At 29.5% G+C, this 113,897-nt stretch overlaps 2 protein-coding genes and 1 long non-coding RNA gene across 3 annotated transcripts; 2 read left to right on the top strand and 1 right to left on the bottom strand.

Annotated features, from left to right (window-relative positions):
• Positions 1-2,692: 2,692 nt before the first annotated feature.
• LOC129959178 (DNA damage-regulated autophagy modulator protein 1-like) lies at positions 2,693-15,064 on the bottom strand. Its single transcript, XM_056072001.1, has 7 exons — positions 14,944-15,064; positions 11,758-11,880; positions 9,013-9,080; positions 5,048-5,208; positions 3,915-4,083; positions 3,680-3,771; positions 2,693-2,833 (listed from the first exon to the last, which is right to left on the bottom strand). Exons 2-7 carry the CDS (start codon positions 11,874-11,876, stop codon positions 2,693-2,695), a joined length of 750 nt encoding a protein of 249 aa, XP_055927976.1. The 5' UTR covers positions 11,877-11,880; positions 14,944-15,064.
• A 7,405-nt stretch (positions 15,065-22,469) lies between these two features.
• Positions 22,470-81,988, top strand: LOC129959474 (uncharacterized). Its single transcript, XM_056072321.1, has 8 exons — positions 22,470-22,553; positions 28,299-28,374; positions 34,614-35,064; positions 38,560-39,248; positions 58,543-58,722; positions 62,957-63,099; positions 80,464-80,643; positions 81,624-81,988. The coding sequence occupies exons 3-8, from the start codon at positions 34,784-34,786 to the stop codon at positions 81,726-81,728; spliced, it is 1,578 nt and encodes a 525-aa protein (XP_055928296.1). The 5' UTR covers positions 22,470-22,553; positions 28,299-28,374; positions 34,614-34,783; the 3' UTR covers positions 81,729-81,988.
• A 16,324-nt stretch (positions 81,989-98,312) lies between these two features.
• LOC129958129 (uncharacterized) lies at positions 98,313-107,314 on the top strand. The gene is made up of 3 exons (XR_008783157.1): positions 98,313-98,529; positions 101,963-102,184; positions 103,273-107,314. It is a non-coding gene; the product is annotated as an uncharacterized LOC129958129 (long non-coding RNA).
• The last annotated feature ends 6,583 nt before the right edge of the window (positions 107,315-113,897 follow it).

Below are 113,897 nucleotides of genomic sequence, written 5' to 3'. Positions count from 1 at the left end.
TGTTCAAAATTTCTTTATAATTATTGCCATTTTGTTTTTTCATTTATTTTATTATTAAAAAGCATACCAGGCGCCTTAAGAAATTCTTGGTTTGCAAATTTTATTCATCAAATCTTAAAGTAATTTTTGAAAATGAATCTGATATTTTACTGTTACCTGTAATAGAAATCAATTCTCGAAATATACCATAAATATAATACTGACATAATTTGAAAGTTAAAGCAAAAAAAAAAAAAAAAAAAAAAAAAAAAACTTTTATTAACTGTATTGTTTACACAAAGAATTATTTTGAATTCGAATCTTTTGCAAAAATATCAGACTACCTGATTTTTAATTTCTGCTCTTTTTTTATTGCTGAAAATTAGTTAAAGAAAATATGAGAATGTTTATGCTATTCAAAATATTTTTATTTAACTATAAAGTAAACTAGATGGCGCCACAGTAATTGACATGGGCTATTGACTGTAAGGCCTGCTATTGACAGTAGTTCCACTTACATGTTAAATTTTGTCATATTGTTTATTCTAAATACGTTTGAAATGAACAGCTCCTCGAAAAAATATCTGAATGTTGCAGTTAATTATCATACATTAAACAATTACCTTTGTTTTGGAAAAATGGTCTCTAAAATTTTTATTAATGCAAGGATCATTTTCTTATTAACATGTATTCTAACTTGTATTTTTCAAATAATAACAAACTATTTCGAATGGAAATCTAAATTCGCAAGATGAAATTTATTCAAATGCACATAATTTTTTTTTAGGGAAGCAGATGACGAATTAATGGTAATTTAGGATTTTTAATGATAAATGGAGATGACTGTTTTCCCGATGACAATGGTTCATGTTTTCCTTTCAGTTTAAATAAATAGAAACTGCACATATTTCAAATTTAAAGTAATATTTTATAATTTCCATTTATTATTAAATGTCTATCAACATTGGAATTAAGTAATTTTTACGCATACCAATTGATTAGAATTGTTGGAAGTTCGTGGGAATATCCTTGATCTATTAAATAATTATAAAGAAGCAGCTTTAGAAAAGTTAGTTGAATGAACTATGAATGAATACAATTGTAAGAGTTTGATGTAGTAAAGATATGAACCAATGAAGTAAATATAAATTTAAGAATAGGTTAAGCATTAACATTCCTTTCAAATATACTATCATCTTCATAAATGAAATAGAAATGTGAAGATGTACTGCTCTGTTTTCTTATTAATGATTATTTCTTCTAAAAATAGCTATTGAATGCAAATGTCACAGCAAGAATTTTCATATCAATTTCGATGTCAATTTTCTGAAAATTTTACAATGAAAGTTATATTTCATACATATTTTTTCAAAAGAATCACAGAATTATCAAGATTCAACAAAATAATTCATATAAAATATTTTTGTTTCATATAAACTATTTACGTTTCTTAGGACATTTGAATACATCTAATCTGAAAAACATGCAAAAAAGAATGCCAAGAAATAAAATAATCGATATTTATTTAATTTGGCTTCATATATCGAGAATAAAGAAGCGAACATTAAATTGGTCAATCTGATGATATGGATAAGTAGAGGAATTTAAAGAACTTTATTAATTTTAATATTTTTGTTTCTTTTACTTAATTTTACTTCCATAAATGAGCATGATAATAAAAATATAATGCTTTTAATTTAAAAAATGCAATATTTTGGATTACATCTTTTGTTTCACATCGTTTTAAGAAGGATTATATTATCAAATTAACTAAAGAAATTTAAAAAAATAAATAAGCTATTTTCTAGGTGTTCTGGTATTGAGACAATTATCCAGATCTTATTTCTTGTACATCTTTTTTTATTTTCTTCAAGTTATTAAAAAATTTATATTCTGAGTATTATGAATGTGAGGAATTGTCTAAGAAAGAAACACTGATACTCGTTAATGAGAAATTTGAAGATGTTGATAAATATGAAGACAGCTCCTGATACCAATACTATTTACATACATTCAAAGAGCGCACACTAATTAAACAAATAATATCTTTTACTTAACTTTAACATTTGTAGATTGCTATCATTAAGTGCTTAGTTACTGTATTTTGACGGAACGTACCATTTGAAAGTGAAAAATATATTTTTGAATTTCTTAAATATCAAACAATATTGTTGTTTCTCTATGTATTACAAAATCGCAAGTTCACCCACAATGTTGTTTTATGTTTTAATACTTTGGTAGTTTCAAAAGCGACAGAACTATTTTGTACTCAGGAAATATTCTTGCATTCTTTGAATAATTTGTTATACTTATTCTAATACCTTAGAATATGAATGCCTTAGTCTAGAGTTCATCAGGCTCATATCTTTTAAGTAGAGTAAAGTAGTTAGATATTTCAGAGTTCGATACCGTGCATACAAACTCGAAGAATTCGAACAAATAAAAAATGATGAATTAGAATAATTCCTTCTTTTATTTGATCATTTGTTTGCGAATTTGGATTTCTTCGAAAAGACACATTAAGTAAATTAACTGAATGAGAGAATGTTCATATTTTTAATATAAGACGACTAAATAATTTAAGACAATAAAAATTGCATAACAGTATAAATAATATAATCAGTGATAATAAATAAAAATGATATTATATAAAATAAGTTTATTGCTAAAAATATAATACATTTTTCATAAAAAAATTGACTGTGCGTTATTTTTAGAGGCAGATCTTCTTTCGTTTAACTTTTATGAATAAATTCATCTTCTGCATTTCTTCGTAATAAGTCAGCAAAGTGCACCACATTGAAAGAGTAATTGTCCATTCACATACTGCAGTTATAATGTATTTCATGCTTAGCTAAAATCGAAGCATACATTGAAGTAAGATATAAGTAAAATAAGATAATTTTAAATATATTACTACCATAAAGAATGAACAAATTGACAATTTCTTTATTTACTTTTAAGCAGAAAAATATTGAAATGTTTAAATTTAAATTTTCCCATGGTTTTTAAAATTATTTTAAACAATTTCATCAAAATGTTTCAAAATATTTTTACTTTTGTAGCAAAACAATATTTAGAAAAATTCTAATCATATATTGAATGGGAATCACCATCCAGTTGACACTTCATTCAAAATTCCTTAAATATTTATAATTAAAAATGGAATTTCATTCATTTCCAAAATCATTTAAACATGAAATTATTCTTCATCTTACAATAATAATACAAATAATTTTATTGTTGCTATAGTTTTTTTCAGTAATTATTCAATTATTATTAAGATGTTTGCAGACGTTTTCTGGAAAAAAAGAGTAAAAAAAAATTTATTTGACTTGCTTTTGAAAGAATCACTATAAATATTTCTTTTTGTGCGATTGTCATAAAGAAACTGTACCATGCATTTGCTATAATACACAATGCAGTATTTTTGTCTTTATAAATAAAATGCTAAGGATACATTTGTAATTTTTAATTAGTCAAAATACTGTTGATTAAAAAATTGTTTACGAGGGTACTTTTTATGTTAATTCACGCTGAAAAATGTTTGAACAAGAAACTTTCTTAATTTTAAGAAATTTGTAATAATTAGAAATGAAATCAATGAAAGAAAAGAACTAAAATATTAGTGCAGATCAAAAAAGAGGGAGCGAAAAAAAGAACACAGATAAATGGTCCATGCACTTTTGTAAAGACTTACTTTTGTAGGCAAAAGATACACCATTTGTGTCATTGATTGGCCTTCCTCGAGGCTTAGTTCCTCGAAACCTAACGCTGTAAGTGAAATTAATCCTAAAAAAAAGATTTAAAATTTACCAGGTGTAAATTAAAAAAATGAATAGCTGATTAATTAAACATACTGATAAAGCAACAAAAATCCTTATTAAAACCTATCTGAGATGTTGATTAGACAGATTATACAGTGATATACCTACCTACAAATGCTGCTGGAGTTATAATATAACTCATCTTTTGTCTGTAGAAATAGTTGTCAGTATTGATTTTGCAATTCCAGTAAAGTATGGCTTGCAAAATAACAAAAAATACACTGCTTGTAAGCATAAGCATCGCTCCAGTCATGTGCACACACAATACTGATAAAACCTGAAAAGTAAGAAATAATTTTTGTTTTATAAAATCACCGAGATATTTTTGACAAGCAATTTCTGAAAATAAATTTAAAAAAGAAACGGAAAAAAACTTGATCAAAATTACCGAATTTTCCAAGAACAATATTTTAAAATGATACTCTACAAGGTGCCGAAAAATTTTACAGCCTTTTAATAACTCCATTAAAAAAAGCGTAGTTTTATAAGCTAAACCTTTGATTTCCTCATAAAAATATGTGCAAATAAAAATCACTCCTTGTTATTTTATTCTGCACGTAATAATCCTTCCTTCTTAAAGGATTGCTTCGAACTTATAAAATAAGCTTGGCCATAGAATCAAAACATAATCTTGATATAAAGCGCTGTGTTTAATTATTTAAAAAAATGATAGATAACACTTGTAAAATGTCAAGAAAAAGAAACAAATCTGTTGTTTGCTGTAACTACAGATTTGTTAGTCAAAGATGTCAAAAAGAGTATAAAAGTGGATGATTTTTCTAACAAACCCAACAAACAGTTTTTTTTCAGAATCAATCACGAAAGAAAAAAGATGATAAATACACCTTATGTTTGCTTAAAAACGAATACATTCTTCAGTAGAAAATGAAGTAAACTCACATGATGTCATGGTCACAACACAAAAGTTATTACTTATGACATCCAATTTCTAACTGCATATTGTATTGAGGTGTACTATGACGTCAATCCTTTTTCCAATAGAAATATGCATATATTAAAATGCAAGACTAAAGTTAAATTGGCGAGAAGTTTTTGACGTACATCCCATGAGCAAGTATTGATTCCATTTACTTGAATTAAAAATTCATTTTCTCATTTTACACAAGTGCTCTGTCCAATTTCTAGATATTTACAGAAAAAAAGAATCTTTATGTGAGGAATAGCACAGATTGCGAAGTAAAGCAGAGACAGTTCGGATAATTACAAATTCATGTTCTTACCCATTCATATTTGTTCGGAAGGTCTGTGAAGGTAAAAGGAGATGCACAAAGAAAAACCCAGCTCATAAAGTACAGAACGCCGCATAGAAATGAGGCATTTTGAAAAAATTGCTTTCCTTGAATGTCACTTGTTTTATGGATTATGAAGCACAAAATAATTCCTAGAATAAAGATAAGCATGTGGATCAATATGAATGACAATGAAAGATAAATAAGTTTTGATTATTTCAATCTCGAATGTAATTATTTTCTTCATATTATTTTCTGTTCATTAAAAATTTTTACTAGGCAGCAAGGAAATTTAAGGGGACATATTGCGGTTCCATTAATGTATGAAATAAAAGTGTTCAAATATATCAATAAAAACGAAATTTTTAATGGAAAATAAGTATCAAATTTATTTCGATGGGAATAGGTCAATATAAACATTGTTGAATTTAGATAATTATAGTTTCATTTCCCTAGCGTATCCATTTGTGCTGTCTATGGTCGTCCTACAGAAATCTTTTTTTCCTATTGTATCGCGACATGTTGAAGGGTAGATAATTTTATTATGAGAAGGGGAAAAACGTTTTTCGTTTGACGTCTTCGACTTAATGAAAAGAGGGAAAGAGCTTTCGTGTTTCTTCTTTAAAATCACCATTTTATAAGGATATATGCAATTTCATCTAATTCGCATTCTCATATCAAAATATGCTTGCTTGCAAATAAGTTTTTAGCCAAAGAAAGGCTGCATTGAAATTCTCATTCAGGAGTGAATGCATTTTTTCTAAAAATCGAGTTGCAAACATATAGTTAATGACTGGTATTCGGAAAAATGTTCTTTCATATATTGTTCTAAATTAAGGTAAAATACTGAAAACTCATAGCTTCGCAATGATCAGTTTCAAATGTTAACAAAAGGATTTTATAGATAATTATTTTAATTTTTAAATGTACGAGAATTTTTAGAAAAATCAATAAATATCAAATAGGTCGGCATCAATAATATTTTATCAGCCTTGCTCTAGGTATTCTGAATCTATTTTCTAGCCTAATTAAAGTATAAGAAACCACTTTAATTCATGCTTAAGAATAAACCATTCCAAAGTTCGATTAAGAAGAATAAAGGGGAACTAGGATTAATAAAACACGAAATATTTTAAACTAAATGTTTTTGTTTAGTTAATTTAAAACCAGTTTTATTATTTATTTAAACTTATTACTGCCAATAATTTCTTTTTTCTTATTAAAAATGAACGCTGTAGAAATCTTATCAAGAAGAAAATAAATCTAAAATTACAGGAGAATTTAAATATGACTGAAATGTATTAGATTTTATATAATCTTTATAAACAAGCAAAAAATCGTTGATGTGGACAATATTATGGAGAAATCTTAAAACTCACAATCAAGAGGTCTCTAATATCTTAATATATCAAATATTTTTTAAGAAAGGAGTTTTGGTCCATTTCTATCTGTCATTTTATTATAAAATTGACTATCGAATGTACTGAAAGGTCTTAGAACGAATAAATTTAGTATCCAAGTCAGTGTTCGAACATTTACCCTCTCGCTGCGTATTCCGCGATTTCCACGGGCAATGTGGAAGTAGCAAAATTTGCGCTACCTGCGATTTCCACGGAGATGCATTTTTCCGACTATTTAGCTGTGAAACCCGCTCATTTCCCGTTCATGGTTTCACTTCGGCTTTTATGGTTCCATTCAGATCTGGATTAACATATAGCTTTAGCTGTCCATGGTTCTGAGAAATTTACAAGCATGTTTTGCATCATTTTGTGCGCTTTTTTCAAAGCTCAAAGATGTCTGGCAGGAAACGTTTCGCAATTTTTGAACCTACTTTGATAAAAGAATTACGCAGTGAGAGGGTTAATTTTTACCTTTAAAATTCGAAATTTCAAAATTTGAAGTTTTGAAAAATTGTTTCAACACTCTTTTTAAAATTTTCAGGTATTATTTACTACATTTACATATTATATAATGAAGATTTTATTTAAGAAAAATCACATTGGGATCTTTTGACAATATGCGTGTCTATTTTTCGAATTATGGTAATATGCCATTGAAAGAAATAATAAAAATTTTTACTTATCATATATTTATTAAATACCCATTTAAGATATAATCACAAAAATATTTACAAAAATGCTTCATAACTAAGCAAATGTAGAGTAATTTGAAAAAAAAAATTAGATAGAGAAAATACCATTTATTTCTCCCCCCGAGTATCTTGGACAAAACTAAACCAAACTTAAGTTCAGTACATGCAGCTATAAAGCTCTTCTGTTCTAAAAAATAGATCCCGTATATATTGCTTCAAAAATATTTTATTCTCACCCAGTGGAATTCTGATATTTAGTAAAGCTTATGAGAGGATTGGCCATTAAATGACTTCTTCACAAGAAAAGGTAATCTTTTAAAGAGCTTTAGAGACTCTGGCACTTATAAACCTCTCCGGAGATCAAGGGATAAAGATAGTGTTTTAACTTTCATGTTCTTCTCATATTTTCTTTTTTCTTTTCGTTTCCATCCACAGATAAAAAAAAAAAATGTATCATATAAGTCGAAAGATCATATTTCTCGATCTTTACTTTTCTTCCTTAATCTGTCTGTTGAATTATATCTGAGTACTTATAGCAATATATATCTGGTTTAGAAGCATATTGGGGGGGGGGCTTCACACGCTAACGCATTTAATGATATTAAATTAATAGTATTTATATTGTGACAAAATGAAAGGGATTTTTAAAGAGAAAAGATTTTTCTAAAATTAAATAAAGATAATGAAATATCCATATGTTAATAGAGAAAGAGAAATTAACTCTTTATGATATTAATAAAAAATTGCTGGTTTAGGGTTACAAGCAGGAAAATAAATGAATCGGAAATAATTATTTCCAAATGGCTTCAAATTTGACATTAATATAATAATTTCAAAATTTCATTTTTTTTCAATTTTTCCAAGAGAAATTTATTTCCAAAACTCAAAGTTCTTGAACTTAGATGAAGTGCTCACTCATTAAAAAAAAAAGGAAAATTTGTTTTCTTGTGTAATTTTCTCTGAAAAACAAAGAAAGGATAAAAATAGAATTATTTGCTTTGGTAATAGATGAAAGTGTCCAACTAATAACCGACCTTTAGTAAGTAATAATACCTATATAAATTTTAAAATTTCTGAAAAAAAAAACAAACTCCGAAATTTAGATGATACAACTTTTTTTTTTCATTTGTTATGATTATGAAACCGCATGTTTACATTATATGTGAAACAAATTTTAGAAATATTCTTTATCGGTTGCGAAAAATTCTGCTGTTTCTTTAATTTCTAATCTTTGTAAAATTGAATTAGGTGTTATTGTTTTGATAAGTGATAGAATTTATTATTTTGTCGATGAAAATAAAGCAATTATTGAATGTTAAAATTGTTAGCTAACACTAATAAAATCAAATATTTCGCGAGAAAGCAGATAATAAGGACTTATCTTATTTGAAACTATAATATTTATTTTGTATGATGTTAAACTCTGATCACGATTATAAAAATTTAGTAATACAATCTAATATAATAATATACACTTGTTATGTTTTATCACATAAAATTATAAGGCTATTGAAAATTAAAGCGTAAAACTGTTAAATGATTGCAAATTTTTGCATCGAGAATATGTTCTTGGGAAATTGATTAAAATAATTTCTAATTGTATTATGTAATTTTTAATTTTGTAATTTCATTTTTGGGTAGTTATTATGATTATGAATTTCTTCAATTGAACATACTTGGCATATAATGTAATAATAATTTCTAAATTTTTATTTGTTCGCGACAAGATTGCTGTTGAAATATGCTTTAGAGGTATGAACTTTAATAATATGTAATTCACTTAGATAAGATACAGAAGATAGATAGATAAGATCACTTTTAAGATACAGAAATGCAATAATACAGTGCTTCTTAATGTACTTACCAAAGAAGCTTCCCGGAACTAAGAAAAATGTAAAAATCCCACATTCCGGACTGAAACCAACCGTTTGACTGCAAGAATACATGATAAGTACGATTAAAAGAAAGAAATCGATAACACACATTTTGAATTTAAAACTTTTCCCAAAACTTTCCAAAAAACGTCTTGTTATAACCGATTTAATGCGATTTACGGTTTATGCCATTTGACTGTAACTTTTGTATTTTAATGTCGGGATTTAGCATCAGTGTAAAATTTCATATTTGCCTCAATTTGAATATATGCTATTACTTAAGTGTTAAATGTTAAACGAAATAATTTCGTAAAAATAGATTTTATCTTAATGACACGAAGCTAATATTTAACATTCATTGATTTAAAATAATTTAACCTCTTGTCAATGCTTAAGTTATTCATTTAAAATTTTAAGTACGCTTCATACTAATTTAAAGAGCATGCAAACGTGGAAGTTCATGCTAATGTATAGTGGTCTTAAGTTTATAAGTATTTGTGACAGCATCTGTTAAAAGAAATAGAAAGCTTGTTGAACCAACATTAGACTTATATAGCGCATATGATTCCTCCAAATATAAAGATTTAGTGCAGCTAAAAATAATGCTTTTTTATTAGAAAAAAATTATTGAAATTTTCTTATTATGTTTTTAAAAAAGAAAAAAATTGAAAATTGTTCCCTTGTAAATGGAAAAATTACAACTGGACTCGGAAATAAATTATTACGTGCAATTTAAACTTATATTCATAATTTATAAATATTATATAACCAATATATAGAGATATTTCTTATTTGCTTTATTATTTAAGAAAATATTAAGTTGTAATTTTATTGAAATTAAAAATAAAAATCAATCAAATATAAAGTAAATACTTTGTATTTGATTTACTTTGTATTTGACTGGAAATTACTTAAAATTTAAAAAAAAATTACTTTGTATTTGATTGGAAATTGAAGTCAGACTGAAATTAATTAAGATGAAAACATCTCAAAAATATTAACCACTATTATTTTATTAGCATACAGACGCGTTTTCTCATAAAAATTTATCTGTATTTTTCAATATATATATATTTCCTGAATATTTACTCAGTTTAAAAAAGAAGTGTTATTGATGCATTCAAATTTGCAACTGCTCCAGTAAAACTTATGTTGATGCACTGAAATCAACCAATGCCTTTTCCTAGCAAAAATTAAATTAATAGTTTAAACGTATAAGAAAATTCAACGAATTTAAATTTTATGCAATGGCAGGTTGGGCAAAAATTGAGGTTAATAAAGGATATAAATATAGCTGCTGCCTTTGCAATCAATAAATCTATCTTTCGTTTGATGCTTTCAATTATAAGGCAAAGACGGCAGCAACCTCTGCATAAAACTGACTGAAAATAGATAATTTCATATTGATTACTATTGATTTCTCGATTTTTGACGTGCGTGCGATGAAAAATCTAATTTCTAACTTTGTGTGCTTTGCTTTCAACTCCAGTATTTTATATTTAATAAGAAATAATGTGTAGAGAATGCCGATATTTAATACAAAAGGACGATTTTCTTTTCATTTGGTTTTTCAAGGCTTGAAATTGCTCGTAGGGTCATTCGAATGGTATATTATATGAATGGTGTGGGTATTATTATGAATGGCTATAATGTTATTGAAAAATAATCGACTTCAGACCCATTAAATCTTGAAAAATTACATCTGGACTCGAAAATAAACTAATATTAGTCAATAATATTCTTTTGATGTTTTCAATAATTAGGGCTATAAAAATTATCCTTTTCATGAAACAGCCTGAAAATAGATTATTTCTCAATGGCTGCTGCCGATTACATGATTTTTGATGTGTCTGCGATGGAAGATCTAATTTCGAAGTTTGTATACTTTGCTTGCAATTTCAATATTTTATATTTAATGAAAAACTGAATTTTAATGAAAAAAAAACGACATTTAATATAAAAGGACGAATTTCTTTTCTTTTGGCCTTTCAAGCTTTATAATTGCACATAAAGTCATTTGGATTGCCTATTATAAAAACTTTGAATATGTATTTTATTTTGTAGATCTAATAGGTGAAAAGAAAAAGGAATTAATATTTTTTTATAATTTATCCGTAGTCTGACAAAAAATATTTATTTTTTCTTTAAAACTTTAAATATAAAAATAAATTCCTTATGATTTTTGATAAAGTCTTTTATCATGGAAACACAATTCTTAATTCAAAAACCTCTTTTAAAAGTAATTTCTTCGATGGATTGATCCAGTTTATAAGCGTCACACTGATATGAGTACTTGAATAAGGATAAAATGTGTTCCATTCTCTGTAAAATTGTTAGAAGAAACTCAGTTTAAAAGCTGACAAAAATTTCTAAATGGAAAAAAAAAACTGAAATTTCAAAATCTGTATATTTTTTTGCACTTAATGCTTATGCAAAAAATTAAATAAAATAAAAAATAATTAAAAATATCTTCATAACTAAATATGGCATTTAGTATGGATAATATCATATTTTTATATATGGTACGAGTAAATTATTCCATATTTTTTGCACTGTATTTCATAAAAAATATTCATTATATGCTTGAAATGAATTTACGGTAAACTTTGATAAAATGATTCAATTTCTCTCATGTTCATGCAATTTCTGTTTGCTGACAGTTTTTCCAGTTTCCAAGGTTTGAGTTCCTCAAAACGTAATAATTATGAAAATAAATAAAATATGGAAGTACATACCTTATAAAGGGAAGAGGAGGGCTGAATATATTTTTCTGAAGAACACTTATGTATGGTATGAAAATTCCCAGAACTTGCAAACCCAAAGTAAGAAATAATAGATGACTACATTTAGCCATATACCTTTAAAAAATTATAGAAAATAAGTAAATTTATATTTTCATTTGAGAAATGAAAAATAATTTTTATTTACAAAATAATATATTCATTTTTAGGTAATTAATTAATTATGTATTCAATTTATTAAGAGCTAATAACGGAAGTGTTTTTAGTATCATACGTTACTGTCCTCATCAAAATTTTTTTTTTCCTAAAATTTATTTTATAATGAGAATTATGATATTAATTTATAAATTCCAAGTATTAGGATGGATTTCTCTTTAACGAAAGCAGATGATATTGTTAAAAAGGCAAAGACTTTCTTTCCTTGAAAAGAAAAATGAAACAAACATGATTTCTAATATCAGATTCTTCGTCACGTAATTCTCTAATAACTAATCTTTAACTGATGATTGAATTGTATGCTATAACTTTAAATCAATTAAGATACAGTAGAGGCACTGACATTTGAATAAAATGTATGAAAGAGAAAAGCTAATATCAGATTATTAGCTTCATAATTATTTTTTTGTTATTCTTCCTTAAGGGATGATGAAATGGTGTGTCATTACAATAAATCGATTAAGAGGAATTTAACATATTTCCATTTGAATTGAAGGCACATAAAAATAAAATAAATAGCAAATTATAGACTTCGTTATTATTTTAGTCATTATTATGCCTCTTTAACTGGTAATTAAATGATATATTATTACAATTAATCAATCTAAAGTCATTTAATCTCTAAATCAAATATCTAGAATAGACAAAAATAGCAAATTATTGGCTGCATAATTCATTTATTTGTTATTATTTCTCCTTAACTAATACTTGATTTATATACTATCTGAAATAATCTAGTTGCTTTTAAATAATTGACATCTGAATCAAACGTCCCATAAACGTTCGAGCTGATATAAAATAATTGATTTCATAATTTACTTAGTTATATTTATTCGTCCTTAAATGATGATTAAATGGTGTACTTTTATCATTAATGAATAAAGCGGTATTTGAAGCATTTACTTCAGAATCAAATTATAAGAAAGGGTGGAAAGCAATAACATATTTTTGTTTTTTATTCATTTCTTTCACATTATCCTTCTTGAAATAATTAAAAAAAATGGTATGCAAATATAATTAATCAATTAAGAGACATATAAATCAATTTAGAAAAATCAGAAAATAAAATAAGAAAGAATTGAATTAAGTTCGGTCTGGAAGACTTTTTATCGACGAAATTTACCTGCATAAAGCTTAGAAAGAATGATTTTTTTAATAAACAAATAAGATTATTGTTTTCATAATTCGCTTATTTTTTATTGTATTTTTAACAAATGAATGGTGGTATGATGTTAATAATTTAAGCATACATTTAAAGCAATTTGTAAGAAAATTCAGAAAAATAATTATTGTCACACATTCAAGTTAGGTTGAGACATTTTTGTTTCTAGCAGCTGATTAATGCATTCTGCAGAAGGATTATATGAAGGTTAATCAGAAGAGTAAAATAATTGATCTTGGAATAATATTATTTAGCGACTTATTTTTATACATTTACAGGTTTTATAATTAATTGGCGTTCTTTTTACCAAGAGGAATAATTGATTTAGAAAGATGTTAGAAAATTTAAACTGAGTGAAATTTTGCACAGACATTTCAGAATCAAATGTAGTTATTCATTTAATATTTAAATTTAGAGTCCAGGTGCTTATTCCTCGAATGAAATCAGTTAGGTTTATATTTATAAAGACAGAAAAAAAATGAGTATCTTGCATATTACTTGCTAAAAGCCAATAATTTTGTAAAAAAGAAAGTGTATTGATTCATTTTCAAAAAAAGAAATCTGGTATTTTTGCTGTTAAAAATATTATTTTGAAACATAAATATTAATTTGCACGGTTGGAAAACATCAAATGAGATTTATGAATAATAAAAATTATGGCCTAAATTTCATTTGTTTATTTCAGAATCTATAGAAGTTATCAGTTTATTATTTCAATAATTTAAAACTTAAAATTCTTTTTTTTTAATCTCAGTTTTTAAAAATATTTTTTAAATCTTGATTTCAGTTTATTTTCATTTTGCAGAAATTACAATATTTTCAGTTCCGATTCCTTTTTGTTTCTATTTTCTTTAACGCAAAATGCTTCTTAGAAGAGTTTGACTAGAGATAGATGTATTTCCTAACTGAAATTAAAATAAATAAGGAAAAAGTGTAATAGTTTTTCAAGAATTAATATGTACATAAAAAGAAAATCTAGCATTATTAAAAATCTCACTTGCAGAAAAATTTACCCTAAAATTTTAGATTTATAACATTAATGAAGCAATGATATACTACAGTATAAATTTAGGTATGATTCTCTGGTTTATGCAGTTTGTAATAAATATTAAATATGATTATAATAAAAAATATCTGACTTGTACTTGGATAAATGATACATTCATACATAATTACACACACACATATATATAAGAGAATACCTCATAAAATAATCATGATAAGATTTTTTTTAAATATATGGAGAAGTGGCGTTTATTTTTATGGAAAATAAAACTTCTACCAATATGTTTAACAAATTATATTCTCTTGAATATTTTTAAATTACAATACCTTTCATAACTGAGCAAATATTTTTTGTTTTTTTATAAAAAAATTATTTTAGCATATTTTATTTGAGTTAATCGAGAACGGTAATAAAATTTAAAAAACAGATTTTTTTGTATAAACAAAAATACCAAGATAAGAATAATTCATTCATACATAATTACCCACACACATATATATAAGAGAATACCTCATAAAATAATAATGATAAGATTTTTTTTAAATATATGGAGAAGTGGCGTTTATTTTTATTGAAAAAAAATTCTACCAATATGTTTAACAAATTATATTCTTTTGAATATTTTTAAATTACAAAATTACAATACCTTTCATAGCTGAGCAAATATTTTTTGTTTTTTTATAAAATAAATTATTTTAGCATATTTTATTTGAGTTAATCGAGAACGGTAATAAAATTTAAAAAACAGATTTTTTTTTTGTATAAACAAAAATACCAAGATAAGAATAATTCTTACTTTTTGCAATCTTCTAGCCAAATGCTTGGAATCTTCAAATAACCAAATCTGCAATCAATATAATCCAACGAAATCCTCTTGCAATCATATCTCACTGAATCCAACACACTGACCAACAGGCGTCTCTACACCTTGAAAGAAAGCTGGCACACAATGGGGAAGGACGTTTCATATCGTCTTCCCCTGGCAACACTTACAAAAACATTGGTATAATATAATTTATGACTTATTGTTGACATTAAAACTTAGTTTATTGTTTTACCCAAACAGGAGAATTTGCTGAGCGATTTTAAAATGTCTGTTTCTTCTGTTTTATGGGCGGTTAGGGTTCCAAATAAATAGGCGACAGAAATTGTAGATAGTATTCGAAATAATTCGCAATAATGTAAAGGGATCGACACAGATAATACTTTTAAAGAAAAAAAATGGACATTTACATTGTCGTTTATGACGGTATGAATAGAAAATAGCACATAAAAATGTGTGTCAAACTCGTTAATAACGTCGTAAATATGTTTTTGAAACGATAAATAAATATACTGAATGCGAGAATTTATTTATTGCTCATGAAGTGTTTTTTTTTAAATATTTTGTAAAGTAAAATTCGTAAAGGTTAAATCGTTTTTATTTTCTCGTATACAAATCATACTTAAAGATGATATTGTAATAGTTAAAAAAAAGGTTTGGTGAATAGTCAGTTTTTGAAAAGAACGGTTTGCTGAATATGAAAATTTGGTGAGGTTTTTTGATGAATGTCACGTTTTGGAGATTAAGGTTATCCGTGAACACAATAACTATAGAAATCTTTGAGATAGACAGAGGAAAATTTCATATGTGATTTTTACACCACATTTGTACATTTCTATCAAATTTTGAACGAAATCAGTTCAAAAAAAGTCTATTTCTCTATATGTACGAATGCAAGTAAATACGGTAAGTACAAAGCGCAAGGAGCAATACGGATAACATTTTTTACTCGATTTTACCACCTAAAGAGCATATTCGTGTTAAATTTTGCAATAAATCCGTCGAGGAATAGAGCATTTGTCTGTCTGTACATTTGCATGCATTTAAATACGATAACTCAGAACACAATAGCTTAGGTAAATAAAATTTGATAAGTAATCTTATTATTAAAATTGCAGGTTTTTTTTTTTTTATCATTTTGTGGTGAAGTTGTATACCGGTCTATGCATACTAGATTTTCATTTTCTCATTATTAAGCACAAAATACTCATGTGTGGAACTCTGAAAATTAAAAATTAAAAAAAAAAACTGAGTCTATTGAACTATCCATGGCTTTGTTCATAGTTCATATTTTTAGATGAGAAGGAGAGGAAAAACACTTTTATTAGGGAGCACGGGAAGAAATTTCTAGAAAATCACTCTCCCTGGTGTTTGGAACTTAAATGATAAAAATAAATTGTTATTTATCTTCTTAGATTTTATGTCTTAAATGAGGGTTTTGACCATGTCATGGCAAGCGAATGGTGTATAAAAATTCACGAGATAATATTTATATCAAAATTGCAATTTAAAAAACATATGAAGCAGAAGGTGAAGGGGAGAATAAAGAAGACAAAAGAAATGACTACCGATAAAATCTGTAAGTATAATATATATTTGTCCCGAAGCAGCTGTGAATGGGGGGCATATTTCGATTACAATACTTTACAATGTCCCGGCATCGATGCAGGTGTGTAGTCAAGCCATTAACTTATGATAAACCGGATAGTTAGGTAGTTTCAGCACAAAAAGGAGAAGAAAAAAAAAACGGAAGTCATTATTATTTATTATAAACAGAGATATCACCGCCAGCCTTTATTTTATAAATAAATTTAAAGCAATTTCCCATTCTTGGTATTAATATCATTATATTTTTGTCTTTTCTAGAAGTATTGCTGTTTAAGCTTTTAAACTATTGGATGTTAAACTATCCCAATTGACTATTGGTTCAGATCCTTTCTTGACAATTACGTTTCTCTCTAAATTTTTCTGTGCTTCTAGAAATCATATATCGCGATTCAAAGTGTAAACGATCATACATTGAAAATTCCGATTGGAGGAAATTTGGTAGTCTGTACTCCTTCTTTCGGTGAATGGATGCCAAGGCTTGAACGCCAGAACGAAAGGTGAATGCTAAGGTAAATAATGAAATGAAAAGTTTATGATTAAAGATTGATTGGTCAAAGTTTAAGTGAATTTTCAATTTTATCGGACTATTCAGTGATTTTTTTTTTGAGTCTACGTAATCTGTATGTACTCTATGTACCTTATTATGTATCATATCACCTTGCTTTTTGTTATTGATGACTTGGCTTAGTTTAGTTTAGCTTAGTTATATTAACGTCCCGTTGTAAAGCAACACTAGGGCTATTTTGGAACGGACCTCATAATTTTGAACCGTGGTCAGATGACGAGGACGACACCTGAGCTTGCACCCCCCCCCGTCCACGCCACACCACACCAGTGATGACTTGGCATCCACTGTCTATATGAATAGTTACCGACTAATGTATTTCAATCAAATGGAGTTTTTGATGCACGACTTTTTGCACTTTGAGTAGACATATTCAGAAAAAGAGAGCATAATTCTTGCGTAAATAGCTAAAAATTAAATAGAACCTGAGAAAGGTTTATTGCTGTTGAGAGAAGGCAAGAATAGGTAGAAGAATAGAGGGTGGGTGGGGGGATTTTCTGTTTCTTCATTATCTAAATACATTTATTACAGACATTATCTAAAAACAGACAAATTTATTAAACAGAACTGGAAAAAATGCAATTTTTAAATATACATCAAGGTAACATTTTCCTTAGGATTTCCCTTCGCCATTATGCGTTGTCCTTTATATTTTATTTACTTGCGGCCTTGATAAACTCATTCAATCCTATTCAAATAAGGGCAAAAAATTTTTCATGTCGTGCTCTCGTGTAACTCCACTAAAGTACTCGAAAAAGAACTCCGCCGTTTATTTAACTCAATTTCATTAAATTTATTCTGTTTGTGGGCCACTTTATGGTAATTCTGCCCCAGTGTCGCCTTGCTTCATTTCCTTAATAGCTTTAGCTGTCGATACGCATATTGGTAAACTGATGCAGCGATTGTTTACTATTCCAGTAACCTAGGCAACCATCACAATGCCGAGAAATAAATCGTTTATGCTTTATAGAAAATATTTTTAGGCGTGTGGTTGGATAACTGCGCTTTTGAAATGTAGTTTGTTGTCTTAACATTTAGGATTTTTAATCGTTTGGCCTGGTAAGTAAGAAATTGTATTTAAGGGTTAAAAGCATCTAAAGATAGTTATTATTATTATTATTTTGCTAAATATACATCTTGGGATTTTTATTTTATGAAGAGGAAATAAATGATCCAAATCTGAATTATTTTTAATTTTTTTCTTAATTTTTTTTAAGTTAAAATCCTAAATATTTACTGGCATAACTGGTAGGTTTACTTTTTTTAGGTTTAGATCTTTCCTACTATTTTATTTATTTATTCAACATTAAATTGAAAGATGTAGACAGGTTTCTTTTATGTTGACATAAATGTCTTTGAGGAAAATATGAATACACAAATAATGAATTTTGCATAATTTTTAAGAAATAAATTTTGTTTCTCAATACAAAAAAAAATCTTAATTGTAACTTAATTCAAATTTTGTGTTCAGTTAAAATTCAGTTAAACTTAATCTTTTATACAAAGTGTTATAGTAACGAAAAATAAATAAATAATAAAATAAATTTAAATACTATTTTCTTATAATATTTTATAAGAAGTTATTTAAAAATTACAATATCCTTAAATACAATTCTCGCAAAATAGAATTCTTTAGTTATTCGTTTATATTAATTTTTCTGATAAAATTAAATGTTGACAAATTATTTATTCTTAAGGCACTTCTAGAGATATTAATCATCTTTTTTATTCTAATTAATGAATTAAATTGTAATATATCTCGATTTGAAAATGTATGAATTTTTATTTATTTAATTTATTATTATTTTAGTAGGTTTTGTATTTATCTACATAGTTTATTTTGAAGTATGTTATTGGTCACTCATAATACAGATTAATTTATGTATCTAATATTCAAGGTGATTATAATTAGATCTGCGATTTTAACGCAATGCATATTAAGAACTACTGATCATAATGATCTGACAATTCACTTGCAAGCATTTGAAGCTACAATTTCATTGATTGAAGTAACTATTTGAAAGTCTTTGTTTTCAGTTTTTGTTGGTAAAAGAAAAATTATTTTCTAAAGTGTAAATGGATGTTTCTTTGCAAGATTTTCTTGCTGTGATGTCCCTATTAATACCGTTTCCTTAAAACTAAGCAAACTACCAAAAAACAACTAAGCATTGTTTGTTTCTGCTGACCACGTTTTAGTGCTTGGAAAGATCATATGAGTCATTTCCCTCTAAAACAATTTTTTCTTTGCAAGTCATAGAATCGTGAATCACTTATATCCAAATCTTATTGACTGTTGCGACATTTGGATAGCAGCAGATAAGTGCTTATAATTCAGAATTTTACATCAATCTTTATATTCCATCACATATCTAATGGAAAAACAGTGAATACTATATATTTAGGATGCTAATAATTATAATTAAAATTATGAAAAATTAAATTATATTTAGGATTTATTTATAATTAGAATTTTTGAAATTCAGTGACTTTGTAGCAGTTCTTTGGATAGAGATTTTTTTCATTAAAGATCTCGTTTTTGAAATATTCATACTTCTTTTTCACGTGCATTTTTGATAACTTCTTTTCCGGTAGATTTCAAATTTGTACGTGTTTTTTTCTTTTATTGTATCTAATTATACTAATTTTAACTTGAGATACATTAATAAGAAGGATTTTGCAGTATTTTTAAATGATAGAACAAGAACAATACGAACAAATAGGTTTTTATCCATTATTTATTCACAAAAGCGCTTGTATAAATATAGAAATTTTTGTAATATTAAATGATGATTACTGAGTAAATAATTTCTGAAATTGAGTGATTATGATGATGCCTCAATAATTAATATCTGAAATTGTGCGATTATTATAATTTTTAGAAAATAATGAATGAAATAATGTATTAAGCTAAATAATTGCTTATTTATTCAATTAAATATGTGCGATTACCTTCTATATCTTACATGCATTCATTAGAGATTGAAGATAATGAATGCATGTAATGAAGCGAAAAAATAACATTTATTTTTATATTTGAACAAGAAAGCTAGTATCTGCATAAATAAATTCATCTAATACTGAATTAAAATAAAATAATAAGATAAAAAAATCGAATTCTTTTATAGATTTTTGTAGCGATTATGATAATCAGATCTAAAGAAGAATGTGAAATTGTTTTGTAAACATAATTTCACTGCTTTAATTAAAAGCTGAAATTAAATTTATATTAAAATTAAAATAATTTTGTATGTGAAATAGGTAAATATGTCAAATCTACTTTCGTTGAAATATTGCTACATTTAGAGATGCCAAATAATTAGTGTTTACTAATTCAAAATTAATTCTTCATCGGGGAATAAAATCAACAGCTACATTATAAAAAGAATTCAAAATATTTTCACGTAATTGATAATGTGATAAAAAAACGCTGTTTTTCACTCAAAAATAAAGTTTTCAAAATAACTCACAGTATACATTGCCAATGTCCATCGTGTATAATAGTATAAAAGAGGTTTACTTTAAAAAAATTCAGATTCATATCTTTGAAATATCCATTTTTAACAATCTTATTTTAATTAATGCTTCATAAAAAAGATTTCTACATTCTGCATTTCTTTCAATTTTATTTAGTGGGAAATGTAGGATATTATTAATGGAAACTCGTATCTTCCAGAAAATAATGGTGTTAAAAGATGCAAAATGAAGAAAAAGAAAGTAAAAACATGTCATTTTTCCGGTTGAAAAGACAAAAATAGAAATTCGAACGAAAGCGTAGGGAAAAAAAAAAGAGCAACATCAAAAGTAAGATGTACGAAAGGAAAACTACATATACTGTATATCAAAGGAGAAAGAATTTATGGCTTATTTCTTTTGAAATCAGCGTCTTTCAATGTCATTTTTAATTCAACGTTATCTTTGGCACAAAAAGCACTTTTTTATGTCATCATTAGGCTGTTGTGCTTGCATCGGTGTACAAAAATCTGTATGAATACTCTTTTTTTCTGAATTTTCGTTACTTAATCCTGTCTTTTATTATTATTTTTATTTTTTGGAAGACTCCGCTAATTTTTAGAGTTGTTTACTGTTCATAAAGTAAAGATGATATCTGATTTTTATTTATAATTTTATTTTGTAAAAGTTATTTTAGCAATAACCTAAATTTATCAGGGATTAAATATTTTATCGCACTCTTTAATTAGTTCTTTAATTAGTTTTAGATAAAAATGTTTCATATAAAAAAATCCCTAAAACCGTTAGGATTGAGTTTGAAACAATATTTGCATATTTTAAAATTTTCGAAGATAAGTTTTCCTTTGACTTTCTTGATAAATATAAAACCAATACCTAATTATATGCAAAAGAAAAAAAGACGATTGACACGCGCTGGAGTGCAGTTACTTTACATCAATATCAGGTAATTTTACGAATACTTTTCTGGGTGATTCAGAAACTTTCAAATATCCGATTTTGAAATTGTTTCTCTATTTAAAATTGTTAGTCAATGCTATTATTATTATATATATTTTTACATTTATGACATAATTGAGTTTTACAAAATCACTGAAACTTTCCTTGCATTAGTTTAAAGTAATTATTGCATGGTGGATTTCAATAGAAATTTAAAGGTAATAAATACAGTCAGATGTACTGGATAATTGATTCTTCCCTTTATGTTTTTCTCTAATTTTCAATTATTTTAAGAAATAAATCCATGGCATAGTCAGTGATGAATGCATAGAAAATGCTTGATTGGTGTAAATGCATGATTTTTTTGCTTAAAAAAATATTTGCAATTCTCACTATTTTTTGTTTGTACTTAAAACTATTTTTTAGAAAATTGCAAATCAGTATAGAAAAATAATAAATTCACTTAAAAGAAGATGATGTCTTATAAATCAGAATTTTATTTAATTCATTTTTTTTCTCTTTTCTAATGAGCACTCATAATGGTCCCAATTATTCATAAATAATTCATGATTTTTATCTGTTTTATCTAATATTGGTATCTCATTTTCTTTGCTCCATGGTATACATCAACAAAAAATTGTATCAGTAATGAGCAAATGATATCAACCAAGCCTGTCATAGATTGACCTGCCTTTTAATTGACTGATTTATTTTCAGCAAAGTGATTAATGAATTTACTTTATAATATTTCAGATTATCACTACAAAAACAACGGCGAATAAAATTGAGAATATTTAATAGCAATATAAGCCAAATTCAATTAAATATAAAATTAATCGAGTTCATTATTGACCTTTGCATAAAATCTTATTTTTACTGCTTTCGTCATCTCTTTTTTTTTTCAGTAGATAGTTTGATGATCAAATTCGCAGTGCTATTGAGTTACTTGATAGTTACGTTAAGATTTCGAAGCCCAGGCGAAACATTTGCTGTCAACGGAAAGGTGAGTGTTAATTTCCTCTTCCCTTCAAAATATAATTCAATTAACTTTGAAACAAATGTATTTCTGCAATAGCAATTTCACTTAATGAAAATGCATTTAGTTTCATTTTCAAAATGTAGATATGAATTATTTAAGCTCAACTATCTCGTATTCTTACTAGCATTTTGTCTTCAGGTTCATTGTAGAAAGTAGAAACATGAATGTAGGGTATGGATTTTGGATTTTTTTCTTTTTAAACTTTTGGGTCTCAAATTTGATGCATATTTACAATTAAGTAGAGAAATGAATGTAGGGTATGGATTTTGGATTTTTTTCTTTTTAAACTTTCGGGTTTCAAATTTGATGCATATTTACAATTAAGTAGAGAAATGAATGTAGGGTATGAATTTTGGCCTTTTGTTTTTGAACTTTCGGGTCTCAAATTTGATGCATATTTACATTTTTTTTGTCAAACTATATATAAAATTTTATTTAAGTCATTTGTTGCATTTTTGGATAATCGAATTCACTGACAGGTAGGCAAGAATGTAAATTGTCAAACTTCCAAAAATGGCCTTTTTGGACTCAGAAAGTTCTAGAATGTAGATATTCATCTAAATCTTGGAGAAATCACGGAGTCATTTTTTTGAAAATAACATTTCTTTCCCTTTGTTTATTTCTAGTGTAAGTAATTAGAAAATAGTAACTTTTTCGGCCAGTTAAACAAGAATAATAAGAAAGCATATTTATTATTAATCAAATTTTGTTTATTCAAGAATTATTTCTGTAGATGGAATAAAATTCTTATTTTATTGCCATTTCGAATGCTAAATTTAAATGAACTGAATGTTTGAGCGAAGACAAAATATAATGTAGTATTGTATAGTATAACCAAGTTCAAATTCGTGTGATATGCATAAAAACAAGTGTGGTAAAGTAAACACTGAAGACTGGACATTTACTGTTTGAATAATAAAGCTGAATATTTTCAGTGAACTAAGTTTTATTTGTTCAAGAATATATCACTGGAGATGGGATTTTATTCCTTTTTCCATTTTAAACGTAAAATTTGAATTAATTGACAGCTTAAAAAAAGATAAAACATTATGCAGAGATGTCTAGTATTATTAAGTTTGAACTTGTTTGACATGCATGGAAACAAAGGAGTCAAGTGAATCTTTATTTTAACATGAATGAGAGGAAAACAAATAGCTTTCGGCTTCATTATGAATTACGTGACACTTTTAAAATTTATTCTGTTTACATGAAACGACAAGCGGTAGGTAGGAAACGGATGACACTTGTTCTATTAAAACAAAGAACTGCCGGGGCACATAATGAATGGAGTACATTGCACTGCTATTGTTTATGAATTTCGTTAGAGTCACTTGAATAATTATAAATGAAAAGTTTTCAACCGTGCATCTAAATGAAACAAATCCATTTTCTGGAATGATTCTTAATTGTCATTCTAATATTAAAATTTCCATTCTTATTATTGATGGCAGATAACATAATTACAAATAAACATTAAATCGGGGAAATATAATGGATAAACTATAGATAATCAGTGAATATCATAACGGAAAAAATAATTTTGAACCTGAGATGCTTATTGATAAAATCTCAAAATAGCCTTTGAGATTCTCCAAATAGCTTTTCTGAGCCAAAATAAAAAGTCAAAGAAATCTCAAATAGCCTCAGACACAGAAATTTCAAATAGCCTTTTCCAGCCAAAATAAAAGGGAACTTTTGGCTGAAAATCAGGAAATTTCATTTCCCTTTTTCAGACCCTTGGTTGATAAGGCATACATTTGCTCAGTCCCGTGATGTTTTTTTATTCTGCATTTTATTCTTTCACATTAACCACGTTCATCAAAGATAGTGTGACTCCTTAAAATAAAGAGGGCTTAATTTTGCTTAATTAACGTCCCGTTTTGAATCTATACGAGTGCTATTTTTAGACGTACCTCATACTTAAAAATGGTGAATAGAAAAAGAATGTTGAAATTTGGAGAAAGTGTTCCATCTCCAAACTTCCGCACCATACCAACGAGTAGACCATTTGATCTTGGAAAGATATAAAGAATACTAGCTCAGCGTTCAGGCTCCTTGTTTCGTAGATTTAAGTCTCGAATTCCTGACCTCTATTCCTGAAGTAGATAATAGTAGAAGAGTAGAATTTCGCCATGAGACCACCCTGACTCAACAGTTAAGAAAAATTATCTACAAAGAAATTAAAAAAGACAGATTAGTTCAACTGATGTAACGAAATCTTTGTAGGGTAATGGATTAACCTTCGTGCCTTTGCATCATACATGGTTTGAATATCGTCTCTCTTATTCGTAAGCTAAAATCAAATCATTCAAAGACATTATAATTCGATAAAAATCTTATACATTATCCACAAACATCTTATGTATGGATTCTTAGCTGAATCTGTAAAACAGCATATTCCTGAATAGGAAGGAATCATTTAATTAGAGAGTGGAGAAAATGAACCGGTTCATGTGATAATTCGTCTGAACAGGCATTTAATCTGCCTTTTTTGTTTAAACGCCTTGAAATCGCGGTGATGAAAGAGTGTGGAGGGTAAGATAGGAGCTCAGGTGTCCACTTCATCATCTGTTCATGGTTTAAAATTGAGCTATATATTCGAAATTATTTTCAGCGTCGATTCAGAACAAAACATTGATTTAACTAAACTTTACTTATCCGGCTTTAAAGGAAATGCAGATATGAATATTCATACCGAACACAGTACAGACAGATATTAAAAACTATTATTCAAGTTAAATTTATTCAATACAATCAATATTTCAACTGTATTGATTAATTAACTAGAATAACTTTTGCTGTCTTGAGTAATTCGTAACTAAAGTAACGTTTTATGCCTAATTTCTGTTAAATTTTATTACTATCCTATCTTTAAAGTAATTAGTTTTTCAGAACGATAAAACGGCACTAATCGAATTAATTTCAAATGATGAGGGTGAAAATATAACTTTCAATGGGTTTTAATAGTTTTATTTTATGTGAAGATGATTCTCTAATAGTTAAATGTTTGAAAGGTATACCGAATTAAGTTCTTTGTCATTTTGCTCTTTGTCAAAGCTCTTAATCATTTAAGACTATCAAATTTTAGAGTTATTATGAAATTTTATTACTCATTGAAATACCTGCACTAAGAAACATTGTATTAAAGTTTTATTTGCATCTTTTAAAGATATCTTTAGATCTCCAAACTTCTCTCTGTATTTTATGAAATTTAAATTGCCTATTACTTTGCCTCATCTTAATTATTAATGGAGAATTGCTATCTTTATAGCTATTCAATTTTTATTAGTTCTCTCTTAGTGTTTTTACTTTAGTTTCAGGTTGTTTTCACTGCTCTTTACAGTCTAATTCTTATACATGAGAAAAATGTATAAAAATTTAATTGGATTGTTTAATGCACTTTTATTAGTGTACTAAACGTCAAATGTTTTATTTTAATAATTTTTTGCTTTTAAATTTTGATAAAATTGTCTCTCAAATACATTACCATATTGATCCTACAATATAAAAAAATTACTTTAATTAATTATTAATTGATTGGTAAGTTCTGGAAATATTAAAATGTTGTATTTTTATCGAGAATGCACAGGTACGTATAATTTCAATTCCTTCAAGTAAAACAGAAAATGAGTGAAAAAATGAATTGAAAATTCCATCTTTGTAAGCATAAAACAAATAAAATTAAATTAAACTGTTTTAAAACGATTTTTAAATTTATACACAATATCAAACACTGTTTTTGACTCTGGTTTGGACCTTTTCTCTTAATTACTTTCAGGAACCAAAAACTTCATTTTACTAGAGTTGAGGTTTTAGGAAGAAAAGTTAACAAATTATAAACCAAAATAAAATTAACTCTATGTGTATTCACAAGCTGAATAATGTCCCCCCTCCCTTTTCTTAGACAATACGAATATTCTGTGCAATAACTTTATTTTTAAAAACTTTCTTAATGGTCAACAATTTTTGAATTATAATTATTTTGTTTCCTAAAACACACACACACACAGAAAGAGAGAGAGAGAGAGAGAAAAGAAAATAATGCTACTACTATTATTTTAGTAAAAGTTTTATTTATGGGTTTCATTATGTTTTTCCTCGTGCTTTTATCGGAATTTTTTTAATTCACTCCTTCAACACTCTTAAGCAATTCACTGTTCCACTATTTCCATGATTTTTTGAGCCTGCTTTTACATTTATAATGACGACTATGGCCACTAGATGGCGGTATATATCAAATCATCATTCAACTCTTTCAAAGATGTCAGGAGAAAACTTGACAAGCCCCGGATAAAAGATTTTTTAATGCAAGACAATTTATTTAGTTAAATTACGAAAATATTAATATTTACTTAAAAAACAAGTATCAATTTCTTACGATTACAATGAGTGAAAAATAACTAATTTAATTATAAATAAATTTTAGGCTGCTCATCATTTTTCTTAGCCGTCTTGAGATATAGCTAAAATGGAATCGACAATTTTCTTTCATTTAATGTCAGTGTGAGGCGATAATTCATTTCTACAGGGCATTAGGAAATTGCATACAGACACGTCAATTCACAAGGCAGAACAACCAACCAATAACTCTGTGCGTTATACTTTTCCCTACAAATTGATGATTTAATTCGAGAATTAAAAAAAAATGTTCTAAAAGAATTTTAAAAGCATACACACTTATTTAGAATACAAAAAACAAACAAGCAAAAGAAAAAAACACACACTATAAAGTAATGTATTCAATTATAACTGCATACTTTGCATCATATTTTATTATGTAAGTTATATTTTGATTCCAATGGAATCAGTATGTTTCTTTCATATCCAAATCCACTAATAATTAATTCATTTCGAAAATTACATACATTTTTTTATTTCGTTCACGTTACAAATAAATTTAAATATCACTTTTTCTTGACAAATTGAAGAAAAAATTTTAAATAATTTCAGAAGTAATTATCACTCTATTAAATATCTCTAATTAATACATAATTTTAAATATCTCTACTTATTGAAATTAATTTACTATAAACAGTTTTAAAAGACACTTTAATTAGTGCACTATAAAATGGTAGACATTTTATATTAAATTGTTGCCGCTCTTTTGGCTTTGATTTTTAATCCACTGTTATAAATAATATGGAATTTTAAAATCATTTTTTTCATAAAAGGATGTCAAATTTAGTAAAAGTGTATAAAAATGGTTTCATCTTTAATATTTGAAGAACAAATTATGTGAATATATACTATATTCATAATAGATTCAACATTTTAGTGATTAACTCTGGAAGTTACTCATATACCAATCTTATATAAATATTATTTAAATTATTTTGAAGTTTCATTTTTAAAAGCCAATTGTTTATTATCTTGAAATTTAATTGTTTTGAATTACAAGGTATATAATTTGTCATCATCATTAACCATATTAACTTAATTTTCAATTATTATCATCATTAAATAATTAATTGAAAATCCATAATATAAACACAAACACAGAGTGTGTTGGTAATGAGAGATCATTTCAAAGGTCAATATTTCTTATACTTGAGTTTGTTTTTATTAATTAGTAATTAAGAACGGACTGAAAATGAAAATGTTTTTCTTAGAGATGAGAAGAAGATAAAAATCTTTAATAACAGCGTTTCGCAATAGTGAGAAAACTATTGAAAAATTGTATAATTTGCTGATTCTTACTTTTTCTTTTAGGATTTCATACAATTTAGTTTTCAAACAAATTCTGCATCAAAAGTCAAAAATCCTCTTTCACTTCCATACACAAAAGGTCAGTAAGTCTTTATTTGATCTATTTTGATATTTTGAGCTATTTCAGCTCTTTTTTCCCGCATACTTCAATAGAGCGAAAAAGATGTGATTAATTAATGATAAGAAATGAACAGAGAATTTTTATAGGATTTATTAAAAATCCAATGTGATATTCGTGTTGTTAGATTTATAAAATAAAAATTGAAAATTCAGTTACTATTTATTGTAAGCCTTTCTTATAAGAATATTTTTAGTTCTCTTAGGTAGTACACTACAAACAAGCCCCAAAATCAATAAACATTGGTTGCAAAATCCAAGGATTTAAAATAAGGATTCCAAGTCACTCCTGAAAAAGAATTTGTTCAAAATTCAATACCTTCAACATGTTGAATTCCAGAGCATGTTTGTCTTTTTTCTGCTTACAACCTTTTTTGGGGGGATTTTTTTATTCTTACTTTTAAAATGCTTTGCTCGATTCAAAAATTGTGGAAAAAATAGGAAAGTTCAGCATTAATTAATGATAAAACAAATGAAATTTAACATATTTATTCAACAAGTTTTAATAAAAGGCTTTAGGTGCAGTTGATAATTATAATTACTGCTGTTTAAAAAGTTTTAAAGAATCTAAAAGAGGAAATAAAAGTTAAGGCGTTATTTATTGGAATGCTTTGATTAGCTTAATCTTATGACCAATTATTCATTTAAAATGATTAAAATATTTTTAAAAATATGATTTACTGATGCATGATAAATTATAATTAACGATTTACCATGATTTAAGGAAATGCTAGATGTTAAAATAATTTTTTGGGAAACAGTTTATCAAAACTGTTGAAAAATCTGTAAGAGAAAAATAAGATTATGACCACGATTTATAGAAACATTTTGATTAAAATGATGTTACGTTAACATTATTCCAGTTTAAAATCAGTTTCAGTAAAAATAATTTTCAGTCTTTCAACAATGAACAGTTTTTGTTTAATATTATTGAAGATCCTGAAAAATAAAAACACGATTTAATGAAATACTTACATCAAAATGATTTTCAGTACAATTTTTGCTTTAAAAATACGAAAAATTCTTAAAATATAGTGTTTCTGGCCCCATTGTTGTTTTTTAAAACTGGAGTCACCAACCACAGTTTTAGAAACACTGCACACAAAATTTGTTTTTTATTCCTTCTTTTTATTGATTGTTTTGTAAAATACTTTTATACGTTCAAATTCAAATTAATATATTTCATAATTTTTTACCGCTAATTTTTATTTTCCTTTACGGATAACGAAAACTTCCCAAAGGCTATAATATGAAATGAATTGATGGTACGTATAATTTATTCTCAATTCTTTAGCTTCTTGCTGGCCTCATGGACTTCTACTGAGATCTTGATTTCAGAGCTGGTGAGTTCCTGGTTCGAAGCCAATCTCACAAGAATCTATAATAAGAATCTAATCTGAAATATGTAGGTCTGGCACACGCTACATCTGGCTTCGAGGGTCAAATACTCTCCCAGTTGTAGGGTCCAGAAGTTTGGAGATGGGATGCTGGCTTAGATGTCTTCCTCATCATCTAACCATAGTTCAAAATTACTGGGGCAGTCTTCCTTCAAAACGAGTTGTTACTATTACCAAATGAAACTGAAATATGCTTTCACTCAAAACATCTCTCATTTTTTTTTTCATTACTTGGTTTGTGCCATACGGTTTAAACTAGGTCTTTTACCATAAAATACAACTAGTCATAAAATACAAGTTTTTAAAATTTATAAATAAAAGGATTTTTTAATGGAAATGGAAAATTGTTTTCCAGAAAACTCAACAATAAGCAAAATTAAGGAAATAGAGTAAATTGAGTAGAAATAAGGAAGCTGAGTATGTTTCTAAAGTTATGAAAAGTATTTACAATTGAAATTATTTTTGTATTTTCAAAAAAATATAAGTTTATTTGACTAAGAAAATTTTATTGTTTTAAAGTTATTTTAAATATCTATTATTGTTTGTCATTGTAAAGAAATATTTTAATTTAAATCCTGATGGGAGGGATGCTTATGAAAACTTAATAAGCACATAAATTTCAAATGCTAGTATTAATTCCATTGAAAGGTTTGTTTTAGGGTTGCATTTCAAAGTGACACAAGGGATATTTTGGAACGTATTTCCTCATTTTGAATAGCTATCAGATGACGGTATGGCGAGCGAATTAGCCCTCTTTTTTTCAAATTTTCTCTCTGTCTCACACCAAAGAGAAGAAATTTGACCCGCTTATGAGGATTTGAAATAAATATGGCTTAATTAAAAAATTAATTAACCAATAAGTTTAAAATTCAATTTTAATTTTAGTTTTCGGTCTTTTTTTTATATTTATTTAGGGCGATTTACATAACACTCGGAGAAAAAGAAAAAGACTTGTAGTGTAAGATTAATTTTGAACTTAATAAGCAATCATATCTAAAAAATTTTCAAATTTGTAGAATTATTTCCTTATTGTAGATGCTTATATAAAAAAAAATCAGTAATATTTTTATACTTGAATGATATTTTCATTCTTTATGCTATTTCTTCTATTTAATTATTGTTTTTTCAGTTTATAAACCTAATATCAAATCAACTATAATCATTACAAATCTATACATAAATTATAAAGAATACACAAGGATCGTTAGAATTCTATGAAGTCTCGTAGAATGAAAACGCGTTTTCTTCATTATTATACCAAAATATCGCATACCAAACTTATTAATGCAAAATGCTCATATATTAAGTTTCTTAAATTGTTGTAGGTTGTCATAAAATGCTGTTTGTTGGTAGCAATTCCAATAGTTAGCACATGCTTTACTATTTGTGATTTTTGGCATAATACATTTGGATGCAACTGCAACGATTATTCTAAATCAAACATTTACTCCTTCATTAGATGGTAGGGATAAATGAGCTATTGAGGTATTAATAAATAAGCAAATTAATGAGAAATGCATCAGTTATCTAATAAAAACATTAAGAGACATATGAAGCAAATTAAATTACCGACACATTTCTTTCGCAGAACAATGTTATTTGAAAAAGTATTTGTTATGAAAAAAATTCTCAAGAATTCAAGAGGATTTTTGAACTATTTGAAACGAATTTAGCCATAATAACCACAGCTACGTGTTCAAGAGTTCCGTCTGCAAGATTATAGCAAATCTGGATATTCGCTGCCGAGGAGAAATCGATTTATGAAGAGAGCAAAGAGAGATTAAGTTTGATGACCAGACTGAAAGCTAATTACGATTTTGGCATTCAGCATTAGATCCTTCTGTTTGAACTTTAATTAAGATACCTAAGTTGTCAGGAATGGCGTTCAAATTCAAAATACTGAAAAGCGAAGAATTGGGGCGGTTGAGAATTCCCCTGTTATTTGAAAAGAGTCCGACTGAAATAGAAACGATTAATTTGATTGGTTGAACGAATGGTTGAAAATGCCGCTAAAACCTTTTCGGATATAAGTGCATTTTCATCTATCCAGTAAATATATTAAACTTGTCCGAAGTACTAAAACTTTTATTCAGTAGAAATAGTAGGTAGTTATACAATTAACTGTTAATATTTCTTTCAGTTTTCTATCCAGTATTAATAATAAAACACTCTATTATTTGAAACAATTCAATTTAAATGCGAATGGTTAGTTAAAAAGAACGAAAAAGAAAAGCTATTACACAGAAGCTTAAAAATCTCATTTAAATTTTAATATGATTTCACTACTGACTCAAATCATTATTAATGCTCTAACATTTTTAAATATATATCTTTCCTAATCAAATTATATTTAAATAATAAGGAAATATTTATATCTTGATTTTTTTTCCACTTCTATATCTATATTCTTAACACTTTTTTTAAAAAATATTTTCTTTTTTTTTAAATAAAAATCTTTATAGGTTTTTAATACAAAGTCTATTGATTCTAATATAACTAATGATCCCATTATCAGCTCTCACAAATATAACAAGGGGATACACATTTTAAGTAATATCTCTGTTAATTTGTGAATTTTGCATCGAAGAAACAGCGATTATAAATTGCATAGTAAAGTTTCGTAAAACAACGATTTTAAGGATGGAAATATTTGAAATTTGTGTTAAAATTAAAAGGATTTTTCCAAGTAAATCTTATATTTCATGTAGAATTCAGTACTTATGGAAAGAATAAGCTGATTTCATTATGAACCACCATAAAAGCAATTATTTCTCAATATTTTAATAGTAAATTGAGAATCGGATTCGATAATTTTCAAATTCATAACAATATATCGCCACACTCTGAATAAAGAATTCTGCATAAAATTACTCTGAAATTAACATTTTGTGTGAGTATTGGTTCAATAGTCACAGTAAACTTTTTTTTTTGATTTTAATGTATTTTAAATAAAAATTTTTGGACGTCATGCAGTTTTAAAATCTGAAAAGAAATTGATACTTTCACTACTGAAATACGATATTACTATTCACTTATAACTATATTATTACTCCCCCCAAAAAATAAAAAAATATATATAGATTTAACACAATTAAAATGCATATGGATTTTTTAATATAAATATTCATACAAATGTAATAAAAAGAATTTTATTGATAAGGATTGAAATTTAAAAATGCTTTTTAATAAATAAAAATCTATATCTTTCCATCATCGGATCTCTTTTTAATTATATTTCTAAAAATTAATTTAAGAGCTTTCGTCATTCTGAATCTATACATAGTTTATATTTCTGTAATCAATGAAATACCCCCTATTTTATGAAGCAAAATGTTTTTTAAATTGATTTTTTAAAGTTAAGAACCATCCACATCCCTTAAAACTTTATTTTCTGATGATTTCTTTTACCAAACATTTCAAGTAAATTTAAGCCTACCTTCATTCCAATCATTTCTGATAAATTTTTACCCACTCTCCCACCGTCTTCAAATGAAGGGATACACGCCCCGCTGTCAAAACCGCATTGTCTCTCATAATAATATGAAGTATGAGAGTTAAATGTTCAAAACTCAGTTTAACCAATGATGTATATTGTATACTCTTTAAATTTGTTACTGTAGTTCTTAGTCCTTGACAGTGGCGTGAAATTTAAGATTAAAGGCTGGATGGAGAGTTAGTTCAGGTTTCTCTCTCGTCATCTTGCTATTATTCAGATTTGCAGGGCCTGTCTTAAATTAGCTAGCCTAGCATCAAAATGAAATGCTGAACTAAGTGGATTAAATTTTTCCAATAAAATATGAAGTGTTAAGTAATCAAAATCGCAATTCCTACTGTCTTCCTTATATTACTTTATCTGTTTCAAACGCATTATTTTATTACTGCTTAACATTTTATTAACATTAAACACTTTATTACAGATTTAACACAATTTTAAATTTTCAATAATTTGTTCATTTTTTTTATTTATTTTGTCTTTATGCGTATCTAAACATACATTTATATATAATTTCTTCTCTAACCGGGAAACTTTCCCTAAATTAAGATCCTCTACGGTGAACTTGGTTTCTTGATATGCATTTAATAATTTGCTGATTTCATACCAAAATAACCCAATAATTTTGTCTATTCATATAGCAATTTACTACATATGAAATCACTGAATTCAGTTTAGAAAAAGGACGCTCATTTTTTATACAAAGATAAATTTAGAAGATATTGTTTGTCAATCACTTTATGTGGATTATTAAGCTTTTTCAAACCTATAGAAATGTTATTTCCTCAGGTTTGAAAAAAATTATCTTTTTCTCTCTCTTTTATTCCCTTTTCTTCTCTCATCTGGGTGAAATAATACTTCAGTTCATTTTCTATGTGATTTGTTTTCTAATATAAATGGACGATATAAAATTACTGAATTATATGAAACTTTTAAATAAATTTTTTAAAATGAATTTTGAAAATAATAGGAAAAGCTATCTTGGTTCAAAGGATTTCAGTACAATGTATCCCATTTCGATCTCACAGTTTTTAAACAAACTTTTTAGTTAGCGTTAACATATGCTTCGCTTTCTTACTAGTTTCAAAACTTTTGGGTCTGGATGGAAATTTTGAGATAGAAATGGGGCCACAAAATTATTTAGCATTCGAAAAAGTGCAATAATTGTTTCTTTAAACAGAAACTAATTCAAGCTCACTCATTATGATTCTTATATATTCGACAATGCACTGAGATTTTTAAATATTTTTATTTAAGCAAGCTACAATTTTTAGAGATTCATTGCCTAAAATGTTTCATTTATCTTTACAGGTTCAATCATAAGCCCCCACCAATATTTTAAGGATAAGAATAATGAAGGCGGACTGACCTTCAACTATTCATGCCATCCGCTAACAGCGAAGCATTACTTTGCATTTTGGAATATTAGCACGCGTTATGATATCTGTTGGAATCTGACACCAGTATGGCAAGGAGGAATTATGGATGCAATATCTCGCGTCCTTTCTCTAGGTGGTGCCGGAAGTTTGGACATTTTTCACGTGATTCTTCTGACATCCTATCATTTATCACTCACACTCCTTGAAGAGACTGGCTGCAAAGTGTGTTCGTCCTTGCATGTGGGGATTAATCTTGATGCTGATTATGAAGCTGTGATCGGGAATATTGGGAAAGAGTTCCAGAAGTTCACTCTGCATCACCTGCGAGCTCTTTTCAGCAAAAATCAGCTAGACGTACATGCGTTGTTGGTACAGAAAGGTAGGTAAACAGGAACTTGGTGAATGGTTTATACTCGTAAAAGATTTATACACTTATCATTTGTTTATCTTATCGTTAGTTTTATGCTTTGCTCTTAGAATGTTCTTTTGTGATAAGGTAAACAAGAACTTCCTGAATAGTTTTTCTCGCATCTGATTTAGATATTTTTTTTGTTGTGAATCTTAAAGTTAGTTTGATGTTTTGCTCTTATAATGTTCTTTTTCTCTTGATGAGCTCAAAAAGGATTCGTGACATTTAGCGGACATGGTATTTAGTTGCCAATTACGTAAATGCACAAACTGTGCAGACTTCATTTAAATTACAACTATACAATTTTTTAATAGAAATAATCTTTTAGTTTGATACCATTAATTACTAAGATAATTATTTTAATAATTTTATTTATTATTAAGATAATTATTTATAATTCAATTAAGATAATTAATCATAATTTTGTAAGATTATCTATCATCTTAGTTTAAATATAAATTTTTATAAAATACTAAATATTATTTATTATTCATAATTTTGATAGAATAATGATAATAATTTTGATAAAATAATGATAATAATTTTGGTAGAATAATGATAATAATTTTGATAGAATAATGATAATAATTTTGACAGAATAAGGATTTATTAATCTTAGTTATTATTCAATAATTACAACTTTGATAAAATAATGATTATGATTTTGATAGAACAATGATTATAACTATTATATTAATTATTAATAATTTGTACAATGTATTAATCATAATAATTGTAATTTATTAAAAAATTTTGTAACATAATCAGTTTTACAACTGAGATAAGCTGTTTCTTTCAATATAAACACTAATTTCACTTTATGACTACAAGTTTGCAAATGTGCCGGCGTCCTGGCATAGGGGTTGCGCGTCTTCCCCGTGATCTGGGAGTCCCGGGTTCGAGTCCCGGTTTGGGCATGGTTGTTCTTCTGTTGTTCTATCTGTGAGATGTGTGAATGTGCCCTCCTGTAAAAAGGGGTTGTGCAAGCGAATGAGTGATGCGTGAGTAGCAAAGTCGTACTCTTGGCCCTAGTTGGCGCTGCTATAAAAAATAAGAGACGTTCCCCCTCAGGCTTAAATCGCTGTCTTCGTAACAGCGGGCTTGTCAGTGGCAAGTGCCATAAGAAACAAACAAACAAACAAGTTTGCAAATGTTTCCATACTAGGCTATAAAAATTTATGTAATTCAGGCAGGCATCCCCTCACTAAATTTGGCCTTATAAGAAGTGGCACTCTCTCCTCCCTTAACATATTGTTCGTATCACCTGCTACTTCCTGTTTCAATGTATAGTGTCGCCCCCATATCCTGTTAGAAAATACTTCACTTACCCGTCCTACTCATACAGAGTAGACGTACTTTTACTTTTCTTGTAATTGTTGATCCTTTATTATGAGTAGTTAATAGTAATAAATTTATTTTTATAATTAATATGGATTAAGTCCATTAATCTCAAATTGTTCACTATAGACGAATTTATTATTTGCTGGCATACCGCCAGAATTAGGCCTACCGCCATAACACATATGACTAGGCACAAACAGGCAATGGACATTAAGATATATACAATACGTTCAAATGTATATGGACACTTTTGGATTTATACGTTTTTCTCCAAAACGTTCTTCATTTTTTTAAATACCTTTTTCTGATTTTTTTTTTTCTTCTAAAAGCGTAGTCTGAAGGACGTAGCTTATTCAAATTTGGATTTTCTGTGACTTTTCTAAGTATATATATATATATATATATATATATATATATATATATATATATATATATATATAACTAGATGCTCAGTTATTACAAAGGAATTTCATATAGTGATATACAAAATCGGACTGCATTCTGTCCCATTTGCCGAAATTACACATATGAGGGTTAAAAGACTGTGGACAAAGCTCCTCTGCAAATATGACCACAATTTCTTAGCATGAAATCATTATTTAGTTAACTATCTGCCATCTAATCGTGCCTAAATCAGACGTTCATAATGGACTTAATAACATCATTATCGTATGCAGAGGAAATACATCTGTCCCTTTCCTCCAAATTGACATTAATTGTAAATCTTAGTCAATACCATATGGCTTTCAATTATTTAGAGCGCATTTCAAGGAGTTATGCTAAGTCAAGTTGAATCATGCATTACCCACCACAGCTGTTCAACGTATTATATAACTTGACTAAATTATTTTCCTATAAAGTCAGCAAGGGAGAAATTTCTATAATTCATTTAGGAATTACTTTCTGTAGTTGAATCTTATTTATTTGTATTTATTGTGATATATCATCACTAAAAACGGTATTTAAAAGGAAATAAAAAAAAAATACAAATCTATGCTGAATTTTATTTCAGCACATATATGCTGAATATTATTCTTAAATAAGCAGCGATTTACATTTGGATTGCTTCAAATTAAATTTAGAATTAATTCAAAATTATTTACACACAATATTTTATTTTAAAGAAAGTTGCTTTTAAATGAATTATGATTAATCAACTAAACCATTAGTTTATATTTAAAAATAAATTTAGGATTAAAATTTTAAGTTTAATTTATATACATTTCTTAAAATTATTTTTATAATTTAAAAAAAAATATTAAATTATTTTGCAACGAAAAGCTTAAACGATTTTGAAACGAATCCTATTTTAAATTCAATAAACTACAATCTGACGGGCAAAGGAAAATAAGACGAATGAAATGCTTCCCAGCATGAATTGCTTTGCATATTTCAAACTGCATCTTCGATTCGCAATAATGAAAACATATTAACTTTTAATGCCATTAATAGCATTAATTCTCTAAATCGACTCATTGTTAAAAATCAGTTTCACTTTAGTTTCCTTCAGAACGGAAATTTTATATTTTGTTCGAAGTTAGACTGGGATTTACGGTAATGAACGTGCTGCCTGTAAAAGAATCTACAAAATTGATTGATTTGAATCCTAGGAGTATCATTAAATCTTTTACTAAATTTTAAAACACTCTGCATTCTCAGCAAGATGGTAACTTGAAAGATAGCAACAGGAGATTTATGAATCATTTCCTAGGTACTGTTTGGAATTCTTTTGTGATAAATGTTTATTCATTTCCATTTTATTGGCTATTAGTTTAACATAATCCATGAACTATCGGAACAAATGTGTTAACAAAGTAACTTTAAACTATTGATACACAAAATTATAACATTCCTAAGATTTTGTACTTTTTATCACTGGTAAAATTTTGAACGCAGAGTTTTGAATAAATCTACATTCTTAACTAGATAGCAATTTCGCAGATAGCGAATGGAGATTTATTATGTCTTTAATTTTCTGTGAACAAATGTCTACTCTCTATCTTGTTTTGGATTATTAGTTTTACATAGTTCCTAATATTACAGCTGAGAACGTATAAACTATTTAATATTAAAATATTGATGCCCATATCTGTTATATTCTTAATTAAATAATTTTTTTTTCAGGTAGCATTCAAATATCTTTTCTACTGCAGCATGCAGTCGCAAATGAAGATCTTTATTTAGAAGACAGATTTCAGCATACATTTCAAGTGCCAAATCATTTAAAAATCATTATGAAGAAGAAATTATTCCATCTTCGGATAGATCCGATATTAGAAAATCATCCAAGGAGATTGTTTCATGTGTTAGACTTTCTAAGGAACCAAATAAACGTTAAATATCCTTCATTGTCGTATTACATTAACAGACATTTATTGAACGAATTACAAACATTTTCATCTCGTAAAATGGCAGAGACACATCCAGATTATAGAAAAATCAGCATTTTAACTTATGATAAACCAAACCCTGAAGCAGATTTTGGTTCCAGCACAAAAACACAAACGTCATACGAACATTCCCCGTCTGGAAAATTGAACTTTAAGAATCTGGAGAAAGAATATCCCGGAGGGACATTATCTCGACATTTATCATCTTTGAATGGGATATCTTTGGATTCGAATCATAAATCAAGAACTCGTCGAAGCTCCGAAATGAGTAGTGACGATTCTAATGTTCGCTCGAGAGTTCGTTTCAGCTTTCAAAATCCTGCAGCAAATGCTAACAATGAAGAATTCCTAAAACATCTTAAGAAGCAGCTTGCAAAAAGAATACGAGTACCTTTGTCTAGTATAAAAGACCTAGAGATTAAATCAGGTAATTTTTGTTTTTATGAGTTTTATAGTATATTTCTTGGTTAATATATTACTGTCTTTCCCTAAAATATAAAAAGTTGTCTTTTTATATAAAAATACAAAAAAAAAAAATGTACAAATAAAAACATGTTAAATAGAAAATAAAAAAAATATATTGCATATTACTCTTGCACCTCATACGATCTTTTCCTTTTTTGTATATTACTGAGAGATATATTAAATCGTTATGTATATGCAAAGCTGCTGCGTAAATCTAACTATTTTTGCTACAAAGTGAAATGTTATTTATATGCAATTTATATTAGCGTAGCAAGCTTAATTATATGAAATAAATAAGGCGTATTTTCACTTCACCCAAGGTGAGAGCGTGCATTACTTTTAGGCATGAAGTTCTTTTCAAAATGAAGATTTTTTTAAACTATCGATGGAAAAACTGATTGGAATAAATTTTTAGTAACGTATTTACTTTTTAAAATTTTGAAATAGATGATACAGATGTTATTCTAACATAAGTATTAAAAAATTACTAAATGATTTAATTTATATACAGAAAATAATTTCTTGCCTTTATACCATAAAAAGAGTCTATGTTGTGTCTTTTTATTCAAATGCGATTATGTGCGTTATCTTCTTCTAAGTAGAAACTATATCGATCACTCTTTGAATTTTGTTCAACTGAACTAATATTTACTTTACATTCACATACTTGTTTCCTACAAATTACATTCATTTTTAATTATTTCTAATTAATAGTAATTAACGGATTTGTTTCTTTTGTTTTGAGCGGAATGTTTTCCTTAAGAAAATAAAATTCCGTTATCCTATGTTCGTGAAAAATTTTCTCTACTTATTTCTTATCGTTAATTAACATTTCCGTCAAGGTGATTTTGTAATTACTTTTTTCCATTAAATTAATTAATACATTTTAAATTATTTATTAAGATTAATTAACTTTTCCAAGGATAAAATCACGATACTTTAACGTATCATCCTTCTAATGATGAAGGTACTAGTTTTTAATTTAATTAGACGTAGTTTAAAATATTTTTTGTATAAGAAGTATCCAAATCAGCATTTGAAAACAAGGGAGTACTTTGAAAGATTCTATCTTAAATCATCCTTTCTGCTTCGTTATGTTTGCATAAAAAGTAAGCATTGATTCTACAATATATCAAAACAAATTTGCTTTAGTTTTTTCGTTTATAAATAATTTCAATTTAATTTATTTGAAAACTGATGAAACTTTTAAATAAGCTTTTACGTAATTCGGAGTGTAAAATGTAACACGTAACACTTAAAATGTGTGAAACTTCATTACCAATTTAATACACATATACAAACCTAACATTTCCTTTTATGTAAATCTCCATTTCAAAACTGCTTGTCGTGTAATAACCAAGGTCGGAGTTTCAAATTAGCCAAACAAGCAACTGTTCAAGGACACCTCAGCTTACGATATATTTATTTGTGATAATTTCCGAGCATATTAATTTTATGATTTTATTTGGTATACATGGTCTTGCATTCGGATTGATTCAAATTAAAATAAAGCCTTGCTTAAGTCTTAGAAAGAATACTACTTCAATATCTCTGATTAATTATCTTTTACATGTTTTATGTTATGTTACCTAAAAACTCTAAAACACATGTTGCTTTTAATATAAAACTGATAGATTCTATAACTAAACAGTATTTAAAAATGCAAAAAAAGTTTTAGATTTTATTATTTCTTCTAAAATTATTTTTTAAATCGATTCTTGGATTTTTTTATATTCGAAAGGCTGAAACTAACTTTTTCGAAAGCTTTCTCGAATGAAATTTTTGTCAGTTCACCAGAATTTTCTACATAAAACTACTGTATATAAAGAATTGAATTCAATAAAAAATGAAGTGTAGGAAAAAAGCCTTTCCCCCTCCGATCTTGCACCGCCTAAGGGTCCCCAGAGGGCTTAATCCCTCTCTGCTTCTGGCTGGCATTCTCCCTCAGACTTTCTCAAGTATTTTCCCATTTTTATTTTCTTGCATACGAAGTATAGAGAATCTAATCATCAAAAAATTAGAACTCGAGATTTTGAAAAACTCCATGTTTTAGAAATCACTGAGTTTAAAAATGCCTGTCACTCTGTCTATTTGTAACAAATATATCTCAAAAACGCTTTGAGCTAGGCAGATAGAATTTGGTATATGGTATTTACACCAAATTTATAGGTTTTTTTTTTAATCAAATTTGATATTTTAGAGCAAATTTTACTTAGAAGAAATCTGTCTGTCCAGCTGTTCGAATATAAGTTAACTCGATAACTCCAGAAAAAGACAACTAGATGGATAAAACTCATTACATAAATTTAACCTCTACATTGTAGATACCTAAGGAATTTTGAGTTAAATCTAACAAGTGGTTGGGCATCTGTCGGTCGGTACTTTCAAATGTTTGTAAACGTGGTAACTCCAAAACACAAGGACTTAAATATATCAAATTTGGCATGTGATTTTGTGACTGCAATTGTTTTTCTCAGTCAAATTTTGGTTTCAATGGTTTGAGAAAAAAATCATCTAAAACAAAAATTTACCTTTGTTAGTGCGCGAGAAAGTTTTGTGGAGACACTCCTTCTGGTTGCATTTTATTTTGTAGTATAGTGAAGTAAACTGAGTATGGATTTTGGATCGTCTGTAATCACAAAATGCTCAACAATATTGATATCTTCATCACATCGTATGGTATTTATAATATCAAACAACATATTGGAATATCTTGGATCGTACAATATCTTGTAGTAATAGATGAATATATATATACATAATCGTTGAAATATGAAATACGTTATTTCATAGAATATGAAATAATGGATTTCAAAGAAAATTTCCTTAAATGACAAAATATTTTATGAAATAACGGATAAATCAGGATCTGTTATTTAATGAATTTGCTAGAAATTTTGAGAAGCAATTATAGAAGAATTATATACTTTAACCCTAAAACATTTACGAAGCTTTATTAAAGCTAAGTCAATGAAATAAATGAAAATGAATCTTGGTTCTAAGATCGCGATTCAGTGTTTACTCATTATGAGCTGTGCCATATTTTGGAGTATTTCTGTCTATTTTTTGAAAGTTTATTTCATTTTGTGGGGTAATATATTGAGTGTTAATAATCTCTGAAATATAATTTTCGATCGCTGTTTTCAATGATTTTATATTAAATAAATACTTCAAACTTCTCTGATATGCTGAAATTAAAACTACCGCTCTTCTATAAATTTCAATCTATTTTTGCGTTTTCCAAAAAAAATTCGGTTGAGTTGAACTTTTATTAGCTAACCCAGCGTGTCTGTAAACCTTACCTTTGCAGCTGATACTGACAAAATCAATTTTACGTCTTCCTGAACTTCATCTGGTAACTTTCTGCTGAGTTGAACAATAATTGCTTATTTATTCCCTAGATGGCGCTAAAAACAAGTTGAATTCAAAATTGCCTTCAGCTAGAGCTGGAGCTAAAAAGGGAATCGATGCATACTCCGACTTTTAAGTAATTGAACATCAATGATAATTTTTTTTTGGGGGGGGGTATGAGAAGAATTAGGTAGAATTTAGTAAATCTATTTCTTTGCATTGATTTAAAGGCGTTTCTATTTTAATTTAAGGTATTCATTATTTAGTGAAAAAGTAGATTTGAGAGTTCTGCTCAGATAATTTTTTGTCAAGCAGAAAATCTTATTTAATGATACAGAGAATAGAAATTCAAAAATAATTCAATACAAATTTAAGAAGTATCACAAGACAATACCGACAAATTTTAAATAATATCGAAATTTCAGCCTAATTTTTAAAAACTTTTCTAAACATTCGTATTGATATTCCTTTTTTATATGATATAATTGTACTAATATTTATAATGTTTTTTTCATAGTGTGATGAACTTAGTTTGATTTCAGTAATAACACCATTCGAATATGAATATTTAAATGCAATTATAATTATGTTGCTAAATATAAAAAAATGTGATTAAAATTTTGTTAAATGTAAAATCAATCCTATGCAATTGTTGAACACTGCTTATAATTTTTTAAAACTTTTTAACCTGAATTCGTTTATTATTGTTGTCTAAAATAGGCTTTTAGTTTATCAATATATAATAATCAAGCGGTTTGCTAATATATAAGGCCGATTTAAGACTGTGAAATAGGTAATAAGTATTAAACGCAAAAGAGGGGAAAAAACATGTTTGTGAGTTTGTACTTCGATTTTTTAAAAAACTTTTATGATTGTTTCTCTTGATTATCTTCCAGAATAATAGTTTACATTTATGGAAGGAAGAAAGCTTTCGTAAAATTCCAAAAATGCTGATAATTATATTACGTGAGTTTTGAAAACACATACTTTGAGCAATATTTTTTTCTAAAATTTAAGAGTTTATAGAACAAAAAAGAAATGTTTTATTTTTTAGGCATTTTTTCCATATAATAATTTTCGAAAAATACTTATACCTATGTAAAAATTTGAATTAGCTTTTTGTGAATGCATGTAGCTCACATAAAACATATAATGTGGTATTTGTTTAAAATGCAAATTTAAATGCAAGTTTAAAATGCAAATGAAATTTTTTGTTTGAAATATTTATTTTTTAGTCTTTTATCTAAATGAAATATAAAAATTAATTACTAAAATTGTCACGAATCCTATTTAAAAATTTTGTAAGATTCAGTTAATGCTGAAATTACCTTCATACGAAATTTAAAAATATTAATCAAATTAAATTAAAAATTAAAAAATATTTACGAGTTGTATAAAAGATATTTAGGAAATTAATAAAAATAAATTTCATAAATAAATTTCTAAAATATAAAACTAAATGCATAGTTAATACATGAATATAAAAAATTCAAATAAAGAAACAAGAGTTGTTGTTTTTTCCCTTTTAAATGCGAGTTAGTTGAAAACTGAAAGCACCTTTACGAAAGTTTAATTTTTTTTAACAATCTTCTTCACAATAATATAACTCTGATTGTAAGAGAAGTAAAGTTCGTATCTAAACATTTTGTGTAACAAGTATACAATAAACATAAATACTCATTTATCTTAAATTAAATTGAGAGCACTCTTGCTTTAATACCTTGTAAGAAAGAAAGTGCTGATAAAAGCACTTTAATTTACTTTTAAAGCTATTTTCTTCATTTGCTTGTCCCATTTTAGTATTAACAATTTTAAAGCTCTTATTTACAATGTCTGTGATTACTTAATTAACTTAAAACATTGCACTTATTTATATTCGCATTATTATTGTTTTATATTTTTCAGAGATTAATTTTGAATGCTGAAAACTAAGAAATAAAAATATTCTATAATTACAGTTTTAAGTTAAAGAAAAGTTTAACAAAATTAATTTAAAAAAGGATAGATTTACTAATTAATTTAATTAAATAAATTAATTGATTTAAAATAGGTTAATTAATTAATTTAAATAAATTCAAACGGCCGGTTCATTATCGCCTTTGGCCACCAACTGTTTCCCCATCAACTATATTTTAAAAATAAATAGCAAAATCAAAGTACCCTTCCACAAACACCAATTTCACCATTTTTTATTTTATATTAAGTACATTTCTTGAAAAACATATATATATATATATCGCCATAACTTCCTATAGAAAAAATCCCTCTAAATATAAATAGTTCTCCTTCTTGGAGTAGGTCTATTTGGCAACAGAACTTGCAATTTTTAATAATGTTCATAAGTTACTCTGATGCCTAAGCTTACACCCATTTTTAACACTTTCATGCCACACCTAAGTCGGGACACTCGTCTCTACGATGATATATTTAATAAGTGAGATACATAAATACCATGCACCTATAGCGAAATCGGTTATTTCACTTCCGAAATACCTATTCAATCAATATCTGTTTTAAGAATATCAAGCAAAAATAAAGAATGCTAGAGTAACTCAATTTAGAGTGTTAACTATAACTCAACTAAATCCGATTTTTTTAAAAAGCACCTTTAGATACAACTTTTGGTAATAAATCCATATATTTTTAAAACGAAGGGAATTATAATTTATATGCAATGCTACACTAGTAGGGCGTGCTTTAATGCTTTAATAAAAGGAGGTAAATATGACAGTTCACAGAAATCGAAAAATACAACATAAAATTAATTGTCAACCCGCGTAATTTGGATCAGCTGGAAAATGAGATTTAACGCTAAAGAAATTTCATTAGAGAATATTTAATATAAAATTTTAATTTTACGCTTAGAACAAGCCATCATTCCTTTCGATGGTAATGCAATATTGTTAAAATTAGAAGTCCGTTGGATAATTTGAGAGTCCGTAGCAAATTGCTGGCGATCCTTTTATCTTAATCACCGGAGAGATTATTCTAAATTGTTTAACCAAATGCAAGGATGGCAAGAGCGACATCCTGGGATTCAATTATGGTAGAAGTTTGAATATTAATAGCTACAGAGAACAATTACGTTTAGCATATTGAATTAAACTTACTGCAATAGCGATCACAATAGTCCTACAGATGTCACTTGTTAACTCAACACAACACTATTAGCGAAACAGAGCAACACTAATTCAGTTGGTTTAGTTATCTATGGAAACGTTTGTCACGTGACTGTTGTCCTGATAAATTATGGTATACACATTGCGTTGATTTTCGCTTTAAATCAATGCAAACCATTATTAGGCGTGTTTTAATGGAAATCGCTGGCCTTATTTCAAAAGGGATTTCAATAAATTAGGCCTTTTCTCTAATCGCAATCTAAATTCCACCTCGCTTCATCATTTACTTTTAATAAAAAAAAAGCCTTTTCTCTCATTTTAACTAAACTATGAAAGAGTACAAAAAGCAGATTCAACCTTTCAAATCCAAACTTTTATGCAGATAGAATCGCAATTAATACTCAGAAGCAACTCAAGCTGATAATACGAGAAGCCGATTCCCCTTTAATTGATGTAACATATACTTCCAGTAGAAAATATAATATAATTAAATACATAATTTCAAAATAAGTCCGGCCGCTGAAATTTTATAATAATACATCTTTTTGTATCTCAGTGGATTTCTATGAAATTTAATTCCTTCAAAGAGCCGCCATGTAAATGGGTATAGCCCGGAAGCATGGAAAAAAGTATCTTCCCGTGGGTATAGGTGGGAGCTTGATGAGAGGGAAGCTGGATCTGGGGCCGTCCTCGTCATTTCACCAGTTTTCTACCTTTTACCAAGATTACGATGTCCTTTTCAAAATAGACCTACCGTTGCTAGGAAATACAGAATAACTGTAGCTATACTAAACTCTAAAATCATCCATGATTAGTATGGAAAACTATAAAATTAATAATTAATCCATTTTTGTTTTAAATGCAATTTCATTGCAAAAAAACGCTTATTGGTGTTTAAATCTAAATTTTCATCAACATGTCAGTACTTTTAAATATATTCAAGATTATTTGACTAGACTTGCGTATAAATGAAATTTAAAGAAAATTGTTTTTTTAGATTAGCTTATTTATATTGTGTCCCCTTTTAAAATAACTCGAATGTCATTTTCGGACTGATCTCGCAAATTTGAAACGTGCTAAATGGCAAGGGTAATCTTTTAATTAGCATTTTTCTCACCTGTGCCATGCTAGTGAGAGGTTGTTTGATTCCCAACTTCAAATTTAATATACAGTAGGCCCATATACATTGCGTATTTTCGGCGAAATGGATTTTCAAGCCTAGAACCTGTTAAAAATAATTATTTCACAGAGGAAACGCGCGTACAATTTTCTCTCCAGCAAGACTAAATCTCCTGAATTAGAACTTTCATCAATTTTCTGTTATGGGAAGAAATTTATTTTCCACTGATAGGTGTTAATGACATTTAATTTGCCATAAATATAATCTTCTAGGTTTTAATAATTTTTCTAACAGTGAGATAAATAGAAAAAATGGTTGCATAGAGCTAGTTAGAGATATTTCACTAAAATATGTGGAATCAGTTAAAAGATAAAACGTACAAGTAAAGATTTTGATCTGTTTATGGTCCTATTTAACTGGAAAAAAACCTCCCGTCTAATTACATAATAGTGATGCGGAAAATCAAGAATGGTTAATTAAAACAGTTATTTATTTTAAACGAACAGATGGTTTACTTTTCTTGAAAATAACTGTAAAGACTACTATTAGATTTAAGACGTTATTTATAACGGTTATTTAAAACATTATTTTTAAACAAACAGGTGGTTTGCATTTTTTAAACAACTCTAACACATATTACTAGATTCAGATGGTTATTTAAAACAGTTACTTATTTTAAATGGAAGGTTGATTTGAAGTTTTCAAAAATAATTGAAACATTTACAATTACAGTTAAAGATTTGCTTATAAACGATTGTTTAAAGCAGTTACATATTTTAAAGAACACAATCGCTCATATTTATCAAAAATAACTGCAATACCAACAACAACATTCAGCACGTTATTCATAGCTGTAACTTAAAACAGTTACTTATTTTCAAATTTTCTCTTCTAAGGGAAAAAAAATCCATGAAACCATCACCTTTAATTGCACTGATTTCCCCATTTTATCAAATTGACACTGACTGTTGAATTTAATACTTTTCCCACTAGGTAAAGTGTTTACTTTGCAGACAATTATGAAAGCAACGTTTAACACAGTTTATTACGAAAAGTGAGCAAATATTTCTCCTGAAGCTTTTATTTTATTTAATCCGAATTGTTGGAATGAATTGTTAGAAAATCTCTCTTTCTGGATTTCAAATTCACGCACGAATGCTTTCATTTATCGGTAGAAGCATCAACTTCAAACCGATGTGAATTTCCAAAGGAGGGAAGAACTGAAACTTCACCTCTAGAGTTAATTCTCTAGCTATTGATTTTCTTATCCATTTCACGGGGCCCCTCCATTGTGATTTAGGTTAACAAGATTAGAATATTATATTTTCATTAACAGATACTTTATAAAATTAATTATTAGAAAGCTTTCTGTTTACTTGTTTCTCAATCAGTAGAATTAACTTTTCGTATTTATATAACTATATGATTTATTAATTTGTAGAACAATCATCCTGTTTTTCCCACATTTTTGCGTTTCAAATTTAGTATTACAGGTGTGTTTAAGCTACGATCGGAGTATTTTGTGTTTACAGCTTATAATTAATAATATCAACTGTCAGATTTTTAAAATCACTTTTCAACTTACTTTTTATACAGCTATTTTCAATAAAATTGGCTTCATTTGTTTATCTTTCAACGTTAATGCACGAAATTCCTATTTCACACATTGTGATAATTTATTTTGTAAAGTAACTAATCGTTTTATGAAATAGCCAAATTCTATATTTTAATGATAATTTACCTATATTATCTTGAATGACCAACTTTCGGGTAATATTGAATCATTCCCCTTGAAATGCCAGCATTCACCGGAAAATGTTGACAGTCTCTAATTTCTGTCATTCCGGAATAACGTCTGCATGATATTTTCTTATTTATTATTTAATAAGCATTTTTATAGCTATATGATTTGATTTTCGATACGAATCCAGTAACGTTAAATTTGGGCCAGATGGCAGTAGTAACTTAACTAGTCTTACGAATCTTCAAAATTCCTTACCTCACCAATGTGATGACTTTTGACCTAAATGCAAAAATATGGTGGATCATTTATAGCTATAATTTCTTTTAAAAATTGGGTGAGTGTCTTATCAATTTATTTTGCAGTTATATCGCCTAAAAACAGAAATAAGAACAAGTATTAAAAGTAAGTATTAAAATTAATATTTTTTTGTCAATAGGTTTACATGCAGAAGTCGTTTCACTGATGATTAATGATTGCAGTTTTTGAATTCTTTTATGGGATTGCTTTTTGACAATTTAGACAGTGTTTATCTTTTATGGAGAAAGATTAGTATTTATCAATTGATTTTTATAGAAAGTATCTTCGTTAATTTTGAAAAATGATTATAAATGTTCATTACTAATAAATAATAATTAAGAATTGAACTTCTAGAATTCAACTTTTTTTTTCGATATTTTTTTTAAACACGCAAATGTAATGATGTTTTCAGCTGCGATTTGTTTTTCTTATTTTTGTATGAATGACAAATTACGCCATTTTCATCCAATTTTGAATTCCTTCCCAAACATTATGACGCAGGTTGTGTTTCATTTATTTCTTTTTTATAAATTCTTAATTATATAACAGAATTTATTCTTACTAGGCGATGAATAGACAATTTTTTTTTCTTGTTTTCGAAGATTAACATATAACTTCTTTATTTCTTATCAAAAGAATTGAAAGAATCTAGTTATGCTTTGAAAATAATAAAACTGGAATCTAAGTTTCTCTTTGATAGTTATTGCTATAAAGATGAAATTTTTGAAGTTGTTTAACGTAATAAATTATTTATTCTCATGTTAAGCGCATTGGATGCATTTCGTGGATGCTTTTTCTTGTTTTGAGAGAAAATAAGGGAGAATCTCAATTCAGTTATCATTTAATTCAGGATAAAATAATTTGAGAAGCAAGCTTCAATGTCTAGATTCAAACTGATTTTATTTTACAAATTTTTCTCAGTTAATTTAGAAACATGTATTCCCTTAAGGAATAATTATGATGCTTTTGGAAATATGAAACATTTTTAATTATTAATATTCCTCCAGATTAGCTTGAATTCAATATTATTTAAAATAATCATTTCAAGATAAGCCATGCTTAAATTATTAAAAATTAATTATAATTTAGATAATTAATAATAATTTAAATAGAGATATGATAAGATCAAACAGCGAAAAATCAAGTAACGCTTAAAAAAGAAGAAAATCTGTTTTGGACAAGCAAATCAAAAATGTAAAAGATTAAGTAAAACAGATTGTGAGACAAACACAACAAAATATCTATTGCGTTTATATGCAATTGCAGGTTTATTTTTTTTATCGAATAATCAACTTTTTACCATTAGAATATCACAAGGAATAGTCCCTCCTGTCACTTGGACATCCGGTAAAGCTGACTGATCGGATGCGAACAATGAAGACAGAGTTAAATAGACTAATTTTTAATGCGACAAATGGAGAATCCTTACATGGAGGTGCGGCCTGTCATTGGCAATGAGACTGTTAATCCATTAGCCCTATCTCTATTGTTCCTCGAGGATCTTCTTAGCTTACGCAATTTCTAATTCTTGTGTTCTACATGACCTCCGCGTAGAATAGTCTATTACCTAAAATCAACCGTAGTTATTACCGTGATTGTTATGTTGAGGATACGTAAAAGCTCAAAATGCCTTTCTTTCATCCTTCCACATTTTTCCTCAGATATTATTATTTTTCTTTGTATTCAAGTGAATAAAGATTAATTTTTCTTTGTATTAAAGTGAATAAAAATTAATTTTTCTTTTTATTGAAGTGAATAAAAATTAAAGGACAGTACCAAAATTTTTAACGAATAAGTTAATAAATAAATAAAAATTAAAGGACAGTACCAAAATTTTTAACGAATAAGTTAATAAATAAATAAAAATTAAAGGACAGCACCAAAATGTTTTATGAATAAGTTAATAAATAAATAAAAATTAAAGGACAGTACCAAAATGTTTTATGAATAAATTAATAAATAAATAAAAATTAAAGGACAGTACCAAAATGTTTCAACGCCTTTAATATCTATCACATAGAAAACGAATCTCAGATAGAAAGTCTCTTATTCAATTTAATCAGTATAAGTATGAGATCTTGTAAGCCGTTGGAAATATTTGAATTATGAGAGTAATGCTGATATCTCCTTCCAGTAAAATTGCAAACATTGCTAAGCGTATTATCCGGTATTTTGATGTATTAACATTTTTAATAGCTGCTCACAGATCTTCGATTGTAGCTGCACTTGAGCTATAAACATTATGTTTTGAGTATCCTTAAAAAAGAAATCCATCAGAATGAGATCTTGTCAACATGGGGGGGGGGAGGTAATCAATATTACTTCACTCTAACTATCTATGCTAAGTATTTGATCAGGATGGATTGGGAATGACAATTCATCTTTATTTTATTTGAGTCTTTAAACTTTTTCAGATCCTATTAGTTTTTATTATAATAATTAATTAATAGTGTGAACATACTTTTGAGACACCCTCTAAAAATAAAATAAAGCCAAAATGTTTGAAAATTAATTATTATATTTTATTCTTTAAATTAAGGGGACAGTGGAACTGTTTAAATTAACAGTTATATTTGAATTAAAAATGAAATTGACATGAGCACTATTAATTGTAAGATTAAGTCATTTTTAAGATCATATAGCTTCACCAAAATGTGTTGGGCACTTTCTAAAAATTTCATAAAATATTTCAAAGCAATTGCACGTTTCTAATTAGAAACGAGATCTCATTATCAACTTTTGCTACGGCTGAGTATTTATTTTTGAATTAGGGTGTCATTCCCTCACGATCAAGTTGAAAATCATGAATATTATATAATTACATCAGAATAGCTGTAAATTAAGTTTCGTGTTGCCGAACACTTAAGAGAATGAGGGTTCTTTAAATTTGCATCCACTCCAGGTCTTGTTAATTACGCTTCCCAGGGTAAGGTCAAGTGTTTTAAAGCTGCTGAAGTTTGAGTGTTGTTTGGTTAATAAGTACTTTAATTCGCTCGTAAATATTCTTATTTAATTACCGATGATAAAATACAGCAAACATCATTATATATATATATATATATATATATATATATATATATATATTGCCATGAAAGACAAAAATTAGAGAATGTAAGCATTCTCAAGTGAATGTCAGCACTTATACCGACAAGCATGAAAAAGTTCGAATAATATGTGAAATAAAGGACTAAGAAAGCGTAGTTAGAGAAACGAAAAGATATAGCAATAAACAAAATTTTATAAAGTTAACAATTTTTTATGTTTAATTTTGATGCTATTTTCTTTTCTAATTCAGAATGCATTTTAACTTTATGTGCAACAGTTTATTTACATCTGCTGTTACGTAACCTTTCCCCTTTCATGATATATACCATAATTTGTTTTCGAAATGAAGTATGATTTAAAAAGCTTAAATTATGTCTTAACGTAACAAAACCTATTTATTGAAACTCACCATTAGCGCAAGCTGGGTGTTGATATTCACCGGTGTAAATTGGAAATAAATATATTTATCAAATGTTTTGGATACACCCTGATTATGAAGATTTGATATTCACTGGAAAATATCGACATTTTACAGTTATCGATTTTGCCTAGTAATATATATATATATATATTTGTCATATAATATTTATTATATAAATCATATCTCTAAGATTGCTAATCATATCTCTAATAAATACTGTATCAAAATAATGTGCTTCCAAACAGAAAGCGAGTTTTTAATCGGCAGTTCTCACATTTTTAGAAATTGAATGAATAAAATAAAGTTTCTCTTTTAATGGTACAAAAATATATCGCAGTGTTTTTTGCATTCTCATTTACAATAAGAATATTTTTTATATTTTTTTTTTTCTGATTCGTATATGTGATAAATATATTCTTAGTAAAACATAAAATGCAATTAATGTACCCTAGAATGATTTGAAGTTTTATACTCATGTGTAAATAGTTCACATTTTTCTCCATTATTTTACTACCGTTATCTCTATCTTCTTTATTTCATTTTGTTTATTTTATTTCATTGTTCTTTTCTTAAAAGCTTGATGGTTTCCTGCCTCTTTAGGTTTCAAAAATTATAATCGAACTACAACTAAACTCTGAAGACTGTCGCGGCACGATAGTGTAAATTTCAGAACCAATCAAATTTTTTAAATAAAATTAATGATATGTCCAGATAAACGAAATGTTTTTTAGTAGAAATATATTTCAATCATATTTATGATAAGTATTAATAACCAAATACAAGTGGCATACATATGAAGATTTGTCATTAATACCTAAAAGTCAATTTAAAGAATGTGCACATGGCAAGGAACTCTAGATAAAAACAGTGGCAGTGGTCTGCCTGAAACTTTCTTTCATACGACATAATAAAGTTACTCTTCCCGTCGCATAAAAACTGTGAACGTTATTTAACTCCCTGTCAATTGTTCAGATTTTTAATTTCAAAGTTCCAAATGGTAGCTTTTTGTGTTTCATAGTATAAGAAGAAAGACCAAGTATGCATTTTTAACGCCTTTTTGTTACATTGAAATCAAAATTTAACGCAGAATTACAACTTTAGTAGTGAGATCATATCAACGAAAAGATTTAGTAACAATATCACGTACTAGTTTCATTTTCATTTCATTGCATTTTTGAGTCAAAACGTTTCCATGCATGCGAATGTACTAACCGCCAGATAGTTAATACTTTGAAGGATTTAGTTATTCAGACTTCATTTTAGGTCACGTTTTACCCATTTATATCTTTACATTTTGTATTTATCTTGGTTTCATGTACTCAGACGAATGAACTTACTATCAATGGATTCAAAATCTAATATTTAAAAAAAATATATAAATATCATTTATTCAAAATTTGATAGGACATTTACAGATTTTGTGTAAAGACAACATGAAAAATTTCATTTGTCTAGCTCAAAGCGTTTTTGAGTTATCGTGTTAATAGATAGGCGTAATTTTAAAAATATGTTTTTCGAACTCAGGGAAATGTGCAGCGTGGACATTCATTAAAATTTCTAGGTTAAGGTTTTTTGTTTTTTTTTTAACGCTTCCAGTGCTTTCTTTTTGTGTATTTCGTATACGAGGAAGTGAAAATTGTCAACTCTTTAGATATGTCTTTCTTTTTTCTTTTCTTTTATGTCATTCCTTTCTTCATGTTCGTGAATGCGTGCTACCGGAATTTTGGAGTTAAATAAACATTGATTCTTTCTTTCATCAGGTCTTTGCATCAGGATTCTTTTAATTCTAGCTATCACATTGTTTTCTTTAAAACTGATTCTTTTTAATTATCTAACTTTTTATTAAATCAGATGGGATCTGATCTCAAAGCAATCTTCCGAATAGCGATGTCTTAATTCTAAACAACTGGCATTATTTTTTAAAAAATTAATCCTTTTTTATTGCGATCATTTTTATGAAAACCGAAAATTTCCTTTTCCTTAATGCCATTTTTGTTTAAGATAATGTTTTTCAGGAAGCGAATTTTTCTGTAGATAGAATGCCAATAACTAACATGGAATCACGCGAAAATTTTTGAAAAACGTTGAAGATTTTTTTTCATTGATCTTTTCGATTCATTTTACAATAGCTTAAAAAAAATGTGAAAGCATTGCAACATATTAGAAACCATGACTTATATGTAAAAACTTGCATACGTTAATACGCGAAGTAATCACACCAAATTTTACCTGCGTTGCGTTTTGTAGTTATCGAATTCAGTTGCACTCGAACAGCTAGACAGACAGTCTTCTTGCGAAGGGATTCGGTACAAAATTTGAAAGAAATCTGTAAATCTAGTAGCAAGTTGTACAAAATTTCATTTGTTTAGCTCGAAATGTTTTTGAATTATCTTGTTCACACATACAGACATAATTCCAAAAATGTATTTCTCGAATTCTGAGAGATCTGAAATGTGGGAAATTCATCAAATTGTCTAATTCGAATTTTTTGACTATTACAATGATTCTTTTATACTTCATATGCGAGAGCACTAAAAAAAGAAAAAAAAAAGAAATGAAATTAATTGACAAGCAAGAGAAAAGCAGATATGGGTTTTTTTTATAAGCTTGTTCAGTTTCAATTCTTGTTTCCTAGACAGTAACACATCTGATTTTTGAATATTTATTTTCCTTTGTAGGTGGTTATATTGCGAACAAAAGGTACGCGGGTAATTTTCTAAAATGTTATTCAGATGAAAAAATTTATGAGGGATAAATTAGTATTAATTATTGCATTTAAAAAACAACGAAAATGTTGCAAATCATTTGTTGCGCATTTGATGCTCTTTTTTAGTGAGCATTATTGAGGTGACTGCGCAACGCTGGTGTGGGTGAGTTGAGGGGGACTTTGTTATTTTTACCTGCGAATGATCGCTTCATCATTTTCTATTGACAAAACTAGAAGGAATTTATTTTTTTACGGTTATTTTTTCGATGCAGCAAACTTCATATGTGACTTTGAAAACCAAAACGTTAAATTGCTTATAGATAAAGAAGCAGATATCCAGTTTTTTTTTTTTTTTTTTTTTTTTTTTTTTTTTTTGTAGAACTGCTAATTTTTTAGTTGAATAGCCGCCACAGCCCAAGAGCTTATCTTGTTCCTTTATTAAAAAAATTGCTTTGAAATTAGTTGCTATGCTTCAACCAACAGAATGACATCTTCTTTCTTCACTTGACTGGCCGCGGTATTCTGAAGTTTTGCCTCCGGCAGCGGAGGTTCGCAAGCCAGCGTCATCTCCAGCTTTTGTCAAGTCCAACATCATCTTCAGGTCCAAGTTTTGAGTTCAGCTGTTGCTCTTGGCATTTGACCATTGTCGAAAATTCTGACGAAGACGAGAAAATTGATTAAAAATGCCTGCGGCAGACAGTGTCACTACCCATGATCGACGAAAACTGTGTAAATAGCTTGCACTGGAATGAAGAGGATTAGAAGTATTAGTGAAGATCCGAGGTGTTAGGTGAAATTTCTAGGTCCGCCTCTACAAACCCTACATACAGTTCCACCAACAGGAAGGAACAAAATCCTCTGCGTTCTTGCCCTAGGGGTGGTAAAGACGTAGAATAAGAAGGACGGAGAAGAGTCATTGGATATCTAGAGTTCGTGTCAGGCTTCTATTCAAATACTTTGACCTGGGGCCAGGCTCTGCTACCTTGTCCATGCGTAGTTTTAACGGGTGTTTAAGCGGGAGTTAATTCAACTGAACTGAAAAATTGCATTTTGTTGCTGCGGGGATATTACGAGCTGTGAAAGTTGAGAAATTCTGTTTAAGAAAAGAATTCGAAGTCACTAACTAACTTTGATTTCCGTGTTCTTTGACATTTGATAGGACAAAAGGGAAATGTTTAAGTGAAAATGAAATCTTAATCTTCATTCTTTCAATACTAACTGTTGAAGTGCCTTCAGGGTTGAACACAACACTTGAAAGATTTTGAAATATTCAATTTAATCAAAAAATATTCTTGTTTCCATTCAATATGTACAAAAACTCTAAATTCGATTTGGAACTTATTGGAGGAGAAATTTGATTAGTAGGATACTGTATAGAAAAAAAAAAAAAAATAGTCTTTTCTTGGAAAAAATATGAATCATTATTAGCTTCATTTTAATCTTTTAACTTTATTTATATATTGGAATATTTAGAAATTAGTAATTTTAATTAATTTTAATAATTTTTAACATATAAGAATTTTGCATTTAATTTTAAATGCACCATAATTTATTTCATAAAAAGAGTCATTGGTCGTGTCCGTGATGTAGTTAGAGTATTATATGACTTTTCGTCCCTAGTCATCATAAGGGACTTAGCAAATGCAAATAACACCCAGCGCGTTATTTTATTATTTATTAACCTCCTCATTTTATTTTGCTTTAAATTTTAATTTTTTTTTATTAAATTTGCTATGTCATTAGTGTATTGACGCTTTGTCTCGGTGGCTCTTCCTTAAGACTGACGCCTAAGACTGTTGCCTCTCTTGCTACACTATATCAGCCACACTGTACATTCAGGGATTGTGAAAGTTGATAGAAGGAGAATAGAAAAGGCTCAAATTGCGAGAAAGGCATACGAAAAAGACAACGAGAGAGCAATTAATTTTTTCATGCATTTAATAATAAAATTCATTCGTTTAAAATCAGCAAGTAACAATAGATAGTGGTTTGAATGTCGAAATTAAACATTATTTTCTTTGTCTTTTAATATTTTTTCTTCTCATTTGTATCTTTTCTTCCCAAAGAGTAATAATTAAAGAATTTAGTTGTTTTTGGTTATTTAGTGTATTTGTCTGATGATTTTGATATCATACATAATACTGTATCGTCATTTTTATATTTAGTATAAAAATAAGAAAGCGTTTAAAAAGCTCTAATTTCATATTTCAGTTAATAACATAAATGATGATACCACCTAATATAATTTTCATTTGTCTCACCCTTTTAAGTATTTTTGATTTTTGCATATGAATGCAAAGATTTTTATAAATTCTTATCATTTTTGGAATGAAAAATTCAAATATAAGGATAAATTTTATTTAATTCGTATGAATTCAAATTCATTATCTTACCGAATTGTAGGTTGTAACATATTTTGGAATAAACATTATAAATCTAAATCCTGTGAAGCAAAATTTAAGGAGTAAAAATCGAACTACATTGAGATTCCATTAAATAGGCAATTTAACATCTTTTAGAAAAATAACTGCTAAACACAAACTATATATTTTAATTCTTTGAAATAAAATATATAGTTTGGCGCTCTAAATAATTTACTTTAAACAGAACATTAAGATGCATATGATTCTCGCGGCTTCAATTATTACATAGAATTTAATTTCTTTAAAAATTCCAATTTTATAATTAATGTTTTTGGATGCTGTTTATAATACTGCCAGAATCCTTCTAATAGTTTTTGTATTTCACAATGAAATGTTTCTTAATAGTCTTTAAAATGTGCCTCTTTTCCGAAACAAAATTTCTGATGTAAAATTTTTAAATATGTTCTATTAATTTTCCAAACCGTTATAAAAAATGCAATTAAAACCATTATTGGTATAAGTATTTGGATTATTAAAACAAAATGCTAAAATAATTTTACATGAGATATAATTGGCTTGAAGCTGTTCTTAACCCTTTATTTACCGAATTATTTTACCGTCAATTTTTCACATTTATTTTTGAACCATTAGTTAAGTTTTGGTATAGAATAAACCCAGGAAGAATTTAAAAAAATCTGTTTTAATTAATTAAAATAATTAAATTAATTAAATTAATAATAAAAGATTTTTAATGCTATTTTTTAAAATGATATCTACTACTTTGTATTGGAAAAACGTTCTTCGTGTTCTTTCAAATACTGTTAGAAAAAATTGCCATATTGTGAAGATATCAGCCGGATTTAAACGGTACTTTAAAGTACCGGTAAATAAAAGGTTAATTGGCTGAAAGAACCATATTTTTCTTTCTAGAAATCAAAGCAACATATTCAGGAACTTATCTGTACCAAATTTTGTTACGATTTTTCAAGTAGAGGGATCCAATCTCTTTAATTTCGCTCCTCATGTACTTCTCTTTCGATCCAGAATATAAAATTAAATAATTTCTGTATTTCGAACGTTTTATTTTAGGAAAGGATGTGTCATTTATCTTAATTCCTTTCAACGATGATAACAACGTAATGGATGACAAGACAGCTCGTGAAGCAGCAGAATTCTTAAGAATGGAGATCAAGAATGAAAGACTGAGCATTACGGACCTCAATGGAAAACCTATTCTTACAGGAAAGAACGTTTACATCTCAAATGACGGTAAGAGACAAATTTCAGAATATCTTTTAAGAAATTTGCATTCTGGTGTAAGTCCCCCCCCAAAAAAAAAGTTTTATCACTAAAATAAAATTCGATTACAAAAGTTGGTAATGGGATTTTAACTGTTGAAAGGAAGGTCATCGAGGTGAAAAGTAACAAAACAAAGCTTACCGTTTAGGAATAATGTGTTGATTTTATTAGGGGAGCCAGATGGCCTGAGACTGAAATGCTGCGAAATGTATTCACAGTAAGAAATAATATCGCATTCATTCCACAAGCAAGTCAGATAGGGGGAAGATTTCTTTTGTGCTGGGAAACATTGAAAGTATGGGAGAGTCAAACTGAAAATTGAAAAGTCTCCACTTAAACAAAGCATCGACAATTCTTTCTTAAATTTTGTGGTATATTGTGTGATATTGTAAGAACTGATGAGTTCGAAATATTATTGGTGGAGATTTTGAAAATAATGTTTGATATAACATATTATTTAAACTGATGCCTCTTAATTTTTAAAAAATACTCTTTATAGCTTAATTTTTTAAGCTTAATGAGACATTACTCATATTTTATTTATATTCTAAAATACAAGTTATCTTAATGTAATAGTACCTGTTCTGCTAATGTGGAGGTTTCTACGTTAGATTAAACTTTTAATAGGAAAAGATTTTATTATTTTATAAATAAAGCTAAGAAGATTATACAGTGGTTGCCGAGTTGGATTCATCAAATAACCTTTCTTGTGGATGGTGAAATCTTCGTTTGTTTGACTTTTAAAGTTGTCGTCCTTATTTTGTTGACTCTTTTTTTAAACGGTAGAACATGTAATATATTTTTGAACTGTCAAAGTTTTAATGCTCTTTAGTCATACATGGTCAATTTTTTCAAAATATTGATGGTTCACTATGAATCACAAGACATTTCATAGACTTAACAGTCGAAAATAAGACCGCTAGTTGTTGAAATGTCTGCATGCTTCTTTTAAAATAAAATAAAAAATACTTTTCGTTTAAATACCTATTTTGCTCTATCTTGTTATGTGTTTTGTCAATGCTTTTGGAAGATTTTGAACATTTGTATTTTTGAGAGCATTTTTTTAAAAAGTTAACATTTTTTTCGGATTTTTTTTTTATTTTCGTTTACTTTCGAATTAGTTCAAATAGAAATAAATAAGTTTTCTTCATATAAATAACGAAAATCGCTGCTTATACTTCATTGAGATAGAAATTATTTATAATTTACCAAAATAAATATCTATTAGGCAATAAATATGGATGCTAACGGATGAAAAATATGGAATATAATTTAATTTTTGTCACCCTGGAATGATTCCTAAACCCTAAAATAACACCTGATAAACAAACAAAAATATATTTTCAAGAAGAATTAACGAGGATTCCTGTAGCTCAATGTACAAGATGAATCTGGAATACTAAACATTCCTAAAACTAAAATACCAGACTGTTGCAACGCCCAAAAATCCAAGATTCTGAATCATGTATCTTGCGAAGGAGACTTCCTTGGAGACATCAGAGAAGAATGAGCTCAATTTTTATCGAACGAAGTAACACAAAACAGGCGGTTACTCATGCAGAAGTTAAGTGCGTAATTTTGTTATTAAAAATTAGACAGGATTAGATATTTTTTGACTGTGCTTTATAGACGGACAATTAGATCTAATATTTTTCATCATGACTATTTCATTCATCATATATATTATATTAGGAAGTATTATTTTTTATTAATAAAAAAATCATGTTATTTTTCCCCATTTCTTTTAATGTTTCTTGAACTTATCTTCTTTTTACTCATTTAAGATATCACTAATTTTGCATTAAAAGAAATTATATTAAATTTTTTTAATTACTTGTAAGTTTTTTTTAAATTTTTTCTAGTTAAAGAAATGTTTTTGTACTGTTCGTAAACTGCTCATTGAAAAATTTAGTAATTTTTTTTTTTAATGTTGAAAACATTGAATAATTTTCAAAAATTGAAAAGAAGCACTTAAATTTTTTTCAAAAATTATGATTTTCAACCAATTTTTTTTTTTTTTTTTTGCCAAAGGTAAAGAAATTCCATATATGTTTACCTCTCTCTATTATATCTTGTATAGTATAATAGAAGTTTATAGAATCAATACTACGTTAGTTCATTTTCAGCTGCTTATAATAGCATTAATTTTCAACCAATATTTTTTATAATTCCATTTTTTTAATGATTCTTGAATTTATTGTATTTTTACCCGTTTATGATTATCACTAATTTTATATTAAAAGAAATTATATATAAATATTTTTTATTATTCTTAAATATTTTTTTTATTTTTTTCTAGTTAAAGAAATGTTTTTGTATAGTTAGTAAACTGCTCATTGAAAAATTTAGTAATTTTTTTTTTATATTGAAAACAAACATTGACATTTTTTTCAAAAAGGTAAAGAAATCCCATGCATGTTTTCCTCTCTCTATGATATCTTGTAAAATATAACTGAAGATTACAGAATCAATACTAAGTTAGCTCATTTTCAGCTGCTTATAATAGCATTAAATTTCAACCAATTTTTTTTTTTTTTTTTTTTTTACTAAGGCTGGAAATTTAAAAACATTTTACTAAGAACAATTAAAATCTTAAACCTACTTAATACAAAAAAAAGTCGGATGGAAGGAAACTAAAAATTGAAAAGAAGGATTAATTAGCGCCGTCTCCTCGATATGCGTGCTAGTTTCAAAGTATTAATAGTCTATTAAGCAACTTCTGAAAGTAATTAATCATTCTTTTCTTTTAGAGACTGCTTTTTCGACACTTTTAAAATCCTTTGTACAAGAAAATTTTAAAAATTGATTGTTCGTTGTAACTTATACTTGTCTGACGAGAAAAGTCAACAAGAATTTTATACTTACAGCATTCTAAATATTAATGAGATTTTGGGCAATGTAACCCTTCGATAAATAAATTTTGAAAAGTATATATTATAGTATAAGCGCATTAAGCGCTCAGTGTGATTCTGCTATTCCAGGTAGAAATATAAATTGACAAAGCCTTTTTTTTTATCAGAATGTTATTCCGCAAAATGAGAAATGCTTATCTGAAATCATCGCTTTAAAAAAAAAAAAAAAAAAAAAAAAAAAAAAACACCTTTTCTTTTTTTCTCGGGATACTTATTATTGATGCGCTCTTTAATTTAACTTGGCTTATTTCATTTTCTTGTAGAGATAGAATTTTGCACTCGTTTTTTCACTTTTTCCTGATGAAATATAATATCCAGACATCTGAAAATATGTATAGTTGCTTTTCCTGCTGAAAATAAGATATTTATTTTTTATTTTATGGGGCTTTTATTAGTAGTTAATTGATATATTTAGGTCCCATATTCGAGGCTGCGCCTGCTAGTAAATTTTAGGAAAATATCACATAAAAAAATAAAACATTAAAAATTTTAGTTATGGCTATTTGCGTATGTTGATTCAAGAAACTTAAAAATTCGAAAAATTTTACTAAAATTTTCTTCAAAACTCGATTTTCTTTAGTTTCTCAGATATATTTGTAATGGCATTAACAATGCATATTATTTACTAACCAAGCGATTTTTGATAAAACAATTTAAAGTTTTTTTTAAAAATAGGAGCATACCTTGATGAATATCACTTTAATTATACCATTTTTGATATAAATCTTCGCATGAACATTTAATATTCATATTTTTACTATGCTGCATATAAAAATTTAAACGCATGGGCATTACATTTTATGACACAATAATAAAAAATTCTATAAAATGAATGTGTAAAATACATACGAAGTTTAATAAAAGTCTAAATTAAGCTTTCACAAAATTCAAATAAATTATAACTACACTTTTTAGATTTATACCTTGAAATTAGTATAATGCCTTTGTAACCTAAACTTTTGAATTTTATTAGTAGTTAAGCTTAATGGGCTTTGAAGATGGTATGCCTTTGACCTGAGCCAGATGGTGAACTTTAAAAGCACATTGTTTAGAACAATAAAATAAATCTTCCCAACACGGTTTATACTTAAATGTTTTGACTCTAACAACTGTGAAAGCGAAAGAAGAAAATTTATCGCCTGGATTAAATTGCGGCACAAAATAGAAGCTAGTTTGTCTGTATTTTCTATTGTACTATGTTAGCATGTAAAAATAAAAAGACTTGATGCTAAAAGAGGATTACAGAATCTTTCAAGAATACATTGATGCATTTATTTTTTGTTTTGTTTCAGACGAGCCTGTGGATTTCTCTTTAGTGGTGCTTATTCTTCTGTGCATCACTCTCTTCATGATTATTGTTCTCATCTTTGGTTTAGTTTACATTGGAAGGCGTGTTACAAAAATATCAAGTGAATCACTGGATTCAAGACAAAGGGTAAGAAGCTAAAAGCAGTAATTTATTGATGTTTATGGTTTTATAATGATACGTTTGTTCTATTATTTTGCTTAATTTACTATTCTGAAAGCATGAAATATTTTGGTTTAAAAATGACATAAGAGAATGAAAAAGGGTTTCTTCTTTTATGAGTCTTCAAAGTTCGGTTTGGAAACGAGAGATAAGTTGTGAAGTATTGAAAATGGTTTTTATTTAACGTCAAAATTATTTTTGAAGAAAAATTATTATAATGAATTTGATTAAATCAAAAATTTCCTGGTATCCATAAATAAAAGAAAAACCTCAAAAGTAGTTATATCTGTTTAAGTTATCAGTTAAGTATAATGAAGTTCAGGGAGAATGTGCAACAAATCATTAGTTGTGGATGAATTTGAAAATAAATTGCTAGACAATTGTTCTATTTTAGTAATTAGTATACACATATGAAAATACACAAACTGTATGTATTTGACGTCATAGAAAAGTATTTTCAATAAGAAATTTGATTATTCCTCTCAACAACAGAATGCATACAAAATTGTTAGATGCATTCAGGCCGTTATAAATGACAGTCAATTTTATAGTAACGTTGCGCTTGAGGTTGATATGAGTTGCACCTTGTATTAAAGCATCCAAATCATGCTCAGTGAAATTCAGAACAGGGGAAACAAATGGACTCTATATTCACTGAATCATTTGCTGCAGAAGATAAATTTTCAAACCTTGTATAAAAAATATGTACTTTAATTAATACTGTTTTCTTTTTATGCCTCCTACTTTATTTTTTTATTCCGGCTTTTTTATTTTCTTTGACTGCCTTAAGCTATTTTTGCTACTACACGTACGTATGAAAGATTTTTTGAATGGCTAGTCTTTTATAACTATTTTCTATTTTTAAATTTTAATCATGAGCTTTCTATTGGTGTAATGCCACTATTTGCACACTCCTAATTATCATCAGAATACCTTTTAAGAACTAGTCTTGTCCACTTGCAGAATTATATCTCCTACCATTTCATAAAGATACACTAAATACCCATTATACAATTTTTGGAAACTTGAGTAAACACGGTTTCACTTGGAAAGGCATGGAAAGGCTCTATACATCTACTCGAAGAGACACCATTCCGTTAGTAAATATTGCCTTATTTGTATCAATATTTTGCATACATTTCTGATGAATGACAAAATGTGTGGAGTCAACACTGGGGATATATACATATTTCTATATGCCATTGAAGGTGCTGAATCTAAGAGTAAGATAAATGATGGGAACTACCTAGGTTAATTCTGCATCTATTGCATGTTCAATTAACTTCGAATAACTAAATTTAATCCATGACATCTTATATTTGAAATAAATAGCAATTATTTTCTGATTTAGTTTAAATTTAAACTGTTTTTAAGAAACGGCAGGAGAATAAAGTTGCCAAGGGTTACGAGTACGTTTCTACGCTTAAATGACTTTCATTTATTTCTCCCAATTTTCCCGGATAAAATGGATAGAATTTTCTTGAAGATAACTGTCCTTTTTTTCCTTCACTCTTTTTTTTCTCACCTCTTGAAACCTCTTTTAAAATTTTTATACGGTTCCTTTGATTCCTTTTTTGCAAAATGCAGGATAATTAGCTTAATTCTTTTCCGAAAAGAGTTGGTTATGCAATTTTTTCTTTTTTCTTAAGCAATAACAACAAATATGACTTTTTATGCCGTGAAAAAAACCAACCATTAACGCATTTATTTGTGTATTTTTAACATTCGTATGTATGAGTTTTTACCCTGAAAAACAAATGATTTATTTAAATATGAGCCTATTATTCAGAAAGCTGGATTCTAGAATCAAAAAATTTTGAAATTCTGCCACTAATCATGTTGATATAGAAATATAAACATATGTTATCATGAAGTAACGTTTGATCCCTTACACCCAATAAGAATAAATAAATAAGAATAAATCATGAGAATTATTGTTAAGAAGAATTTTGATCGTTAATATGAGATTAAATATGTTAAATGCTTAATGGAGTTAAATCGTACTGCCATGCGTGAAGTGTAATGGACAAAATTTTGAAATTAAATTCATTTGCAGATAAAGATCTAAAAAAGTGACATCACAGTTCTCGACGTACTTTAAAAATGAAAAATATTCAAATATCGACAAAGAAAATGATTTAACTCTCTTATACTTTTATTCAATATTAATAAAGAAGAATTTTTCCATTTTTAACATATTTCTTTTGATTTTTGAATATTTTAAGATTAAATATTATATCCAAACATTCAATAGTCAACTCTCTTCTAAGAATGATTCAGCAGCTACTGAATATTGCACAATTTATCTCCATAATATTATTTGAGATAAATTTGTTAATATATTAGCCTGCCTTTTAACACGAGCTTAATCCCTCATACATAGGCAATAAGCAATTTCATCAAAGGAAATTGATTGCTCAGCCACTTATGGTTGATTAACCTTTTTAAGTCGATAATTCCTGCATGAATGCTTACACTTGCAGAGAACTTTAATATTTTCCCTCCTTTATTAAGCATATTTATCTAAGATAAATAGAACAATTTGTGTACATTTCCGAGAGTATTACAATATAAAAGATAACGGAAAGAATTTTTTTCTAATAATCGAGGAAATGATAAATCTTCCTCTGGTGCAAGAAAAAAATTACTTAACAGCCATTCACTTAAATATGAAAAATTAATTGATACAATTTGAATTAAGTTAATTTAATTAAAATTACCTTATAACTTTAAACGAGCAATTCTATATATGTAGAGGTATGTTAACTCTGGCTCGAAAAACATGCCTCTACTAATCGGATAATATATCAAATTAAATATCTCTCACGGGCCCTAGGGGAAAGCCCGATTGAGATTAATGCGTAGAGATGGCTCATATTAAGAGAATCACACACTAATTAAACATAAACAAATTTAATGAACTAGACGAACGGCTGGACCGCTTTACATCGAGGGACGCTAGTACAGTACCGAACACAGTTCTTAGAGCGAGAAACAGATAGCTTCTTATTGGCTGTTGAGAGACGACGCGAGCGCCGTTAGGATGACACTCCGTACCGGGAACGCCGCTAGGATGACGCTCCCTACCGCTAACGCCGCTAGGGGGACGCTCCGTACACTACAATCGGCCGTCCTGATGATCTTGACGTCCTCGTCAATCTGAGAAAGAATCTGAAAAACTCAAAAAAGAAAATTTTAGATTTTTGCAAAATTTTTAGATTTTGTAAAGTAGATGCTTTATGCAGTTGTAGACCAAGGCTTCATATAATCTGCTGCTGTAGAAGTATGGTTGGGGCCTTCGTGGATTCCCACTTTCTCCACTAGGTACCTCTCGTGTGGCTTCTTCGCTGTGATGCGATAGGGACCATGGAACTTCGGGCGAAGCTTCAAACCACTGCCGAATTGGGTCCTCTGTATGGCCACTAAGTCACCTGGATTATATTGAGTAGCTTTCTTCCTGCGCTTGTTGTAAGCTCTTTTATTCTCTTCTTGAAGGCGCAAGATATTCTGTCGCGCTTCTTCGCGGATGTCCTCGCGGCTGTCGATGACCATTTGCTCATATTCTTCCTGTAGGATATCGAGAATTTTCTGGTCATTTTTATGCCTCATTTGCACACCGATCATGAGTTCGAAAGGAGTAAATTTTGTACTCCGTGGAGCAGTAGAGTTAAATACACGTTGTGCTGCTTGAACATGAGTGTACCATTTCGTGGGATCATTGATGGAAAGTTTGGCAAGCAGGGGGATAAGAGTTCCATGAACCCTTTCCACTTGTCCATTTCCTCGAGGTATTCCTGTGGTAATTTGAATGTGATTAATATTTTGATTCGCGCAATAGTTTGTAAATTCCTTGGAGGTAAATGCGGAACCTTTATCCGTGATGATGCGCATAGGATTTCCGAATACTGCTTCCTGCAATTGCAGTTTCGTAATTGCATCATTTGCAGTTACACCTTTAACAGGATATAACCAAACAAACTTTGAGAATGCATCTATTATAGTAAGAATATGATTATAATTTTTATTGGTTGACACTAAGGGTCCAATAAAGTCAACATGGTAAGTACTTAGAGGAAAGTTTTCCTTCGGAATAGGATGTAAGAACCCTTCAGGTTTACCACGCTTCCGGTTGACTAGGATGCATTCGACACAGTTCTGTATTACCGATTCAATACTTTTTTGCATATTCGGGAAAAAATAGTCACGTTCGATAATGTTTTTAGTTTTCTCCACGGCGAAGTGCCCTTTTGAATGCGCGTTCTTAATTATTTCGTGTTTCATTAGTTCAGGTATTACGAGCAAACGACGGTTGTCCTGACATTTATACAGAATGTTATTTTGTACCACGAAATCAATTTGACTGTTATCTTTACATAATTCTTTCAATTTTTTTATATATTCATCTGACAACTGTGCCACTTGCACTCGCGCTGTTAAATCATCACAAAGTGCAGTCATGACTGTTGGGTATCTACTAAGTGAATCAACGTGACGCATTTGACTACCTGAGCGATGTACTATCTCATAATCGAAATCTTTTTTATTTTCTTTTATGGGAGAAGTTGAATTATTATCATTTTTATTGGGAAAAGTATTTTTAAGATCTAAATAACTATTAGATGGTAAAATGCATTCAAAAGAAATATTAGTATCAACAGCTGCTAAAACTCTTTTCGTTACTGACTTTTTATTAACATGACTAATATCTATCGCCACTAACGGAAGACTGACAATTGAACTGTTCGCTAATTTAATTTTTGTGCTACGTCCTACATAATTTAATTTCTTTACATATTTAGGATTAATAATCATTAATACGCTTCCGCTATCAACCAAAGCTTTAATAGGAACGTCGTTTACAATAATATCTGCGTATTCCAACTCAGCGATTATTAATTCTTGTGGAATTTCATTTGATTTTAACACGGAGTTTACAGGATTTGAGTTATGGGATCTTCCCTGATTGTTATGTTGTCTAGCATCAACATTTTGGGGACAGAATTTTATTAAATGCGATGTAGAATTACATTTAAAACAAGTTTTCCTATCAATATTTCCACCGTGTACATGATCATTATTTTGGCGGGAATTATTGACGCGCGGCCTTGAGCTGTAGTCATGTGTATATCTACTCTCTTCCCAAAACAAACTTTTATTTCTTGCGCGAAAGTAAATGTCTATTTCTTTTGCTAACATCAGCGGTTTTAACCAGTCGGAGCCTTGTTTGATCAAAATGTGCTCGGATGTGTCCTTGTCAAGAGTGCTGGTTAATTTATCGGTTACAATTAGTTCACAAAGGGTCGCGAAATCTTTTACTTTTCTTAGTTCCAAATAATATTCTAAATTCGCTTTTAATCTTGAGACGAATTGCACGTGATTTTCCCCTTTAAATCTTTTGGCGGCTTGAAAGTTATCCCAACATTCTTTAGCAGATGGTTGGATTTCTCTTAACACTATTCTTTTGATTTCGTCATAATCTTTTATTTCACTTTCGTTCGCGTATAACAAAACATGTCGGCATTTCTCGCCTAACAAATTTAGAAGGACTTCGGCTTTGTATTCAGTTTTAACCTGTTTTGTTTCGAAAGCACGTTCCAAAATATTGAAAAACAAATTGAAATTTTCTGATTTAGTTGGTATTGGCATTGTTAATGTGCGGATGCTTTTAATTATTTGTTCGATGGACTCCGCATGATTTTCTTGAGGAGGTCCGTTAGGACTACTTATTCCGGTCGCTTGAACGTTTCTCATACTTTCTTCATGAGCTAAAGTTAGTTTTAATTTTTCTAATTCAAACTGTCTTTCCTTTTCACGCGCTTTTTCTGCCTCTTCACGCGCTCTTTCTGCCTCTTCACGCGCTCGTTCGGCCACTATTTTTCCGCGTTCCTCTGCTTCTATTTTTTCGCGTTCCTCTACAGTTGAAATGATAATGTCTTTAACAAATTCCAAATCATCCTTAGCCGCTTGGCTATTTTCTATAATTTGTTTAAGCTTCACAATATTTGTTTTTTCCGGAATTACCTCACCTATTGCTTCAGCGACAATAATTAAATCTTTCTTTTTTGTATTTTTAAACATTTTGAATATGCCTTTATTTTTCCTAATAACAAATGCTAATATAATAACGATAATAATAATAATGCCAATATTTCTTCAAAACAGAAATTTCTAAAATAAACACATTCAAGCAGTTTCTTTTTCTTGAAAAAGTCATTCACAAATATACAAATCTTAAAATAAATGCTTGCAAGATTCTTTAATCAAAATGATATAGAAAATTCTCCTACCTGTTCTTCTTCAATTATATCCGTTGAGATAATATGCAGGAACTTCACAATTTGTCGGCCACTGCCGAAGCGAAGATTTGCTTGAACAATTTGTCGACCACTGCCGAACCGAAGATTTTCTTGAAAATTTTTGTCGGCCACTGCCGATCCGAAGACTTTTCTTGAAATATTTTGTCGGCCACTGCCGATCCGAAGATAATTCGACGAAAACTAATGGTGAAATTCCCAGCTTCTTACTGGATCGAAGATTATTTTTCTATTTCCGAGGTCATTGCACTCCGGACCGAGCCCCCACATGTAGAGGTATGTTAACTCTGGCTCGAAAAACATGCCTCTACTAATCGGATAATATATCAAATTAAATATCTCTCACGGGCCCTAGGGGAAAGCCCGATTGAGATTAATGCGTAGAGATGGCTCATATTAAGAGAATCACACACTAATTAAACATAAACAAATTTAATGAACTAGACGAACGGCTGGACCGCTTTACATCGAGGGACGCTAGTACAGTACCGAACACAGTTCTTAGAGCGAGAAACAGATAGCTTCTTATTGGCTGTTGAGAGACGACGCGAGCGCCGTTAGGATGACACTCCGTACCGGGAACGCCGCTAGGATGACGCTCCCTACCGCTAACGCCGCTAGGGGGACGCTCCGTACACTACATATATATGTGTGTGTGTGTGTGTGTCTCGGAAACGGCTCTAACGATTTGGATCAATTTTAATATTTAGATAAAGTTTTTCTTTTTAAGTTTATCTGTATAGGTGTCTTTCCTGAAAAAACGCGATTTTACACACACACAGACACACAAATAACACACCTTTTTTTATAACTAACTATTAGAGCCTTTTTGTATCTGCTCTCATTCTGACAATGTCATTTAGCTCCATTTCGTAAATTTTTGTGATACTTGCATTGTAGCCAAAGGCTGATAACCTACTGGTACCTCAAAATTTGGTGAGATGGCGGTATATGACATTATCCGAATACAAATACGTTCACCTCACATCCAATAGCAACACTGCAATTACTGTTTTAACTATTTAGAATAACATATTAAACTTAGTGCATTCATTATTTTAAAAAAAATTTAATTGACCAGTTCATATGTAGGTAAGATTGAAAAATATTCATATGTAATCAGTATGTGATTCGTATCTAAATATTTTCTCCGAAAAAACACGATTTTATAGCAAAAAAAAAAAATCCGAACGAAGCTTGGTCTTCCTGGTACTATGATTAAATAATGTTAACATTTTTGTTACATAAACTAGTAAACCAATATAAATGTTTTAATAAAAATGGAATATAAATGCAGGATTTTTTTCATGCTTTATTATTAGAATTTATCTGTATTTTTGAAATGATTTTGTTCACCATTGTACAGAATCACTATACATTTGTACACTGTATTGAAATGATTTTTTATTATTAGAAATGCTTGTAAATTATTCTTAATATTTGCGAGTATAACAGAAGCATATCTAGAATAATTATATATGCTTTTAAGACATTTTTCTGTGAAGTCACCTGACTTTTCACTCATGAACTATTGAGACTTTAGTCTGTTGAAAAGATCTCTTTCTAAGCGCAAACCCACCATGATTGATTGATTCTATAAAGTAGTTGAAGATTAACGGAAATCAGATCTCCTGGAAATTTTTCGAAAACCTTCCTATTATGGAAATAATGATGCAGATTAATATTCTAGAAAAAAGGCTATCAGATTAAATAGTTAAGAAATAATCGTTACATTTTAAATATCAATTAAACAGTCTCTAAATCGTCCTAAAAATATATAAACACCCTCTGTAGTATTCTTAAAATTTGAAACAAAATTCAAATGCTCTAGTGCATAATTTTAATTCATAATGACAAAAAAAATGAAATATATAGAGGTAAATCATATATGATATTCCAGTGCGTATAAACAAGTGCATGCTGATCATTTTTTTCATTTATATAATTTACAAAGTTGTAAAGAGAAAAGTATAAAATATAAATTAAACAATGCTTATAAATCATATTTAATATTAAATTAGCAAGTTCTTCTGTAACTAAAATAGTTCAACGACTAATGTTAACGAACTAATGTTTTACTTTCTTTTTAAAAGATACAATTTTTTAATAATCTTGCCTTTATTTCTGTTGCCGCGTTGCTTAGAAAGACATTCGTATAGTGTAAGGCTAAATAAAAATCAGTATAACTGATAAATTATTCACTACATTCGATTTGGGCTAAACATTCCTTACATGTTATTTCAAAACAAATCTTTCATCGCTATAAAAGAAATAGTGAAATATAAACAATATTCATAAATCATCCTTAACATCGATCTATATTTACGAATTTCTGGCACCTCACTCCTGGCTTCGAATTCAAAGCACGCATGAATATGGGTGTGATAGATCTCATAGGAAATACCATAGCTCGTCCCAGAATAGAGCAATCGAACGATCTTGGAAAATGTTAGAGCTCATTAGTATTCCGAGCAGACAGCGTGCCACTAAGTGCGAAGTAGTTTAAAACAGGGTTAAGTTTAGATGTTTTAGGACCTTACCAATTGCGGAAACAAAAGATTATTTACGTTATTTGTCAAAATTGTTTTTGATATCAGATATTTGATTAGTATGTTGCATATTAAGATGACTCTCCATTGAGAAATTAGACATTATTTCCACATATTTAAGTGATTCGTTTTTATTGGAATGTTTGTATTTTTACCCAAAAATTAAAAAATTCATATTAAATAAATTATTTTTCAAGGATCATTAATTTTTTTACCTCAGCTTTTAACACTTTTATTTAAATTTGTGTGTTTCATGTTTGTAAGGATGGAATTTTGCAATCAAATTTTTATTCTTTTCTTCCTGTACTAGGCTTTAGAAATTTTGTATAATTTTTGATTTCCGATGATAATAGAATATTTTAATTATTTTAAAGCTCTTAGTTATCAATTAATACATTAATTTATATAGAAAAGGATTTCGCAGAGGTGGCGCCATCTGGAAATTGATCTAGAAAATATAAAATTTTAAATTTCTTTTGTGATCTTGAATTATGAAAAATACTAAAGATTAAAAAGCAAAAAAAAAAAAAAAAAAAAAAATGAAAGCAAATATAAACATAGTTTTATTAATGTAGTAAGAATTAAAAAGTAATATTTCTTTAATCGAAAATCAAGCGATATTTAAAAGAACAAACATATAATATAATCATAAAAGGTATTGAGTATTTATTGATATTTAAAGCTTGTTATAAAATTTATTCATACTCAAATTAATAAATTAATTTAGATTATTTCAATCAAAATGTAATGCCTTTGCGGGTTTTATGGCATCTATATTTTAGATAAAAAACTATGAATATTATAAATAATAGGAATTAAAAATATCACTTTTAAAGTAAGAATATTATAAGCCCGATTCAGAATATTTAGTATTCTATACAAATATTAAATATATAAATTACGTACAAATTCGAGTATTTATTCTTAGAAATCTAAAACATTAATAGAATATTATTTTCTTCAAGACCAAAATTTATATGACTGCTTAAAATATATATATATATATATATATATATATATATATATATATATATATTATAATCCCGTTATTCGTCAAAGGATTAAAGAAATTAAAATCATGAAATTAAATTAAAAAGTGGAAAAATATAATACATTTTAAAAATTAAGAATACCATTTATTTCTACCTATGCTTAGCATCGAACATTATATTCAATGCACTCATTACATTAAAAATATTACATTCAATTAAAACTGTAAAGTCTATATGTAAACTGTCTGCATATAACATTATAGAATAAAATATTGCTATTGTTTATTGATCGTCCTTTTACTATATAACTATAATAAGCGATATATAATACTAAAGAAATTCTTATTATCTATGAAAAAGATAAGAAAGTAATTTTCGCTATTAATTATTCTGCCTAACAAATTTTAAATTAATATAAGAATTCTTCATCTGCTTCAAATTGCTTTTCATGATTGAAATCCTTGCAGAATAGTAAACAGAACGTAATGAAGATTTTGCTAAATAATACTTCTTAATCTCTATGTCGTGAACTAAATAAAAAAGAAGGTTCGTTATGAAGAAACTAATTATTAACAAATGAAGTATTTTTTAAATTATTTATTTTGATAAGCATAATAAAGAAAAAAAACTGATTAAGCCAGGTTTTAATTAATATAAAACAAAAAATAAAGTATTCTTCTAATAAATTCTGCAGGGAACAAAATTATTTTAGTTCTCTTTTCGGATTTGTTAAAAGAGATATTCATTTTTAGATATTCATTTTTTTTAAAGTTTTGAATTTTACTTTCATTTATCTTAGCATTGATATATGGATGCATTTTTGGCTTATATGAGGAATAAATTTCTTTAAATAAAGTAACAACTAAAGAGCAAAATACTTTTGTAACTAAGTGCAACCCCCAACTTTCATCCAATACATGTTAGAGATATTTAAATCAATATAGGCTTAGCAATGCACAGGGCCAGTGGTGATGAAACATCTCAGGTGGTGCTATCAAGATGATACAATTGTGATGACCAACATGTGTTGTTCTGTTAGTGAATACATTATTTTTCAGAAAAGCAAGAAGAAACTGATATAAACGATGAGCGGTGGATAAAGGTGAAAATTATTTTTCTCATATATATATATATATATATATATATATATATATATATATATATATATATATATATATATATATATATATATATATATATATATATATATAAAACCTATTTCTGAAAACGAGCTAAAAATAAAAAAATTATTTTTGAATCAAACTAAAAAAAGATACAGAATTGTATTTAGAGAGCGCTAATGCTGCTACTACTGAAACTCATTTGAACTTAACCATATTAGTAGAAATACCAAGTTAATATTAGCAAAAAGAATATAAATAGAATCAAAAAGGGAGAAATTAAGAATCGGCCTGAAGACTTTCTCAAGTGCCCTCAGGCAGGGATTCAAAACAAGTGAATTTTTCTGTGAGGGGTCTGACTTTTGTCCAACAATATTGATGTGATGTGAGCCTGTTTTTGTAGAGGGTTTACCGACTACTGGTATGTTCTTTCCTTTTTGTTTCAATATTTGGTTGTGAATGTTCTTTTATAGTTTATATTATGTTATTATAATTTTCGCTTAAATTGGAGATTGTAATTTATTGTTTTATTTCTGTAAAAAAAATAGTTTATCTCTAAGGCCTCAATTTCAGGGGATTTTCGGGTCACGAGTTGTCAATATTGCTGGATAAAAGTCAGACCCCTCAAAAAATCCCTTGTTTTGAATCCCTGCCTGAGGGTGACCCTTGAGAAAGTCTTCAGACCAGATTCTTAATTAACTTGGTATTTTTACTGCTATGGTTCAGTTCAACTGTTTTTCAGTTGTAGCAGCATTAGCGCTCTCTAAATATATATATATATGTATAAAGAAAGAGAGAGAGAGAGAAACTGATATGATCGAAATAAGAACATTCATGGTGTTTGTGTTTATTTTTCCTATACCAATTTGAATTACCAAATTTCAATAAATTTATATTGATTGAGTCCAGACTTTCTACTGAGTATTTATATTATTATTAAAAACAGAGTTATAGTCAAGATTTATTTTTCAGTGAATTTTTCCCCCCAGAATTCTTGTGAATTTGAGATGTATTCTTAAGGGAGCGATGGGACTTTATTAGGCACTTTTCAAATTATGTATTTAGGGTTATGAAATTTTCTATGGATATGTATTAAAATCTAAAAAAGTCAAATTTCTTTAAAAAAAACTTTTTAAAATAAAAAATATTACTTTAAAAAAATTTTAAAATCAAATTTATAAAAATTTTAAAATATTTCAAGCGATTTAATTTTTAGTTTTTTATTATTTTTTCCTAATTGCACTATATAAATAGATTTGGAACAAAAATGTTTACGATCTTATCATTCCAATTAAATGCTAATTTTTTAGAAATAATTTTATGCACACTTACCGAATTTTCATAGGAATTTTATTTCTTTCTGAGCTAAAATTGGCTTTTAACTAACTAAAATGCATACTCTATTTTCTTTTAATATTAAACCAACATCTTTATTAACAATTCTATTTAATTTCTTCAAAAATTAAAACACCTGTGACATTTTAAAAATATTTAATTCTACTTACAATATTATTTTGAGAAATGTCATTAAAATGCACTTTTTTGCTGTAGGTCTTTCAAATATTTATTTTATTGAAAGATACATTTTATAATACTATTTTAGTTGGTGACGGAACGATAAAAATGAAATTTCGTGTTTCGTCCATTTTTACTTAATTTAATTCCTTCACTGTCTCCTTAACTAAGAAAAAGTACTTTTGTAACTGATTTTTCATTGTACAAAGAGAAACTCTAGACATCCCATTTCTTTCAAAAAAATTTGTTTTTATCTATGGTCCTTATTTATTAGAGAAAGGGAAAATAAATTTATTTTAAAACATAATAAGTTTTGTCACAATAAGCTTATTTTTATCATATAAATCGATTGAAGCCTTGGATAATTCTGTGAATCAAAGCAGTGGCAGTTGAAATAGGATGAAGTGCATTACAGTTCAGCTAAACTCATTTCTTCTTACCATGCAGCTTCTGGGAGAAAATCTTCCTCATATATTTTCTACGAATTTCTCCTGAAGTCAGATAGTAAAATATTCAAGAAATGCCTGGAGAAGATGCCGGAACTTGCTTTATAAGAATTTATTATTCAAACGGCAACGAAAGACCGCATTTCATTCGGAGTATGTCACAAACTAAAAGTATTTTTACAAACGTAAATCCCCTGCAAGACGAGTTGCTACCGAGAAAGAAAGATCAGAAGTTTCCAGGCTGAAATATTAGTATGCTTTGTGAGAGGGGTAATGTATGTGTTCACGAACAATTTTATGAAAGATTAGTGAAACCTGTCTGAGAATGGGATGTCATAAAGGTTTGGTCTCGCATCAAATGATGCCTGCACGCAAGATGGCGTAGCATAATAATTGTTAAAGACTCATTTTCGAATGTCTTGGTTTCAGGAGTCTCTAAGTTTTAGAGGAAATTCTGAATTCCGCATTCTTTCCCTTTTTCATGTAAATACATCATTATTTTCGAACAATGGAGTCCCTCTATTAATTAATAATAATGGGAGGGATAGTGCACATGTGCATTATTAAAAGAGTCTAATCACAGGATTTATATTCTCACAGTTAAAATTTTAATAAAAATAGTACGCATGCGCATTATATAGAAAATTAGCATGGAAATATGAATAATTCTTAAAAGAATGTTAGGCTTGCATTTTTTATGGTTTTATTTTCATTTTTTGAAAGCAACAGTTTGTAGAATTCTGCTGTATGCTATTGCATTTGTATCTTTATATAACTCAAAGACTGTAATTTCTTACGACTTATACATATTATCGATTGTTAAATTCAAAAAATAAATTAAGAAATGCAAAAAAAAAAAAAAAACACAATTTTTGTGATGAATGCCTAAGTTTGGACAGAAATCGTTTGGAGCAAAATACGAAGGCTCTATGCTAAACTATTTAAAATATATATAATCGTCTTTTTCAGTCACTGCCCAATATTTTTTACTTTCTCGAATATGAAATGATCAAATTGAATCTATTGTAAATATCAAATAATTCGGTCACGAGATTTTGAATTTATTGTAACTATCAAATAATTCGGTCACGAGATTTTGAATTTATTGTAATTATCAAATAATTCGGTCACGAGACTTTGAATTTATTGTAATTATCAAATAATTCGGTCACGAGATTTTGAATTTATTGTAATTATCAAATAATTCAGTCACGAGATTTTGAAGAATCTCAACTCTTCGGACTTTCCTGAGTTCGAAAAACGCATTTTTGGAATTATCGTTGTCTATGAACATGGTAACTCAAAAATACGTTGAACTAGAGAAATGAAATATGGTATGTGCTCCCGGCAAAAATTGGTCAATTTTTATTTAATATTTTTCGAAATCCATTCACAAAAAGTTTATTTGTTTGTTTATCCGAGTGCAAAGAATCTAAAAATAAGAATTACGATTAAATGTAAAGAATCGAATGAATGGAATTTAATACGCAGTCTTAGCATTTAAGTGTAGATGTATCAAATTTTGAGCAAAATCCTTCATCTGTCGGTATGTACATACTTATACATGTATACGTAATAACTCAAAAACCCAGTGACTTAAATAAAGGAAACTGACCATCCATGTTTCTAAAATTGTAATAAAGTATCAAATTTTGGTTAAAAGGTATCTAAAAAAAAGGTAAATGATAAAAAGATATCTAAAACGCATACTTGGAATTCTTCCCAATAGTATGAAGCACGAAACTCTGTCATGCGAGATTCTGAAATGAAACATTTGACTTTATTCTGAATTTACATTTTTTATGCAAAGGAAAGAGGATAAGATCTATATTAGAGAGTATGCCGGAAAGTTTCAGAGTTCTGTTGACACTATTTTTTTTCGTACTTTGGCTGATTATTTATTTCCCCTATCCTTTTTTTAAAACCATATATGATATATCGAATCCATATGATTTCTTGATGTGTCTGGCAATTTTTAAGTTTTTACCACCCATTAAACATAATAATCGACTATATTCAGGTTTTATTTTAAGATTATATTCTTGACTTAAAACAAATCAGTATGGATTAGAAAGAAAATAATTACGTAATTAGAATTTCAATAATTAACTGTTCTTTAAAAAGAATGTTCTTTAAAAAAGAAATATTCCTTTCATTTCAAATTTATATTCAAAAATACATTATTAATAACAATAAAGGGTTCAGAAATAATTTTGATGCATTTTTTTATTTTAAAATTTATAAAACTTTATTTTATTAACTTAAACGCTCGCTTTAATAAACTTCATTATGTTTATTTTATTTGATTATTTTCCGCTTTTAGCCTGATTCGAAAATTATAAGTTACATTCTTTATTATAAATTGAAAGTACTTATTACTTCTGTCATATCAGCCTAAAGCAGTTCTGAAACATTTCCGCGCGTTCTCGTTTCTCAACAAAGTTCTTCAGAAGATATTCCAAATAATAAAAAGAAGCGATTATATTCAATAAATTAAGCATTCATTTATAGGCGGTATAAAATATGCTCCAATGAACTACCAGGACTTGGGAAAATAATCCTTAAACTGAAGAAAAAGAAAAAAACCATCGTTAAAACGCCGTTTTGCTGAATCGATGGCGATGAGGATAAAATATAATCGACAGCTTTTTTATAAAGCAAATTATTTCCACTTCAGTCAAAACTGTAGTATGGATTAATAAACACCCATTATACGTATTCCATGAAAATACGAGGCATATAATAAAAAAGAAAACCCTTATTGAATATTTCAAAACAAGGCAGTGAAAAAATTACAAGGTAACAAAACACCGTTCCTCGATTAACTTTTTTCTGCTTTTCCCCCTCACTAGTAATTAAGGCACTAAGTCTTCTTCTTAATTGGTCGTTAGGGGGAAATAACGCGTCAACACATTTGTTCCCCATATTGCGGAGTAGAAAAAGAAAAGCTGAAGACATGTCTTCTTTGAGTATTTCGTTTTCTTGCAATAAACGACGAACCTATTTAGCTAAACAGCGAAAGAATGTTGGGTGCTTTCTTTATGTATGTTTCTTTGAATTTCATCCGACCTAAAAAGGTAAAGTGTTTCGTTTTAAGCCTGTAAATGGATTCGAATCCTCCTAAAGTATGCTAATAATTCAGTTTTAATTTTGAGAAGTTGTTTACTAATGTTTTTAAATTGCAATAACTCAAATATATTACTCAAGAAAGAAAACGAATTAGGACGCTAATTGCCCAGCTTTTGGTCAATGATTTATTAAATAATTTTGATTTATAATTGTATGTCTTCCAAAGCCTATGCCAATGATTTGCTTATCTATGAATTCAGCGAGCGTTTGTAGAAATGATAATGGTGTCAATTTATGGTTAAACGAAACGCTTCAAGTATTCTGATCTGAATTTTGAAATTCATAACTATTGCTTGCAGGAGAAAAAATACTGTAGCTTCACATCAAGGCCTATGACAACTAGGAGATAGATAACATTAGAAGTTGCGTTTTTCGAATGATAGTGCTATCTGAAGAATTGGCTCAGTTATCATTATTTTTTAATTAATGAAGAGAAGTTGCTGGGATTAAAAATGCAATCAGTGAATTACTGGATTAAAGTGATATAAAAGTAGTATCATAGTACGGTGTACGACAATTTGCAAATATTTGTTTTATTATGTGCGAAGTTGTGTTTATCTTGGGATTGTGGCATCAGAAGAACCGATTTCAATTCCACTATTTTTGAATTAATAAAGTGAAGTAGCAGAGATTAGAAGCACATTCAATTCTTGAATTAGTGAGATTGTAAATTAATTTATTACTGTATGCCTTTAATATTCTAAGACTTATTTAAGATTATTATAATACTTATTATAAGATATATTTTAGAATAATTATAAACAAATATATCTATTCCGAAATACTCAATTCCATATTTCTGCAGTTCTATTCAATTCTATTTTGGTTGGTATTATATTATTTTTTAAAAATTTCTGTGGCCAATTCAAATTTTAAAAACTGAATTTAGTACAAAACTGAATTTACTACCTTTTATAGATTCACTTTTCAAGATTTAACAATGAAATAAACTTTAATTTTGCTCAGTTTATTTCGTTTACAACTTAAGGGAAGATCTATAAAAAGAATGCCATAACTTTATGAACGATTTCTATTTTGTATAAAGTATTATATTCTTAGTGTTGTAAGTATTGTATTAATGCTTGTATTCCAAAACTAAAATCAGCCTTTAGTTTTATATACTGACGTATAAAACTGCTTTTCAATCCAAAAATTTACGAAATTAATTCTTAAAAATTAAATTCGTAAAATCTGTTTCAAATATTTCCTTTTCTTGAATAATGTGTACTGATTCCTGGCAATAAAAAAGAATGATTTTTACTCAGACATATAGAAACATGGAATTTGGAAGAGATTCTTCACAGTCAGTGGGGAAATATTCCTACGACAGTGGATTATGGTTAGGACCAGGGTCTGAACCGACTTTTACCGTACCAGATGCACCATATTACAGACCGCCTACTGTTGAACAAATCGCTTCTACTCCAAGACCTATAACGGCTGTAGTGAGTATATAATTGTTTCAATAGAATTACACATGCACCTATCGAAAATTGTTGGCTGTATTGAATATATATATATATATAGCCATTAATGAAGCTGAATTTCTTTAAAATGATGAGACACATTAAAAAAATTCATTTTCATTCTATAACTAATACTTTATGCATATACTTTAATTTAATAGATTTCAATTATACTTCACACCCGTACTAGAAAACATCATTTTATACTTATTAAATATAACATTTTTTTAAAATTTCCATATATTTGAAAATTTCTCATTGCGAATATTTGATTTTACAATTGTTATGTTATGTCTATATTTTATATAAAAGAATTTTACGAATTCCGAAATTTGCAATTACGAAAAGTAGAATTTTTAAAACACTATGAATGCTTTAATTTAATCAAAAATATTTCATACATGGCTTCGTCATTGTTAATTTCTGAAATTAAGATAATAATGAAATAACTTATGTCTATTTGTTATTAATACTCGATTTACTCTATTTTCTTTTCGATACTATGAAGTTCAATTTCATGCTTAAGAAGATATTAAAAGTTTTTATTTTATTTATTTGATGTTGCTGGAAAACCGTCATGTTATAAATAGATGCTTGAAATTACATTTTGGAAACTCCGAATTCTCATGTCTTTGTTTGAAAATATGTGAGAAATATTGTTTTATTTTAGTTGATAATATTGAAACTACTGTTTATTTTGAGTTAAATATTTGGATACATAATTGTTAAATTTCTGTAATCTTATATAATTCTTATTTGGAATTATTAGTATTAAAAGATCAATTTTTGCAATTAATAATCCTGACAATCCAATTGTTTTCAGGTTAAAAGTTGGAGAACATGCTTTTAAAATTCGTAATTCTAAAGTTTTTGTTTGAGAATGAGTAAAAATGTTTTAATTAAATTGTTTATAAAATATATTTCACCAAGACTTGCTTTCAAAATTCTTTTTTTTTCAGCGTACACGTCTGAAAACCAACTGGAATGTTGATGAAAGAGCGCTAAGCGCCATACCGGATGATCTAGCCATGTCCTACATTCCACGAGAAAGCCGATATCAATAAAAACTCAATGACCATTTGTCAGAAATTCCACTATATATTTAAGGACTAAATCGTCTTCAGGAGAATATCACATTACCGATTTTTATGAACATTAACTGTAATATATGATTCAATGAGTATGTGTCAGAAATCTCACTGTTTATTTATCCAGGCCCATTATTTCAAAAAAAAAAAAAAAAAAAAAACTGATGTCACCAAAATTTCATGTGGATTTTTGTTCTTAAACAAATATTTTTATTTTTCAAGGCTAAAATTATTTACAGGAGAATAAAAAATCTTACAATATCTACCAACCTTTATGAGCAATAGCTGTAATATTTTATTCTTTGAGGATTTGTCAGAAATTATTCTGTTTATTCAACATGTAAATTTGACTCAAAAGATGAGTGAATCGTATTTAAACTACCAATTTGTATGAACATCAATTGTAATATTTTTTCTTGAAAAATAAAATGTGTATAAACGTTTTCAAATCGAGATTATTATAAATATTTTCTTCAAATATTCAATGCAGCGTTATCCGAAAGGACCGATTCCATGAAGTCAATTCACATGAGATCATAATCACATGACGTACGTCTAGTTTAAAGTTTTCTTTGCTTTCAAACTAAAGAGACGACTAACTCAAAGTTGATTTTTCTTTTAAACTAAAAGAAGTTCCGACAGATGAATAAATCAACCTAAATTTGCAAATAAGTGAATTTGGTTTTGAGAATAATTTCATTATTTCAACGATATTTTTATTAAAATATTCTTCTTGAAATTAAAATATCATGGATAATATAAAAACGGATAAACTGAAGTTAAGATCATTCAGTGTAAATCTGATCGACTGATCAGTTAGCTGATTTGAACAAAATTCTACATAGTGATATGCAATAAACAATTTAAATGAATATTTTAGAGGTTTTTTCATATAAAATTTTATGAGTGGGACCCTATATTTAAAATCTTTCAAGTGAATCAAATTATTAACTACAAACATTTAAATTCTTTTCACTATATATATTTGTTTGTAGTATTTTTATATAAAATATTATGATAGAAGATCTTTCGATTCAATCTTTGTAAAGGCTTTGTAAGAAGTAGCGATAAAGTAGTCCAAAGTATAAAAAAAAACAAAAAAATTATAATTTGAAATTAATTGAATATATAATTAATTTTTGTACTTTGGAGAATTGCTAGAACCTTTCTCATGTCTTACGTAATGTGTGCAATTTTTTTTTTTTTTTGGATTTGGCCTATCCTAGGAGAAAATATGGAACATACAAATTTGCATATACAGTGAGAATGATTTTTATTACGATTAGAAGGTAATTCAACAAAATGATTTATGGTTAGACACTGTTATTGAAAGAAACCATTCATTGGAAGCTTTAAAGTGTATCCATTATTTCTTAAGCACGCATTGGTAAATTGCTATGGGGATTTTTTTAAAAAAAATATAATGATATTAGCATTATCACTAAATAACATTAAGTAATTTTATCACTATATTTTCCTTACAAAGAATAATTTTCAATTTATAATCGCTTCAGTCTCATTATAAATTTGAGGAATTGCGTAACACTGTCATTTATCTATCTCTCCTCATTGTAAAACATAATTTGATAAAGGCGTTAATTGTTTTAATGAATATTCATCGCTGATTTTCAATACATAATAGCTTCAGTTTTATTATTAATTTGATGAAATGCGTAACATTGTCAGTTATCGAACTTTTCACTTGTAAAACATAATCTAATAACAGCGTGACTTGTTTTAATGAATATTCATCACTTGGAACATTGTATTAAAGTCAACGATTAGGAGGGAAAGCTTCAATTTTTCTTAAAATATTCACCATGTATCATTTTCTCACTTTGTACCTAATTTTTACATAATTAATCATCACCTGCATGTGACTGTTATCATTAGAGGAATACAGATCTTTGCATTTTTAAGACAGGTATAATTAGATTACTGAGATGCCTAAGTTAAATAACTACTGATTTTATTCAATTATAATTAAGATAACGAGGAGAAAGCGAGTATCAATTTTAGAATATCAATTTTTTTCCTGAGTTTAAATGTTTTTGCTAGCTATGATTTTCCTTTTTTAATGCAATTAATAAGTATAAGAGTGTTAGTAGACAAAGCAATGTAAACTGGTACATAAAATATTTTAAAATTAATAATGTTTAAGTGTAAAATTTAATTTATAAACGTGTAGTCATAAATGCCAGTTCCCGAATTGAATGGAATACGTAAGAAAGTTCTTTCTCAAAATTTAAAAACAGCTAAGAGAATTATTTTAGTATTCGGATGTTCTTTTGATATTTAACAACAATTAAATGCTAGTTTCACGTTAAAAATTAAAATAACAGTAAAAATATTTTTATTGCAACTGTTAAAAATTACAGTTATAAAATAATGCAATATTTGTCAGTGAATATAGTATGGACATTACTGCGCCTATTGTTCTACCGGTTAATTCAAGTTAGTGTGTCTCCAATATGTTTTCATCCTTTGCGATTTATATAATTTATTCGAAACAGCCTGGCTTATGCAAGAAGCCTCATGAGACTGTTGAAGCCTTAATTTTTTTTCCTTATTTTTTAAAATCGTGTGATTTTACTAGATTACCCACTCAGTACTGGTACTGATATAGAGAAATCCCATATTACTGTTTTCACTATATTATGATGATTTTGAACAAATTTTACAATAAATGACAACTTCTCATATTTGGTAATAACGTTGACGTTAAAATATCGATGCATTTCGGTAATAACCCAAGAAACCGTACTAAAGAAAGTTCCTGACTTCTGATATTAACCTCCTTCAAAAATGGTTAAAAAAAACCTGCTATTGTTTATTATTCCTTTAGAAAAAAAAAACGTCAGCACCTTTGAGGAAAGTTTGTTTTATCAACCGAATGGTTAAAGAAAAAACAGCTTAGTTTCGCCAAGAAGAGGGAATGAAATCAACAAATGAGTAGTACAGCGTTTGTAACAGTCTCTACCCAAAGGACAATATTCTGCTGATGCAATATCTCTCTCAATTTTAAAGAAAAAGATAAATAAAAAGAAATGTAAAATTGTACTGCATTACACTTTATGCCAGAGCTCTCCGTGATATATCACAAATTTATAAATATGCCTTCATTATAATTTATTTATATTACGGGAGTCGAAGGAAGATTTTCGAACACTATTCTTAAATATTTTATTCGGTGGCATGCAGTCGTCTTTTAAGAACATTAAACCGTGAAAAAATGTCAAAAAAACTTAAATCGTAAACATTACATTTAGATGAATAATTGAACTATTCAAAATTCACGAAAGCCATATAAATTTTGATCCAGATGGTACCCTCCAGTAATACATTTCGTTTAGTAGAAGCAATTTAATTCAGGCATAACCAATTCAGGATATGTTGAATATTCGAAGACACTTTACGCTAGAAAACATCTAAGTATTTTGAAAAAAGCACCAATGAAATCTTAACCGCGTTATGCGTAAAGCCCAGATCCAGTCAAAGCGTTCGATTTCGTAAAAATAAGTAATAAGAAAAAGTCTGCTAAGCCAAAATAAACAGAAGCGCAGGAACGAATTTAAAATGATTTCGCATCTCGAATAAATCCAACAAACCTCTTTAGCGTATTTTGACAATCCGATTTTGCATTCGCGCTTTTTGCCCCCCCCCCCATCTCCTTTTCGCACTTTAAGTTACACATTAACTCAGCTCTCCTCTCTCTGTTTTTTTCCCCCGTCTAGAATTGGATTACGCAGTAGTCCCTGAAAATATTAAGCTCGTTCAGGCATAACTATTGAAGATTTGTCAGAAGACATTTCCTAGAAATTTGCTTTCAGATTCTAAATATAGAAATAAGATGCTGTGATTGTGTCGTTAATTTAAGTACATGCGCATCTACGTTGTTAAATATTTAAAGCTCAGAAGAGGGTACAATAAAGTATATTCTTCTGAAACTAAATAAATGAATAGATATAAGAAATTTATTATTAAAAATAAAATCTATGCTCAATTAATCCAGAGCCTTTAATTCTATTCTTTGATTTTTTTAAAAGCCTATTTAAACTTAAAAATCCATATGGATTTTAATATTTCATTTCGGAACTAGAGGGATATTAGCTCGCCATGCAATTCCGTGAAATGTTTACCGTATACGCAGATCTAGAAAAATTAGCAGAGGTCGATTCTGCATTCAATGATTTGGTATAAACGAGACTGGGGGTTTTGGTGTTGTCTTCAATGTATGACCACATTTCAGCTGAAAATTCGATTAAATTGAAATAAATTTAAAATTAATTCGGTAAATTTAAAATAAAAATGATAAGCAACAGTTTTACTGAATTGTTAAACTGAATTTTGGATTGGTTAAGTAATATTATAGTTCTATTTTGAAGCTTAATGAAAGCTATTTTGGGACGACCTGCAAATTTTGAACCGTAGCCCAATGACGAGGATGATGCGTGAAAAGGTATTTTCGTCTCCAAGTTTCTACTATACACTGTTGGGAAGATGTTTATGTAAACTGATAGTGCACGAGGCTTGTATAAATGGTATAAAGTCTCCTTTTGAAGTCGTTGAATTAGTTATCCTCAGACGGCATTCACCTGAAATTTAGATCTACAGAGGGTAGAATCCTGTCACATCATAGGTTCGATTCTGTGTGACAAGTAGGCTTTCTTCCTCGCTTTAGTGTGAGACCAAACATTGAGAATCATTGAATTTCAGATACTTTTATCAAAATTTTATGCTTGTGAAATTCAATATTGTTTTTAATTTTACTCCTTTTTTCAGACTTGGTTTATTTTCCTGAAAATTTAAAATTACTCCTATTTTAGCTTCCTCTTACTGATATTCACAAGTGTTCTCAATATAAAAAAACGAAGAAAACTTTAAAATTATTTTATACTATTTCACCTTTAATATTTAACTCACTAAATATTATTTAGTCTTGTAATGTTTTTTTTTCAAATTATCAAGTGATACTTACCATAAGAAATCTGATTGAATTGATTGATCTCTTAGTGAATAATTTCTGCTAATATTCAAATAGTGATCGAAGAGACACAAGTGCAAAAAAATATTCAAAATTTAAATATTTCAAGATAAAGATCGAAAAATCGATTACAAAATTTCAGAAGAGAAATAAAGCTAGATAGAAGTATGTAATAAATATTCGTCATTCGTCGTCTTTAAATTACTTATTTATTACAATGTCACTTACCTGCCATTGATTTCTTGTGTGCTGATATCATATCAGGTTTTATTCAGAAAAATTAAAACTGTTTATAAACTTAGAACATAGAAATGGTATCAAGAGAGTGCAGTAGATGGTCACTCTCCTAAATACTGATGGCTGTCGATATTACTTAATTGTGTTGATTGAATGAGTATTAGCACATGGCTGTTGAGGTACTGATTTGAAAATAGCATCTTTTTTTCAGACACTTTATCTATTTTTATTTAGCGCATCAAAATCAGTCTTTGAGGGAAAGATCCCGAATGCGAGCAGTGTTCCCAGATGGTCACTCTCCCAGTTACTGATGGCTGTTGATGCTGTTTAATTACGATCGCCGCCGACGTACTGTATTTGCAAATAATGTTTTACCCTACAGCTATTGTACCTTATTTTATTCAGTGCAACTATCACAGTTGAACTCAAGAATCCATAAAATTACACCAAAAGTTCGCGATCTTATTAGACGAACACTCTATCACATACTGACTGAAACCATTGCTGCCTAACTGCTATAAATGTAAGACAGCATTGTCGACAAGTTCATAGTTGTAAAAGGGCCGCGGTTACCTGGCGGTAAGCTCTCGGCTCGAAACTGGAGGATTTAAGGTTCGGCACCCGATTCCACCGAAGAACCGCCGTGTAAGCTGGTCTGTTGCATGTTAAATCCGTCGGGGCCAAACTTCTTCCCTCTGGTATGGTGGGGAAATTTGGAAGGAGGGGTGTGCCAGCTGAGGTGTCCTCTTCGTTATCTGACAGCTGTTCAAAATTACGAGTTCCGTCCCAAAATAGCCCTTGTGTTGCTTTAAAATGGAATGTTAATGTAACTAAACGAAACTAAACATTACCGTAACTGTAATATATCTGCAAACAACGTTTTATTCGTAGGTTCTGTACTAGCGAATAACGCTACTCAATTTAAAGACTAGGTTTTGTTCCGATATTAGAGTTGATCGTGAAGGAATATAAATACAAAATAAACGTATTTAAAAATTACTCAATAAATATCTTAATAAATAATAGAAATGTTATTTTTTTTTTATTCCGCTAAATAAATCTACTAAAAACACATTTAAAGAAAAAAAAACTTAGCTAAGCATAGAAAGAAGATACTCTGCTAAGTACAAAAAAGTAATTAAATTAATCTGGCATTCTACGATAGAAGATGTTTTTACAAATAAGATTTCATAATGAAACGGTGAGAAAGATAAACATAACATTTTAATTGCATTACGAGTCCAAAGTTTTCATTACCCTTCTACTTCCAGCTTTTATTCACTCTTTATTCTAACGTGTATTCTCTTCTCAGTGTGCTCCAAATATTTTTTTTATTATATTCTCAGCGACCTACAAGTGTATGATGCTTTTTAAACTTTAACACAAACATATACGGTGAGTTTCATTATTAAAAAATTCCTCGACCGTGTGTTTCATTTAATCGGGTCGGAAAGTGGAAAGCAACAGGAAAAACTTATTTCCTAAATTACTATAGCTAAACTGAGTTTGTACCTTGGGAACACAAATATGAAGTTGGTAAAATAATCTTTTCTCTTTGGCTCTCTAAGGGGCTCTGTTTTTAATTAAATTTGTCATGAAATCCCCTACTGTGAAAAAAAATAAACATGACTTTCTCAAAACTGTAGAGCACGCTAATCTTTTTCAGTACGAAAGTTACATCAAATAAAGTTTGCGAAATTCTAACATTCGCATGAAGCATTCTACTTCTTCTTCCCTTAGGAACATGTTTTATCGAGAAGAAAAACAAATCGCCTCTTGCTCATCATTCTGAGCTCTAATATTTTAGTTTATTTTTGTAAAAAAAATATATCCCATATTATTTCCCTAAAAATTAGTTCATTATATAAAACGGAAACATTTTTTTAACTATTACTTTTAGAATTGAATACATATATTTTTATATTCTGTAAGCATAAAATAACGTTTTGTATTTGCGGGAATTAGCAAATATAACTAGTGAACGGAGGTCAAAAAGGTTTCTTGTGTTGCCAGTAGAAGGAATGGAAAATATATTATGAGAGGGAAAAAAATCTCCTAGAGTCGCCTATGCAATATATTTTTACAAAGGAACTTCTATGCAGTGAAAATGGTACCTGTGGTCTAGGGGAAACTAATATTTATTAATAAAATATTATTACCACCTCGTATATAAAGTAGAGAGAAAGTATAGTAATTGCCAAAAATTTTGAGATTTTATCGAATCTGTACATTTCGAACGACCTTGAGTAGCAGAAACACAGACATTATACCTGTCTGTTTGTGAACATAATAACTCAGAAAAGCTTCAACCTAAATTAATGAAATTTGGTATATCGACTTAAGACAAAATTTGTAGATTTCTTCAAAATTTTGAGCTCAAATGATTCAAAGTAAGAATATATGCATATCTGTCCGAGGACAAGTGAACTCGATGACTACAAAAAGTCAAGAGTTGGACAAACAAAATTTGTTACACAGGTTTAGCATTTAAAATGTAAATTCTTTTTGAATTTTTAATGAAACCAGTTAATGCGTTGATCGTCTATTGGTCAGCATTTTCATATGCAAGTGAACGCAATTACTTAAATCATTGAAATTCGATATGTGATTTTGTGACTATAACTGTAGCTCCATGCTGAATTTTATTTTTAATCGATTGGATGAAAGGTGGCTGCATTTGCCATATTCGCCCGATAAATTTAATAAAAAGGCAAAATTCAAGCCATAGATCTACATTTTTTTAAACTATTCTTCACCAGTATTATGCACTCAAGATCTGTAGTTTTATGCCGAGGGAGGGGCATAAGGAGAAGCACATTTATTGGAAGTGTGGAGAAAGTTTCGGGGTGACCACCCCCGCTGGGTTTCAATATACATATATATATGTGCATTTTTTATCATTCGAAAATGAATGAATTTGTATAATCCATTTCTCATGGGTTCAATGTGACCTTTCTTTCGTTTCAGCGAGTAACAAAACTGTGACTTCCATTACTATTCTTTTTTGTTCTGAGAAATTCATTTTTCCATGCGTTTCATCATTTTTATATGAATTATGGCTTCATTTTGTTCATTAGTTTCATCTGAAGATGTCTCCATTCATGGAAATCTATTTCATGGCCTTCCGGCATATTTTATACACAAGAAAACATTTTATAAAGTAACTTTAAAAGGATAATGGTGTGTCTTCATCAGATACAGAGTATATTCTTCGATCTTAACAGAATAATAAAATTAATGCTGAACGTAGGAAGCTAGAATTTTGCAAAGTTTCATTGTATTAACACTTCGGTGGCAGCATTAATTGCATGTAAATCCCACTGCTTCTAATTAGAGGTTCCCTATTTACTGCAGTTAAGTGATAGCTGAAAGGGGGTCATGTAATTAAATAGATGATTCGAAACACAGACTTGATTCATGTCCGTGAACGTGTTAAAGTGGTTCTACTCTATATCTGAGATAGATTGCCGTTCTTTTGATGGCGAATTTTAAAAACAAGACAGTTTACCCTAAAAATTTTAGCAGAAAAGGCTTCCATTGAAAAACAGAGTTAATCAGAGATTTAATTTATGACGTGAGCTAGCATATACTACTACGATATAATCAGAAGCACTGAAATGCATATAATCTTTCCAGTCCAATGAAGTATCTTTTAAAGTGTTAGTCATTTTGAAATTCATACTTCTCAACAATTTTAATGAATATAAAAGCAAATTCTGCATTAAATTTCGAAAAATTCAAATTGAGTTGTTTATTCGAATATTTCAAGGCATCTTTTTTTAAACTGGTGAACTTTAGCTTGATTTTCATTCAGACTCCACCACAACGCAAATACACACGCACTTTTACTGTATTATATCAGTGGTTACAAAATCAAGTCTAAAAATTAAAACAAACTCCTTAAGATTGTTTTTGAATTATGGAATAATTTCATGTGAAAAATAAAATATATGTTATCAATTTGCATGGAAAGACATTAAGCTGATGCCACATGCAGAACTAACAAAAATGTACATATTAAGTACTTGCGCGTGCATAGGTACAGTGGAACTGCCCCCCCCCCTCCTCATACTCTCAATGTTTTTCAGGGTTTAAATATAATAACTAATTCATAGTGTTTTACGCTATATCCAGATTCGTCAACAATTTCACACTTTTCTTTTTGAGCTTTGCATCATCAAGGAAAAGGCAGCAAGAAACGATAAACTTTTCTTGATAGAGAGGAAATACTTTTAAGAGAGTGATAGGATTCTGATCACAACGGCTTTTTGCTGTAACGCAGATGCAAAGCATATTCGCTCCGTTGTTACAAAGTGAAAAGTCTGCTGGTTTTCGACAGCGTCTTCCTTATTTTACCAAGGCGAGAAATGAAATTTTAAAATTATTTTCATTGCAGAAAAGTTGTTTTTGACATTGAAATTTGAAAATAAATTTAAAGAAATGAAGCATGTGCTTTAAATTATAATGTACTTTGAAATTTGTCGTAAATTATTTCCAAAGTGAAAATAAATTTAAAGAAATGAAGCATGTACTTTAAATTATAAGGTACTGTACTTTGAAATTTTTCTAAATGATTACCAAAGTAACATATACACAAATATGTTTATTTTGACTCTACAGATTCATTACTTTTTATTGTTCAACTGCAGTTGAGCAAGCAGTTAGAAACATCCAGAAATAAAGAAATTTCTTATTTTAAAGTTTATTTTTTTATTAAAATTAATTAAAAATTAGCGATCTCTTAATTACACTATATTTATTTATTTAACCTGCATCAAGACAAAAATCAATTACTTTTTATTGCTTGATTGTCATATTATTAAAAATTATTTAAAAGTATAAATCTGTGGAGTTATACTGTAAGATATCAATGTGTCAGGGATTATAGGTTAGACCCCACAGTTATAGTTACGAACTACCTCCACAGGAAACAAATATCAAAAGTTGGCGGGGATATAAACGTCTCCTATTGCTATTACCATAATTGATGACAGATAATGAAATTTGAGTGAAATATGGCTACTGTACATCATATTTATTTTTAAAGTTAATGTCAAAGTGCCAGATTTGCAAATATAATCGGATATAAAATTTCTAATTTTTAGTCACCATTTTTACAGAATTATAACATATTATTCGACTTTGGGAATCATCTGATTCGCCAAAAATAATGGTCAAGTTAAATTTCAATTTAATTTTTCATAACGTGGAAATCATGGTTCTCTGAGCGATAGAACACTTTCATGACATTATATTGCCATTAAAAGCTTAAGTGTGGGGATAATCTACGGCAAGCTGTAGGCTGTCTTCTGCTGTAGCTTGTCTTATGCAATTTCACTTCATGATTCTTTGCTTAAACTATGTGTGTAATTAGTATAATCATTATTTCTTACCTTCAGACAATGCAGAAAAATCATACGATTAAGTGTTTGATGAAGCAATTAAAACGATTTGATTTTCTTAACAACAATGAAATCTATTGCTGAAAATTAGGTAAAAAATATAATTAAAATTTGCCAATATTCAGAAAAAAAAATTGCGCGGCAACAAAATTGGCATCATAAAAAAGATGTAAATATTTCTCAGTTTGCAGAATTATAACATACACATAAGGAGTAATTTTAGCCACTTGAATTCAGATTTCACTTTAACTTTTGAGCTACGCTTGGTTCTGGGTTTCTCATGCTTCTCAGAATCTAATTTCTATAACTTTAACTTTTAAATGTTACACTGCATCGTCATGTGAACATAACGCTGTTAAATTAATGTTTTCTTTGCAGAATTTCGGTAAGTCCCCTTTATAGGATATGTAAGCTTTGTAGTCTTTCCTGCAACCTCGTTTTCTGATTTCTATTATGTTTTGTTGAAAACATTACTTTCTGGTTACGGCTTAGACGGAGAGATTTTAAAATCTAGTAAAAATTGATTTTTCCCTTAATCATGAAGAAGAAATATGCCATTTAAAGAACGCCCTTCCTGCTCCTTTTATCAATATACCTGTACATGTTCTAATTCATATGCTGATTTAAGTTGGAGTTTACTGTATCCAAATTACTACATTTTCCTTTTTAAATATTACATCTCCTTTATAAGTAAATTACAAAGTTTATATAATTATTGAATTGAAATAACCATTGATAAGAAATATTCATTATAATAATATTAAATGCAACGATACTAACGAAATTTTTAACTCATCAGCATAGCTGTTTAACAAATAAAACTAATTTTCGTACCTATTAAAATACTGAGTTTTTCCATTGTTATAAGGCATAAAAAGCCCTTTTATCGATTGATCAATCCATATTCACTTATCTGAGAAAAGAGTCATATCCATTGCTTAGACTCAGAAAGGGACCCTAAGAATGCAATTTCAAAAGTGAATCTTCTGAAACAAAAGCTGTCAAAAAAAGTTTCAAGAAAGAGATTGCAGATATTGAGAAGTAGACCCAGAAAATCGGGTTGGAATCAATAAAAACCAATTTGGAAATGGAAGGTGTCATCGGTCCATTTTGGATAAGGTGACAACTTGAAACCGAGATAAGTCGTATATCGTGGAAAGAAGATTCCAGAAGGAATCCAAAGTAGTTTTGGATTTCAAAGGAAATATTTAGAATCTGGGTGAAAAGATGAAATATTTTCAGATACTCTATAAAATGATGAATATCAGAGAACGAATTATTGTTTTGAGAGAAACAATTATTGTTTACCAGATAAAATAGCTTTATCTGGTAATGTTATAGGTATAATATGGCAATTCTGAGATTTTCCCATAAAGCCTTTTTTTTCCTTTAATATTCTAATAAAAACCATATATACTTGAAAGCATGCATGAAATTGATTTATATATTGAAAACTGTAAGGTCAAGAATCGTGATGAAGTGTGATCTTTCAAATAAATATAATAGCTTCGAATAAAAAAAAATTATCAGATATCCAATGTACAATTAGTCAAACCCTATAAAATTATAAACAAAAAAGATAATATAAAATATATTTTATGTAATGGGTCAAAACACTGAAAAGAAAGGTTGAATCAGCAGACTAAGGAATTTCAAATCTCTTCCTTTCTACACATTTATCAAGAAAATCGAGCAATCAATAGTTATGATGTACTTTCTATTCTAAAATTGGGTATCGTTGGATAAATTAAATGAGAAACAACAACATTAGTGAAAGTAGGTTTCCAACGAAATAAATAAAAGCTCCTTATGGTAGTGTTTAGCAGTGGGCAATTGTGGTGTTAACGATTATCGATGGAATGAACTTTTAACAACGAATTGGTTACATAATTATTGATTACGAATCAAAGGAATTTATTATTTGCAGTCGCTGAAATTACGAACAAAATGTTGTTTGCAGATTCTGTACCGACGGATGAAACTTTACTTGTAGGTACTGTACCTGTGGACAAAATTGTATTTGCAGGTATAATACCTGCGGATAAAACGCTCTTATCAGATTATATTATATTCAATATGCTTCTTGAAGAAATTGAAAATTTCTTTTTATGAAGGTTTTGATGCCAATACGCCTAATGCCATAAATAAAACCACTTGGTGATTTGAGCGTTAGTCTAAATTTTTACGGAAAACTACTGTCTTAAAATCAAAGCTAAGAAAGTGTTATAACAACACGCTGATCTGAAATACTCAAATAATATTTCCTATGGAGCAGGAAATCCTCTTTTGCTTATCTTTCAGATCGGTCTTTCTGATTTTGATATCTTTTAATTTTATCCTTTAATCTTATAGTTATTGAATAGAAGAAATCTAATTAGCTATTAAACTTGATGGAATTTTTAATCCTCTTAAAACTTAAAGAACACATAGAGAACTAATAGCCATGTGCTTTCAATTTTTTCATCATTACTAAAACTATCAAAATTTTAATTTAAATAAACGTGGACACACTATCCTCAGGCACCTTGAAATTATTAAAAGAAAAGAAAATAATTACTTGGCAATATTTTTTTAGCGTTTAGTAAAAGACAGGCGTTGCTTGTTAATCCCTTTCAAGCTGGTATTGACAGCTAGTTTATAATTCCTTTAATTAAATTTGCTACAGACAATATATTTACTGAATTCTTTGAGTTGTGAAATTGAATCTTCCGGCGATTTGCCAATAAAACTTAAATTTCCAATTATGACTTAAGTTTTCAATTATCTATAATCCCGAAAAGTGTCTTACGAGATTTTAATCAACTCTTTGCAGGTGCAGGAATTCCAAAATTAATAACTGATGAGATTGAATTTTATTAAAAAAATACAAATTACAAAACACAAATAATAAAAAATTTTCATAGGCAAGACACAGCCGAAAGAAGAAAAAGATCATCTAAATAAAAGGGATTAAATTTCTTTTCCTTACTCACAATTACAATATTAATCGATTTTAAAAAATTTGAAGTCTAACTGATCCTATTTTAAATTCATGTCTCTAAAATTCTATATTTTATTTTATTCTTGTTTTTTCTAAAACGTCATTTATTTTCGATATAAAAACATATTTAAATAATACCTTTCCTTATTACTTTTTTCTTTATTCTTAATATTTGCATGCATGTTAAATTTAAATGTTCTTGATATTTGCTTTGAATTTCTTTCAAGTATGCTTATGGAAGACAAATGAAACTGGGCATACCGTACCTAAAACAACATTTTATTACTTGTTGATGTGACTTTTGCTTAATTTCGAATATTTTATGTATGTAAGGTTGCAATTTTGTAATGTTTTTCATTTCTTTCCTTACAGCACTAGAGTTCTGAAATTTTATAAATTTATTGGCTCCTGGTGACAATAGAGCATTTTAGTAATTTAATGTTCTTAAATATGAGTAAATATATTAATTTAGCTAAAAATCGATTTCATGGAGGTGGCCTCAACCAGAAATGAACCCTTTGCCTTTGGATGCTTCCTCTCAGGCATCATTCAAGACGGTACATCATTTTATTGTTCTTTATATATATATATATATATATATATATATATATATATATATATATATATATATATATGTGTGTGTGTGTGTGTGTAGATTAATTTTTCGGAGAAATTCAAGTAAAAACAATTATATATATATATTTATCTTTCAATAAACAAGTCCTTATATTAGGTAAATGATTGTACATTGAACTACTTTTCCAACTGCGAAAGGTTAATGTGAGAAATATTAATTAGATCCCATACTATTTGTAACCATTAATTATAAAATGTATTAAAGAATAAAATGTAGAAAAAAAGTTTGAACATCATTTTATAAAAATTTAAACATTATACAATAAAAAGTAAGATATTTTTTTTTCCAAAAATCAGGCAATATTATTAAGAATTAAGACAAAGTATAATCATTAGAAATTCTTCGATACTTATTGAAAGACCAAATATATTATAGGTTTGACTAAAATTCATATTAGCTTAGACTAATTATATCGGAATCTTACGCCCTTACGGTTTTGTTCGAATATCCATATTTTTGCCTATTTATTTAAAAGGAAAAACCTTTCGCTATTTGCATGTCCCCTAAATTTTACTGTTGAACTTCACGAATACAAAACTGTGAATGTTTCTTTAAATTTATCATTTAGGCGTTTTTAAATTCTTCAATAAAATATATAAATTTGTGCTCCAATTTTTTGTTGAAAGAAAAAACATAAAAGCAGTAATAGCGAAAGCAAATTATTTAAAAATTGTAATGTTGTTGCTACGTATGACACTTTGCAAGCCCGCTGACAGATCTGTCAGCGATTTAAGCCGAGTGAGCGTCTCTTGTTTCTTCAGTATCGCCATCTAGGGCCAAGAGTTTGACTTAAATACTTCATGCGTCACATTCGCTAGCACAATCCTTTTTTACAGAGGGCACATTCACGCACCTCAAACAACCTTTGCCCGAACCGGGACGACCAGATCAAGGGGAAGAAGCGCTTCCCCTATGCCAGGACGCCGTTTGAAAGTTATAATAAACGTTAGTAATGTTTCCCTTCAACCTTCTCTCATTCCATGTTATTTGCATAATTTCATTCTAAGAAATATGAGTATACGAATATATGTCATTTATTCGAATGCGAATATTTTATATTAATATACGTTTTATAAACATATCTCTTCTATTTTAGGAGTTATGTCCAAAATTTGATGCGATCCTTAGCGTTCTTATAATTTTCACACGCAAAATTTTATATATTTAATGTTTGAAAATCCTGAGAGATCCATTTCTTACATATACATATTGACAGACAGACAGTCAGAATGATTTGACCCACAGTTTGATGCAACTCTATAATTTCTCTGAAAAAGATCAGAATCAAATTTCATCCTACGATTATTATAGACAGAAATCATAAATTCAAAAATGGTTGTTTTTGACTCAAAAGAGGTCTAAAATAAGGTGATTTGTCAAAATCTCAAAGTCATATTTTTAGACGACTTCTGTACTTTTTATTTGTATATCAGTAAATAAAAAATATAGATAGATACTGGGGAATATATGTCCCTTTTTCAGTGACTTTATGTTTCTCATTCTTTACAAAACAGCTTTGGAGCATGGTGGTGAAGGAAATGAAAAGCTGTGGATTCGAAATTAAAATCCACCAAACATTTGTCGACTACGTGGATCTGGTACATGAGCCAGTATGCCCACATGCACTGAAGTTATTTTGGGGGGCCAGCTTAGGATCTTCTAACTGATGAAAACAGCAAAACTCATTTTTAGAAGTATTCTTGTAATTTCAAAACAGGGTGTCAGTCTAACAAACCCAAACTCAGGCGTAATTTAAATAATCAGATTCACCTTGGTAGAAAGGATTATTCTTGTCATAGCTTAGGATGCTTTTTCGTACTTCGAACTGAGACAATTCCAGAAAAAATGTGCACATTTGGAAAAGCACGCATATATATATATATATAAAAAATAACATGAAGAACATTATTAATTCATATAATGTGAACGGACCTTTTGAAATATTTTGAACAGACCTCATAATTTTCAGTTTGGTCATACGAAAAGGTCAGCACTAATGCCAGAATTGCACGCCGTACCAGCCGCAACCACCCTGCTTCTAAAATAAAATTATATTATCAATCCCTGACATTTAAAGATTTATTAAAAGAAAGAGGCTGATTTATTTAAAATTGCAAATCGATATATTTACGTTTCTTTGAAATTATTTAAAAGACTTCTTTTGGGTTTTAGACCTGTAGTTTAAAAAGTCGTCAACCGAATGAGTGAAAAATGCCGTTCGGGGGAGGTTATGAAAAGGAAATGCGTCATACTGCAGATTCATCTGCTATAAAAGGAAGACCTTTGAAGCACTTTAGGCTTTTTTGTCAGTAATATTTTTTACTTGACTATAGATGCTTTTAGCAGGCGAAACGAGTTTTACATAAGGCAGATCTGAAGTTAGAAATGGACGTCGCAGTTAATATAGATTAGTGTTATGAAAGCAATGGTGTGCGTGAGTTTTGTTTCATGCTCCTGGTTACTGACAGCATCGGAGTTTGGAATGGCAACTTCAGTTTTTCTGCTACTTCAGCGTACTTTGCTCACATTTAAATATGGTAAGTTTTAGTTTTCAGTAGTTTTCTAAAATTAAGTACTTAATACCTGTAAGTGTGTAGTGTACAATTAATATTTGTGCATTTTGTATCTTCTTGCTCATCTAGATGGAATACATGGAGTGTTTACTCTTTTCCTGGTGTTCTAGAGTTTCGTAGAGGCTGCATATTCTTGCCTATGATGCCAATTTAATATTTAAGCAGATTAATTATGAATTCTACAGACGTTTATTTTGTCTCCATATTAGAAGTGTTGTAATCTTTTCTTCTACAAATTACTCTTCACACAATTTCATAAGTATAATAATTACATGATGTAAGGATTTTAAGTCTTCAGTATAAACCTTTATTACTTTACTGAAAAGCGGAAAGCTCTGCCATTAAAAGCCAGGTGGTTAAAATGAAATTCTTAAAAGCGTGAGGCTCTTGAATAAACAGGATTAGGAATTTTCTATATAGTCTATTTACGCAATTTACTGAAATATGAATTTAATATTTTTAATCTAATTAAGTAATACTTTGTTGCGGAAACGTACTGTCTCTTTTAGTAATCCAAAGAATACTAAAGGTGTTTAAGCGCTTAATTTCTATATCCAATTAGGCACACGGGCTTAATGATCAAAATGCTAAAATGCATCGTAAATGCGATTATCCCTTTATCTATGAATCTCCTTTTAATTTCTTGTCCTATTAACCCATGCAATGTTAATTCAATCCATACAAGAGCGTGAAAGGCGCTAATTGTTCTAAAACCTGCCGAAGCGATTATTGGATTAAGTTTAATTATATAATTCGATGCAAGAAAACGACGTATTTTAGAGGAAGAGTTCCAATTAAGATTTGGAATATTCCTATCAACTTATTTTTTTTCGTTCGGTTTAGACCCGATTTTTTCAAATTTGGTATTTTTAGTTGCTGAGAATTAAAATTTCTTATACTGGCTCCTTAGATAAATAAATTTTCATGCAACTCGACTGTGTAATGCGGATTTTTGTACCTAATCAAAGATAACGGAATGTTCATTTTCACTGAACATAATTATCAATGGATCATGCTAATGAAGCGCTGTTGCCAACGATATTTCTTAAGAGCTTTATTAAAAAATATAGATACAACAGGTATGAATATGGAAAGATGTATAATTTTTACCATGTACAAACGTGATTAATTCTTCCCTTAATAGTGTGCTAAGTAGGCATCTTTAAGCTTGGAAAATGTCAGATTAAGAAATTTGAGACTTTCTTGCAGAGTCGATTTCTCAAGGTACGTGAATAATGTTGCAGAGAATTTGTTACGAATCCCTTAACACAAATCTTCATTTTTCCGCTTTTCCCAGCTGTTGTATTTTGCCATGAGATATTTCAGCTTACTCCAAATTTTTTCTTTGCTTCTTATATCAGAATATACGAAAGTCGAGCTGAATGATGGACTACCGATGGTTAAGAAATACGCGAGTTTCCGATTAAAATAGTATGAAAAGTTTAAAAATTCGCATCTATTTAAAAGTAAAGAATGCCAAGATATAAGATTTCGTAATATTTTGCCTGCTTTATTATTCGATGCAACTATAGTTAAAAGTCCTGTAGTCGTGTTAAATATTAAACTAGAGACACCCTCGTTAACTAATTCTATTTTTAAACGTGCACCTGCCAGTCGTCGAGTGCGAAGAGAATAAAATTAATGAGGGAAATTTAAGTTTAGAATTCCATCATCAAAACGAGTATTGCATGTAAAACGAGTAATTTATTATTTCTTATTCTAAAGATTCTTAACACTTTACCGACCGGTAGCGGTTCGAACATACTATGCCATTTCACCGTCCGCTCAGCTGAATTTTTGAAAACGACAGCTGAATTTTTTTCAGGGCATGCTGAATTGGTGGAAAACGTAGTCACCACAGATCGGTCAAAAGTCGATTAATCGACGACCGGTCGGTAAGCGCTGGGGAGCAAACGTCGATTAATCGACGACCGGTCGGTAAGCGCTGGGGAGCAAACGTCGATTAATCGACGACCGGTCGGTAAGCGCTGGGGAGCAAACGTCGATTAATCGACGACCGGTTGGTAAGCGCTGGGGAGCAAACGTCGATTAATCGACGGCCGGTTGGTAAGCGCTGAGAACAAAACGTCGATTAATCGACGGCCGGTTGGTAAGCGCTGAGAACAAAACGTCGATTAATCGACGGCCGGTTGGTAAGCGCTGAGAACAAAACGTCGATTAATCGACGGCCGGTTGGTAAGCGCTGAGAACAAAACGTCGATTAATCGACGGCCGGTTGGTAAGCGCTGAGAACAAAACGTCGATTAATCGACGGCCGGTTGGTAAGCGCTGAGAACAAAACGTCGATTAATCGACGGCCGGTTGGTAAGCGCTGAGAACAAAACGTCGATTAATCGACGGCCGGTCGGTAAAGTGTTAATCTTTTATGCAACAATTGTGGAAGTTCAACTTACTACTTTAGTGGAAGGATCCTTTGATCCTCCTTTGACGGAAACTTCATTTCTAAAATTCGAATGCTTAAGCCATTACGTTTTTCAAAGTATTAACCTCCTTTTCTCTTGTGCTTTCATTTTCTGAATTATACTAATATATTTCAGACTTGATTACAACTTAACTAGTACCAGCAGTTTGCTTTTTCATCCTCAATTCTTGTGTTCCTGCGCTTTACTCATGATCCTGTAATCGAGTTCATAGATCTGTATTAATGAAATAGTGCTTCAGAACTCTAATACGACGCTTTATCCGAATTTTCTAGTAAGGGTACAATGCCATAAGAATTGCATCTTTAAATGTATACAATGTTTTAATCTGAACGAGGTAAATTTAGTTATTCGTTCTTTATAATGTTGAGGCATTTTCGTTCGATATACCATTAAATCTGAAACAAATTTCATTAATCTGAACTTATTTCTCAATTTGAAATTTTTGCTGATTTCTCAGTTGAGGCATTGAAAAGGAAAGGATTTTCTGCATTTTAAACTAAAATTCTCGCATTTTAAAAGCTATCTGCAACTGAAGAACAGAAATCAGCTATAGAAGTTCTCTCAACTTGCTTCTGAATGCAGCATTTAATAAGTTCCTGTAATCTAACCTTTAAATGGCTAGTAACAACTAAACTATAGTCTATGAATCCAATAAAATGTCTTCCATAATTTAGTAATGAGACTTCTATTACGCTGATAAATTTTATATCGGGTTGAATGTACTTCCTCTCAAGCAATGCGGTTCATTCACCCTTTTTGCACAGAATTTCAGGTGCAAAAATTATCGAATTTTGGTATCGAATTTCAGGTTGCCAGATTGACAATTTTTGTAGTATATTTACTGAAGGCTGTATTTTGAATGCTGTGATGCAGAGTGATTCAAGAATTTAACTTTTCTGTATCATCGATGTTAAAAACTTCCGTTATCTGATTGAAATTCTTTCTCTTTACAGATGGTTTTTAAATACACTACTAACAGTATTGGTTGTAAATTAAAAGTTGCATCGAAAGATCCTTGGGAAATATGCGAGGTTTCGGCAAAACGCCTGAAACTTGGATTGATTCAAGAATTGGATTCTCGTCTCGTTTACGAAGAGGAGCAATGCAATGTTTCCAGAAGTGGAACGTAAATAGTGGAGAAAATGTGTACATCATTCCTGGACCCTTCCAATCATGTAAGTAGTAAACTCCCGCACTATTGTCTAAATTTTATTAAACCAATTTCATTCTAAGAATTTTAATCTTTTCCCATCTAAATACTTGTTCTTAAAACGCATTACGAATTTTTGAGCAGAGAAACACTGGCATTCATATTGATGATCATTTCCAAACTAGACTTGAACCACTTCAGGATAACTACAATAGCAGTCATGCTATCGCAGGTTGACCGTTAGGAATATTCGTCCTCCTGCAATTATAACTAGATTCGGAATTTCAAAACGTCTCCTATCAAGCGTTAACTATCGAAATTTCTAATCACGCAGTAGTTGTTTCCAGCATTAAAATATTTTATTCTTGTTCCGGATTCATTTCTTTAGGAAGGCGAGTATTCCATTCTAATCATTATCTGTTTAAAGGTAAAACTTTGTAGTGAATATATTATAGCGGTTTTCTTAAATGCATATTAAAATATCAATTTGGATAAATAACATTGAAAATACTAAATTGTAAAACTTAAAGAAAATTCCGAACGAGAATTTTAACTTTTTGACTTAATAAAATCATTCTCGAAATCAATTTTTTATGTTTATTAACATTGTATTAAATCTTAATCTTAATGAAGCGATTTAAATATCGAATACCTATGAAAAGAAATTAAAATTGTTCATTATTAAAACCTCATCCCGTATCAAATTTACGAATCGACCATAACTTTAAATCGAACTCGTTCTCATTTCTATTGGTATAAGACCGGTATAAGATGATTAGCATCTTTTATTTTAATGCCATGCTTTCATATCATAAGTAAAATTTTGTGCAAGTTATTTGTTCGGTTCCATAAATTGGCACTATTTAGTTTAATGTTATTATCCTAATATATTTAGAATGTAGGACCAGAAATTTATTCCAAACTAGTTTCAAGTCCAAAAAAAAAAAAAAAAAATTGTTTAAATTAGACATTTTAAATTATACTACCTACCATTGGTTACCAAACTGTCCTAAAAACTTGCATTAAAAATATCACATCCAAATTTCATTAGTCTTTATTCTTTGTTCTGAATTTACGGTCATCCCAATGATAAATAAAATCGTTCTTTTTCAGGTCACCATGGATAGATTTATCAGGCACTCTCCATTCAAGACACCCGTACTTGAAAGAAGTGCAGATTCTAATTTCCATGCAAGTCGTGTGATCTACGTATGGCATTCATAATTAGTCTGACCTGCTACAAGTCGTCTGATTTTGTTTTGGAGCTTGAAAGTCAAAGATCCATACCTTTTTGGGGGCAATCATCGATTATTTACAGTCCAGTTAGAACTTCAGAACACTAAGGCTTTGTAAATGAGTACCAATTTTCATGTCATTTTTCTTATGATGTATTTGATGTAAATTTGAAGTTTACAAAATATTAAAGCTTGGAGCTTATTACCAACCCTATTTGAATTAATGTAAATTTTAAATTCAATATATATATTAAACTCTAGTTTATTTAAGCAGTTAAAATCTAAGATAAAACATTCCGAAATTTACTGTTTAGGCGTTAAAGGGATTGCTTGTTGCTTGAAGTATCTTCACGAAGTTCGAGATTTTTGAAATTATAAGACCCTATGTCGCGAGTTTCTTAGTCCAAAATGTTTGACCTAGTTAAGGAATAATCCAAATAAAGTGCAAAATTCTAAATCGGACTTAAAATATTTAAGAATAAATACAAAGTTCTGAAATCTCTGAATAAAAAATTTATAAAAGTACAAATTTCTCATTAATTATCCGAATCCAAAGATCTTCAGACATTCTGCAAGATTGGATAGATAAAACCTCAATCGGGTAAAATTTGTCAAGCTCTCGAATGCCAAAAATGGCTTAAATTGAGCTAGTTAGAAGCTTAACGTAACGCTAAAATGGTGCTTCGAATTCTTTCCGATGAATTTCGGATAAGCGGATTACCGGATTTGATCAACGAATTTTCGTATCATTTTCAAAATTTCTGATGTTGAAAGTATGAAGTTAAGTTTCTTTATAACGAAGAGTGTCCGCACTCGGGAAGAACAAAGCAAGGTAATGTATAAATTCAGTGGTACAGGAACTGGGGTGGTGGTGAACGATTAGTTATTAATAGGATGAATTCAAATTAAAGCGATTAGGAAGCTCCTGCTCTTACAAAACTAATATCTAACCCATTTAATTTTATGACGTTGCCTCTCTTCCTTTTCCACTTAAATACGAGGGGGTTGCCAATGTTTCATATATGGGTTCGAGGATTGACATTGCGCTTAAGGTAATTGTAAGACACACGATAGGGTTAGGAAGAACGTTTGCATGACCACCCATTCCCTGTTTCGGGAAGTGGAGGGCGAGGTAAATGTCAGCCGGCTGGTAAGAGGGTGGGAGTGCCTGCGAGATAAAATCCTGTTTCTCCCCTTACCCCAATTTTGTAAAGAAGCTTACTTTATACTTTCAGCTTTGGAAACGTAGGAACGAGTTCTTAAAGCAAAAAAAAAAAAAAATCATCGACGCATTCGAAACTATTCATTTAACGTATAGCAATAAAAGTAAACAGTCCGTTTCGACATTATTTTTGCGGTAATTTTAATTCGTATCTTTATTTTGCTCTAAGTTAATATAATGTGCATTTTGAGAAGGCTTCAGTTTTTGTAAATTCATCTTGAATATGAATAAGGCAGAGTATCTAAGTAATCAAAACTAATAATTTTCAGATTCAGAAAACTTCTCAAACAAGTATCTAATAAACGGTACAAATTACTTTAACTTTAGGGGTGATCGATATAAACTTTTCAATCGAAGAATGGGTAAATGTAGCATAATTGAACTTTCTAATTGACCATTTTATTCTAGACCCCACACCATTTATGTATGTAGGAGCGATGCTTCAAGCAACCTCGTCATGTTCCGAATTTTTAGATAATTCCCCCTGCGTATTAAATATCGTGTCATTTTAAAGAATTAATGATCTTGTTTTTAAACTGATGAATTAATTGCTCTTCTCTGAACTAATTACCAGTTTAATTTTCAAAATTATAGCTCTTTAATGTTGAATCTTCAATTCTGAATTTAATAGAAATTGGAAAAAATCTGGAAAATTTTTCTCTATGCAAAGGGTTGTTGATTAGTTCCAAAGCAGCTTGCTACAATATGATAGAGGTACATGTATTTTTCAGTAACAATACTTTATTAATCAGCTACTTGTTCATTTTGATGTATGATCTATATATTTGTAAAGGGTTCTTCCAAGAAGCTATAACATTTAAGAAATTCGATATGAATTGCATTTATTCAGAATTAAATGATCGTATGAAATTCAAATGTCAATATTTTAAAACCTGCTGTTAGTGTACGGGATGCGAAATTACTGCAATGTTTAGATAATTGAAATGCAAATCTGAAGATACTCCAACAGACCATACTGAGGCTGGGCGATGCTCTTAAAATGAGTGAAGTTCATTTAAAAATGTAACTGTTATTGTATTCATGCAAAGGTTCTTTATAAAAATAAGGTCAGCAAGCATATCAGTCTATTTTTGTTATGAGTATTTGATTTATCTGCCAGTTTTTCATATATTTCATTCGAATTTGCGACGTAAGTTTAATTGTTATTCGTTGAAATAAATGGTTTTTGTGAAACAGAAATGTTGGTTAGCTTGCTAATTAGTGCAATTTAGTTTAAAATGCATCTTATAACAGCTTGGATATTTGCTTGTGTGCTTATTCACCAAGTAATACTTCAATAACAACGATTTGCGTATCAAGTTTCCGAAGTAGATGGAGTGTATCAGTGCCTAAATGAATTCCACGTTCCTGGACTCGAAGACGCACATGAAACGTGCATGTTTCAAAACTGCACAACATGCATACATAATCTATAATGTCTGCAGAATGCAACTTGCATCAAATCTGGTGCAACGAGTCCATTTATTAATGGTTTCATCACACTCCCAAACTTTATGAATACTTCTCTGATCGATTTATAACTATTTGTCCTACCTTCCATCATGATTCGAGAGTATCTGGCTTGAAGTTTTCTTTTAATTATGGGGTCTTTGAAACTGGTGCCGAGTCGATATCGTTAATGGTTTCATGATATTCTTTTACTCTTTGAACATTCCTCAAAGAAATTTTCTGAGATTTCATGGGTTTATAGCTCGGTATCTTGATCCTATTTCGCCAATTTTCTGAAACTTGCTTTCATATTCTTTCATAGTACCTTTAACAGTCAATTTCATTGTCAGTCACATATTCTGGTGAAAAGGTGTCACTTCAGTGGGGATGTTATCATAATTCCGGCCCCACATAATTTTCAGCCAGTGAATTGATACGTGGAACCTGTCTACTTACACAGAACATTCCAATTTTAGTCTTGGATTTCACTTCTATGCAACCTAGTGTTAAAACTATTCTTGGTGGGCAAATTACAAGGGCAGCCTTTGCAAATGCCAGTTCGTAGAATCAGTGCTCGTTATACGGAGAAATTATTGGCTTGAAGAAAAAGGCTTTAGTTTGTTGACCCTGGTTTCCTGGTATTGGTCTATCAAAGCTAGGGCCAAATAACCTGCCACGAGATTAAAGCGAAAATATTAGAATTTATGCGCGATCTAGCTGATGGTTATATTTCTTGAATAACCAGTCTCTTTTAGCCGCGATTTGCTGCATAATTTAAATAATCAAGGGAATAAATATTTGAGACTGGAACAGAACATCTTGATTAAATATCTAGAATGGAATTTTTCATGTATTAATGATGCAAAGTGGTTAACGCAGTGTATATGAAGGAATTGATCTTGCACTGAGAATTATATACATTTTACTTATTGTATACAAGGAATAATTTTAATGCTTCAATTTCGCTAAGCAAATGTTTTTATTTTGATAATCAAGAATACATGAGTGATGCAGAGATGAGTATGATCCGAGATAAGACCTCAGATTAAATGTGCAATGCGGAGGAGTAGCTAGATTTCATGCAGAATTCTGAGTGGCTAAACTATTAGCAGTATTTTGCTTCCCAACTTGGATTTTAGCTGATGTTCCAAAATGATTTTGGCAGTCCTATAATTATTGCATACGACCTGCTTGCTCAGTTTTCCTAAATTGTTACTGTCAAATTCGACTCCATCTTCAAAAATCGCGCAAACCATTGTTATGAATACAAAGTAGACTAACTGCTGAAACAATTCCTTTTGATAGTTTCCCATATCCATCAATTCAGTTTAGAGTAAGCTTCTCGTTTAATAGTTGCGTCATTGTATATAACTGGATAAATGGCAAATTTAACTATTCATTTTTTCCCTTTGTCACGATCTTTTCCATACGAAATCGTTTTATTCTAAATGGCGTCTTTACCTTTGCATTTATAAGATAATTTGAACAATTTCTGGACTACGTGTTGTATGCTTAACATAGATTTCCTAAGATGATCCTCTGGTGATCCGTTATTCCAGCATTTTGGGGCTTGGCAATAACTCGAATGTTTTTCATCGATTTTGAAATAAGAATTGCTTTATCACTTCTATAGGAGGGAAACGCGTTACATGCAATGCCTTATTTTATGGATCAAATCGTGATTTTCCATTATACAAGAAGAAAAAGCAACGTCCGATTTTCATTAAGTTTAGTATAACTTGGGTTTTTTTAGCCTTTTTCTTGTTTAGTCTTCAAAGCGAGAACCATTTCGCTACTCATTTTCCTTTACTAATAACGTTTCTTTTAGAAATTATATATTACATTGGAAAAGGGAAATTGTGTTAAGGAAATCACCTTCGCTTATATTTAAATGAAGTGAAAAATAAAGCTAGGTAACGATTTCAAATTTTCTAAATGAAAATATTCGAGCTAAAGTACAAATTTCCGTTTATCTGGAATTCCTAAATTTGGCTGCCTGGTTGAATATTTAAATCTGTAAGCAAAGTAGTATAAGAACTGCTGTGGTTTAGTTTTCACTTCAGCTCAGGCTCAATAAATGAATTATTCGAAATCTTATATAAATTATAGTTAAGTCCGAATTAATGCAATTTTGTGATTTCGTACGTAATAATCTTGAGGACAAATTCGAGTGTATTCAAACAGTAAAATGAAGGAACTTGAGGAAGGAGTCCATGCTGTGATCTTGGAATTAAAATGTATTTCGAAACTGTATTAATATAGTCTCTATTATGCGATTGTCGGTGCATTTCATTTCACTTCATTTCATGAATATCCAAGGGTTAAATCAGTCGTGAATTTTATAACGACTTCGAAAAGGAACGATGCGATTTCTGACAAGGAACTCTAAGAAAAGTAATCTAACGCAAATAATTGTGAAAGTTAATGGATTTCATAGGTGGCAGTTCAGGGCATAGTGCCGAGATCTATACAGTCCTAGCGCTGTTTTTTGTGCCCAAAGAAATCGAATTAATTCTAATCTAGTAGATCCTTTGAATTATTCACTTAAAAGATTAAAATCTAAGATTTAAAAATATCTCGTAAAAATATTTAGATATTGGAAAATGTTTGAGAAGACGTTTGGTTCAATAGTTCCAGTATAAACTTTAGATTTAGCTGGAACTTCTGAAGTCTAAAATGGTGGGTCTTCTAAATGGTTTGCATAAATCTTCGGATAGTTTTATTGAATTTTTAGTTAAATTTTAGGCACAGTGGTTTGGTAGATGCTGAAAAAATATCCAAGTTAAAATAATAAAGCGCTTAATAAAGTTATTGAAAAGGAATAAAAATTAAAGCTTTTCAAATTTAAACTTGCTAGGGTTTAAAGTTTATGCCCTCATCAGGATTTGTATGTTATACTAAAATTTATTTGATCAGACTTTTATATAACAATTAATGCATTTTTAATGATAATTGAAAGCCAGGAAATTTTGGAATTCTTAGTGTTCTGACAGATGAACCACTTAATGCTGTTCTAAATTAGGCTTTCATGACGGCCGTAGTGAAATCGAATTTTATAGCCGCTATAATTTTAATGGAATGATGTGAAAATTTTTCTAACCATTGCTCTAACTTCTGTTGCTCCTTCGGAAGAAATGAAATACCAGATCCGTACTCATTTAAATTGTATTGCTGGAGCACTTAATGGCCAAGGCACAGCGCATTTCGATTATTTCTGAAATAATGCAGAAGACCATTTCATAAGCGCTAGGATCCACCATCCCACCTGAAACCATATAGAGAAGTGGAAAAGTCGTATTTTGATTAGCATGTTCCTCTATGATTTTAGCAAAACAGCCCCGAAAAATCACATGTTTATCAGCATGATCTGACCAATTCGGTATTGAAGTTCATTTAAATTCTATCCATACTGATCTGATTTTCTTTCTAAACTTATTAAGCATGTCCTTATCGAAACTGCGATCATTATTACTTTAAATATCCTAGATATTAATTTAAAACGTAAGCTTCCCTTTGACCTTTCTTTGCGAGTGTGGAGTCCTTGCCCCTGAGTGCGAGTGTGGAGTCCTTGCCCCTGAGTGCGAGTGTGGAGTCCTTGCCCCTGAGTGCGAGTGTGGAGTCCTTGCCCCTGAGTGCGAGTGTGGAGTCCTTGCCCCTGAGTGCGAGTGTGGAGTCCTTGCCCCTGAGTGCGAGTGTGGAGTCCTTGCCCCTGAGTGCGAGTGTGGAGTCCTTGCCCCTGAGTGCGAGTGTGGAGTCCTTGCCCCTGAGTGCGAGTGTGGAGTCCTTGCCCCTGAGTGCGAGTGTGGAGTCCTTGCCCCTGAGTGCGAGTGTGGAGTCCTTGCCCCTGAGTGCGAGTGTGGAGTCCTTGCCCCTGAGTGCGAGTGTGGAGTCCTTGCCCCTGAGTGCGAGTGTGGAGTCCTTGCCCCTGAGTGCGAGTGTGGAGTCCTTGCCCCTGAGTGCGAGTGTGGAGTCCTTGCCCCTGAGTGCGAGTGTGGAGTCCTTGCCCCTGAGTGCGAGTGTGGAGTCCTTGCCCCTGAGTGCGAGTGTGGAGTCCTTGCCCCTGAGTGCGAGTGTGGAGTCCTTGCCCCTGAGTGCGAGTGTGGAGTCCTTGCCCCTGAGTGCGAGTGTGGAGTCCTTGCCCCTGAGTGCGAGTGTGGAGTCCTTGCCCCTGAGTGCGAGTGTGGAGTCCTTGCCCCTGAGTGCGAGTGTGGAGTCCTTGCCCCTGAGTGCGAGTGTGGAGTCCTTGCCCCTGAGTGCGAGTGTGGAGTCCTTGCCCCTGAGTGCGAGTGTGGAGTCCTTGCCCCTGAGTGCGAGTGTGGAGTCCTTGCCCCTGAGTGCGAGTGTGGAGTCCTTGCCCCTGAGTGCGAGTGTGGAGTCCTTGCCCCTGAGTGCGAGTGTGGAGTCCTTGCCCCTGAGTGCGAGTGTGGAGTCCTTGCCCCTGAGTGCGAGTGTGGAGTCCTTGCCCCTGAGTGCGAGTGTGGAGTCCTTGCCCCTGAGTGCGAGTGTGGAGTCCTTGCCCCTGAGTGCGAGTGTGGAGTCCTTGCCCCTGAGTGCGAGTGTGGAGTCCTTGCCCCTGAGTGCGAGTGTGGAGTCCTTGCCCCTGAGTGCGAGTGTGGAGTCCTTGCCCCTGAGTGCGAGTGTGGAGTCCTTGCCCCTGAGTGCGAGTGTGGAGTCCTTGCCCCTGAGTGCGAGTGTGGAGTCCTTGCCCCTGAGTGCGAGTGTGGAGTCCTTGCCCCTGAGTGCGAGTGTGGAGTCCTTGCCCCTGAGTGCGAGTGTGGAGTCCTTGCCCCTGAGTGCGAGTGTGGAGTCCTTGCCCCTGAGTGCGAGTGTGGAGTCCTTGCCCCTGAGTGCGAGTGTGGAGTCCTTGCCCCTGAGTGCGAGTGTGGAGTCCTTGCCCCTGAGTGCGAGTGTGGAGTCCTTGCCCCTGAGTGCGAGTGTGGAGTCCTTGCCCCTGAGTGCGAGTGTGGAGTCCTTGCCCCTGAGTGCGAGTGTGGAGTCCAACATACACAAGATTTCTTCCGCATAAAACCTACCAGTTAGCTTTGCTACAAGTTCATCATAGACTATTCAAAATTAACCATAATTTTTAAATTAAATTCAGAGATAAATTGTTCAAGTAATATGGTGTAGGGAATTTGAAATGCTTTCTCAACATCAGAATAATTAGATCGCGTGTATCTCAAAATACGGACTTTCTAAATTGCGATGCAACTCTCCATGGAAGAACATATTAATAGAGATGCGATTCTTCCGCTTTTCACTGTACCTTTCTTGAAGTGGGAGGCAAGATTCTAGTGCTTACGAAATGGTTTGTGGAATTGGAAAGCAACGAAATGTGCTGTGGCTTGACCATTTTGTGTTCAATTAATATAATCAACTAGAAAAAATGAGTGGGAATCTGGTATGACATCTCTTCCAAAGGAATAAAAGGAGTGAAAGCAATGGATAGAAAACTTTGGTTCACATGATTCCATCAACTTGCAACTGTGACGGATACAGAAATCCAGTTCTTCAACAGGCAGCAAGACTTCGCAACACAGTATTAAGTTATTGACCTACCAGGTGAAGAGGATAACCCAGAGCTCTTGGCATTCCATTCTCATTAAAAATGGGGAAATTGTCATTTAAAATTTAGATCAAACAAAATTTAGTAGAAAGATATGTGGATCTTGTTGAAGGCATAAATGTTTAGCAGATGGAAGTTTTAAATTTGAAAGATTTTATTTGTACGTTAAGTAAATAGATCCATCCCAGTTTGGTTTAAATTCTAGCATCTACCTAGCCATTGTATGTTATTTGTCAGGAAAATTTTATTAATCTATTGAATTAGTTCTTGCGATTCCTTAACCCTTTAAAGGGCCATTTTTTTTCTAGTCGTATTATGTTAAAATATTTTTAGGCTTGAAATTAGAATAAGAAAAGGGATTCATTTAGCTTATTAGATAAATTTAATTTGATTAATTTGGTTAATTAATAATCAAATCAAGACGCATCATTTTGTGTAAAATAAAGAACTAAAGGTTTAAGTTTCTGTCTTTCTAAAAAAATTCTCAGAACTTATGCCAACCTACATAAATTAATATAAAGATTGATAAATTTGAGAAGCATGGTTCCCCACGGCCCTAGAAAAGGGTAAGATACTTCCATCAAACACTTCGGATTAAATAGTTTTCCAATGTTTTTAAAATGCCCATTGTGTATAGATAATTCAACATTTCGCATTGCAACTACCTCTTTCAGGATTTATTACCGCTGGTGATATTGTTTAAAACGGCTCTTTAGATATATGCGATTTGGTTGGGGAATTAGAAATAGGGGATGGGGTGGGGGTGGGCTTTAATAGTTTCCGCAAATAATATTGATAAAATCAAAGTTCCAATGAGATCCTGATATGCTAAATATTTTGGGATATGAGTACCAAGGTCGAATATTTAAATTTGGTATCTTGACTTATATTCGATGTTCCGGAGCTTTCCTTTACGATGACGCGACACTAATTTTGAAAGGCAAGTCTTGGTACTACTGCGAGTGGCTAAATTTCGAATGCAGAAACCTGTTATATCGTCATCGACAACAACGAGAATGGCTGAGAAAGCCTTAAAATGCTCGGTTAAGTACATGGAAGGTGGAATTCTTCTTTGAAATTTGCATTTCTGACTTCTCGCTCTTTTATGTCAGGGGATCATCATTTGGTGAAGACTGTTTGTTTTAATCCTGAAGTAATAACTTAATCGTTTTCGTTTCTTTATATGGCGAATGATGGGATCCACCCACTTGATTTCAAGCCAGATAATTATATATTTTCCTTCCACGTAAGTGCTGTTGCATTAAATTTTAGAATGCCTTCCAGCATGTTGTCTTTAGTTACAGGCTATACCTGTTTGACATCCACTTTCTGCCTATTGCAAAACTTGATACTTAACTGGTGGTATAGTGCAGTGCGATTGTTGACATGCAGACTCTTTGGAGACTATCTGGTGCTAATCGGGTACTTTCTGGAATAACAAAGCACCGAATTGGATTTTTGCATACCTATGCATCGTGAGTTCTGTGTAGGTAAAGTTTTGCTAGTTATGGGTCTGGGCGCCAGTCTCTCGGATTGGTGAGTTGATGTGTAAAATGTTCGTCTACAATGCAGGATAGTTGGTACAAAGTATGAAGGATTTGTGAGCAATTTGGTCTTTGGACCAGTGAAAGATGAAGGAATTTTAGTTTAGTGGGATCCCTGAGTTGATGAATGATAACAAAAGTTTAAGTGAGAATAATTTTGGTTGGAGGCAGTCTGGGTTACTGTGAGGGTTTAGGACGAAGGTGACGTGTAGAGGTACTTAAATCTGTTTTCCCGGGAAAGGCGCCAGGTGTTGCTGTTGGTGGGGAGGTCAAGCTTCGTATGTTGTGGCTGGAGTTCAACAGTCATGAAAGTCTATTTCCCTTCGTATGCATTTTGTTTGGCACCTTCTGGCACTCTTGAGTCTGACATCTGAATATTTCCTCTAAATTTAGTTAGAACTCAAATAGGCTAGCTCACAATTGAAGCTTGAGCGTTTGAATTTTGGGGAATCGCGACAAATCTCCTCACAGCTTCATCTAATAGTATTGACTCGGATGTCGTGAAGCTTTTCGTTTATTATCTTGAAAGCCATCCGTTCTTAAATGCCAATCTTTTAGGAAGTACCACAGAGTACAGATTTATAAGCAAACATCCAACTCTGCGCTTCTAATTTTTAGACCCTTTATTGTGTATATATTGAAAAACCTGATCTCTTTTTCAGGAAAGAAACAATTACATCCCGTGATATTCTATTGATTCATAGATTTTACCAAAATGTTTG

The sequence above is a fragment of the Argiope bruennichi genome, chromosome X1 (assembly GCF_947563725.1).
Source record: "Argiope bruennichi chromosome X1, qqArgBrue1.1, whole genome shotgun sequence".
NCBI classification, from domain to species: domain Eukaryota; kingdom Metazoa; phylum Arthropoda; class Arachnida; order Araneae; family Araneidae; genus Argiope; species Argiope bruennichi.
This window is presented reverse-complemented; position numbering and strand designations above follow the sequence as displayed.

Coding starts and splice junctions, on each gene's coding strand:
- LOC129959178 (XM_056072001.1), bottom strand. CDS start 11,876: ATGGCTAAATGTAGTCATCTATTATTTCTTACTTTGGGTTTGCAAGTT. Junction 9,081..11,757: donor CCTCCTCTTCCCTTTATAAG/GTATGTACTTCC, acceptor GTATTCTTGCAG/TCAAACGGTTGGTTTCAGTC. Junction 3,772..3,914: donor AACTCCAGCAGCATTTGTAG/GTAGGTATATCA, acceptor TCTTTTTTTTAG/GATTAATTTCACTTACAGCG.
- LOC129959474 (XM_056072321.1), top strand. CDS start 34,784: ATGGATGCAATATCTCGCGTCCTTTCTCTAGGTGGTGCCGGAAGTTTG. Junction 58,723..62,956: donor CGTTTACATCTCAAATGACG/GTAAGAGACAAA, acceptor GTTTTGTTTCAG/ACGAGCCTGTGGATTTCTCT. Junction 63,100..80,463: donor CACTGGATTCAAGACAAAGG/GTAAGAAGCTAA, acceptor ATTTTTACTCAG/ACATATAGAAACATGGAATT.